The sequence below is a fragment of the Melozone crissalis genome, unplaced genomic scaffold (genome assembly GCF_028551555.1).
Source record: "Melozone crissalis strain CALT ecotype California unplaced genomic scaffold, PUWL_Pcris_2 ptg000005l_1, whole genome shotgun sequence".
NCBI classification, from domain to species: domain Eukaryota; kingdom Metazoa; phylum Chordata; class Aves; order Passeriformes; family Passerellidae; genus Melozone; species Melozone crissalis.
The window spans coordinates 4,262,204-4,406,382 of record NW_026535783.1 but is presented as its reverse complement, the minus strand read 5'-3'; the positions used below and the strand labels follow the sequence as shown (position 1 = coordinate 4,406,382).

Below are 144,179 nucleotides of genomic sequence, written 5' to 3'. Positions count from 1 at the left end.
GGGTTTGCACCGTTTGGCCTGCAGCAGCTGCCCCAGCACTGGAGGGACTGAGAACAGAGCAACCACCCCCAAAAGAGACTTTCTGATTTTGTCATCTTTTTCAGAGTGGTGTCATCTGGTATTGTTCATTTTCTGTGCTGGGGGGGGTGCTGTGCCTGTTAAATAAACAGGTTCTTCCCACTTCTCCCTGAGGAATTCTTCCCGAACCGAATGGGGGAAGGGGCTGCGTGGGTTTGCATTCTGGAGGGGCCCTCCTTTGGCGATTCTCTACCAAATTTGCCCGAAACCAGGACACGCTGCATGCAGGAAACTCCTAGCTCCTTGCAGGACTCCAGCACTCAGCATCCTCAGCCAGCAACAGGAAGCGCTGGCTGCTCCAAAACTTGCACCTCTGCCTTGCTCTAAAGACAGCAGCACACAAAACTGGCACTTACAGGCTCACAATATCCAGGCTCTGGTGTGACCACTGATGGAGCCTGGTGCTCATACACCTCAATTTGTTCCTCTTGGGCTTCTTCTCCAGGAGCAGCGGGAGCTAGGGGAGAGATGGCTGTTGGTTCTGTCAGCTGTGGCAGGAGAGAAGCATGAGGGACAGGCTGTCATCTATCATTTAGAACCTCATTTCTTTTCAAATCTACCACCACATCTTCTTAGGAGAAATCAGACCATTTTGTAGCCACACAGGGATTCTAAGTTCCTCCGACCAAATTCATATGGGTCAACTCAACAGAATTCTAGATGGATATGAAGTTGATATTTCTCCCTAGCTGCTATCAGCAAGCAATGTTGTCTCTGTAAAATGCAGCTTTTAGTTCTTGAAAGCTCAGAATTGGAAGAGGAGGAAAGAGACAACAATCCATTGCCGTTGCTGCTGCAGACGTGGAAAACTCAAACTGGATCACAATCTCATTCAAGGCGTCAAAAGGGCAGGAAATGTTGTGCAGAAGCATCTTTGCTTGCTGCAAAAGGAGAAAACAAACAGGGCTTCCTCTTCTAGCAAACCAGCTGTTGCAGATTGAGCCATCTATCAGGGATGAGTCATTTGTTGGTTGCAGGGAAAACTTGGGACGCTCAATATGAGAATCAGCAAGCTTCCTTTATTGAAGACAGCATCAGACATTTATACAGCAACTAGTAAGCTCTTGAATATTCTGTAATTTACTCTGACCATTGGCCACACCACTACATCAGTTCTTCTCCATTCTTTAGATGTTACATCTCTCTTTTCTCATGTCTCTTCAACTCTTTGTTATCATACTACAGCTAGGCCCAAGGACACGCTATCTTGCAGGTGCAGGACTTGGAATTGGCCACGGCCTTGTACTTTTCCAATTCTTAGCTACTCTCCCAACAACCAACTAGCCCGAAAACACAACATGGAAGTATCACCCATTCCGGTGTCTAAAGCACTTGGATTTAGTGAGGGCATGTTTGGTAGGGAAACAGTGACTGTGCTGAGCACTGTCATATAGGGATTGATGGAAGTCTGCCTGAAGGTCCCTCATGAGCCTCCCATTTTCCAGGCTACAGCTCCCTTTAGCACCTCCTCACTGGCCTTGTGCTGCACTCCCTTGCCCAGCTCCCCTGTCCTTCTCTGCTCACACTGCAGCCCCTCCATGACTTTCTGCTTCCCAGGGACCCACAAGTGCACACAGCACTCCAGCTGTGGCCGCAGCGCTGCCCAGCACAGGGCCATGCTCACTGCCCTGCTCTGGCTGCCCCACTGCTGCTGGCACAGCCACCATGCCCTTGGCCTTCTTGGACACCTGGTCCCAGGCTCGCTCTTCTTCAGCTGATCTTCTATGGCACCCCTGGGCTCTTTTAACCCATGCAGTTCCCCAGCCACAGCATGGCCTGCTTGAGTTCAAGTACAGCATCCACCATTTCTACATGTTCCTCTTCTGAGCAAAACAAGACAGCAGTCAAAGACTCCCAGCTTCACCCCCACTCCAGGCTCCAAGGCTCTTGCCAAAGCAGCAGACTTTATCACTAAGTGCATTAACAGAAACATGCCCCTTCTGCTTTTTGCCTCACAAGAAGGCTTCCCAACTGCGTGCATTTCCTTTCTTTGGCCACACAGAACAAGAATGGCTCCCCACAGCTTCATGGACAACGTAATGTGAGTCTGTCCAAATTTTCCCTCATCTGCTTCATGATTTTCATTGAGAGACCACTGAAGAGAAGACCCTTCCCCCCCCTGCCCCGTCAATAATCTCTGGTTCTGAAGAAGAAAGTCACACGCCAAAGGCTTGGAGACCTGAAAGCTCAGTGTTAAGCTATTTGTTTTCACAGGTGTAGTTTGCTCTCTGCCAAGAAGGGGGCACTGTGCCCCGTTTGCAACAATGGCTTTGGAAGCTGTCCCATCTCTTGGCCTGGTTGGACTTCTCCTGAGTTTCAGGTGGTCTCCCACAGAAGACCCTCACCTGCTTTAAAACCACCGTGACAGACAGACTGAGATGTAAGGACCCTCTCCATCAAGGACTGGGACTGAAACCCCCGGCCTGAGGGAAGTGTGTGGGGGGAGTCAAGCTGATCAAAGTGAGATGTTTGCCTGCAGGTGTGACCACTGGACCAGGAAAACAATGGCTCTCATTTACTGCTGAGAATATAGAGTACCTGTTACATCTATTCCCTATTGTATCTCTTTCCCACCCCCACCCCCCCCCCCCCCCCCAACTTTCAAAATTAAATACCTCTGAGCTAGCTACAGATTTTGAGATCTCCCGAGCATATCAGGCAGATCCTCGACTGGACTGGACCAAAAGACTTTGTCTCTATGTCGGTAGCTATATCTCCCCCTCTCTCTTCTCTCTCTTTATCTTTTTCTCTCCCTTAATCCCTCAATCGCATTTTGCAGTGGTCATTCAATAAAGGTGCATTTGTTTTGATAATTACTGCAAACCCCCTTGTACTGTGTTAGTTCTTTTGCACCCTGAGATCACCTCCTACGAATCATCACAACATCCATTCACTTGGATGGATTGTGACACATAACCATCTTCTGTAGCTTATCAAAAGACTAAAGACGACTGGTCCAAAAGAATTTGTAGAAACAAAGAATTCCTCAAGAAAACTGTAGACCAATTTCACAAGCAAAACACACCTTTCCAACAAGGGAAAACAAAGAAACAAAGGCCTGTGACATCCAGCACTACCACGTGTGCCCTCGGCCACAGCGCTGCAGAAGCCCAGAGACAGAGCTTCCCTGTGCCAAGGAGCCAGATGCTCTCCCACAGGCACCAGCCCTTTGGGGCCTCAACATCACAGGTCAAAGGCCAAGTTCTGCTGTCGCTGCCTGCAGGAAATCCCTAGCTCCTGGCAGCACTCCAGCACTCAGCATCCTCAGCCAGCAACAGGAAGCGCTGGCTGCTCCAAAACTTGCACCTCTGCCTTGCTCTCAAGACAGCACCACACAAAACTGGCACTTACGGGCTCACGATATCCAGGCTCTGGTGTGAGCACTGATGGAGCCTGGCACTCATACACCTCAATTTGCTCCTCTTGGGCTTCTTCTCCAGGAGCAGCAGGAGCCGGGGGAGAGACGGCTATTGGTTCTGTCAGCTTTGGCAAGAGATTAGCATGAGGGACAGGCCTTCATCTATCATTTAGGACCTCATTTCTTTTCACATTTACCACCACATCTTCTAAGGAGGAATGAGAAACTTTGATTGCAATGGGATTCTAAATCTATAGGAATAGAATTCTCAGTCAGTCTGACTAAATTGAAATGGGCTAATTCTACTCTTTAAGGAATTGCTCTTAGTTCAGTATTCCCCTCTAGCTGCTTGCAGGATGCGACATTCTCTCTGCCAAACTGAGTTTATAGTTCTTCAGGGCTCTGAGATGAAAATTTAAAAATATCCACTTATGCTTTTTTTGTTTTTGTCGAAGGCATGAAAATTGATTTCCTTTCGGCCTCCCTAGCTGGCCCTCTACACTCTACTGTACTGGCCAAGCTGACAGCTGGCTCTACAATTCCTTAACATAAGAAATGAACATGAAATCTCCCTTTCTCACTCACCTCATAATCCCCACCTCTGAATATATGCCTGAGGTGACCTGTAGTGGGCAAGGGAAAATGAACAAATGCTGTGAGAAAACTGCCTGGGCTGCTGAATCCCACAGAACAAGTCAACCCAAACAGATGATTTTCCATTTCACAAAATCCCTCCAGGAGACACATTTCATTCACACGGCCAGCAAGAGATCAGGACAATTTTCTTGCTTGTGCCTACACTTTGGCTGTTTTGCCAGTAAATGAATACAAACATGACCAAGAAAATGCAAATTCATCTGTAACACTCAATGCTCCTGTTTTACCAAACACATCAAGCAGCTTTTTTTATCCTCTCCCTCAGGTACTTTTTTTTAAAAAATCATTTGCATACCCTAATTCTCATTAACTTGCTGGAAACACGTTGCCCAGAAAAGCTTCCCCAAAATCCTCCTGAGCTGTGGCAGTTCTATTGAGAAACAGCACAGCAGCAGCTTCAGGGTTCTGGAGCAGACATTTACTGTTTTGGAGTTTGCACTTCCTTGCAAAGGGAATCAATATTTTAGCACTCAGTAAAAGATCAAGTTAGACAGTAAAATCCCTTCATGACAAAATTTAGAAAGAAAGAAGCTTTCCCTGAATTCTGGGAACAACTGCAGAGTTTTTAGAAGGCCCTCCAAGAAAGTCTGCCAGTCTACATTTCCAAAGCTGTCTTGCTTGTCCTTCCAAGTTCCCTTGCAAATGCTGCCCCTGTGGAAACAGACACCCCCTTTTTAGCTGAATGACTTGACAGGAGCCTTACCCAACCAATGGCCTCCTAATGTTCCTTTCTTTCTAATTCAATGGAGTCACTAAGAAAGAGCAGGAAGGCATACAAAAGTTATCGGTTAGGTTACATCCAGGGAAAACCTCTACTTACGTGCCAGCTGAGTCAGGTAGTAAGCAGAATAAAAAATGGCAAAAGCAGCAAAAACTGCAGCAGTGAGTTCCTCCCTCATTGTGGCACTGCTCTACAAGTGTGCAGGCTGTGCTTACACAGTTGGTAAAACAAGGCTCTTGTCAGTGCACAGCTGTCCAATGACAAATGTCTTAACCAGGAGGATGCTCCTGCTCTCAGCAAGACCTACAGCTGCTCTGACACTCAGGCCTTCTGTGCACCAAGGCAACCTTCTGATGTCACTATCACGACGTGGAAACCATGCCCTGACATCGCAAAGTAAACCTTCTATGTTGGTCTGTGAATTTATGCCAAGCAATAACCAACCTTCCCTACAGCAAACACAAAATAGCCTGCAAAGTTCTCCTCTGTCAAAAAGCAGCATAAATTCCCCTCATGAGCCAAACCCTGTTGTTCAAGAGATCCAAGAGGAACTCCAAGAGTGCACAAAGCACCTACAGCCTGGACCCCAACTGAGCACTCAGATGGGACCCAAGCAAAGGAAACCAGGCCAAGAAAATGGCCCACAGCATTGCACAGAACCAGGAGAGAAGCCACTGCTGGCATAACAGCTGAAATCATTCCTAAAAAATCTCCCCACATATTTGAACATTTATTGGACATGCCCAGGGCTCTGGTGCATGTACATCTCTGCCTTTATTCCCCTTTGGAAGCAGTCAAACTGGCAGCATCTGCCTGTATGCAGGAGCTGCTCCAGGCTGGGAATGTCACTGGCGGTGCTGATTTCCAGAGGCTTCTGTGTGCCAGGGGAAGCCAAGGCAGGAGCGGGTTGAACGGCGCTGCTGCTGCTGCTGCTGCTCTGTGCCAGAGAGCCCTGGCTGGGCAGGGCACAGTGCCCACTGCGCTGCGGGCTCTTTCTTCTGCCTGAGCTGGGCACACCTGCAACAAGGCATGACAACTGGTGGGCAAACCAAGGGGTTTCTGGGGCTGCTCTGCTCTGCACACACCCAGGACACCTTGGCTCCCAAAAAGGTCCACCAGAGGAAAACATAAGGTGAAAATGTTTCATTTTGACCTTTCTTTCCTGCTTACAGAAGTTGCCAAAATGAAAGTTTCTAAGCAGGGTCTGATCCCTGCTGCCAGCTCAGGGTTGGAAAGGAGGCATTACTGTATTTTAGTACTTGGTGCATAGGGAATCACTTCTCTTACATATGTACACCCAGCAATCTCACTTACTACTTTGTATCCATGGAATTAAGAAATATTCAATACTTTGCGGAAACTCACAGGCTAAACATTACTCCAATTTTATCCGACATATTTCAATCACTCTCAGAATTTATTGACATCAGAGTAGGAGTGGGTCCCTGGTGGTCACTGTCACAGGCTCAGGAGGAGACCCATGCACAAAAGAACCTAAGCCCCAACCGGGCCTGCAAAGCAAATAATACACAGAATCACTGAATTTCTAGGTTGGAAGAGACCTTTAAGATCATCGAGTCCCACCCATGTTCTAACACCTCAACTAGATCATGGCACCAAGTGCCACATCCAGTCTTTTTTTAAACACATCGAGGGATGGTGACTGCATGCACCACCTCCCTGGGTAGATGACTCCAGTGTTTGACCACTCTTTCTGTGAAAAACTTCCTCCTTAATTCTAGCCTGTATCTCCCTTGAGACAGCTTGAGACTGTGTCCTCTTGTTCTGTCTGTTGTTGCCCGGAGAAAGAGACCGACCCCCAGCTCACTACAGCCACCCTTCAGGAAGTTGAAGAGAGTGATAAGGTCACCTCTGAGTCTCCTTTTCTCCAGGCTGAACAACCCCAGCTCCCTCAGTCATTCTTCATATGGCTTGTGCTCCAAGCCCCTCACCAGTCTCGTTGCTCTCATTTGGACATGCTCAAGCATCTCAACGTCCCTCATAAACTGAGGGGCCCACAACTGGACGCAATACTCAAGGTGTGGCCTCACCAGTGCTGGGTACAGGGGAAGAATGACCTCCCTGCTCCTGCTGGCCACACCATTCCTGATACTAGCCAGGATGCCATTGGCCTTCTTGGCCACCTGGGCACATTGCTGGCTCATGTTCAGCTGACTGTCAACCAACACCCCCAGGTCCCTTTCCACCTGAGCACTGTCCAGCCACACTGTCTCCAGCCTATAACGTTGCAGGGGGTTATTGTGGCCAAAGTGCAGGACTCAGCACTTGGACTTATTGAACTTCATCCCATTAGATTCAGCCCATAAATCCAACCATTCCAAGTCCCTCTGCAAAGCCCTCCGTCCCTCTAACAGATCAACACATGCTCCCACCTTAGTGTCATCTGCAAATTTGCTAATGAAAGATTCTAAACTCTCATCCATGTCATCAATAAAAATATTAAACAGAACTGGCACTGACCCCTGAGGGACACCACTGGTGACTGGCCACCAGCTGGATGCAGCACCATTCACCACCACTCTCTGGGCCCGGCCATGCAGCCAGTTCTGAACCCAGAAAAGAGTGCTCCTGTCCAAGCCACAGCCTGCCAGTTTGTCTAGGAGAATGCTGTGGGAGACAGTGTCAAAGGCCTTGCTGAAATCCAAATAAACAACATCTGCAGCCTTCCCTGCATCCACTAGGTGGGTTACCTGGTCATAAAAGGTGACCAGGTTGGTCAAACATGACCGACCCCTCCTAAACCCATGCTGGCTGGGTCTGATACCCTGGCCATCCTGTACATACTGTGTGATGGCACTTAATATAAACTCTTCCATTATTTTGCCAGGTACTGAGGTCAGGCTGACTGGTCTATAATTACCAGGATCCTCCTTTGCACCTTTTTTGTGAATGGGTACCACATTGGCCAGCTTCCAGTCATCCGGAACCTCACCAGTGAGCCGGGACTGTTGGTAAATGATGGAGAGTGGCTTTGCAAGCTCGTTTGCCAGCTCTCTCATTACCCTGGGGTGGATCTCGTCTGGTCCCATAGGTTTATGAACATCCAAGCATTTCAGTAGTTCTATGACTGCCTTCTCTTGGATAATGGGGGGAACCATTCTGCTCCCTGTCACCATCAACCAGCCCAGGCGGGCAGGTGTCTTGAGGGCAAGTCATCTTCCCACTCAAAACTGAGGCAAGGTAGGCATTAAGCGCTTCTGCCTTCTCCTCATCTACAGATATTAAGTTCCCTCCCTTGCCCAATAGAGAACAAAGGCTGGTCCCACCCTTCCTTCTAGCATTAATGTATTTGTAAAAACATTTTTTATTATCCTTTACAGAAGTTGCCATTCAGTGTTCAAAATGAGCTTTGGCCTCCCATATTTTTTTCTGCATGCTCCAGCAGCCTTCTTGAATACTTCCTCAGAGACCTCCTTCCAATGCTGATACATCCTCTGTTTATTCCGAAGTTCCTCCAAACCATCCTTGCCCAGCCAGCCTGGACATTTACCCTGCTGACTGATCTTTCAGCACACAGGGACAGTCTGTTCCTGTGTCCTCAAGATCTCTATTTTGAGGTATGCCCACCCTTCCTGAACTCCTTTGTTTTTAAGGGCTGTTTCCCAAGGGATGCTCTGAATAAGTCTCCTAAACAGGCCAAAGTCTGCCTTCCGGAAGTCCAATGCAAGAGTCTTACTGGTGCTCCTCCTGACTTCACCAAATATTGAGAAATCTATTAGTTTGTGATCATTCTGCCCCAAGCGACCTCCAACCACTGCATCTCCCACCAGCCCATCTCTATTTGCAAACAGCAGATCTAACACAGTGCCTCCCCTGGTGGGTTCCCCCAGCAGCTGCAACAAAAAGTTGTCCTCCATGCATTCTAAGAATTTCCTGGACTGCCTCTTTACTGCTGTATTAAGTTCCCAGCAGATTTCTGGTAGGTTGAAGTCACCCACAAGAACAAGGGCTGATGATCTTGAAACATTACCTAGCTGCTTATAAAATAAGTCATCTACCTCTTCTTCCTGGTTGAGTGGATGATAGCAGACTCCCAGTAGGGTGTCAGCCTTGTTGGCCTTCCCCTTAATTCTTACCCATAGACATTCAACTCCATCTGCCTTAGTTTCAATTTCTATGGCATCGAAAGTCTGCTTAATATAAAGGGCCACCCCTCCTCCTCTTCTTCCTTTCCTGTCTCTTCTGAGGTGCTTGTATCCATCCAGTGCAGTACTCCAGTTATGTGAGTCATCCCACCACGTTTCCGTGATGGCAACTACATCATAGCTCTGCAGCTGCACCATGGCCTCCAGCTTTTCTTGTTTGTTGCCCAAGCTGCGTGCATTGGTATACATGCACCTCAGCTGGGCTACTGACTTCACCCTTAACTTAGCCTTGCAACCCTTGGGCCTGTTTCCAGATAGCTCAGCTGGTTCCCCTTCCCCCTTCAAACATAGTTTAAAGCCCTCTCAATGAGGTCTGCCAGTTCATGAGCTAAAAACCTTTTGTCCTTAACAGAGACATGTACCACATCTGGCTCTAGCAGAGCAGATGCTGTAAAAGTTTCCCCATGATCAAAGAATCCAAAATTTTGCCGACGACACCAACACTTAAGCCACTTGTTGATGATGTGGATTCTCCTGTTTCTTTCATCATTTTCCTCCGCCACCTGAGGGACTGAGCAGAAAACTACCTGTGCTCCTGCCCTATCAACTACCTGACCCAGTCCCCTGAAGTCCTTTCTAATTGCCTTGACACTCCTCTTTTCAATCTCATCACTACCAGCCTGGAGTATCAGCAGTGGGTAATAATCAGAGGGCTGAATCAGCCCAGGAAGTCTCTCAGAGATATTTTGTACCTGGGCTCCAGGGAGGCAACAGATTTCCCTGTGGGATGGATCTGGCCAACATATGGGGCCCTCAGTTCCCTTCAGAAGGGAATCACCTACTATGGTTACCCTTTCTTCTTGATCTTAAAGGTAGTGATCCATCTTACAGATGAATCATAATTGGGGGGTTGACTGGGCAGACAATTTTCTCCTAAATCATCTAGTTGCGTCTCCAGATCCAGGACGACCTCATACCTATTCTGAAGTGGGACATACCAACCCCTGGATTCCCAAAATCTGCTGAGCAGGAAGAGATGGATTGTGGTGATCGGCACCAGGGGCAGGTAGAGAGTGCACTTCCAGGACATCCCCTGGATCAGAACGCTGTGCATGTCTTGTCCTTCTCACCCCTCCACCCCAGAACCAAGGAGCATCCCCAAGGAGCCAGTACACCTCGTGCTCCTATTCCTGCTGTTGATTATAAGTCTGCTTCTGAAAATATTAGAGCCATCTGGATGTGGGTTGAGAGACCACATCCATGGGGAGTGGTTGAGGTGGGTGGGTGTTTGCATTTTGAATTTTTTTCCTTTTATTACGTCTTTTATTTGCATGCTTGCTTGATTTCTCTTTTTATTTCATAGCAAAATTGTTTTTCCTCTATTTCTATTACAAACCATTCATATTCTGTAATAGCCTTTCCTTTCAAACATAACCATTTCCAATCACTGCATTTCTGTGGTTTGTAAATCCTATTTTTCCTCAAGGGATAATACTCAGCCTCATGTTTCACCCCAAGCAGCTCGTACACCTCCTGGTCCTCCTGGTCCTGATCCTGGTCCTGGTCCTGGCCCTGGGCCTGCTCCTGCTCCTGGTCCTGCTCCTGCTCCAGCTCCTGCTGGTAAGTTTTCTTTTCAGGCAGTTGTAGTGACTGGGATGTCACTACAACTGCCTGCATCTCCCTTCACGCTGTGCAGCTTCTGTAGGCAAATACAGCAACACTTCATTGTAAACATAATGGAGCATTACAACTAGTGCAAACAGAAAGGTCATGATACTTTATAGAGAAGGGAAAGCTGTAGGTGGAAGCAAACATAGGGTTTAAAATTATTACTGGAAATATTTTCCATTCGTCTCTATGTCCTTGTGGGTTTGCTTTGGTTTTTCTTTGGGTTTGGATGCTTGGTTGCTTGGATTCTTTTGGTTTTGGGGAGTGGTTGAGGTGGGTGTGTGGGTGTTTGATTTTTTATTTTCTTATTTAAATGCTTATTTTAATACTCTTTCTTTTAATAATAGATTTGTTTTTCTATTTTTCTGTTACAAACCATTCATATATTTAATCATTGTTCATTTCAATCATAACCATTTCCAATATGTTCATTGCCTTGGTCCTTAAATCTTTTCTAGAAGAGATAATATTAAGCCTTGTGTTTCACCCTAACAGCTCATAGACCTCCAGCTGCTCCTGGTCCTGCTCCAGTTCCTGCTCTCGTTGCTGCTCCTGCTCCTGGTCCTGGTCCGGGTCCTGCTGGTAAGTCTCTTCTTCAAGAGAGCAGCCACTGTAGTCACTGGGATGTGGTTTCCTAGCCAGCATCTCCCTGCACGCTGCACAGCTTCTGTAGGCAAATACAACAACACTTTAGTATAACAATAATGGAGCAATTCACCTAGTGCAAAGAGAAATGTTCTGAGACATTCTTCACACAAGAAAGAAGTGGTGTAACTAACACAGGGATTAAAGTTTTTGCCAGACTGTAGGAGAAGTTGCTTTCCTTGATTAAAAAAAACACTTTAGAATTTATAAGGACCAGGGGAAAAATATGTGTGTGAAAATATGTAAAACTTCAAACAATGTCTAATTACAATACTTTGTAGGGCAAGATACTTGTGCTAATGTCGTTTGCCTATTAAGGATAATAAAGAATATTTATATGCCATGTCTTTCAAATAAGCAATTAAGAGGCAGACAGTTGTAAATACTTCAAATACATAGTCTTGTCAAAGCTATTTTACAACAAATGTAGATTCTCTCCTGATATGTTTATGTTCATTTTTTTTTATTCTAGCATTCTGGGGACGTCAAAGATTCAGAACCTACAGTCTGTCTGAAATCGACTCAGGTTACAGTAGTATGACACCCGACAGAACCTACACTCTGTCTGGAAGCGACTCAGTCTTCACTTCATCACCCAGCAGATCCTATAGTCTATCTGGAACCGACTCAGGCCTCCATAGTCTGACACTCGGCAGAACCTATACTGTGTCTGGAAGCTGCTCAGCCTTCAGTACGTCACCCAGCAGATACTATGCTGCGTCTGAAGGTGAATCACCCAGCAGATACTATACTGCATCTGAAGGCGAATCACCCAGCAGATACTATACTGCGTCTGAAGGCAACTCATTCTTCAGTACGTCACCCAGCAGATACTATACTGCATCTGGAAGCAACATGTCTGGAGGTGTGTCATCCTACAGAATCTGTACTGTCTCTGGAACCAACACTGCCTTTCCTTCCAACTACAAGCATTTCCATTCCATACATCTCCTTTCTTTTTAAAATTTACCATCACTGAAGCAAATTCACTTTCTCTGAACAGACTCCATCGGGCCTCCCCAAGGAGCCAGTACACCTCGTGCTCCTATTCCTGCTTTTGGTGGTAAGTGTGCTTGTGAAAATGTTATAGTGATTTGGATGTGGGTTGAGATCCCACATCCAAGCGGACTGTTTGCGGTGGGTGGGTGGGTGTATGCATTTTGATTTTTTTCCTTTTACTACTTCTTTTAATTGCATGCTTGCTTGCTTTCTTTTTTTTTTTCCTTTTTAAATTGCAAAGTTGTTTTTCCTATATTTCTATTACATACCATTCATATTCTGTAACAGCCGTTCTTTTTAAACTTAACCATTTCCAATGGGTACCTTTCCATGGTTTATAAATCCTATTTTTCCTCAAGAGATAATATTCAGCCTCATGTTTTCCCCTCAAGCAGCTCGTACACCTCCTGGTCATCCTGGTGCTGCTCCTGCTCCTGCTCCTGCTCCTGCTCCTGCTCCTGCTCCTGCTGGTAAGTCTCTTTTTCCAGCAATTGTACTCACTGGGATGTGGGTTCCTAGCCAACATCTCTCTTCATGCTGCACAGCTTCTGTATACCAATACAGAAATGCTTCACTGGAAACGTAATGAAGCATTACAAATATGGCAAACAGAAATGTTTTTATACTTTTTAGAGAAGTGTAAGGGGATGGCAATGTCTAATAGACAGTTTAAAATTATTATTGGAAAGTTTTATTTTTCTAATTGTTTCAATTTTTTTTTTCCAAATTGTTTCAAATTGTATTTCATTTTCAAATTTCATTTCAAATTGTTTTTTCTTTATTTCTCTTACAAATCATTCTTATTTATTAATAGCCTTTCCTTTAAACCATAACCATTTCCAATCTGTGCATTGCCTTAGTTTTTAAATATTACTTTTAATCAAGAGATAGTATACAGCTTCGCGCTTCACCCCTAGCACCTCATAGACCTCCTGCTCCTCCTGCTCCTGCTCCTGCTCCTGCTCCACTTCCTGCTCCCGTTCCTGCCCCTGGTCCTGGGCCTGGTCCTCGTCCTGCTGGTAAGTCTCTCCTTCAAGCAATTGTAGTCATTGGGATGGGGGTTCCAAGCCAGCATCTCCCTTCATGCTGCGCAGCTTCTGTAGGCAAATACAGCAACAGTTTAGTATAACGACAATGGAGCAATTCACCTAGTGCAAAGAGAAATGTTCTGAGACATTCTTCACACAAGAAAGAAGTGGTGTAAATAACACAGGGATAAAAATTTTTGTCACGACTGTAGAAGCTTCTGGTTTCCTTGATTAAAAAACACACTTTAGAATTTATAAGGACCAGGGGAAAAATATGTCTGTGAGAATATCTAAAACTTCAAACAACATGTGATTACAATAATTCCTAGGGCACGACAGTTGTGACAATGTCCTTTGTCTATTAAGGACTAATATAGAATATTTATATGAAATGTCTTTCAAATAACCAATTAAGACACGGAGCAAACAGTTGTAAGTACTTCAAATACGTACAGAGACCTATTTAAGAGAAAATGTAGATTCTCTCGTGATTTGTTTCTATTTTTTTATTCCAGCATTCTGGGGACGTCCAAGATTCAATACCTACAGTCTGTCTGAAACCGATTCAAACTACAGTAGTATGACCCCCGACGGAACCTATACTGTGTCTGGAAGCGACTCTGTCTTCACTTCGTCACCCAGCAGATCCTATAGTCTATCTGGAACCGACTCAGGCCTCCATAGTCTGACACTCGGCAGAACCTATACTGTGTCTGGAAGCGGCTCAGCCTTCAGTACGTCACCCAGCAGATACTATACTGCATCTGAAGGCGAATCACCCAGCAGATACTATACTGCGTCTGGAAGCGACATATTTGGAGGTGTGTCATCCTACAGAAACTGTACTGTCTCTGGAACCAACATTGCCTTTCCTTCCAACTACAAGCATTTCCATTCCATACATCTCCTTTCTTTTTAAAATTTACCATCTCTGAAGCAAATTCACTTTCTCTGAACAGACTCCATAGGGCCTCCCCAAGGAGCCAGTACACCTCGTGTTCCTACTCCTGCTATTGATTATAAGTCTGCTTGTGAAAACGTTATAGTGATTTGGATATGGGTTGAGAGCCCACATCCATGGGGAGAGATTGGGGTGATTGGGTGGGTGTGTGCATTTTGATTTTTTTCCTTTTATTACTTCTTTTAATTGCATGCTTGCTTGCTTTTTCCTTTTTTTAATAGCAAAATTGGTTTTCATTTATTTCTATTACAAACCATTCATATCCTGTAATAGGCTTTTTTTTTCAATCATAACCATTTGCAATCAGTGCATTTCCTTGGTTTGTAAATCCCATTTTTCCTCAAGAGATAATATTCAGCCTCGTGTTTCAGCCCTAGCAGCTTGTACACCTCCTGGTCATCCTGCTCCTTCTTTTAAGTCACTTTTTCAAGCAATTGTAGTCACTGGGATGTGGGTTCCTAGCTGCCATCTCCCTTCCTGCTGCACAGCTTCTGTAGGCCTATCCCGTAACACTTAATTATAAACACAATGGAGCTTTAAACCTCGTGCAAACCGAAATGTTATAATACTTTTTAAGATGTAGGCTAACACAGGGATTAAAATTAATACTGGAGGATTTTTTTTCCCTATGTGTCCTGCATTTGCTTAGATATTTTTTTTTTTAGTCTGGGTTTAGCTGCTTGGTTGGTTGGATTCTTTTTGGGTTTTCAAAGTGGTCCTTGTGGTTGGGTGGTGTTTTAGTTTTGATTTATTTTTTTAGTATTTCTTTTAATTACATTTCTTAAACTAAGTCCCTTCTCCTTTCTTTCTGTTTTAAACCATTAACATTTTTATAATAACTTTTCCTTTCAACCACAAGCATTTCAGGTCTTAGTGTTTACTTGTTTGTTAAAACTTACTTTTTTTCAACAGGTAATTTTCAGCCTTCAATTTCATCCCACGCAGCCAGTACACCTGCTACTCCTACTTCTCCTGATGGTAAGTCTGCTTTTCAAGAAATTATAGTCTCTTGGATGCGGGTTTCTAGGCAGCATCTCCCTTCATGCTGAACAGATCTTGTACGTAAATACAACAATACTTTATTTTAAACATAAGGAGCAATAAAACGAGTGCTAACAGAAATGTGAGATTTTTTAAAGAGAGAATGAGGATGGTGAAACCTAACACAGGGATTAAAATTACTTGTGTAATTTTTCTTTTGGTTCTTGACTGCATGAAAAATTTTTGTTTTCAGTTTGGATTTGGTTGGTTGGGTTCTTTGGTTTTGGGGAGTGGTTCCGCTGGGTGGTTTGGTGTTGGGGCTCTAATTTTTTTGTTTTAAAATTATCTCCGCCTTCAACTTTTTTTTTTTACTGAAGGCATTTCTTTTCTTTATGTGATAAATCATTGTAATAGCCTTCCCTTGCAAACATAACCATTTCAGTTTCATATATTTCCATATTTTTAAAATTCACCTTCTCTGAAGTACATTTACTTTCTCTACACAGAATCATTTCAGCTTGTCTTCGTACCCCAAGGAACCATTTCACCTCGTACTCCTGATCCTAATGGTAAGTCTGCTTGTCAAGAAATTATAGTCATTTGGATGTAGGTTCCTTGCCAGCATCTTCCTTCATGCTGCACAACTTCTGAAGACAAATACAACAATACTTGATTGTAAACATAATGGAGCAATAACACTATCGCAGATATTTTGAAATAGTAATTTATTGCAACTATAGCCATTTCAAATCTGTGCATTTCTTTGCGTTTAAAAATGTACCTCCTCTGAAGTCATTTTATTTTCTCTGAACAGCCTCTTTTCAGTTTCCGGTTTCAGCCCAAGCTGCTCGTACACCTCCTGCACTAGCACAAGCTCATGATGGTAAGTCTGCTTGTCAAATAATTGTAGTCACTGGGATGTGAGTTCCTAGCCAGCATCTGCCTTTATGCTGCACAGCTTCTGCAGTCAAATACAACAATCCTTAATTGTAAACATAATGGAGCATTAAAACTATTGCTAACAGAAATATTCTGAGACATTTATCAGAAGAGAAAGGGGTGGTGAAAGCTAACACAGGCATTAAAATTACTGCTGTGATTCTCTCCATTGGTGCCCAATAGCTTGGCTATTTTTGGTTTGGGGTTCTGTTTTGGTTGGTTGCTTTTTATGATTTTTTTGGTTTTCCAGAGTAGCAGTAGTGTGTGGGTGGCTTTTTGACGTTTTGAATTTTTTTCTTACTTTTTTTTTTTTTTTTGCCATATGCTTCTTCCTTTCATTATGTTACATACCATTAGCGTTTTTTAATCATATTCTCTTGCAAACACAACCATTTCAGTTCTGTGCTTTTCATTGCTTTTAAAAATTTACCTTCTCTGAAGTAAATGTATTATCTCTGAACAGATATATTTCAGGTGAGCTTTGGACCCAGAGCACCCCGTACACCTGCTACTTCTACTCCTGCTGGTAAGTCTTCTTTTTGAATGTTTTCTTTTCTAACTTAGTTTAATTACATTCTTTCTTTCATTCTTTCTTTTGTTCTTTCTTTCTTTTTAAGAGCCAAAGGCTTTTTCCTTTCTTTCTGTTATAAAACATTAACATTCAGAATAAGTTTGTTTCCTTGAATAAAAAACACAGCTTTGGAGTTAATATGATGAGAAATAAAAGATGTCTTTATGTGAATACTTGTAGCACTTCATTTAAAGTGCTATAGCAACTATTTACGGGCTAGGATACTTGTGCTAATGTCCTTTGTCTATTAAATATTTATATATAATAATCAGGTGCCATGTGTTTCAAAGAAGCATTTAAGGAGCAAACATCTAGAAGTACTTCACATACATGCCCTTGTAAGGAGCATTTAAGAGCAAACGTTAATTCTCTCTCGATTTGTTTTTTATCCTTTTGTTTACTCTAGCACAGCGGAGAGTGCCTAGACATAGAGTCCACACTGTGTCTGGAACCAACGTACCCCCCTTTGTGCTACCAGCCAGACCCTACAGTGCATCTGACACCAACATATCCTCCAGTGTGACCACGGGCAGATTGTACAGTGCGTCTGACACCAACATCCCCTCCAGTGCGATGCCACGTCGAACAGGTTTTGGGTCATCAATGGAACCAGCCATCAACCTGATTCCAACCAGATCCAATATTGGGCCATCCATGGATGCATCCTCCCACACGAGACAAAACAGAGCTTTTACCATGCCCTCAAGCAACACGCCCTCCCACCTGACAGGAAACAGAGCTGGTATTGGGTCTTCATCCTTCAGTTTCAGACCACGCAGAACCAGTTCTTTGCCTTCAGTAGCTCCTTTCAGGCGGGATGTGATACCCAGCACTAGAAGAAATAAGGAAATTTAATTATCAGATGTGAGAGAGTTCTTCATAGAAATACTAGCTTCTCTCCCGAAGAAAAACACTCCAGCAACACAAGATCTAAATAAAGTACAGTCTTACCTACTTTTGTGTTGTGGTTCACTGTAGATATTTTTTGTAATTTCATATTGTTATGAAAATGTCATCCATATATATCTTCACATTTCTGTGTTTCTAATTAAAAAGCACTTATTTATATAACTCTTTTTATTGCAGTTTTTAATTTTTATGTAGTATATTTTAAAATGTTATAAAACAACACCTTTTGGGTAATTTTCCCCATTACTAAAAAATAATAAATCCACAAGCCATTTTAGTCTCTGTCTCTCAAAGTTGTTTCATATCCGTGTATTCTAAACCAGGATTTCCATACTTTAATAGGATTGAGAGAGGTCCATGATATGTACACCAGTGACTCCTCTTGTGGAAAGTCATGGCCCTGTGTTTGGTTTGAAAAGGCAGGTGTCTGCTAAGAGAGGAAGGAGCCTCCCTTGAAATCAAAAATGCAAACTCCCTCTCTCTGAATTATCATTTTGAAATTAAGGGGCTCTCAGGCAAAGACATGGGAGTAGGAATAGTAGTTGTTTCTTAGGAAAATTAAAACACAAATGCACTAGTACAAAAACAAACTACTGACAGTCAGAATATGCCCTGACACTCTGTTGGTCAGGGTGTTGGTAGCAGTCCAAAAATGGACAGCATGGTGGCTGTAGCTTTCTTGGAATGGTGGATGTGGTTCTTTTGAAGCAGTGATCCTGTAGAAGGGTGTAGTCTTCCTCTGAAGGTTCAGCGGTCGTGTAGATGCGCTTGGTCTTCTTCTGGAAATCTAGTGAAAAAAAAGCTGCTCTTCTGGGAATCTAGTGGGAAAAGTGCCTCTTTCCTGTGAGTCAGCTCCCCCCACCCTTCTTGCTGCTTCTCCTACCCCGACCACGGCTTCCCCTGCCCCCACTGCGCCCGCCCCCACTGCAGCCACCTCTGCTGCGGCTCCCCCTACCCCTCCTCCCGTTCTCCCCCCGCTCCCGCCGCAGTCCTTCCCATCCCCGCCACCAGTCCCTCAATCCCAGCCCCCACCCCTGCTGCTGCCACCTGCACCCGGGCGTGTATCCCCATCCCATCCCTGCCTGCTGCACTGGCAGGTCTCCCTGCATGCCGGCACACCCCAGCCGCAGCACACCACGCTGTACCCGCGGCAGCCCAGACCAATCCCACCGGCCCCTCTCCCCCGCTTCTCCTTTACCCCCACCCCAGGCTTTCCAGCCGCCCACCCACCCTCAATGTCACCCGAACGGAACCTCAGAGACCCCCCACGGTACCACCCCACTTCCTCAAGCCTGCGCATGTCATTCTGCTGCCGTTCCAGCTCCACTGCTGGCTCCCTCTGGCCAAGCTCTTTTGTGCCTTCTCTCAGCCATAAAAACCCCTGCAAAATCTCACTCCAACGCGCCGTAAAAAGCATAGGCCACGGCCTGCTCGCTCTCATTCCTCCTCTAAGGACAGCAGTGGCAGTGACTCTGATTCTCATACAGAGGACATTGACCCATGGGCTCTCATTAAGATAGAAGCGACCAAGGCAGGAGACTGGCAGATGGCACAAAAAATTAACACCTTCTCCGTAGATTATAAAAAGGGAAAAAGAGAAGGAGCCACTAAGAGAAAAACATGGGAACCTAACTCAAAGAAGGAACTCACACAATTAAGAAATATAGCCAAAGTACATGGCAGAAGTTCACATATTTTTAGACATTTCCTAGAAGCTATGTTCTCAACACATATTTTAGTACCCCATGACATTAAAAATATTGCCCACTGACTCCTTGCCCCAGCAGAATATATGTTTTGGAAAAGGCATTGGAAAAGACAATTAAAAACATTATTAGATTCATATTCTACAAATGCTGGTAAGTCTGATTTCACCGTTGAACAGCTGGCTGAGGAAGGGGATTTACAGAAACCCTCTGACCAAGCTGACCCCTTACCTAAGGAAGCATTACACGATGTGGCACTTGCAGCAAAAACTTCCTTGCTTCTTACCCCAGATAACTCTATCCCTACCCAACACTTTTCTAATGTTAAACAAGGAGTAGATGAAAGCTTTATCAAATTTCTGGACAGAATTAAAGATGCTCTGAAAAAACAGCACAGAGGCAAGAAAGGGGCTGTTATGCAAGCTTGCCATGAGTAACCCAAATGAACAATGCAAAACAATTCTGAGGTCTCTACCCTTGGATACAGAACCTACCTATTACATGCCCTCTTCTAAAAGACTTATACACTGTTTTCCCTCTCTCTGTGTTTTCACACTTGTTCAACAAGGTTTTCTTTCTAAGAATATTAATCACAATATCCCAAAAAATGGTTGTGTATTTGCTCCCTAAGTATTTACAAAGGAACAATTAAAAACCAAAAAATCTGTATACATGCTGGATGTAAAATGCAAATAAAAATAAACTTGAGAATTCTCCCAAAAAACCTTAAGAAAAAAACCCCATGTATCCTGTAAAACCCAGAGTATCCATCTACAGAATACAAAAATGGGCACGTTGTAGAAGACAAAATTTGTAAAATGATTCTGCACAGAATTCTATGCTTTCAAGCTTTTTGCCCTTCAGGGGCAGTGCCATTCTCTGAACTGGAATGCTCTGAGCATGTTCTGCTCACCACGGCAACTTTCTGCTCTCCCCTGGTACAGACCATCCTCCCAGCAAAGGGGGAGTGCAGCCACCACAACTCGCAGCACTTTCCCACACAGCAAGAACCTGAAGTACAGAGATGGCTTTCACCAGCTGCTGCGGGTTCTAATAGTGCCACCTCTCGGCTGCTGAAACCCTGAATTTCTGTGTCGCGATGTCTTAGTTTATTGACTTAAATCTTCTGTTATCTTTTGGTGTGTTCAAGTGTTCCCTGAGTAATTACACTTCGGTCTCCCCTGTGTTATGATCTCCTACCCAAATGGCCGTCAAGGAATCTCCTCCCTCCTCACCAGATTTTTCCCTGTCTGTCAAGACAATCCGGCCCCTTGGGCCCATCCATCAGCCCAAACCCTACCCTTTGTTCCAGAAAGTTCCCTGTCCCTCACCCCAAGATCCAATCCCCACCCCAACCCTGTCTCCTCCCCTTGTTCTGATTTGTTGTAGCCTTCGAAACCACACCATGAGAGTCGCTTATTGGTTACTATATGGTGTCCACCCCCTGTTTTGAAAGATTTTAAAAACCCGTGCACAGCAGGGATGGGAGTTGGGAGTTGTTTTAAGTTTTGCTTGTTGTTTGCAATTCATTTCTATGTGCTTTTCTCCCGCCTTTTCTGATAAATCTGCTGTAGTTTACACTGCAGAAGAGCTTCCTCTGTTTCCTTCACTTGGTCCTTGTTGGTGCTCTACAGGTCTCTACTGGTAGGCAATTAGCTTAGAGGTTCTGGCTCAGGCAAAACCCTAAGCTAGCCATTTCCCCATTCTTGCCACTGTCCTTGGAACATCACAGAGCTAGCCAGGGCTCTGGAGGGACAGTGACCCATGCCCTGGCATGTCACAGCCCCCAGAGCCACACCTGCCAGGCCACAAGCCCCAGCCCTGGTCCCCACTGCCAACCGCAGCAGCTCCTGGGCATCTTCACCCTGAGTGCAAAGTGCAAAGGCAGCCACAGGTGCCCCCCAGAGCGCTCTGGATCCAGGCTGCAGACACCCTAAAGCCAGCACTGAGAGGGACATGGATGGGGACTGCAGCTGCATCTCCCAGTGCTCACCAGCTCTGACTGCTTGCTCAGTGCACCCAAACCTCACCTGCAGCACCTTGAGCACATTTACTCTTCTCGTCTATTCTGGAACGTGATGTTCCCCCATCCTCTACCAGCGCTTTGCAGGGAGTGATCAGGTCCCAGCTGCTCTGCTACCCTGGCCTTACTTTCTGTTTCCTAGCAATGAATTATTGGATACACTCATAAGTGTCCCCACACAGCATTTGTTTCTCAGGACCTCTTAGGCAAAAAAATTCCACTGATGACTAGTTTTTGCACAGAGGAGGAGGTGCTGACAAACATAAGGCACAAGCAGGGCTCGGGCATGAGAATTCCTGATCCACAGGATTCCACCCATTGGTGTTGCCAACTGCTTTGCTCGTATGTTCCACCCAGTTTGGGACAGAAGTTGCTGTTGCCAGGGTAGGAAAATTTGGAGAAATAAAGACGCAGAAGACAACCAAGAAATCCCAAGAGGAAAAATATTTAGAAACACAGAGCACAAAAGTTCTCGGAGATAGTTCAATAGAAAAATGCCACCAGCAGTGAGCAGAGCCCAAGGCTGGTCACTGCCACCAGAGGGGCTCCTCAGTCCCTTGCTGGTTTATGTCTCATCCCTACTTGGCTCTCTCTGCCCCTTCAGCAGACACAGCCCTGCCTGGATGTCCTGGTTTAGGGCAAATTTGTTAGAGAATCTGCAAAGGAGGGCCCCTCCAGAAAGCAAAACCCACACGGCCCCTCCCCCCAACCGGTTCGGGAAAAAATTCCTCGGAGAGAGGTGGAAAGAACCTGTTTATTTGACTGGCACAGCACCCCCCCCGCACACAAAATCAACAATACCAGCTGACACCGCTCTGAGAAAGATGACAAAATCAGAAAGTCTCTTTCGGGGGTGGTTGCTCTGTTCTCAGTCCCTCCGGCGCTGGGCCAGCTGCTGCAGCCAAACCTTCGGTGTTCCCGGGTCCCAGTCCGGAGCAGGTTCGAGATGGTCACAGGAACAGGAGAGGAGAAACAGTCCGGGAAGGAATTTGGACTGTTTAGCTAAACTAGCTAATAAGCAGAAGCAAAAGCGAGAGCAGAAGCAAGAGCAGAAAAGCAAGCAAGCAAAAGCAGTGAGCTGTGAGCTAGAAGTGAAAACAGCCCTAAGTACTGCCTTGTCTCTGTGTCCTGATAAGGGAAACCCAAACAAAACTTCCACTTTTCAGAGCCAGTCTTAAAGGCACAGAACAGATGAATGGGGATACAAGCATCATAACGTCACCCCAGGACATTCCACCCCTTATCCCCATATCATCAACATATTACAACACACCATGCATTATTCACACAAAGTTTCGATCTGTTTCCCCAAAATTACAAGCAATACCCATCATGCCTTCATCACATCCCCACACTGGACCACTGAATCCAGGCCCTATATTACAGAGCTGCAGGATCCCCCCTTTTCACTTTAGTAACTTAAAGCTCCATCTATCACTTGCTCAGACCTTCGACACTTTCACATTTCCTTCTCCATCTTCCACTTGCCCAGACCTTCAACTCTTACACATTTCCTTCTATCTCATGTCTGTATGGTTTAATGTACAGACAATGGCAGTAACATCCAATGAACAGTGATATTGCATATCATTCTATCCCACAATCAGATCTCCCTGAGGTACACATCGTGTTGTTCCATCTCTTTGCATTATCCACCAAGTGCAACCTGGTCCCTGAGCAAAGACAACCCCACGAATGGGTTTGTCTCTACTCGAGGCAGAGTTGATCCATACAGTCTTCCCTAACAAACCTCTGATATGTACCACTGGGACTTTGTCTCCTTCTATTACATTCAGGGACTCAGACTGGGCAGGACCTGCTCGGTTGGTGGAACCTCGGGTGTTGACTAACCAGGTGGCCTTTGCTAAATGCTGCTCCCAATTCTTGAAAGATCCCCCACCCAAAGCTTTCAACTGGGTTTTTAGTAGTCCATTGTACCTCTCCACTTTCCCTGCAGCTGGTGCATGGTAGGGGATATGATACACCCACTCAATGCCATGTTCCCTAGCCCAGGTGTTGATAAGGCTGTTCTTGAAATGAGTCCCGTTGTCTGACTCGATCCTCTCAGGGGTGCCATGTCTCCACAGGACTTGCTTTTCAAGGCCCAGGATGGTGTTCCGGGCTGTGGCATGAGACACAGGGTAGGTTTCCAACCATCCAGTGGTGGCTTCCACCATGGTCAGCACGTAGCGCTTGCCCTGGCGTGTCTGGGGCAGTGTGATGGAGTCAATCTGCCAGGCCTCCCCATACTTGTACTTGGACCACCGCCCACCGTACCAGAGGGGCTTCACTCGCTTGGCCTGCTTGATGGCAGCACACGTCTCACAGTCATGGATAACCTGAGAAATACTGTCCATGGTTAGATCCACCCCTCGGTCTCGTGCCCATTTATAGGTGGCATCTCTGCCCTGGTGGCCTGAGGCATCATGGGCCCATCTAGCTAGGAATAACTCTCCCTTATGTTCCCAATCTAGGTCTATTTTGGACACCCCTATCTTTGCAGCTTGGTCTACCTGCTCATTGTTCTGGTGCTCCTCATTGGGCCTACTCTTGGGTACATGGGCATCTACATGGCGGACTTTCACAGGTAGCCTCCCTACCCTGGTAGCAATGTCTTTCCACTCATCAGCAGCCCAAATTGGTTTCCCTCTACGTTGCCAGTTAGCCTTTTTCCACCTCTCCAGCCATCCCCACAGAGCATTGGCTACCATCCATGAATCAGTGTAGAGGTAGAGCTTTGGCCACTTCTCTCTCTCAGCAATGTCCAGGGCCAGTTGAACAGCTTTGAGTTCTGCAAGTTGGCTTGATCCACCTTCTCCTTCGGTAGCTTGTGCAACCTGTCGTGTGGGGCTCCATACGGCTGCTTTCCACTTCCGGTTCATCCCTACGATGCGACAGGAACCGTCAGTGAAAAGAGCGTACCGTGTTTCCTCTGGGGGCAGTTGGTTATAGGGAGGGGCCTCTTCAGCACGTGTCACTGGTTCTTGTTTCTCTTCATCTGTGACAGCAAAATTCTCACCTTCGGGCCAATTTGTAATGACCTCCAAAATCACAGGGCGATTCAGTTTACCTATACGGGCGCGCTGAGTGATGAGAGCAATCCACTTGCTCCATGTAGCACTGGTGGCATGGTGAGTGGAAGGAACCTTGCCTTTGAACATCCACCCCAGCACCGGTAGTCGGGGTGCCAAGAGGAGTTGTGCTTCACTCCCTATTACCTCCGAGGCAGCCTGGACTCCTTCATAGGCAGCCAGGATTTCTTTCTCTGTTGGAGTGTAGTTGGCTTCAGACCCTCTGTAGCTTCGACTCCAAAATCCCAGTGGTCGACCCCGAGTCTCCTCAGGCACCTTCTGCCAAAGGCTCCAGGACAAGCCATGGTTCCCGGCTGCAGAGTAGAGCATGTTCTTTACCTCTGGTCCTGTCCTGACCGGGCCAAGGGCTACTGCATGGGCAATCTCCTGCTTGATCTGGACAAAGGCTTGTTGCTGCTCAGGGCCCCACTGGAACTTGTTCTTCTTGCGGGTGACCAGGTAAAGAGGGCTCACGATCTGACTGTACTCAGGAATATGCATCCTCCAAAAACCTATTGCACCCAAGAAAGCTTGTGTCTCTTTCTTATTGGTGGGTGGAGACATTGCTGTGATCTTGTTGATGACATCTGTAGGAATCTGACGCCGTCCATCTTGCCACTTCACTCCCAGGAATTGAATCTCACGAGCTGGTCCCTTTAGTTTACTCTTTTTAATGGCGAAACCAGCTCCCAGGAGGATCTGGATGATTTCTTTTCCTTTCTCGAACACTTCCGCAGCTGTGTTCCCCCACACAATGATGTCATCAATATACTGCAGATGTTCCGGAGCCTCTCCCCTTTCTAGTGCAGTCTGGATCAGTCCATGGCAGATGGTGGGGCTGTGCTTCCACCCCTGGGGCAGTCGGTTCCAGGTGTACTGCACTCCCCTCCATGTGAAGGCAAACTGAGGCCTGCATTCTGCTGCCAGAGGAATGGAGAAAAATGCATTGGCAATGTCTATAGTGGCATACCACTTTGCTGCCTTGGACTCTAGCTCATACTGGAGCTCTAATATGTCTGGCACGGCAGCACTCAGTGGTGGAGTCACTTCATTCAATGCACGGTAATCCACAGTCAATCTCCATTCTCCTTCAGATTTTCGCACAGGCCAAATGGGGCTGTTGAAGGGTGAGTGGGTCTTGCTGACCACCCCTTGGCTCTCCAGCTCTCGGATCATCTTATGGATGGGGATCACGGCATCTCGAGTGGTCCTATACTGCCGTCGATGCACTATGGAAGTAGCAATTGGCACTTGTTGCTCTTCTCCCGTCAGGCATCCTACTGCAGATGGATTCTCAGACAACCCAGGCAAGGTGTTCAATTGCTGGATGCCCTCTGTCTCTACAGCAGCTATTCCAAATGCCCATCTGAGTCCTTTTGGGTCTTTGAAGTACCCACTCCGAAGGTAGTCTATGCCCAAAATACATGGGGCCTCTGGGCCAGTCACAATAGGATGCTTCTTCCACTCATTTCCCGTTAGGCTCATATCAGCTTCCACCAAAGTGAAATCCTGGGATCCTCCTGTCACACCAGCAATAGAAACAGACTCTGTCCCCACATGTCTTGATGGGATTAATGTGCACTGCGCACCAGTATCGACCAAAGCTTTGTACTCTTGTGGCTCCGAAGTGCCAGGCCAACGAATCCACACAGACCAGAAAACACGATTTTCCCTGGCCTCTACCTGGCTAGAGGCAGGGCCCCTCTAAGCCTGGTTATCCTTCTTTCCCTGGGCGTATGTTTTGGATGTTCCTTCGAGAGGATCAGACATGTCATCATCATCATACCTGGTCGGTCGGCTACGGGCAACTGGAGCTGCTTTCCTCCTGGTGGCTTCCTTCAGTTCACGCACCCGTCGTGCCAGAACAGCAGTAGGTTTCCTATCCCACCTTCTCATGTCCTCCCCACAATCACGCAGGTAGAACCACAGCTCGGCTCGTGGGGTGTACCTTCTCTCGCCATCTGGGAAACGTCTGCCTTGGAGACCAGAACCTCGGATCTGTACTGCTGAAATTTGGAGGTCTTCTTTAATCTCCTCTCTAAGCTTCTTATGGTTCTCCTCTATCTTATCCTCTAAGTTCTGCAGACGTGTTTCTACCGCTGCGATTCTGGCATGTGTCGGGCCATGTACAGCATCTGCATATGCTCGGAGCTTCCTTGCCATGTCAAGCACCGTCTCATCCCTCTCATCCCTCTTCATGATGGCTAAGGCAGAAGCATATTCGTGTGGCCCAAGTCGTACGAGTTTTCGCCACATCACAGACGTGCATGGTACTAAGTCTGGGTTCCTAGTTGTTACATCATCTGAGAAGATAATTTCTGCCACAGCCATTTCTCTCAAGCGTTGGATCCCTTGCTCTATTGTCTTCCACTGAGTTTGCTGCATATAGAGATCTTCTGCACACAGGTATCTTTCTGCTACGCTTCTTAGGACCCGTTCCCAGAGGCTGTGAGGGTTAGCCCCCCTCATCATTCCTTGGTCTATGACAGTATCCTGTGACAGGGATCCCAAATGCCTGGCTTCAGTGCCATCCAGAATTGTAGCCTCGCCTGCAGCATCCCAGAGACGGACAAGCCAACTAATTATGGATTCATCAGACCTTCGAGTGTAATCCTTCCGTAGGCCACGAAGGTCCTTCAGGGAAAAGGACTCATCTGATCTTGCACCTGCTGCTTTGACTCCTGATTTTATGTCAGGAGGCATTGAGGTTCCTTCTCCTTCATCATCATCATCATCATCATCCCCTGGTCGATTGGTCTTGTCCGTGCATTTCCCACTTCTAGTGCTGGTAGCAACAGCCATGGGTTTAGCTGCTGGTTTCGAGCCTGGAGTGTTAGCTGCAGCCTGAGTCACCGGGATAGTTGCTGATTTATCTCCCTGCCCCCCTGCCTCTCTCTGCTGTCCGACAGTATCTAGCAGCGTGCGATAAGCATATGCCAGGGCCCAGCTCACTGCAATGACCTTCCTCTCCTCAGGCTCATCCTGGTACTTCTCTTTCAGATATTTCCCCACCTCAGCTGGATTCTGAATTTGTTCATGGGGAAAATCCCAGACTATAGGGTCAGAGAATTCCTTCAGGATTTGGCCCATATCCTCCCATTTCCCACACCACTTAGGATTTTCCACACCGGGGTCTACTCCTGAGTCAGGGGTCTCATCAGTCCGTCTAGAAATCTGAGCCCTCATTCTAGAGAAGCAGCAGGCTGTATAGAGGAAGGTTACCAGATTGAATACCAGGAAGATGGTCTCTTTAACGTTGAGGGGAAACTGAACATCCTTCACTAGTGATGCAACTGATTCATAGGAGAAGGAGGAAAGCAGAGACTGAAAAACCTCATTCCCTCCTGCTCCTCCTGCAACAAACTGGATGCATAACCATAGCCATGAACCATTCATACCTGGAGCAGACACTAGCATGTTTATAAACTTCTTGCACATTATTGCCACCAAGCCCAGCAGGATAGCTACTCTGGTCACTGCCCCTCTGATGTAAAAACTACGTATTAGGGGCAATACTAAAGCTATTTCTGGATAAGAAAATAAACCTAGGGACCAGAGAGATATTAAAATCTCAAAAAACCCTAGGGACCAGAAATGCATGCAAAACTTCACCCCAATAGACATTATCAATTCAAAAACCATGGCTATTAGCTGATTTAAATGAACACAGAGTAATAGCAACCAAAATGCAGTCAAAACAGGGTTTTTCTACTCTCTCTCGAGCCCCACGTTTGGGCACCAATATTTTGTCCTGGTTTAGGGCAAATTTGTTAGAGAATCTGCAAAGGAGGGCCCCTCCAGAAAGCAAAACCCACACAGCCCCTCCCCCCAACCGGTTCGGGAAAAAATTCCTCGGAGAGAGGTGGAAAGAACCTGTTTATTTGACTGGCACAGCACCCACCCCGCACACAAAATGAACAATACCAGCTGACACCGCTCTGAGAAAGATGACAAAATCAGAAAGTCTCTTTCGGGGGTGGTTGCTCTGTTCTCAGTCCCTCCGGCGCTGAGCCAGCTGCTGCAGCCAAACCTTCGGTGTTCCCGGGTCCCAGTCCGGAGCAGGTTCGAGATGGTCACAGGAACAGGAGAGGAGAAACAGTCCGGGAAGGAATTTGGACTGTTTAGCTAAACTAGCTAATAAGCAGAAGCAAAAGCGAGAGCAGAAGCAAGAGCAGAAAAGCAAGCAAGCAAAAGCAGCGAGCTGCGAGCTAGAAGTGAAAACAGCCCTAAGTACTGCCTTGTCTCTGTGTCCTGATAAGGGAAACCCAAACAAAACTTCCACTTTTCAGAGCCAGTCTTAAAGGCACAGAACAGATGAATGGGGATACAAGCATCATAACGTCACCCCAGGACACTGGAAAGGGCTCCATGCTCTGGTGTTCCCAGCTTGCTCCAGGCTACATTTTTAGCAGCACTGAAAGAAGAGGTGAAACAATGCCGTTTTTTGTCCTGCTTGCAAACTCTTCTCCTTCAGTGCTATTGCCAGAGATCATCCTTCTGTCAGCTTGGCGCTGTGTCTGCTGCTGCAACCTTGTCCATGTCCCTTCCATCAGCTCCTGCATATCGGCGCTTGTTGTCCCACATGAACTGAGAAGAGCAAAGATTGAATTTTCTTGGTTTTTCCAATAGACACAACAAATCTAAGTCCAATAACTTGGTTGTTTGTTTCAGCCCTCCTCGTAGATAACTCTTTCCTGCTTTAATGCCAAAGGTTCTTTTCCTACATGGATGGAATGTTCTGTAATTGGCAGTTGTTTCAGGCTGTTAGGCACTATGGGAGTTTTCTGTTGTCTCTGATGGGGATTTGGTGAATTTTCCATTGGTCACTTGGTGGAGGCCCCATGGGCTGAACTCAGCGGCCGACTCTGCTGTCCCCAGGGGATGCATTGGGACGCCAAGCCTCTCAGGGCTGGAATTCGGGGTTGGGCGGGCTCGGAGCGCGCGGGGCCTGGGCCCGTGAGGAGCTGCTGCTGGCGGTGGCTGTGCTCAGCCCGCTGTGCCGAGCAGCCGCGGCCATGGAGACACGGGCGGGAGCTGTGGCCGAGGCCGGCAGGCGGCCCGGGCCGGCTCGCAGCTGCGAGGACGCCGGCAGCCTGTGCCCTGAGGCCGAGGCTGTGGCGGGCGCTTTGCGGGCAGGGCTTTTCCGAGCCGGCCGCAATGTGCTGCCTCTGGTGTGGGCCCGGCCGCGGCAGAGGCAGGCGGCGGCGCGGCGGGGCCGGCAGCGGCGGGCAGAGGCCGCAGAGAGCAGCAGCCCGGCCGGGCCCGCTGCGGAGCGGCACGGAGCTGCCGGACAGCCCTCGGCCGTGGCTGTGGGCACAGGGCAGGAGCAGAGGCCGGAGCAGAGGCAGGAGCCGCGGCAAGAGCCGGCCATAGCGGCAGCTCGCCGTGCCCGGGGCCGCAGCCGCAGCTCTCCCCTGCCGGCCACAGCAGCAGCCGGTCGCCTCCGAGGCTCCGGCGCTTCCTGAAGACGAGGGGCCCGGCCCCCAGCACGCCCTGGAGCCCCGCAGCTAGAGGAGCAGCCGGCGCCGCAAAGGGCAGCGCCGAGGGCGCAGGTTGAGGAGGAGGACATGAGGCTCGCTGTGGGCCGCGCTGGGGCAGCTCTGCCCTCTCGGCCTTCGCCTTGAGCCTTTTGCTTCTTTTCCAGGAGCCCTGATGCCCGTCCTTGGCAAAGGGCCCCCGCAGCCCTTTCCAGGCGTGCAAGAAAAGCTCTCTCAGTGACAGAATCACAGAGTCAGTGGCTTGGAAGACAGACACCTTCAAGATGATCGACTCCAACCCATGTCCTAACAGCTCAACTAAAGCACGGCACTGAGTGACACATCCAGTCTTCTTTTAAAGGCTTGCAGGGATGGTGAGTCCACCAGCTCCCTGGAAAGGTCTGTCCCAGGAAGAACCAAGATAACACTGGGGCATTGGAGCACTGGAGCATTGGCACTGGAGCATTTGGAGCTCTGGAAGTTTGTCTTTCTGCTTAGGCAGAGGCCATAGAGAAGGGCTGGGAAAAGTAGTCACAAATAGAGTGCCCTATAGAGCTCTAAATAGATATGCAAAGAATACAGAAAACAGAAAAGAAAAAGGCATCACCCAAATGGCATCAGCAAAGTCTTGGGCATAAACACATAGATGCAGATGGTCTTCTCAGCCCTGTTTGTATTTCTGGGAACCAGAGGAATCCTGCTTTGAGCCTCTGGGGAGATGGGTTTGGGAGGTAAAAGTTCATTGCTTTTTTTTTCCTTGGGGCAGCTCCTGTTCCTAGCATCAGCTGAGCCTCTCTCCAGCCTGATGCCTGTTCTGATTGTTGCAGCAAAACAATTGATGGCAGACAGAAGACACTGACACTTGCAGAGATGTGACTTTTTCCAATGCCAGCTGTGAGTGGGAGTCAGAAGAAAGACTCCAGAAAGCACAACTCCATTGGAAGATTGCCTTCCTTTTCATTCTGTAAAGAAGCTCTAGATCCACTTGCCAATTGTCAGTTATTTGTTAAGGATGGGAAGTTGTCTTTCATGATTTTTTTCCATGTGGTTTGGAAGTGGATAAGGCTCTCCTTCATTCACAAACTCCAGACCCAAGTGCCTTTGGAATATGGCCCACTGGGGAGTTTTTGCCCAGCCATGGTACTTGTGGATAGAAGAAAGCAAGGGCAATGGTATTTGCAGCCAAAACCCAGCAAAGCTTGGCTCAGCCAAAACATCCTGGGGAGAGAGAGGCCTCCAGCTTTTCCTAGAAATCAGCAGAGTTCCAGCCAAATGGTTCTAAGTGCACTCTCTTTGCCTGGATCAGAGCCTTGCTCAGCTGAAAAAGCAGAAAGATCAGCAAGGAGTTCCCAAAGGCCCATCACATTGTTTTGATTTTGCTCATCTTGTGTAAGTTTGGAACTAAACATGTGTTTGCCGTTGAGCTGATGAGAGGAAAAAAAACCCAAAAACCAAAAAACCAACCAAAAAAGCGCCAAACCCAAGAGGCTTATGACAGGGCCATGACATTCCACAAGAGGAATCACTGGTGTGCATTTCATGGACCTCTCTCAATCCTAAAAAAGTATTGTAGCCCTGATTTAAAATAGACCAGTATGAACCAACTTGGAGAGACAGAGACTGAAATGGCTTATAGGGTTTGTTTTAAAAGTGAGGAAAACTACCCAAAGAGTGTTGTTTTGGGACATTTTAAAATAATACTACTTCAGAATTACCAACTGAAATAAATCAAGAGGTAAAAAAGAAATGATTTGGTATAGGAATAATTAGAAACACAAAAAATGTGAAGATATGAATGCATGTTTTCATAAAAATCATGAAATTAAAGACAAATAGATGCCCTGAATTACAATAGAAAGGCAGGTAGAACTGTACTTGAATTAGCTCTTTTTACATTGCTGGAATTTTTTTCCTTCTGAAGAGGAGCTAGTAGGGTATTGCTGAAGAAAAGTGACCCAGGCAGGATGGGGCAGCGTGCTATGCTCCCTGCAGAGGCTGCCAGGGGCTGCCCGAAGAGCGCCCTGCTGCAGCCAGAGCCCTCCTGGCCTGCGGCCTGGGAGCAAAGGGCCAGGGCAGCCACCTCCTCCTCGTCCTGACCCTGCCACTGCTCCTTGCTGCTGCTGCTGCTGCTGCTGCTGCTGCTGCTGCTGAGGGAAGGAGAACCAAAGGCTGTCGGTGGAGAACACCAGGCCATTGCTGCTGCAGTCTGTCCTGCCCTAACGCTGCCTTCAGCGCTGTGCAGAACCTGGACATCCTGGACAAGGAACAACAGCTGGCGTGTGCTTGTGGCTCCGAGGCTCCTGAGAGCTGATGTGTAACTGGGAAAAGCTGCCCCAGCCCTGACTCTGCCCTCTGCAAGTTGTGGCAGCAGTGCAGACTGTCTCTGCACAACCATCTGCCGTGTCCTCGGTCCACTTGGTTTCCTTGCCTGCCCGGGGATGCCCACCCTCAGGGTGCCACATCTGCATGGCTACACTTCTGGGAACAAGTGAGCACAGCTTGGCCAGAAGAAGAGGTCAACTTCCCACAGTCACGTGGTGAGAGGTCAAGTACTTGTCTGTCACTGGACAGGACCAGGGCAGGCTCTTGCTTGGTATCAACGGCTCTCTTGACTGTTTGTTCCTTGTCATACCTCTGTACACGTTGCAACCATGTCACCAGCTCACAGCGGGTGTCCCTGCACTGCCACCAGCATGATTTTTGGCGACCTGGCTACGACTCAAAGCAGCCCTACACCGCAAATCCCTGGAATGCTGCACCTGACCAAGAATATACTGACCCAGCTTGACAGAGCCATCAGTTCTGAGAAGGATGTTGCCGCTCTTCACATCTTGGTGGCTCACGTAGTTTGAGGGCAGAAAATGCAGTCCTTGCAGGCACAAGAAGAGAAAACAGGAAGAGGAGGGCAAAAAAATGTGAGTTCATCACAACAGAAAGAAAACAAACTCTCTCAAAGATTCCCTCTCCAGGGGAATGGGGAGTATTGGCAGAACACAGTGCCATTGAGAGGAAGAGCTGGCTCGCCCACTGCCAGTATCTTCCAGTTCAGTGAATTTCATGATGGGATTTTCCTTCTCTACTATTTTCTCAGAGGGAAACAAAATGCAAGATGCTGACTTTAAAGAAGAGATCCCAGCTTCCAGGACATATAAAAGGCAGCCCCACTATCTGGGGCTCTCTGCCGTTTGTGCTCAGCTGGGTAACAACCACCACAATAGCAACAGGACAGGCAGCCCTGCAGTGTAGATGGCTGGCACAGAGGCTAACAACTGATTTTATACAGTTGTTTGAAGAGTTCTCTTGACAGGAAACAAAGCACAGGTAGAAGCATCCCACGCTTCAGAGACAAGGAGATCTTCCTGGTCCTGTTCTTGATGCAGGCAAGACGTCGGCAGCATGGACATGTCTCTTGACAGTGCCTTCTGAGCATATTCACAAATTCTGAGCAGCACTGAGAGATGGGACCATCTATCCCCAGTGTGGGAACATGTTTGCAGCTGGCCTAACTTCACACTGGATAGACATTCCACCAGAAAAACACCTGGCCCATGACTGTGCAGGGGTATCTGCGGTTGGACTCCTTTGCTGCCAGTATGTTCTAGTTCGGTGTATATCGTCATGGGATTTTCCTGGTTCACCATTCTCCCTGAGGGAAACAAAATGCAAGATGCTGACTTTAAAGCAGAGATGCCAGCTTCCAGGAGATACAAAACGCAGCCCCACTCTTGGGGGCTCTCAGCCCTTTGTGCTCAGCTGGGTAACAGCCACCACAACAGCAACAGGACGGGCAGCCCTGCAGTGCAGATGGCTGGCACAGAGACTGATTTTGTACAGTCCTTTGAAGAGTTCTCTTAACAGGAGACAAAGCACAGGTATGCTGTGAGAGTCTGTCCAAAATATCTTTCATTTTTGCCTCACAATTGTCATGAAGAAAAAGAGCACCGAAAAGTTAAAAACTGCTGAGCCAGTGGGGAGGGAAAGTCATATGCTATGGGGTTAAAGGGTAGATAGAGGTCTAATTGTGTTAGGAACTCACATTTTAAAAAAGGAATTTACTTGCTGCAGCAAAACATCTAGATATGGACAACATTGGAAGTAGATTAGTGAAGAGCTTTTTTTTATTGTTGGTACATCAGTCTCAGAACATTGTTACAATGGAGACAGGATGTTAACAGCTCGCCGATCTACTGAAAATGTCTGGAGAGGGTGGGGTGATAGAGAAAGACATAAAATCATCTCAGTCTAGATTTCAGCTAATCATACGCAGAACAACACATATTGACAAGCATTCTATCCAATCTTATAAAACACACGTAATGGTAGTTAAAACAAAGACTGGTTCATAAGAGACAAAGAACAGAGCTCTATTCATGCTAACCTTCTAAAGATATACATTAAATAACCTTGTTGCCATCCTAAAGCCAGTTCTACAGAGGCCTATTGTTATTTGTCACGTGTGCTGTACTGCTTGGGAAACTTTTCTGCTTGCTTGGGAAACTTTTCTGCTGTATCTGCAGTGCTAACAGAACTTCAGTCTGAGGCCTATATACTTTTTTAACCATTTTAACCATTTCCCAAAACCCCTCTAATTTTATGGATTCCAACAATATGCCTATTAGCTTAGTGTGTTCAGAGGTGTTGTTTGCAGAACATGCCATGCTGAACTTGAAGGGGGCATGCTGCCCTTCCTGAGCAATGGATCTGGACTTTCTCCCTACCTCCCGGCCTGGCTGGTCTGAGCTCTGGGGTGGTTCCCCCCTCCACGAGAAGACCCCTCTCGCCTGCCTTCAACCACCGTGACAGACAAACAGAGATGTGAGCCTCCTCATCAGAGAACCAAGACAAGAAATCGCCATGCAAGAAAACCCCCCTCGCACCTTCTTCCAGGGACTGGGACTGAACACCCCCCGAGCTCGGGGGAAGTGTGCACAAAGGGGGGAAAGTCTGCCCAGAATAAGCGCACCTGCGAGCATTGGGCCATGAAAACAATGACTCTGTGTACTCTCCCCCTTTTTCTGTTCTTTCCCCTCCTTGGAGACCTTTGTTTCGGCTCCCCTTCCCCCCAACGAAAAAGAGTATAATTTGGGGTGCAATTCAGCCGTGCTTTGAGATCTCCCCTCACGTGCCCCAGTGAGCTTCGACGGCTGGAGCCCGAAGGACGAAAGCGGCACCATGTCTCGGTAGCTATAGCCCCGCAGTCCTGCTTTCCTCCCTCTTCCCTAATCTTCTCCTTTTCTTCCCCAGATCCCCTCACCAACACATATCAGTTGTGGTTATTTCACTAAAACTGCAGTTTGTTGATTTGTTACTGCAAATCCCCAGTGCCTTGCTGGTTATTTTTGCACCAAAAAATTATCACGTCACCGGCCCACCGGAACGGACTGCGATACATGCATCTCACGCTTGAGACGCAAGTAAATCTTCCAGGTCCTGTTCTTGATGCAGGCAAGACCTCAGCAGCATGGAGATGTCTCTGACAGTGCCTTCTGAGCATCTTCACAAATTCTGAGAAGCACTGAGAGATGGGACCATCTATCTCCAGTGTGGGAACATGTTTGTAGCTGGCCTAACTTCACATTGAATAGACATTCCACCAGAAAAACATCTTACCCATGACTGTGCAGGGGTATCTGTGGTTGGACTCCTCTGCTGCTAGTATGGTCCAGTTCAGTGTGTATCCTCACGGGATTTTCCTGATTTCTATTGTCCCTGAGGGAAACAAAATGGAAGATTGGATTTAAAGCAGAGATGCCAGCTTCCAGGAGATACAAAACGCAGCCCCACTCTCTGGGGCTCTCCGCAGTTTGTGCTCAGCTGGGTAACAACCACCACAACAGCAACAGGATGGCAGCCCTGCAGTGCAGATGACTTGCACAGAGATTGATTTTGTACTGTCCTTTGAAGAGTTCTCTTGACAGGAAACAAAGCACAGGTGTCCTGTCTTGGCTGTTGAAATTGCCTGGTAAGGCTCTGGATGGCCTTGAGGCAGCCCGCGTGCGAAAGGACAAAAGGAGTCTTCCAGTTTTTCAGTTCTTCACTGTTGTTTATTAATTCTTATCTACAATGTTGTCTCCCAGCCCGACAGAGGTCTGCACAGCAAGTCAGTCATAGGCACACTGACCTCCCTCGTGGTGGCCGCTTATTTTTATACCAAAAACTACGTGTAGGATATTTACCTTTTCCTCCCAATACCTTTCACTCTTATTGACAAGTGCAAATTCAGTAAGAACCAATCTCAAAGTGCCACCATCACCATCAAAGATGGATGACAAGAAGAAGAAGGACAGGACACGCCCTAATTCTTCCATCTTGTCCCCTAGAACCCCCCTGTACCGAAATTCTAAAACCTGTGTTTTCACCCTATAATTAATCTATCCCTTCACCACTTATCCCCATGTGATCCTCTCATCCTCATACAGGTGCTGCATCCTGTGCAGGATCAAAGTCTAGCCACCAAACACTTCTGGCAACGTTCCAGGGCTTCTGAGCCCCCCAAGGGTTGTCTCGGCAACTCTGGATATCAGGAACTATGTGCGGAGTTCCCACATCTCCCCTTTCTGTTTGCACTAAAAGCACTTCTTTTGCTACCTGACTCATGACATGCTTTATACATAAAAAGATGCACGGGATAACAAGCATGAGGATCAAGAGAATTATTAAGACATATAATGCTATCTTTAAAATTCCTCTCCATACGAGAGAGAGATCAAAAAATGCTGCCAGATCATCGATCCAATATCCTGTGATCTCGCCAATTTTATTTATGCTGTCTTTTATTTTCTGAATACTTTCATGAATTGATTTTGAATGGTCTGAGAGATTCATGCAGCACATCCCCTCAAATTCTTCACACCCATGTCCATGAGCGAGCAATAGATAATCGATCACCGCTCTGTTTTGAAGAGTTGCTGTCTTACACTACTGATGTCTTTTAACATGTCACTCAATGCGACAGACACAGATTGAGCATGTTTGCTCAACCAACAACCCATGCGGTCAAGTTGAGTCAAGGCCAACCCCGATGCTGTTTGAGGTGAGAAGATTGCTGTAGCAATTCTCCTTGCCTCGTCCCAAGTATGTATTTCGTCGTTGCAATCTGCCGCATAATGTTGTAATGATCTTTTTTCATTGTGTTTTTTCTCTCTTAGCAATTTCAAATCTGGCGATAACATTGAAATTTTCCCAATGCTGCATGGACCTCCCCTGGCATTATCAGGAATGCCGTGCCAAATTCTGTCCCCGCAAATTAAAAACAAACCCCGTGGCAAGTGCACTGGGACTTGGATTGATCCTTTGGCAGTTTTCTCTGTGTATTTACACCAAGCTGATGCATTTTTATAGAATTCATGATTGGGAGTTACATCAATAGTTTTGTTTGTCTTTGTGACATTTGGAGTTTCAAACTGCATACAGAGTTCCATTGTCATGGACCCAAAAATCTCCAATTCCTGAGGTTCTGTAGAAGCCACAGGAAGAAGATGTGTTCAAGCACACCACTCCTTCACAGGATCTTTAATGACCTGCGAGATGTTAACTGCGCAGTGCCCTGGAATTGGCCATTCATCCACTGGCAATCCAACCATGCTGAAAATGGTCTCCCTGGCCTCCAATGTGTCAGACAAATACTATCCAAATTCGCTGCTTTAGCTAAAGCCTCCCACACATTTTGTTTTGGTTGATCAATGGGTAAACTTGCCCCATTACTTATTGCAATGAATGAAAGAGTGATGCACATGAGCATTGTGAAGCTCATGGCTTCACTCTCGTGCAAAATCATTGTCATGTTTTCACTCAAGACCCCAAAGGAAAAATCCCCAAAGTCTTTAGTTCTTTGTATTTCTCTTCTGAGACGTCTTCTGCAGTCTGAGTCTCGACTTCTGTCTGAGTACTCGTCTCTTTGTTTCTCGGATCAGCATTCTCTTGCTCTTGTGTTTGAAATGGCTTCATGTGTCGCGCTGAAACCCACTTCAGACCTCGATCTGTGGAAACACAAGCAAAACCCTTGGCCCAAGTGATTAGTTTGAAAGGGCCCTCTGTTTGTCCTGTCTCTGGGTTTCTGATCAAAACGAAAGGATTTTCTCTTAGCTTTGCCTGTGTGCTGTTTAAAAAATGCCTCATGATTGGTGGATTGGGTTCTGAGAATGAACTATTTAGGAAATTCAACACATACAACGCCTTATTTAATTTCATGTGAGGTGTTGCCTCTGGCTCCCCCCTTCTTTGTCTGTCCAGAAGGGATTTCAGGGTGTGATGTGTTCTTTCAATGATTGCCTGACCTGTGGGTGAATGTGGAATACCAAATGTATGTTTGACACCCCATCTTTTCAGGAATTTGTCAAACACCCTGCCTGTATACGTTGGACCATTGTCTGTTTTTATGTCCTGAGGCACACCTAATGATGCGAATGCTTGCAGAAAATGTCGACAAGCATGGTCTGCTGGTTCCCCTGCATGTGCTGAGGCAAAGACTGCACCTGAGAATGTATCTACTGAAACATGAATATTTTTGAGCCGCCCAAAGGATGGATACTTGGTGACATCAGCTTGCCACAATTGAAGGCTTTGCAGTCCCCGCGGATTGACTGCCCCGGTAGAAGAAGGTGGCTGCACAAGCTGACAGTCTGGACAAGCACTAGTGATCTCCCTCCCCTGACTCTTTGTGAGATGAAAGGACTCCATCAGCGCCTGTGCATTCTGATGAAAGAACGCGTGACTCAATCTTGCCTGCTCAAAAATGTCCGGCAGTGTTTGCGAAATGGGCATTGTCAACCTGTCTGCCCGAGCATTCCTTTCTGCTAAAAACCCCAGAAGTGTTGTGTGCACTCTGATGTGCATGATAAAATATTCTCTTTCCCTGCTCTCTAGCAATGTTTTCAAGCTTGCCAAATATGAGTATAAAACCTCATTACTGACTTCTTTCAAGAGCAAACCCTCCAATTGTTTGACCACACCCGCAACATATGCGGAATCTGTGACCAGATTGAGAGGTTCTTCAAACAACTGAAACACTTGGACAATGGCTGCCAACTCCACGATTTGTGGAGAGCCCTGGACCGTCTTTACATCTGATTCCCAATCCCCTGTCGTTGAGTTTCTCCACGTGATCATCGACTTGTGTGTCTTCCCTGAGCCATCAGTGAACACTATGATCCCGTCCAAAGGTTCTTCACTTATTCTTGGTTTCGCTCTGTAACATATGTGATTATAGAATACTGCAATCCACATGTGATTGCAGTATTCTATGCTGTGGAAAATGGATTGTGCAAATTTCCGGAAAAGCTAACAACGCAATTAATAAGTCTTTCGATTGTTGCATTGCCCAATCGAAATAGTCTTGCTTGAGAGGTAATCTAATGACTGAGAATTCCCATCCTGCCATTGTCAGCAACCTCGTTCTCGCCTTTATGATGATTTGTGCTGCCATCTCTAAATCCGTGAGAATTGTCTTTGAAGGCCTGTATGGTAGAAAAATCCACTCTATGATTATCAAAGAGTCTTTTTGTGATTCATCCCATTGGAAGATCAAACCATGGAACTGTGTGTTCTTCCCCAGCACTGTCAACTGAAAAGGCAACATTGGAACAAATCGATGTGCCTGCCTTTTCTGTATTGCGTCTGTGACTTTCTCCAACTCTTTCTTCGCTTCTTGCGTGAGAGTGCTGGGAGATCGAATGTCTGTGTCTCCTCTCAAAAGATCGAGCAACGCTGGAATGTCGCTATTTGTGATTCCCAAAACTGGCCTCATCCAGTTGATCTCTCCCAAAAGCTGTTGTAAATCATGCAAATTGCTGATCTTTGTGCTGACCTCCATTTTCTGAGGTTTTATTGTTTTCTCTGAAATCTTCCACCCTAGATATTTCCAAGGTGCAACCTCTTGAATCTTTGAAATGCTGATTTCCAGACCTGCCTTTTGCACCTCTGCAATCACACAGTCACGAGCTTCTTGCAGCTCCTGTTGTGTTGATGCTGCAATGAGCAAATCATCCATGTAATGAATGATCTTCACCTTCGGAAATTTCTTCCACGCTGGTGCCAAAGCTCGTGCCACGTACCATTGACAGATCGTCGGAGAAGTTTTGAGTCCTTGTTGAAGGACCACCCAATGGTACCGCTGCAGAGGCGTTTCCTTGTTGATACTCGGAACTGAAAAGGCAAATCTCGGAGCATCATCTGGATGGAGCGGAATACTGAAGAAACAATCCTTGAGGTCAGTGACCACAAGCGGCCAATCTCTGGGAATCATTGAGACAGATAGAAGTCCCAGCTGAAGTGGTCCTACGTCTTCTGTGACTTCGTTGATCTTCCTGAGATCATGTAACAACCTCCATTTGCCTGATGGCTTTTCCTTGATGACAAACACTGGAGAGTTCCAAGGGCTATCTGTTGGCTTGATGTGTCGCTTCTGCAATTGTTCTTGGACCAGGTTTTTCAAAGCACTCAACTTTTTCTGCTCAAGGGGCCACTGATCCACCCAAACTGGATCATCTGTTTTCCATGTCAACTTCAATGTGGCAAGTGCCGCAGTGACCCCTATTAAAAATCCACTTCGATCTTCGCGCCCCATTGTGCCAAAAAGTCTCAACCCCAGACTGTGATCGGCTTTTGGACGACAAAAAGACGAATGATCGCCGTCTTGTCTCCTGGTCCCGTGACAATGATGGAATTCTCACTTTGCAGACACAGAGAAGCTCCCCCTATGCCTGAGAGAGAACCCAAGGGCGCGACCAAGCTCCAACTGCGTGGCCAAAAGATGTACGATATTACTGTGACATCTGCCCCTGTGTTGAGCATATCTCTGATTGCTATTGTCCTGTCTCCACATGTCAATTGGCACGTGAGTGTGGGTAGATCTTGGCCTATGTGCTTCACCCATGCAGTATGTATCTCAACATGCTCGTTCATAGGAAACCCTTCTTCATCAAAGATTGACATGACTTCTCCAATGGCGTGTGGCGGCAAGGCGAAAGCTCTCGCAACCACAGTATTTTCCGGCACAGTCAATGGTGGACGAAGCGCTCTTGCCAGAACTGTCAATTCTGTGTTCTTGTCTGCAGAAACAACTGTAGGATAAACAATGAGTCCAAGAATGCTGCATTTGTCTTGTCCAACTATCAAGAAATCTTGTTTTTTGTATGAATCTCCGCGGATACTTGTTGGTATCTCTGCTTGATTTTTGTCTAGAAAGCATACTAGTTTAGAAGCTGCAAATGCACACTGTGCCCCTGGTGGGAGGAGGTCTGGGTCGCTATGGAATCGACTGAGGGTTTTGCTGAGGGCGTCTGCTTGTCGCCCACTGATGGTTGCCCTGTTTCTTGTGTCACCACCAGCACTTGTGTCTGAGCGCGCTGGCGATTTCCCGCGCTCCTTCTCCCATTTCCCGGACACGGTAAAGGATTTCCTTCCACGTCTGTCTGAGAATAGCATTCTTTCACAGAGTGTCTTCCTCTTCCGCACCGCGCACAATTGGCCTTTCCGCTTTTTGTGCTGGTGCTGGTGTATGTGTCTGTGGACAATTCTTTCTCATGTGTCCAAACGCCCTACATTTGTAACACTGTCCTCCTGGGGGATTGCTCTTCTTCTGCATTGTTGCAAGAACTTTGTTTGTGTTCTTGTTCTGTTGATGAAGTATTTTTTCCAGCATCTTTTCCAATGCCTTGTCTTCTCATTGTGTCTCTGAGTGTCCCTTTATCTGTTCTTCCCATTCCTCTCTTAATTCGTTCTTCACAATCGATGCGACATGCTGAGGTGTCCCCACCTTGCTGCATGCCTCCGCCATCTCTGCCAAGGATGGCCGTCCTGGCATGGCACTAATGACCTGTTGACAATCTGGGTTGGCATTGCCAAAAGCTAAGCTCTCCAAGAGAGGCCTCTTCACTTCCTCAATCGTCACCTGTCGATCCACGGCTTGCGTGAGTCGATCGATGAACGACATGAATGGTTCTGCGGGACCTTGCCTGATGCAAGAGAACGGAACATCCGGAGCCCCTGTTAGCGTAATCTGCATGATTGCCATTCGCCCTGCCTCTTTGATGTCATTTAACACTCTTCGTGGAAGCCGCACTGCTTGTTCCCCTGGGTTGTCATCTGGAGGATCTCCTGCTAACTGCGCTTCTGTGAGATTCGCGTTTGGCCCACCTTGGTATCTATTTCGCAAGTCTGGAAGATACTTTCTCCATCTTTTTTCCCAGACGAGACTCTGTGTGTCAGTGAGAATCATTGCCACAATGCTTCAAATATCATATGGCATAAGGTCATACGTGGTGAATGTCCCTCTTAATAGTTGTTTGAAATATTGTGAATCCAGCCCAAAAGTTTGAGCCACCTTCCCTAAGTCTTTGAATGTTTCGTGACCCATCCTTTCCCATCTCGGGTTCTGTCCCTGGGCATCATACGTCACCGGCATTGTCAAATCTCCTGAACCCGGAAATAAATGCATGTCTTTTGCCAATGCTTTTCTGATGCACTTCCAATCCATCGTCTTCACCGGCTGTTGAAATTCCTCCTCTGGAGACTCCATCGGTATTTGCATGAACAATGGAGTTGTGGAGGTCATCAGTGATTCGTTGTACCTCATTCTTTACTTTGATATTTTCAGTCTGGCTTCTGAATCCGAAAAGGAAACTTGAGGATCCTGTTGATATCTCTTTTTGGCTGTATCAAAAGAATGCAAGAAGCTTTTTGCCGCTTCCGCTGCTGACAGCATCCATGCGGGAACACCTTCCGATGCTGTAATCCATATGATGTCAAGCATAGAGATGATAGACTGCTGCAAGCGTTGGTTGATATCATAAATGAGGGAAATTAACTGTAGGGCATGGCACTGAGTTGGAAATATTCGTAGTTTTTTTTTCCAAAGTCTGTGTACGCTCTAGTTGTGTGATTGCTGCTTTGATTGCTTCATATTTAATACAAATATCAAGGAAGGGAAAAAACAGGTGTGAGGGGATAAGACAGGAAAATGACACTTTTTAGTATTATCTTTTTTCAAAACCTTTCTTCAGAGTAGATTTGCCCCCTCAGGCATGAAATGCAATAGTACTCCCCTGAAAACCCTAATACTCTATTTTAAACAATTTTCACATTGCTTATTCTTCCACCCTCTTCACTGAAGCATGCAGTAGGATTCAAAACCTGAATTACCAAGCAGTTTTGAACCAAACTGCCAAAGCTATGGGGATATATTCTCATCCATGGATTTGTCATGAATATTGCAGTCTTTGTTATATTTGTCATTTATTCCGATTTAATACTTGCAGCCAGTACTGCTTCCGTCATAGGTGTTTTGTTCCTCCTCCAAACAAACGCTCCCTTGCCCTTCTGTTCTCCTGTAGAGGAACATCTGGGAGGCTGGGGTTGGACTGGGGCATCAGTGAACACTGATGAAGTTATTCACAACTTAGATACAGACAGAAACACCCAAATTAAAAAAGAGCCCCTGAGGAGGCATCCCAGACCATGGGATGGCATTCTCTCCAGCAGGCTTGGAACTTACCCAAGTGAAGTGCCTGAATGATGAGCCTGGTCTTTCTAGGCCCCATGTGTTCAATGAGGGCAGAGTCTCACTTCAGAGCACTTGGCTTTCTTTTCACGAGTTATGCATCCCCTGATGGAGTACTGACCTGTTTGTGCCAATTATTTGAGCTTTGGGCTCCAACCTCCGACCCGTGGAGCCTCAGTCAGGTCTCCAAAGCAGTACAAAGCTGCCTTCTGAGATGCCTACATCTGCAAGCAGCCAGAGACTGTTGCAGAAAAGTCCACCCAAAGACTCTAAAATTCCCAAAATATCTAGGAAGGCGAGGCAAAATTGTCTGAGATTTAAAAAAAAATTAAAACAGTACCCTGAGAAGGGTGAGCATGAAATGTGGAGTGGTAAGAAGAGTTTGTGAGGCAGAGGTGGCTGTCAGAAAGCAACTAGGGTAAGCAACCCCCTAACATTAGCAGTTTTCCATACATACCTCTTTAATGAGAGTCAAAGTTATATATGATTTTGCTTTTAATAATTGAAAAAAAAATAAAAAGCCATGTTGGAGGCTCAGAAAAGCTAGGGGATCTAGAACAAGGAAATGAAGATTCCTAGGGGATAGTTATCTCATTGAAGTACTAAAGAATACCCAAAAAAGTGCTGACTGCTCTTTACTTTTCTTCCTCTTGCCTACTATTGAAATGTGTTTTGCAGACTCTCTAGAAATATTTGATTGGATTCTTTCTCACTGTCTATTCCTTAAAATTATGCAAGTGTCTCTAACACAGGAATTTTACATTTTGCTCATAATCCATCAGTTCAACTAAAAGTTTTTCAAACTTCACACTAAATTCTGTAATTTAAAGGTAAACCTATCTACTGTAACTAATGAAGAATTCTGTGGAAAAAAGGACTTCTCTAAGACAACCTTGAAAATTTTCTTACCAAATATAAGATATAAAAAACATTCTTTGTGGTGGCTTCATGCCTGTCTTGGGCTTAGCCTGCCTTTTTGCCAGTTTTCAGGATTCTTTGATATTCTTCTAGTCAGCAGTTGAAGGATAATATCTCTGCTACTGAATACTGCTTGTACTGAATCACTCCCTCTCTACTAAGAAATTTGCTTAGGAAGAGAAGTCATTAAAAAAAAAAAATATATTCCTGCAAGTGGTCCAGATCAGAAAGCTTTTCCTTTTGCTGTCCTTTCCATGCAAAAGCTTTCTGGCAGTGCATAACTAATGAACAAGCAAACCATGAAAACTTCTAATTGCTGCTATTACAGAATGAGAGCACTTCTTTTCACTAATGTTTAATTTTCAGAATAGGCTCATATGGCAAGGTAAGGGCCACCTTTAGTCCTGTGCAATGAAGCTTAGAGGCTGGTTCCCTCAGATAACAACAAATTTAGCCAGTCGTCATTCAGGTATATTACAGGGAGGAAAGTACTAACAACAAAAGCTCCATCAGGCCTTGAAAGAAATGTTCAGATTAAAAGGGTGGGAAACTAAAGACCCTCCTTTGTTTTAAGATCAGTTCCTATGCTGTAGCCAAAGTTTCAATAGATGACAAGTTTAAAATCTCTCTTTTGAATGTTTCCAACCCAGATCAGCTTGTACAGGAGTAAATTATTTTTATTGTTAGTCTTTCCTTGGTGCCTGTGTGGGTTTTGTGAAAAATGTAAAAGTAAAAAAAAAGTTTTCTCTCAGAATTTTAAATTATATTTTCGTTACAGGTATTTATAATATAGCAAAGATTTTATTGAACAGACAGAATTTTAAAAGGCATAATAAATTATATTGAAGAACCAGATTTTTTCTTGAGAAAGAGACAATTTCATCCAATAAACATATTTTTTAAAAGGCATGTTACAACAGCAACTGCAACATGTATGTGATGTGATGTTAAAATTTGTCTACTAGTAGCATAATACAATGTGTTAGCAGAGCTCAGTGTGTGGTCTTAACATTTGTAAAGAAAACAGCAAGATAAAGTCAAGCTATTGACTTAAAAGGAATGGGAAATTGAGTTTAGAATGAAAAATAATGGTTTGGGGAAATAATCAGGATTGGGTGGAAAGAAATGTGGAATGTCCTGAGAATGAGGGCTTCCAAGGGACCTCTTCAGCAGGAACACTCACTTGTTTCCTTCTCACAACAGCAACCAAGTAAGGTTTGCTGTGGACATCACTGGCAGCAGCACTGTCTCTAATTCCCACAATTAAACTAATTCTGCCTATTTAATACACAGATGTGTGTGTCAGAAGCACTAAAATGAAATAATGCAGCAAAAAGAGTCAGGGGGTCAGGTTAAACACATGGGTCTTCTCTTCCTTGCATGAAAACTGTTAAAATAATTGTTGTTCCCTCCACTCACATTTCAGCTTGGCAGAGAAAAGAGCCCTTAAACCCTTGTACACTGAACAGTGTAACCAACTACCTCTCATTTACAAAATCTTCTTTGTCAAACACCCTAAGGATAATTAAAACACTCTTAATGTGATTTCAACAGACACATTCCCTGGTGAGAAATACTTACACTAAATGTACACAGAAAATTGATTTCTGAAGTAGTTTTAAGAAAAGAGAGAAATCTAAGCCTAAATTAGAGCAAACTACCTAGCTTCCACACTAAACAGTATTTTTTCCTTCAAGATGACTGACTTTTGAAATGCTGCACTTGAACTTTCTACCTTCCCCAGCTTTGAGTTTTCCAAGCAGAGTTTCTGTTAAGTCACATCTTGTAACCCCAAACTTGTTAATTTAGATTTCTAATGAAGTGTCCTCTTTCTTACTTCTCCCTTTCCTCTCCACTCTGAAAACAAGCATAAACATTTTCAGTAAATAGAAGGCTAATTTAGGAAAGAGAATGGGGAGCCTTACAAATAAAATGCTAGCTCTAGTTTTTCTTATTGAATTACCTTAGTGTCATAGATTAAATGAGGATGTGGTCTGTTTTTTAAAAGAGCACATGCACAGGTGAGGCGAACAACTAAATGTTGATTTTTTTTGTTTTTGTGCATAGATCACACTATGGAGGTGACAGTCACAATTAACTCCTTGTGCATCAGAGCCTCAGGAGGGACTGCACTGTCCCTGAGAGTCTCCTTCTGCAACATTAAGCCAGCCTCTGCCACTGCAGTTTTCCAAACACTACAAATCTGGAGGATTTGTAATTCTCCAAAAGAAAAGTTGGCATCTGAGTTAGTAGCGTTTTAGAAAAGGAAAATTTCTAGAAATGTGTATTTTGCTCGGAATCAATTGGATATCTAATATTTCTAACTGCAGACTGAAAAGGTTCAACCTCCAACCACTCTAGGCACTAATAAAGCTAATTTCTGTGAACATTCTTCTATTTAATTACACAAGTACCCATTAAAAATATCACTTCTCCTATTGCATTTGCGAGAATAGTGTAACCAGAAAGAATGAGAAATTTTGTTTCCAGAAATGCACTAAATGCCTACTGGAAAAAAAAATCTAATATGTTCCAAGTCCCATTAAGATACCAGAGAAAAATAAATAGATAATATATGAAAGTGAGTGTTTATCAGGAAAATATATCTTAATGTATATGCCATTTCAGCTATTTGACTGCCTCCAATTAAATGTAGCTAAGCAGGTATCTCTTTCTTTCTGATGTCATATTCTTTCCCTAAAACAAATTAATTGGTTGCTGTTGCATGCAGCATTTTGTTTGACTATGGCCACATTATCAGGCAGTGTTTCAAACCATAAACATGCAGCATAATGCAGTGCCATATATTCTGATAAGGAAGTGCACTTAGGACCAGGGGCGTGCAGCCCTGCCTGTGCTGCTGCACAAAGGGCTCATGTGAAACAGATCCATAAAGGCTGGAAAAAGAGGAGAGCCAAAGGCCAGCCCCATTAGATCCACTGAATTAATTCCTCTCTTCAGAATAACGTTGGTGGGGTGCAGAGCACCACAAACATACAGGATGTCAGGACTAAGTTTGGCCCCACAGTTCAACAGCGAGCTCAGCTACTTCCGCCCTCATTCACTGCTCATGAGAGACATATTAAAAACTGAGGATTTAGTATGAACTCTCAGCTATGAGCTTCTCCTCTTTTACACTGTATTTTTCTTACCTCACTTCAGAGAGGTGCACTGCCCTTCAATGAAACCTTTTGAAAAATACCAGTAGTTATTAAAAACACCACTTCACCCAAGAGTTTCAGGCGCCAAGCTATCTGAATGCAGTTCATTGCTTACATTTTTTTACAAAGAAAAATACACACATGTGCATATGTAGCAACCCCATCCATGTACAACTCCATGTAAAGTCTCCTTGATACTAGAATGTAGCAGCTCTTAGCAGGAAGGAAGAAGCTGCAGCACTAATTTGGTAAAACAGAGTTGAAAGCTAAATTTCAGCTTGGATTTTCTGTCATAGTGGTATTAATAGTGAAGGTTGTTTTGGAGTGGGACAGAAGGGAGATTTGCTTGTTTGGTTGTCCCTTTAGCAATTGGGGATGAAGAATTTCCCAAAGAATTCTGTATTTTTGCAATTGATCTAACAGAAAAATAACTGTACTCTTATAATGCAAAAGATAGGCACAACTCTGCAGGGGGCTTTGAACTGTTTGAACAGCTAAACTTTGCTGGCTTTGTAAGACAGCCAACAAGTGTGTATTGGGCACTGCAAACACAGGATCTTGAGTCTCTAGCAAAAACATCTAGTCAAAATTCTTTCAAGACTTTGAGCATCGAATTTGAAGATTTTCAGGAAGAAGTATTCATAATACCTTGAGTATTTATTTGTATTTACTTTAAAATTAATAGACATAGCCTCCTCTAGAGCATCTATAGGTTCAACAGGTCATTCTGAGTCACTCTGTGGAGGAGACTGTCTCCAGATCTATACAGCAATTGTGAATCACACTCTTCATTCAGGCACTGAATTTATGTGTCTACGGTTAGGCTGTGTTAACATTGCCATCATCTCTTCCCCCTTCTGGCTCCCATGATGGTGCTGAGCCATGCTGAGTCCACCTTTTGTAAAGCTGGGCTGAAGCTCTTGCCCTGAGTGTTCAGACAATGGAGCACTCCAGTCCACTGATGGTTATAGAAAATTTGCAGGGATCTCCCACTGCTGTTCAATATTGTCTCTGCAATTGGATTGTTCTCCTTCCTCAACCCCCCAGGCTTGAGGAAAATCAATTCAGAAAACAAAAGGCATCCCTGGCTTTGGAAAGTCGTTAAAGCACAGGCTGCGTGTGATGCAAAACCATTAAGCCTGCACTTAATCCTATTTTCTTGCTTAAATCAGTCTCCTGTCCTGTTTAAGTGCGTGTATGGGATCAAGTACCTCCCTGAACACTTGGCTGAATCAGAAAGGATTACTCTTGCATGGTACTTCTGCAAGGAACAGGGGGGATATGATGCTAAAGTTCTGCTCAATTATTGCAAATACCTCCTTGCAATTCCATATTGAGTGAGTGAGTCATGCCTGGATTTCCATACACTATGCCACCAAGTCCCATGAGCTGCTTACATTGCAAAGTGCAGGGTTTTAACCTGGCATGGTGAATCACCTTCCCTCTGGGAAATGCATGTACAACCCTCTTTATTAGGGAAACAACACTTGCAGAGCCCCTGACAAGCATCATGCATTTGGAGACCTTACTTCCACACAGTCCTTAATAAACACGTCAGATAATAACTTCATATCCTTAGCAAACATGTCAGATGTTCAAGCATTTCACACCTGTGTGACCTTACCCTTTGGAAGCTCAGGGGATGCTCTCCATTTATAAGAAGGTAGACCATGTGCAGCGTATTATAAAATTAATTTATTTTCATGTTATGGGGCTGTACAGATGTCTCCAGAACAGTCAGAAGACACATGCTTTGTTATTAATTTTGAGCAAATCTGCAAGGCTTACTCTGAAGGCACTCATATACCCAAGAAATGAAAACAGATGAAAATTATTTGACTTGAGTGTTATTCCACAGCAGCTGAAAAGAAAGAGAAGGCAGTTTGGACACAAAGCCAGGCAAGAAGGAGTACATTTTGTGCATTTTGTGCTTTTCCATCGTCTTTATTCAAACAGCTCTGTTACAGTACCCTGGCTTCAAAGGACAAATTTTAGAGGTCTTCCTGCTGCTCATGCTGATGAGTCAGATATTGTTTGTTTTTTTGACAGAATTAATTGCTTTCTTGATCTCTCATGTCTCTCTTTCCTATCAGAAGCCTAATCATAAAATCCAGAGCCCAGCATTTCCAGCTATTCAAGGTTCATCAGCTCTGCAATTTGTGTTAATGAGCTTGCTTCTTTGAATTCACCCCTGTAATTTTATACTAGCTGAGAGCCTAAGCTCTTATCCATTTTTGGGAGCAGTCATCAACACGTACTTACCTTTAGAGATGATGAGAGTTTACCTTTCTCAGAAAAGCTAATGGCAATTTCCTCAGCTGAGCCTGTTGCACTGCTCAAAAACCCTACAGACACCTTTCAGAATCATGGCCACCACACACCATGCTTGCTGATGGAAGGGTCTGTCCTTACAGAAACTTTTAAAAGAAGCAGAGGGAAGGAAGGAGGGCCAACTTTCCTCACCTTTCAGTGGAAGCTGAGGAGCTAAACCCCTTTGGGTATATTTTAAAACCCAGCCTATATTGTACCTCCCTGGAACAAAATATCCATGCATGGATTTCCAACTGTGATTATGCACTGAACTAGTTGAATGTTCTGTTAGCTCGAAGTCAAGGCTCAGCTTCCAAATGTCTTGTGTTTGCATCTGCACTGTGTGGAATCATACAATTAGTTTCCCTGTGTGTGGGAGTAAGAGTGGAAGAGGAAGAGATTTGATTTACTGCATTGCACATAGCATTGCACCTGATGTCTAGATCACCCTGCCCCATCATCTCCTCTTTTCCTGAGTCACAAGTGGAGCTCATCAGCTCAGGCACTTTGTTTTCATCAGTAGTACTCCTGTCCCTCGGTAATAACCAAATTATGAAAAAGATTAACAGCCTCCTGGGATTTAGACGTTGAAAAACAGCAAGGATTTTGCTTCATGGAGGCTGCCCTCAACCGTCTTAGCCTTCACCCTCAGTGAAAGGTGGAGTGAAATTAACAACAAATTTGATAGAGTGGAATTAATAACAATTCAGTATCTCATGCATTTAATTCTTATCTCTATCACTTGAATCTACACATTGTTTGCAAGATTTGCAGATCCTATAATGTGTGGGCATATGATGGTTCTCTTGTTGGTTCCAAAGCAGATTTCAGACAGTAACTAACCTGAAAAAAAAAAAATAAAAATCCTCAGGACCCGAAAGCTGTAAAACAGCCAAAGCTGTTGGATTTGAAACAGGACTACCCAGCTTAAAGGTAGTGGCCATTGTCCTTAGAATTGCCAATAATATACACTAACAAGCATGGATATATCTCTTCATAAATCAGGGGAAAACGTCTAAAGGTAAGCATCACTAACTGCTCTCTTGAGTAGCATTAATTTTCCTTTGGTGACAATGCTTCACACTTTTTTGTAGACAGCAAATGGAGACCAGAGTGGCAGAGCCCTCCTGTTCCAGCAGCTGCCATGGTTTTTAACTTTTCCCAGCCCACAGGTGGCCAGGAGAAAGACCACAGAATCATAGAATCATGCTGAGTTGGAAGGGGCCCATCAAGATCATTGATTTCAAGCTCTGGTCCCATGCAGGACATCCCAAGAGTCACATCATGTTCCGGAGAGCATTGTCCAAATGCTTCCTGAATTCTGTCAGTCTTGGTGCCATGACCACTGCCCTGGGCACCTGTTCCAGGGCCCAGCCACAAAGTCTCAGAGATAAATATGTTTAGCAGAAAGATTTTTGAATGTAGAATCTGAAGGAGGAATAGAGATGGAAGCAAGTTTTGATACAGAACAAAAGAATTGCTGAGCCAGTCTTACTGGATAACCAAGAAGGCAAAGGATATGTTATGTTAGTTAGAAGGGGTTTTTATGACTTAGAGCAAAGGATAAACCCACCTCAAACAAGAAGATGTTTTTACCAAGCAGAAAGAAAGCACAGGCAAACAAGTCAACAAATGTTACAAGTAGAAAAAAGGTTTCAGAATTTTCCACTGCAAGAAAAGTGAAAAACAACTTCTAGCTTAAAATGTAATGTACTAACTTTTAGTGACTGGAGAACAGTAACATGAATATGGTAATTATAGTAGTTATGATAGGCTATAGATAATAGTTAAGGTATAGATTGGTTCTACTGTATTAAGATGCTCAGCAAAGACAAGCATATAATTTATTGTAACCAAAAGAAAAGTCTATAATGCATTGTAACCAAAAGAAAAGTATAGAATGCCATGTAACCAAAAGAAAAGTATAGAATGCATTGTGACCAAAACCAACGGGTCTCCAGGCCTGCCTCCAGCTGGAGCTGACAGCTATAGGCACATCCTCTGTCACCCACGACCCTGCACTGCTGTAACCTCTTGCATGGAATAAACTGCATTTTGAAGAGTCTCACATCCCCCATTTTGGTTCTTACACAACCTAAACCTCCCCCAGCTCAATTTCAGGCCATTTTTTGGCATACTGTCACTGGTGTCAGAGAGTGAGCAGATTGGAACCTGCCCCTTGCAAGGATGTTGGAGCCCTAGTGAGGTCTCCTCTCAGTCTCCTCCAGCTGAACACACCAAGGTCCTCAAAAACTCCTCATCTTCAGGCCCTCCAACATCCTCATGGCATCCTTTGGTCTCTGACAGTTTAATGCCTTTTTTATGTTCTGATGCCAGAACTGCAGCCAATATTCCAGGTGAGGCCGGCCCGGCCCAGCGCAGAGCAGGACAATCCCTGCCTGGCCCGGCTGGCCATGCTGGGCCTGGTGTCCCCAGGACAGGGATGTCCCTGCTGGCTCCAGGGCATTGCTGGCTCGTGTCCTGCTGGCCATCAAACAGGATTTCCAGGACCATCTCAGGTGCAGAATCCAGCACTTTCCCTCATGGAATTTCACACAGGTGGAGATTGTCCAGCCCTTTAATTTGTCAAGGTGGCCTCTGAAGGGCCTCTCTTCTTTTGAGGCAGACAACAGCTCCTCTCAGCTTAATGCTGTTGTCAGACTTCGTGTTCCTTCCAGGTCTGCATTCAGGCCATTTGTGAAGATGCTGAAGAGAACCTGCCCTAAGACGGAGCCCTGAAAAACCCCACTAATGACAGGTGACCACTCTGATGTCACCTGATTCTCTAGAACTCTTTCCTCCCAACTCATGAGCCAGCTGCTCACTCATCACATGATGTGTTTATCCAGCTGTGGGATGGACATTTTGTCCAGAAGGATCCTGGGAAAGACAGTATGGAAAGTTCTGCTGAAATCCAAAAATATTACATTAGATGGTTTCCCTTGATCCACAAGGGGAGGTATTTTATTGTAAAAGGAAATCAGGTTTGGCAAGCAGGACTTTCCCCTCATAAAGCTATGCTGGAATTGTTCTTCAGGTGTTTTTCAATACCTCCCAGATAATCTTCTCCATGATCTTACCAGTCAGTGAAATGAGACCGACAGACCTGTTGTTTCTGGGGTTTTCCTTCTTGCCCTTCTTGAAAATCACCACAATGTTCACCCACTTCCAGGCAGCTGGGATCTCTCCAGCTCCTGACTGCTCAAAAATCCTTGAGGCAGGCTTTGGGATGACATTGGCAACTGAAGATTCTCACACAAATCCCATCAGGCCCCACAGACCTGTAGGGATCCTGTTGGAGCAGCAGATCCCACATAAGGGTGAGATGGGAGTGAATTGTTTTTGCAAATGTGGTCTTCCAGCTCAGGGCACTGAAACTCCTGTGTTCCATCATCCATGCTGAAGACAGAGGTAAAGAATGTGTTAAAAACCTCTGCCTTGTCTGTGTCTCTGTTTGTGAGGTGACATTCCTCATTGTGGAATGGGGTAACATTATTTTCTACATTGGCTTTTGTCATGAATATATTGGAAAAAACTCTTGTTAGATGAGCAGTAGCACTTCAGCTAACCAGAAAAATAACACAGGTGGGGGCAGGATCACCTATTGTTTACCCTGAAGAGGGGAAGGCTGAGTCATCTTCCTATACATATCATGTTTAATAGCTCATTGTGACATCTGTGTGACTGCTGTTCAAAAACCTTCTGATCTGGGGTAATGCTTGGCATATCCTCAGTAGTGCTGCTGACAAATAGGGTTGCCCAGAAGTGCCTCAGCCAGACTGAAATGTTATTTATGATTTTTTTTGGCTTTGGGTAATACATGAATTCCCAGCACTGCTTTCCTCTGCTAGAAAAAACTTTGGCTTTATCCTGATAAACACTCCTGGAACAAGATGAAGCTGGCTGCAGGAAACAGCTGGCAGACAGGATTTGTATGACAGTGCCAGCACTGAGCAGACCAGAGCTGGATGAAGCAAGAAGAAGAGTGAAAAGGGTGCAAGAGACCTGCATGGATGAACAAGGAACTCCTGCCATTATGCAACAGTAAGCAGGAAATACACAGGAGATGGAAGCAGGGTCAGGCCACTTGGAATGAACACAAAGAGGTTGTCAGAGTAAGTGGAAATGAGACAAGGAAAGCCAAGGCCCATCTGGAATTAAATCTAGCCAAGGATGTCGGAAACATGCCAAAATTCAAAAAAGGAAATGCAGGGTCCTGCAGCTGGGCAGGAATAACCCCAAGCACCAGCACAAACAGCTCTGCAGAGAAGGACCTGCAGCTCCTGGGGGACAAAGAGCTGTCCCTGAGCCAGCAGAGTGCCCTGGGGACAAGGAGGCCAAGGGGATCCTGGAGTGCCCTTGGGAGGGCATTGCCAGCAGGTCAGGGAGGGATCCTGCCCCTCTGCCCAGCCCTGGAGGCACCTCTGGAGGGCCGTGTCCAGCTCTGGATCCTCAGAGCAGGAGGGACACAGAGCTCCTGGAGAGGGCCAGCCCAAGCTGTGGGGGTGAGGAAGGGCCTGGGGCATCTCCCTCACCAGGAAAGGCTGGGGGAGCTGGGGCTGCTCAGCCTGGAGAGGAGCCCCAGCTGAGAGGGGCCTCAACCCTGGGTGTCCCTGTCTGCAGGGAGGGGCAGAGCAGGGTCCAGGCTCTGCTCTGTAGGGACAATGGGACACGAGGAATGGGCAGGGACTGATCCCAGGAACTTTCAGCTGGACATGAGGCAGAACTCCTTCCCGTTCAGTGACCGAGCCCTGAACAGACTGCAAGAGAGGCTGTGGAGTTTCTCTTCACTGGAAATATTCCAGGACCTGGACACAATCCTGTGCCACATCCTCTGGGGTCACCCTGCTGGGGCAGGGACTTGGATAAGATCACCCACTGTGGTCCCTTCCAACCTGACCCATCCCGGGATTCTGGGATTCTGTGAATGACTTGCTTTCTTCCGCTCTTAACAGAAAGGCTCCAAGCTGGGAGCTGCCAGCTTCCAGAGCTCTTTCTCTCTGGATGTTGCTCAGCAGCTTCCTTGACATGTCTGCTTTCTGCTCAGGACAGGCAGAGAAACCTACATCCCACTGCTGCCCAGACACAGAATAATCCTCACTGCCTTTGCTGCTCCTCTGCAACAGCAATCTGCAGTTTTGAACAGAGAGGTCCCTCCACTAAGGGGATTTCATAGATTTTCTCTGTCATTGCAATTTACTCAGACTGCCCTTATGTTCTGAAATGTTGGAATTTCCATGTACACCATGGCCCAAATACTTTGGAAAGGTCCCATCTTCCCTGCTCAGCAGACAAAGCTGTGGTTTTTATGTTCTCAGCTGCCTTTTGCTTTCCTTTGCCTCCTTCCTATGCTTCCCCACCGTCTTTTCAAAGCTGTGCCTTTCCCAATCTGTTCCACTGCAGTGAGGCTGCAGCACTTCCAGGCTTCTCCTGGAGATTGAGTTACCCAGCTCCTTTCCCACTACTCTCATCTGAATTCCAGCTGCAGCAGGGATGTGCAGGTTGAGCACGATGGTGGGAATTAATTGCCAGTATGGTGCCAGGAGCCAGAGGTGTTGGAGCTCCTCGCTGGGCACTGCAGATGTCCCTGAAGCATCTTTACAGCAAAGCTTGGTCTGTGATAACTTGTCAGCTCTCCTGCTGACATAACTTCCCATGTTACCCTTTCCTAAGTTTCCTCTTGCTGGATTGATATTTACTTTGCCTGCAATTCCCCCAGGTTTCTCTTTATTAAATTTTGCTTTCCACCCATGTGCTTTGTGCCTTTTGCTTTTCTGTGCTTGTGATTCTGCTGTCTGTTGCTTTGCAATAATTTGCAGCTCTCACCAATTCTAACTAATCCTCCCAAGTATCAAATCTCATTACTCTCTGCTTGTTTCTTCTTCTGAATCATTGATGAGGGTGTTAAAATACAGCAACTCCAGACACCTATCCCTGTGCCATTGTATTATACCATCACTCTCTAGTTTGCTGTATTGTCAGCTATCATTTTGTTCTGGTCGTCCAGCCAACTTTGAAATGAGAATGTTCCTTCCAAGCCTGATTTACATTAATTTATCACAGAGGAATTTCATCAGTGTGTCAAGTGTTTCATTGCAATCCAAATCTGGTTGGTTTTGCTCTCCTGCAACTGTGCCCTCTAGTGCTTTCTTTGGCTTGGATCCTTTCAGAATAAAAACATTCAGAATAAAAACATATCTGTGATACTGCCAGGCAACACTTGTTGCTCACTGCTCAGGGGGTTTTGGCCTTCTGAATTCCTGGTGGTACAAAACACTGTGTGTAATCAGTGTTTCGTTTCTCTGCTAAAACCCAGAGAGTCTTTTCATAGTGACAAAGTTCATCTACTACAATTATCAGGTACAGGGTATTATTTCTTGAGCACAACCTACCACAGGAGTAATATTTTCAAGGAAGCATGGGAGCAGAGGAAAACATGGATTTCAGATGGCTGTTTGGTTTTCATCTTGTTCAGCTGCAAACCCTTAGGTGCATTCCTTGCTGTTTCAGGTAGCAATGTAGGAAAAGCTGGGGTGGAAATGGAGAAAGGCAGGCTGGAAAGCAGCTTCTAAGTATACAAAGCTGGTAAATAGATGTAAATTAAGAAAAGTTTCCCCTTTGCAGCTCACAGCTCAGTTTTGGTTGAAGGGTTTCCTGGTGCTGCTGGTGTCACTTTGTGCATTGCAGCTGGCTGTAGCAAGCCAGTCCCTTCTCATTCTGCTGCTGCTGAACTTGACAGCAGCTGATCTGATGGGAGTGCCCATGCTGTCAGCAAATTCTTCCTGCTGCCCTGGGGAAGCGCCAGCCTCCCCCGGGGCTGCAATCTTTATCAGAAGAGTCTTTATTTCTGGATAGACACGCAGTGCATCAGTGGTATCAGAGTTAACACTGCACCCAGAATCATCACATTTTTGGTGGCAGCTGTCCCCGCTGAGTGACACAGAACTCTTTTAACTGGGCATCACTTTGTCCCCTGGTAGGGACTAATAAATGACATCGTTTTTGAAGTGGAAGGGGAATTGGGTAATGTTTGTTTTTTGTTCTGGTGTGAGAAAATGTGATGTGTTTTTCACAGCCAGCAATAAAAAACACCCTCAGGCCTTATTTTCCTAGTTAGCAAGAAGACTGTGTATAATAAAAACACTGATAGGTGCCTTCGTATTCAGCATGCTGACACACCATGCAGAGCACTCAAGCTGCCTTGAAACTCATGGAACATGTTAAAACATTAAAAAAAATTATACCAAATAATTGGACAATTACAAATTCCTGAGAACATCCTTCATTTTACCAGCAGAAAATTACACCCTTAACTGCGAAGGTGATTTTGATAAAATCAACACTCTGGGCTATGAATTTATCAAGCAAGCAAAGGTTGATTACCATTACTTGATAAAAGCATCAAATTGTCAATAATAATGTATTATCAGCATGAAAACCTCTTGCTCTCTCTACTTAACAAATCATCTTATCTATTTGTGCAACAATTGCAGCATACAAGTTAAAATAGTAGTCTTGATTTCACCATCAGTTAAATGGAGGGAAAAAAACAATATTACTGTGAAGAGTTGAAAAGCTGTTTTGTAATTTTCATATTGCCTTGGGACCTATGGAAGGAACTGCTCTCTTGCAGGAAAAGCACAGCACCTTTTTCTTCAGCTGGTCTAGGCCATATGTTTAATTTCTAATTAAAGCATGACCTTGAAATGAGGATGGCTGCCACCTCATCATTAGCTGCATGAAGTGTTCCCCCTGACTTCCCTAGGTTCATCAATGCCATGATTTATTCCATCCTTTCATATTTCTCGATGGCAAACAAGTTTCCCTCCAGCTGAAAACATTTTTTTCTTGTCCTCTACTTCCCCATTCCTAAATGTAACTCCCTCCACAGTAAAATGGATATAATCCATGGTGTTTTACTGGGCAATGTATAACCACAGACTCATGGGATCACTGAGGTTCTAAGATCCTCAAGGATCATTGAGGCCCCCTAAGATCCTCAATTCAAGCTGTTAAACCAGCATAGCCAAGCCCACTACTAAACCATGTCCTGGATCACCATGTTTATACAGTTTTTAAATCCCTGCAGGAAAGGTAACCCTGCCACTTGGCAGCCTGTCACAAGGTGAAAGGCAGGTAGTGAATGAAAAAAACCCACTTGTAGTAGAGCAGAGGCCTTGTGATCAGAGACAATGTACCATTTTTATTTATGGCATATTTTATGTGTTTTACTTCCCCAAATTTTAGATTTGCTTGAGGTCGAGTACTCGCTCTGCATCACTCAAACATGAACAAAACAGATAAGAATCTTCCTCATCATTAAGGAATATGAAATCAGTGACAGTGGGCAGATGCTACTGAAATGCTGGCATTTAGAGTAGAGACTGCTGGAGCTGGGGCCTTCTGATCCCAAACCCAGCAGGGCCCAGATTCACGGTGCCAGCCAGAGGCACATCACCTCTCCAAACTGATTCCAAAGGGCTGGAATGAGGGGCTCAAAACCCACCCACAGAGCCTGGGGACACCACAGAATCCCTCACAGCAAATCTGCTTGGAGCTGCCAGGACTGAGCCTTGCAGCTGACACAGGGCCCCAGAGCACCTGGAGCACAGCCCAGGGAAATGCTGCAGCTGCAATCTCCCTCTGCAGGAAGAAGGACAACCTCTGCCTCTCCTCAGCTGCCATCCCTCTGACATCAGCTCTGCCGCCCTCTACCTGAGCAGAAACACAATGAAAAAATTTCCTCAACAAACCATCCCTTGTAAAAGTGGGCAAGATCATTCTCATAACTCATTTGGTCTCCAGGCCTCAAAATGTACTGGGAGCTGTGACAGGACTGCAGGAGGGACATTGACCTCCTGCCATGTCGGGTGCAGGGAAAACTTGGGGCTCAATATGAGTCATCAGCAAGTTCTGTTTATTGAAGAGAGCATCAGACACTTATACAGCAAGTAATAACCTTATGAATATTTTGTAAGCCAAGCGATCTATTGGTTAAACTATACCATCAACTCTTCCTCATTCTTTTGGGCCTACATTCTCTATTTCCCACGTCTCTCTGTCCACTTGTTATCATACCCAGCTAGGCCCAAGGACACACCATCTTGCAGGTGCAGGACTTGGCATTAGCCACGGCCTTGTACTTTTCCAGTCTCTAGTCAGCGAAATTCCTAACACTGCCACAATTACAGAAACTGCTGAATGGTTACAGAATTGCCCCAACATCTTCTGCAAACTCCTGGAAATTCTTGACCATGGCTCTGCCTGGGTCAATCCCCATTCAATGTCACTACCAACCATCTGAGTCCACCAATATTCCCTGCCTCCCACTGCTTTCAGCAGGAAAATTGAGTGAAGCTGGCCTGATCTTCTGTGTTCACAACTGGGCCCCACTCTCTGGTCACACTCCTGGCTCGAGTCCATACCCAGCAGAGCCTGTGCTGGACAAGAGAGCAAACCAGAAAAGTCAGAGATGCAGATGGGGAAGAAAAACCTCAAACTGACATTTGAAATAAGCACTCACTCAATAAGAAAATGGATTACACGCCCACAGCTCCACATTTCTGCAGGAGAGAAGAAGGGAAAAAGGAGTGCAAAGAGCAGGAGGGATTGTGCTCACTCAGCTCATTATCATGCTTGGAGCTCCATCTCATGGGTGCTGGCCACCAGCAGCACTGGCCACTGGCCAGGGGGCCTGGAGGCCACCAAATCTCTTGGGCATCTGGGCTCTCAGAGCCATGGACACGCTTTCTGGTGGCCTTTGAGTTAGTACTTTTTAGTGGCATCCACTTTGCATTTCTCAGCATTAATCTCTCTTATGTCCCTGTTGGAGTCACTAATGGGCAAAGCTGCTGCTCGTCTGGCAGCGCTGTCTGTGAGCTCCTCCTGTTTTGCCATGGCTCAGGGCTGCTTTGTCTCAGCACAGCAGTGAATGGGAAAACATTTGTCATCTTTGAGCTGAGATGTTGCTCTGATCCTTCCGGATGCACCGGGTCAGACTCAGACCTTCCCAAGATTTCCATTCTTCGTATGTCAGCTCTGAAATAGTCCACCCTAAATGTCATGGTGCTGTAGCACATCACCTACAGCCTTTTCTTCAGAGAGAACCAGGACAAAGCCATGAGAGACTTGGATGGAGCCTCTGTCAGGTGTGTGCATCAAGAATAACGATGGGGCAGAGGTCAGTGGAAAGCTGCTGGAGAAACACAGTGTGTCATGGACTGCCCAATGCACATTTCCTGCAAAGGAAATCTCTCAATAAAAGGTGTTGTAAAAATGTGAGTTGATGTTCAAGGCAGTAACATAACAGTAGTGGTGAGCATTATGGATAAAGTGAAGAAACCCTACCCTGGGAAACAAAAGGTGTAATTTAATCCTCTGGACGGTGAATATTCTTGAAGTACAGCCAAGCTAAAATGGCTTAGTTCTTTAAGGATCATTTCAACACATCCATGCTAAGCTATTTACAGAAGAAAAAAGAATCTAAAAAAAAAATAAAAGCCATCCCTTTACAGCGCCAATAAATGTGCAGAAGCTAAAGTTTTCTAATTAAAACTGAAGTTAATGGCAAACACCTAGGAAAGATTCAGCTGGCAGCATCTGGCAACACTTCCCTGGGTGAAATAGTCTTTGGAGAAGATGCTGGAGCAAAGCTCACACATTAAAGCTCACATACTCCCCAAAAGCAGAGCTCTCATTTTACCACATCACAGAGATGTGTCTGGCTGACAACCAAGCCCTAAAGAAAGTAGCCACCTAGACCCTTTCCAAAATATTCTTCATTATCAGCTGTGCATGCAGTCAGCTTCATTTCTCATTGTCCATTGCCCTTGAAGCCCTGGCCTGGCTCCCTGCACTCACCTGTGCCTTGACCAGCACTGTGCCAGGCCCACATCTTGAGGAGCTGGAAGGATCAGAGCAACATCTCAGCTCAAAGATGACAAATGTTTTCCCATTCACTGCTGTGCTGAGACAAAGCAGCCCTGAGCCATGGCAAAACAGGAGGAGCTCACAGACAGCGCTGCCAGACGAGCAGCAGCTTTGCCCATCAGTGACTCCAACAGGGACATAAGAGAGATTAATGCTGAGAAATGCAAAGTGGATGCCACTAAAAAGTACTAACTCAAAGGCCACCAGAAAGCGTGTCCATGGCTCTGAGAGCCCAGATGCCCAAGAGATTTGGTGGCCTCCAGGCCCCCTGGCCAGTGGCCAGTGCTGCTGGTGGCCAGCACCCATGAGATGGAGCTCCAAGCATGATAATGAGCTGAGTGAGCACAATCCCTCCTGCTCTTTGCACTCCTTTTTCCCTTCTTCTCTCCTGCAGAAATGTGGAGCTGTGGGCGTGTAATCCATTTTCTTATTGAGTGAGTGCTTATTTCAAATGTCAGTTTGAGGTTTTTCTTCCCCATCTGCATCTCTGACTTTTCTGGTTTGCTCTCTTGTCCAGCACAGGCTCTGCTGGGTATGGACTCAAGCCAGGAGTGTGACCAGAGAGTGGGGCCCAGTTGTGAACACAGAAGATCAGGCCAGCTTCACTCAATTTTCCTGCTGAAAGCAGTGGGAGGCAGGGAATATTGGTGGACTCAGATGGTTGGTAGTGACATTGAATGGGGATTGACCCAGGCAGAGCCATGGTCAAGAATTTCCAGGAGTTTGCAGAAGATGTTGGGGCAATTCTGTAACCATTCAGCAGTTTCTGTAATTGTGGCAGGAGGTCAATGTCCCTCCTGCAGTCCTGTCACAGCTCCCAGTACATTTCGAGGCCTGGAGACCAAATGAGTTATGAGAATGATCTTGCCCACTTTTACAAGGGATGGTTTGTTGAGGAAATTTTTTCATTGTGTTTCTGCTCAGGTAGAGGGCGGCAGAGCTGATGTCAGAGGGATGGCAGCTGAGGAGAGGCAGAGGTTGTCCTTCTTCCTGCAGAGGGAGATTGCAGCTGCAGCATTTCCCTGGGCTGTGCTCCAGGTGCTCTGGGGCCCTGTGTCAGCTGCAAGGCTCAGTCCTGGCAGCTCCAAGCAGATTTGCTGTGAGGGATTCTATGGTGTCCCCAGGCTCTGTGGGTGGGTTTTGAGCCCCTCATCCCAGCCCTTTGGAATCTCTGTAGCTGATTCTCAGGGACCTCATTCAGGCTCTGCTGAAGAATGGCTTTTGATGCACCAAGCATGAACCTGGATAGTTTTGGAGGAGTTCAGGCATCACCCCAAAGCAAGCTCACTGTAGATGTGCAGCACCATGTGGAACATTTTGGGGAGCAAAATGTAGCCTCTTATTCCCCAGAGATGCTCAAACCAAATTACAAGACTAAGGAGAGGGATGAGCATCTGGTTACACCCAAAAAAAAATCAGCTGTGAGACTCTGGAGAAGGAAGGCAAGAAAGCAGAAGATGATGTATTAGAAACACTCATGTTTTCTAAAGCTATGCTTTTATCCTACAGGAGATAGATATCTCGAGTCAGAGAGACATTAATTATTTTCTGACAAAAACTTCTACCATTTTATTACAACTTAAAAAACTGCATCCCGAATTTCAGCAGTGTGCAGTGATGTTTAAGTTGCTTTTTTGCAGCTGAAAATCTGGCTGATGAGATCAAACCCAAAGACATCTTCTCCCATACCAGCACCTGTGACAGTGATGACAGCACGCAGGGCATGATTTATAGCAAGGAGAACAGCTCCTTTCCCAGGGAAATTCAAGTCAGGGTTAAATGTCTCTAAAATCCTTGGCTGCAACAGAAGTTTAATTCCCAAAAGCAAAGGAGAATAACAGGTTTATTAAGTAAGAGGTTTTGCTCTCAGCCGCGGGATTTAAGGCTAAAAACCCTCCAGCGTTTTTTGCTTGGTGTAACAACCCTGAAATCTCCAAACTCTCTGTTCCAATTCTCCCCCTGTGGTTCATTGTGCAATGTCCATGCCTCAGGAGCTGATGGATGGAGAGTAAACTGCTGAATGCTTCAAAACTCAGCTTCCTAGAATCAGTCCCAATTTGTCCAATTTATAACTACCATGCTTTCATGAGGATTTCTCTTCCCACTGGCTAACTGGCTCGGAACAAAACAAACCATCATCATTCCTGCAGAATTCAGAGTGGCCTCTGGAAGAAAATTATTTTCTCTGGCATGTTTTCTTTCTACAGGATGTCCATGATAGTCAAGGCATGTGATTGCTGGGCTCCAGAGTAATGGTGAGCTGCCACAAACAGATCTGCTGCCTTCCACATCCTCAGTAGCTGGGTCTTGCTGTGGAAACAAAATCTCATCTATTTTGTATGCAAGAGTGGCTGGGAAGTTGCTCTTTATTTTATTCTTCCTTATTTGCACCTTTGCTTAATGGTGGCATTTTTTATTTCTCTCCATGCATAGAAAACTTCGATAAGCTTCTAATTCTTCTTACTTATGAACTTCAGGCAATCTCCAGGACGTTAGCAGGCAATTAAAAAAGGGATTTAGAGACTGCAGCAAGTAGGAGTGGGCAAAAAGGAGCACGGTATGGCTGTGTCCTCTCTACTCTGTGCTTATGTCTTCCCAAGGAGACTCTCTCCAGGACCAGGTCAACATCCACCAATCAGTGGAACAGAAAATCAGGAGCCTAATTAATGCTCTCCCTATTAATGCTGATGAGGAAAACAAACAAGATGAAACAAGGCTGAGGAAAAGAAGAACCAAAGGCCTGGTTGATGTGTTCCTAGGAGCTGTGATTGCAGTTTTGGCAGCTAAAAGAGTTAAAGTTTTAGCCCAGTTTTCTTGCTCCCTTTTCACCTGGACAAAAGGGCTTAAGAGGAGGCACTGGACTTCAAGTGTGTGTAGGAGAATCCAAACACAGGCATAATCTGCCGGTTTGTGAAAATGAAGAAATTGACAGCTTTGAAGCACTCAGTTAATTAAATTAACTTCAGTTAATTTCCCTGCTGCAATAATCAGTTCCATGACTGAACAGCAGAATGCTGTTAACAAACCAAAGTCCTGGCTTTGTGGATATTTAAAAATAGGTGCAGCCAGAAACTCCTTTTCAGAAATTATGGACAAGCTGAATGTAAAAATGTTCCATTAGTCAGTTCCACAAGCCCACAACAAGTGCACCACTGATCTGGAGAAAAAGTCCTTGTCTGGAGTGTGGATTGTGTGATAGACTGTCCAGTATGAAAATCATACTTGCAGAAGGCAATATTTGAATTTGCAAGAAGGCTTCATGCTGCACAGATAGAACACCACTCCCTACACCTACAACTTGCAGAATTCAAATGGAATTTCAGTAAGATGAAAAAAAGAAGTTGACAAAGCCCAGAGCCTGTGAGAGCAATTAAATATTCTTCAGCAAAGATTCATCACACATGAGAGGTTTGACAGTGTAGGAGAATTAAATAATGCATTACACTGGAAGCATCAGGTACAATCACTTTTGAATGAACAGGAGTAACAGCCACAGGAGTCAAACAAAAAACTAGAATTGCACTCCAGTGAAGAAGCAGATAAAAGCCAAGCCTTGTATGAAACTTTAAATGATGACACAGAGAGCATGGCCATGGACTGGACCTGACGACTTCTCTTCACCAAAGGAAATAGAAGACAACTGTGAGAAAGTCTGCATTTTATAACTCAATCTTTATTTCACATATCCAAGCTTAAATCTTACTTGTGTGTGATTTGTCCATGGAGTTAGTTTGTTGTCTTACTCTCTACTTTTATTATTAGTTTGAAATCACAAATTAGTTTTGTGATTTCAAACTAATTAAACTAGTTTTGAAATCACAACCTTGTGCACTAAAATCTCTTGGAAATAACTATGAAAAAATGAAACAACACACAAGACACCCTCCATCCCCCCCTTACTTCATTTGGCACGGTATCTTTAAAACTACATGACATAGAATTAACAAAATTATGGCTGAAAGCCATTTGCAGAGATCAGGTCACAAGCAAGAAATGAAGTTTTGAGAGTTATCCCAGAGAGTGTGGAATGTTGTGGAGTTTTTATCTCTTGCAATTAAAACCTTCAGTCTTGAAGCATATATCCTGGGTCTCCTGATGGATGTGTGCCGTAAGACAAAACCTAAAAAAAGCTCAGGATACCATAGCTGGTGCCAGCAAATAGTTAAATCATCTGCACTCTGAGTGTGCAGACAGAGACAATTTAACAGCAACTTCAAAACCGGAGCTGCAGAAAACACATCAGTGCTCAGAGAAGGAGGAAGCGCTTTCCCAGGATACTGTAGAGTGGGTTTTATTCAGTTGGTTTTTGACACACCTGGGGCTTGAAATCTCTCAGCTTGAGAGGTTTCACAAGAGCCTTTGCCTAACCCTAAGTCCCTCCTCATGGAGGGAGATGTGCTTCCGTGATCCAGAGAGCCCCTGCTCTGAATTCTGTCCACAGACATTCAGAACTTTCTGCCTGTTTGTTCCTCCCCATAACCTGGCCGCTGCCCCGGGGACACGCACATCAGCCCGGCTGTGGTGTCAGTCGGTCCTTTTGGCTCTCCGCAGTTACGTTTTACCGTCGGGAGCCCTTTTGAAGCCTTTAGACATTTCTGGAGGCGGCAGAGAGCGGCGGGAGCCCCGCGCTGGGTTCGGGGCGCTGTGACATCACCCCGCGTATCCAGGCTGCCGCGGAATTCCCGTCCGGGGCTCCGCCTGGCCCCTGGACTTCCTGCGGCAGTCCCAGCTTGGCACGCTGGAGGGCGAGCACCATCGGGACAGCTGCAGAACTCCGGTGAGTTTCTGTGGGCTCACTGCGGGTTTGTTATAGGTCGGGGCTTTTGCCTGGTTTAAGTTGGCGCCCCTTAAGATCACGGTTGGGTTTATCCTCGAGTGTTCTTCATCACCTTCAAACGTCGCGGGACCTTCCAATGCCGTCCTGTTCCACCCTCTGCCATGGGCAGGGATCCATTCCGCTGTCCCAGGCTGCTGCTCCAAGCCCTGTCCAGCCTGACCTGGGACACCCCCAGGGACGGGGCAGCCACGGCTGCTCTGGGCACGCCGTGCCAGGGTCTCAGCACCCTCACTGAGGAGAATTTATTCCTCACATCTAAATCAGGGGCCTATTGGGAAGTATTCAGCATCTCTTCGGAAGTTTGCAAGAATAAACTGACACAAGTTTTTAGTGACACATCAAACGTAATTCCCCAAGCAAAAACTTCCTCTGCTGTTTTGGTTAATTTTGGAGCTCCCACAAGCTGCTCCATGGCACTGGAATTTTTTTTTTCCTAAGTGAAATTTTTTCATTTATCATTTGTATGCTAGTGAGCTATCGATACATATTTTAACAGAGGAATGTTGCATATTCAAAATCATTAGCATTCTCAGGTGACACTCTGCAGATTTGGTTTTTTCTTTTCCACTATGTGACTTCCGAGTAATTTAAAGAAGTTTTAAAACTTCAGAATGACGTGGATGTGACAGAAAACATTTTGATTCTGTTATGAGACTACAAATTTTTTTCCCATTCATTATGAGATTTTGGTGTAAGTTGCAATAATAAAAAGAACAATGTTATGAAAAACTAATTTGTTCGTTTTCAGGGCTACATCTTAAAGCAAAAATTCTGCATAAATTGTGAAAGACTTAGCAGCCTTTAACATAGCAAGTGTTCTATTAGGCAGGCAACCTTGGATATCTGATCTACTTGAAAAATCACAGTACCTTCATTTATCTCCCTTAGAATTGTATAGAATTGTTTTGAAGAGAAGCAGAGAGTTTGTAATCTGCTTAGGAGGAATGTAGCTCAATCTATGCAAAGATAATATTTTTGTATTGGTGTTCTGAAAACTCTGACAGTGGATATAGTGCTATATATACATATTTATTTCTCTACAATAGTCAGGCTTAGAAGAATAGCAGTACAATTCTATTTCCTAAAGCTGATGTCAAATTGCAGTTGTGGTAATTGTTCATGTGACATGGTAGTATGAGTGGTTTAAAAAATCAATATTTTAGTAGGCTGACAAATAAAGCAAAGCATGTCTCTGCTAGATGCCTTGATAGTTTAATGAGATAGAAGAAGCTAATCTTTGAAGCTCATTGAGTAAAAGTCTATATGGTTAACTGTGTTCTTAATCCTCCACAGTTTATAGACTTTAAAAAACCACAGTTTGGAAACCATGAGTTCAGCTCCTTCAGACAATGTCGCTTCCAGTCAACCTATTAGGTAAGGTCCAGTTCTGGATGTTTTAAGCCTAGCAGTTTAATTCCTGCTTTTTTGGCTTATTTATTTTCTGAATGCCTGAAATGATACAATTCAGGTTGAGTAAGAACCAGATATGGTGTGATAGATGCAAACTGTCATAGAGTCATCAGGAGGTAGAGACAGTTTCTGCCAGCAAGCAGGAACACTGCCCAGGAGGCACAGGAGGATTTTCCAAATTAATTGGGGTGGTAGAGGTTGGCTTTAAATCTTATCATGACCCCTGTGTTTTATAACCTGATAAGAGTTTGATCTTTGGCACAAGCAATTTGTCTCTCTTTAGTCTGTACAAAACTGCCAGTTCTATGGGAACTGCAAAATTTCACAAATACAGAGTTGGTTAGAAAATCAGACTGCAGTCTGCTCCCTTAGCTGCAGAAGTTTAGCAAAATTACACTCCTAGGTAGTAAATGAAAGAACATTCCTCTCAATTGCAAAACTACTCTGCATTTTCTGCCAGCTGTGGAATTGAACCTATTGAAAAGTTGCTTTTCTGCAATGGTCAATGCTGACTGTAAGCAGTGGGCTTGTGAAGTGAAAACTGAGAATTTAGGTTTTGAGCTACAAAATACCTTCTGCGATGTAGAACTCAGGAGCTATTTCACCTGCTCATATGCTTTATTGAAAGCTCTTAAATTCCTGTCAAAAATGATGTCTTAATAAAAATGGTATCTTATTAAAAGCTGTAGTTGGTAAAAAATGTATTTCAGCTCAAAATCAAGAGTTGATGAACTACTAATATATGAAAATGGAAGTAGAAAATATTCTCTGAATTTTGTTAGGCTGCAAATTGTGCATATTTTGAAACCTTCTAGGGACTTTGTGTGGTTTTGCCTTTGGCTGAATCTTCTGACAGCTTTGTGGTTGTAACACTTGTAGCTGTTAAATGAAGATGGGAGGAAAAATCTCCTAGAAGTGGTAGTAGAAAGTTTTCATAAAGTACTGCACTTGCTGGTCATGCTGTGACAATTAAAGAAAGTATCACAGAAACAAAAATCCTTAAGGCTAGTTTCCATTTTATTTGAAAATGTATAAGCAGACAACCAAAATGAAGGGGGCAACATAAGCAATAGTTCAACAGTTCTGACACTGGTTGGCTGGGGGATTTTTTGTTCATTTGTTTGTTTTCATTGGTTTGGGGGTTTTTTTTGGTTGCTGGTTTTGGTTTCTTGGGAGTGTTTTTTGGTTTTTTGTTGTTGTTGCTGTTCTATACTAAGAAAAAAAATGAGGGTTTTCTGATATATATATCTTTAAGTTTCCACCAAGTGCATTGCGATTTTTATGCACAGAAGCTGTGCATAAAATGCTATTTCAAAAAGAGTCTAATGCTTTTTTTGCCAGTACCTAATATTATGTTCTCTGTTTTAATGCTCCAATACATATTTTTGATTTCCATGGCATCCTTAATTTGTTAATCCTTGTGGTATCACAAAATTTGTGCATGGCATGGTTTTGGGTTTTTTTTAATTCTCCCCTACAGCCCCCCCACAGATTCAGTTAAGCAGAATAGTTTATTGGATAGTTAGTTTCTCCTCTAAGTTTTAATTTGCCTATCCATTATGATTTTTTTCTTGGTGGATATTTCATAGGAGAGCTGAAAGAAACAGATTTCTTTAGCTCTGACTGCCACACAAACCAATGTAATTTAATGAAAGCGTTAAAGGTTTTTACAAAAAGTCATTTTTCTCTTGCTTCCATTCTGTGTGGTCTCCATGAAAATAATATTACATCTCACCAGGTTTAAATAAGGTAAATTACTCCCCTGCTGCCTACACACCAAATAAATGGTTACCCTTTCCATAACCCTTTTTCTTGGACCAAGTCTTGCCCAGTTTTCAGTTTGGGTTTCATTTTTCCCCCTTGGTGCTGTCTGGCTTTTAGTTATTTTCAGCTGAGACTGGTACTTTATTCATCATCTCTGAATGATATTACTTGCCTTTATTTCTTCTGTGTTTTCCCCAGAAAGAGAGAAAAAAGGGCCACTCAAACCTATTACATGATGTCCACAAACAAGATTTTATTCAGCTTACAGATGCTCTAGCTGCTTGGGTTCTACTTATTTCCAAATCTTCTTACTACAGGAGCTGAGTTGCACTAAAAATAGTGATTTTAATTGTTGTTGATCTCTTGCTCTTTGATTCATGTTGCTTGCTTTGGGTATGGCTTTGGTAGTAAGTACTGAGCACTAATAATGCAGTGCATGCAGGTTTTGATGATTATTGTCTCTACATTTATTAAATATATAAAATGTGTTAAGAAGACGGCACCTTATGGAACAATTTCCTGATGACATCTAGCTGTTCTGATCTGACAGATAATGTCTGTCTTGTTTTTAAATGGGAAAATAGTTACTATTTTTTCAATTATAAAATATTTATGGTCTGCAGTTAAAATTGAAATTTCCTTCTTTAAGAATAGTAATGTCTTTAAAGGCAAGATTTAATCTAAGTTACAGATCCCCTTATTGATAGTATTTGTGTCTCTTTGGCCAGACAAAAAAAAAATACAGAAAAATATGTCATTAGGTAAATTTTTGGTCATGAAAAATGTTAACTGTACACAAATCTAGGGGTAAAGTGGTGACTTTTTATTTAGAAAGATCTAATATTTAAATGGCAGTACAGTATTACTTCTGTAAAAAATACTTCATGCAGACAAAGGTATTTTAGTATTTACATTTCTGCATTATATGATACTAGTTTAGTGCTTAATTTAATCATGTTTCTTTTATCAGTGTATTTCACATTTACTGCCCATAAACTCTTGCACTTTTGTCTGGATAAAATAATTGTTGCGGTCTTATGTATTTAAAAGAATGTGAACACTGATATTCAAGAACTGAAAGAACTGAAAAGTTTTCCAGTTTGAAGTTATAATAATTTCACTTTAAATTATTTAACTGGTTAATAAATAGGTTTTTTATGTAACTATTTATATGTATATGCATACATATACATATGTATCTATATATATTTATGTGTGTATGTATATGTATAAATTTATATATCATATGTATAAATTTTTCACTTTCTATATAGAAACTTGGTGTTGACTCTTTTGTTATTGCTTGTGGTGCTTGAGGGCTGATTCTGCTAATTGCCAAGTAGATTTTGTTTTAAGTAAAATAGTAGTGGAAATTATGATGAAACAGGGTAGTTTGGAGGACTAAGCCTTCAATTTGTGTCGTGTCTGTGATCAGGTGCATGTCTGTGGTTTGAATGTATGTATCTCAGAAGACAAAGTTTAAAAAGAAAGGGTTTTCCCACATCTGTGCATTTGTTTTGTGACAGAGATGGTTTTGAGATGGTAACTAATGTTAAAAAATGAGACTTTTTGTGGAGACAAAAAGCTTGCAGTTGTTTTAACTCACATAATTGGAATTACATTTCTAAGCCTCCTGGAAGTTAATTATCAAAAATTATGGAAGTTCATTATTGGAAACAAAGATACTGAAAAATAATAATGAATATGTTATGCTTAAATCAACTTTATTAATCCAAAGTGAATCTCTCTTTTAAGTTCCTGCTGCCACATCTCTCATATCTTGCACAATAAGCAATTCTATATAATCCTTTCTTCAAAGAGCAATAGCAAGATGAAAACTGCACAAAATAATTTTACTTACGTGAAGGTTTAAAACTCTGGACCCATGATTGTGGAATGGAAATAAAGAAGCATTAAAACTTCAAAGGAATGCTCATGTTTTTTCAAAACACATTTTTCAGCTCAGATAATCAGTTACAAGAGGTATCCTTGCATCAGGATTTAAATAAAATGGAAATGGACACTGTTGAAGATCTGAGAAGAAAACTCGAAAGTCTAGAGAAAACAAATTTGGAATTAAACAATCAACGCTTTAAAGAGGTAAGGAGATTTTTTGTTTGTTTGCTTTATTTTACCCTTAGAATAAATGTAATTTATTCTACGGGTAAAAATAAAATTAATTTCCTTAAATGCAATTTGCTTCCTTGAAATAATCCTCTCATCAGGTGAGTAAAAATCACATTCAGAAGTTGGAAAATAACAAAGTAGCACTGTACAGATATCTCATGCCTGTCCCTAGGAACTGATATCACTTTTAGTGTCATTGCTAAGAGCTGAAGGTGTGTGTAAGAAACCTGAGCAGTACACAACAGTACAACCATGCAGGAGAATATTTTGCACCCCCAGCTTTGGAATTCTCAGCATAAGATGTGGTTTGTTTGTCTGTTTGTCTGAGTATTTTAATCCCAGTAATTCCAGGGGTCCATTTTACAGAATCACCCCACCATTGATGGAGCAACGGGGTCAGGACAAGGGCAAAGCCCTGTGTAAGAAGCAGCAATCCTTAAACAAATGGATAGGGAGCAACAAACTTGGTTTATTGGCTGTATTTAATAGGAAAGAGATGAATGAGCATCCACACCAGATGCCCCTAAAAAACTGATAAGAGCAGAATTGTTACTTATATCAGTAATAAAATTCAAACGAAAGAAAATTTTAATGAAGCATTTTCTCACTGCTACTTCATTTAGGTACCAGTTTGCCACAAGAGCATCAGGGAAAACCTTTGTAAGGGGGCTAAATTATTTCCTGTGAATGGGGCATGCATGAAGGATGCTGCTGCTTTGTAGATGTTCTGAAGAAATTCATGTTTTACTTTCCACCTTCTTGAGTTCTAATGGCTTGAATGTGGTTTCCTGGGTCTAGTTTTGGCAGCACTGACTAGACTATCTTTCTTACACCAGATAAGAGTCCTTTTTGAAGCCTTTTCTTTGTTTTGTTTGTTGTGTTTAATAGCATTCTGCTTGACTGCCGAACATCATTGGACTGAAGTTTGTGTTTACATAGTGAGTTCCTAGGTGTCTGATAATCTAATATCCCAATACAACTGCTTTTCTAGTTGCTAAATACAGTTACCATAAAACTGCCTGTGGAATATAATTGTAGCTTTTATTTTCTTAAGGCAGAGCATGTTTGGAAAAACAGAGAGGTACATTTAAGGTACATGAAAATGATCTAGGAACAGGATCAGTTTGCATAAAAAAAATAAAAGTATCTAAAATGTGTGGTTTCAAGACTGTATTTAAAAATCAGATGGGATAAGATGGCAGCTGTGAATGCAATCTCTGAAATATTTATTTTCTAGATGTCTCGCTATGAAAAAGAAATACTGCAATTAAGGTTGGAACTTGAGAAAAGAGAACTTCTTCATCAAAATCTGGAGAGTGAAATGAAATTTGCTAGAAAAGAAGCTAATTTACAGCTGTATTCTGCAGAGGATGAACTGTGTGATGCAAAAACCAAAGTTATGGAACTTCAAGGTAATTTTCAAAAAAAAAAAAAAAATCATGGCCAGAGGATACACCAGTCCCAAGTCATTAAAAAAGCAGAGATTGCACAAGGTTTTACAGTTACAGCATTCTTTGAAAGTCTCTTATTTTCTTATTTTCCCATGTCTTACTCATCTGCTTCTATAGGCTCATAAGAGTTTGCAAAACCCTTGCTGTCTCGTATGAATTAAATATAACCTGCTATGCCTATCAATACCTTTGTTTTCTCTTGCTCCTTACCTTCTGCTATTCCTTCCTTCAGTGTGTACAGAATTGTAATTAAGGAATCCCTCTCCCCATCCTGCTTATCACTATGTCCAGCAGTTCTTCCTTTTTATTTTCAGGGGGAAAATATAATAAAATCAAACCCTGTTTATTTGTTTACACTCTTTCCAAAAAGCTTTGTCTTTCTCCCCAGGAGTTCTCATCGTGCTGCTTTTTTCTTTCACCTTTTCAGATATTTCTAGCTTTTTGTTGCTCATATCTGGCCTCTTCATCTCATCTTTGGTTTTGTTTAGTTTGTGGAAAAGAATGGTTTTACCTGCACATTTTTCCCCTACTAGTTTTGCATTCAGAAACTTAAGTTATTAATTATTCTCAAGCAGAAAGAGATTTCTCACTCTTAAAAGCTGGGGAGATTTTTTTTTGTTTGTTTGCTTGGTTTTTTTTTTGTTACCTAAGTAAATAAAATGCTGTTTAAATTCAGTACAGGAGATGTATTTGGGAATCTTTGGTGTTCACTGAAAAGACTGGAGCACTCCTGAACTTTGTAACCTTACAAGGATGGAAGGAGACTCTGAAACTTGAAAGTGCATTTACACTGCCATATTTTTTAAAAGATAATAAGAATTCTGCACTTTCATTCATTTGGAGAACACACAAATTACAAAAATCTTGGTTGGTTTAAATTTCTCAAGCTGTTTTTTGTTTGGTTGGGGTTTTTTTTGTTAGTTTAGTTTTGTTTTGTTCTGTTCTTTGTTGGTTTTTTTCCCCCGGTTTTGTTTTCATTGTGATAAATGTCAAAGCCAAATAGTTGCAGTGTTGCTTCTCATTTCTTTTTCAGTTTTTAACTTACTGCTTCTTCTTCCTTGTCTCTTGGAGCCTTGCTCACCTCGTGTGGTGTTTTTGACACCATCTCAGCTTAACTTCTTGGACAGAGCACCTCACTTGTGCCCTTTCTTTAGTATCCTCTCCAAAGTGTTTTTCTGCTGTTCTTCTTGAGGTTCGATTCCTGACATCTGACAGGTCTTTTCCATCATTGTGTCCACAAATTCTCTGTGTTTTCCCAACATGTCTCTTCTGGTTTTCTCAGCCTTCTCCATCTAGGAAGAAATTTCAGAAGAATGGGATGAATTTGAAGTAAAAATCTATTAGAAAGTGGTGATCACATAAATGCCAACATAGCTAGTTGTACTCAGCAACATAAAAAAAATCAACATATTTTGACGGAGTTTGTGAAATGAAGCAAAGTTCCTAGTAAAACTGCTTTTAGGAAAAGAGCTCTTCCTTGGGATTTACGCTTTAACAGAGAAGTAGATCCAGTATTTCCCTATCTTGGGGCAACCATTGGGCTGAAGATTTAACTCTCTTGAGCAGCAGTAAATTTCCCCAGAAAAGCTAAGCCTTTGCTCATTAGCCCAACCTGCCTAAGGTTTTCCTAGAATCATTTTCATGTGGCTGGTGTTTGTCTTTATTGATACTTAAAATGAGCTTGAAATTAATTGCTACAGACTGAAGTATCTCATAAATATTTGGAAATAAGCTAGCCAAGTGTTGCAGAAAAATGTAATTAAGTTATTAAGTTCCCTATGCTATAGAGGCCTCACTTGAAAGAGTTGAATTTTTATTCCTTTCCAAAGGGAGAAGAGCTGAAACTTGTAGAAATCTCCAAAGCATTTCTATGTCCTTGTGTGAAAGTTGCTGCAGGAACACAAAATGTGATTGTTTCTCTGTAGTGAAACTGGAAGTGTTACTGTTCCAGTGTTTCACAGGATATCACAATATACAGAGGAACTTATGTTCATTATACTTTTTTTCTGAACATGCTAATTTTCAGTGCTATTTTTCTTTTTCTCTTTCTCTTTTTTTTTTTTTGTAAACAACAGTAATCAATGACAAACATCAGCAAAAAGCATCAGAGATTGAGAAATTAGTTCAAAGTGATCAGTGGCAGCTTCAAGCAGAGCAACAAAGATGTGCAGTGGAGAAGGATAACATCCACAGAGTACACCTTGCTGAGCTAGAATTCCTCATTAGAGAAAAAGCTGAAGCAGAAATGGCTTTTCAGGTATGATGTATTAATAGATGGAAAGTTCCATGAGATGCTGGCTGAAAATTTTTTGGTACAAAGTGTGGGGTGGGTTGGAGGTTTTCTGGTTTAAGGGGGAAAAAAATCCCCCAAATAGCTAAATACTGCAGAATGATACTGAAGATTACAGAAGTAATGAAGTTACAGAATTATGAAGTTATTACACTTAGTGTGTAATGCTGGTTTGGGGCTTTGATGGAAGGTGTTGTGCCTGTTTGTCATGGTAAACACCTAACCCAAATTATCAGTACACAGGGGTAGTGAAAAACAGAGGAGCTTGTGGACAGGACCTGATGTCCTTCTCAAAACAAGCAGAAACATGAAGCCTCACTTTGGGCGCCAAAATATTTGAATATGAATCCCAATATCACCAGGTAGATTGTGCCTGGGCCAGTCTGACCCTTGCTGCTGGGCCAAAGGCGGCTACTGTGGTGTGTCACCCCAGAGACACCTTTAGCTTGCTGGTGGTTGCAGCTGGGCAGCTGAACAAGTCCAGGCTTGTTAGGAACTCCGTTTACCTCAGGAGAGAAGGCTTCAGGCTATGGTGAAGAGAAAGGAGACGGATTCTGGTGGAGGGTTGATATCCAGAGCTTTATTCCATGGTCACAGAGGTCTGAATCTTGGCAACAGCTCCAACAGAATCCTGAGCACATGGTCCGATTGCCCTTTTAAGCTCCGGGGGAGGGGAAGGGAAAGGACAGGTGTGCCACCAACCAGGTGGGAGGGGGAGGATCTCAAGGGACGAGGGACACCTAGACAGGCCAATGATCCCCAGGCTTGAAGGGCATCCTTTGAAAGTGACCAACCATAGGAGGCCATGCTGGAATGTTAAGCCTGATTGACAGAACTCACTCAGCAAGGGGGCGAGGGGGAAGGGAGAGAGGTATTGGCACACCTGGGGAAGGGACCCGGAAGTTTAAAACAGGATATTATAACACACTGCAACAGAAACACAAACCAGTTTTTATTCAATGCTGATCCTTGTAAAGCTGGGCAGGATATCGGAGGTGAAGAAGCCCACTTTTATGTAGAGTTTTCCTTTTTAAGTTGCCAGGGGCAGCAGGGTAAGCTCTGAGTTCTGGCCAACAGAAGTGGCTGAGTTAATTTGAGGAGGCTCTGGAAGGGTATTGCCTTCTGTTGTGTACAGTGTTTTATAGGAGCTACCTTCAGAGAGTTTAATGCTGCATCAAAAATCAGCATTGAAAAAGTATGCCATGCTCTGTCGAGTGATGTTTGTCCTTGAAACAGGACAAAAGGAGCAGTGTATGGCTCAGGACATTGTGTTGTCTGTCAGTCCCCTGGCAGTGTTCTCTGACAGTGGTTGTAGAGGAAGGGGTTTTGTTGGTAAATGCATTAAAGATACAAAATTGTAGGAAATGTAATTAGCATGAGTAGACTAAGATTGCCATGAATACATCTAGTTAAACAGGCCAGAGTGAGCTGTAGGGTTTCAGTCTTGATGTCACTGAACTCAAAAGTCTTTCAGGACTTTCAAAACTAACTGAAATGAAAATCTGATTCACTGGTAGGTGCCAAACCCTAACCTGCCTCAGTAATAAAAATGTTAAATTTTTCCACTTTGCTTTTGTAGCTGTTCGCCTGCCCATCACCCTAGAGTTATGTTATGGATAGTTATAAAATTACAGGAAATAAAAATTCTTACATCTGGGCTTGACTGCATTGAAAGCTGAATTCATTTAAACTTGTCAGATGAACATCAGAAATGTTTGGGTTTATAAATTATGACTTTGCATACACTGCAGTCTTTTGTGTTGTGTATTTACAGGCCTGGTTTAAATCTCCTTTAGTTATTCTGAGTTACAAAATGAAAGCTAAGGAGATTTAATTGTGGTCTTAATAAGTGCAGAGAAGTGGGATTCTGAGCATGTAGGCAAATCCTTCCCGGAAAAACTGCAGGTCACAAGCCATAATTCTGAACTTATAAATGGCTGTGAAAATGCTGAGGTAGGCATGGGAGTGGAGTCATGGAGTATTGAAATGCGCCTCTGGAAGGAGCACGCAGGAAAAATCACCTTCTCTGCTTTGTGACAGGATCTGTTGGGCGGATCCTGGCCCGGGACAGGAGGGCTCGGATGCGATAGGAAGGGCAATAGCATCGTCTCGTGGTTAGGCAGGAGTCCATAGCCCTTCATGGTCTTTTCCTTCAAAAACCTTGGAGATTGTGTCGTTTAAAAAAAAACAAAAAAAAAACAAAAAAACCCCCCAAAAATCAAAAAAAGAAAAAAGAAAAAAAACCCAAAGCAAACAAACAAACAAACAAACAAAAAAAAAACAAAACAAAAAACAAAAAACAAAACCAAAAAAACCCAAACAGCTGTGTTTTTCATGAGCAAATATTATGGGGATAGTATTCAACAGTCATATTGCCGCCGAAAAGTTCAGAAATTCTTCAGAACTCTGAAATCCTGCAGCTCATTCTGACTTGTTTAATGAGCTTGATATACTCACGACAATTTTAGTTTGCTAATGCGAATTATATCTCCAGTAGAAAATGTTTTTAAATTTTTTGTAGTATTTCACAGCAAACTACTTGCTACTTATTTCACATTCCCCAGTTCAAATTTGTTAATATTAGGAAGATAAACCTGATATTTCTCTATCTTTCTAGGTATAGAGTAGAAATGTTAGGAAATGTAGAAAACAGTTAATTTTTGTTTATTTATTTATTTATTTATCTTGCATTCTAAAGGGAAGAAAACTGTCTTGCTGGACATTCAAACCTAGAGGATTACCTTAAATTTAAATGAAATTCATATGGACAATGGGGATTCTGTAGCAGTGATTTCGTGGAGCTGCAGTGTCCAGTAATTGAAGTAATGCTTCCAGCCTGCAGCTTAGTTCAATTTCTGTATGCAGAAATTGAGTGGGGACCAGATTATTTTATTCTACTGAGGACTTCATATTTCACAAGTTTTTAAAGTAATTCAGTTTCTAGATAGTAGCAAATCCTTTTCAGAATACCAGAAATCAAAATTATTTAGTCTGTGGGACTAGCTGTTTCTAAAAAACATCTGATTTGAAGTTTGAGCAATCAAAATCATAACAAAAATGTCCCCTGTTGGGGGACAAAAGTTCACCCAATGCACTCCATTTCATTGCCACGGAGCTGGGAGACAGAAGAGATTGGAAGGGCTGTAGTCTTTTAGGGAAAGATGTCCTGTGGAGATCTGGTATTGATTTTAGTGTTACCACAGAAGATCATGTTCACAGTGATTTTTTAGCCCAACATAGATTTCTTGATGGTGAATCAAAAGCATCTCTGCTGTTGGGTAAGCACTTCTGTTGACATGTGCTGGCGTCGTAGATTTTAAAATTCTAACATCATCTTCTGATGCAGTCTCCATTTCTCTGTTGAACTCTCAACTGCAATACTTTATCATAGAAAAAGTGCCTCTTGGCATATTTATTTATTTATTCCTTTACCTGCTTACCTTTAGGAAACTAATGCTGCTCTGCAAAGCATTGCCAAGAATCTGAAGGACATGGAGGCAGAGCACAATGGCTGCGCCAAGGTGCTGAGGCTCCAGGCCAGCTCTCTGGAAATCAAGAACAAACGGCAGGAGAGGCTCCTCAAAGAACTGGAGGTAAAGCTTTCTGCCTGCTGCTGGGAGCCTCAGCAAGCACTGGCACAGCTGAGCAGTGTCATTTCTGAGGGGTGAAACCTCTGAGTCAGGTTATGAGTGCCCTGTGTTTGGTTAACAAAATGTGGAGTGTCACTTCGCAGGAAATGTGGATTCACAGGTGAATGCTGTGAGCCCGACCTGAGAGTGGTGTTTGAACTGCAGATGGAAAGGGGTTTATGTCACTGGGAAAGCAATCTTAGCAATACAGATGTATAGAAGAAGAATTAGTGCAGGATTTGTGAGTTTTTTAAAATTTTTTATTTAAGCATGTTAAGCAGATAGGTCTTGTGGGAGGAGGCAAAGCTTAAGCCTTTTGGCTGATGCTTTTGTGGAGGGGGTTTGGTGATCTCTGTGCTGTGGCTTTTTCTTTAATAGGCCTTCCACAGATCTCTGTTTCTCAATTATTTCCTTTTGTGAATGTGCGGGCTTATACAGAGTTTAAATTTATTGCCAACAGCTAGTATGTAAATTTTATTTATTTATTTATTTTTAAGTTCACATTTCCCTAACTGAAGTTCTTAGAGTTAGGATTCAGTCTCACATACTTGCTACTTTGCTTTACCTGTCCAAAATCAATGACTTTACTTGTATCTGTGTAACCTTGAGTGTCTTCAATTACTTTTAATATTAATGTCCTTTTCTTCATCTTTGTGGCATCACTTGAAGGCAGGAGTCATTTTGGGGTGTGATGTTCTTTTCAAATCAATCATCAGTCAAAGTGAGAGGATGTTTTTGATAGGAAAGAATGTAATTAAAATTTCATGTGAATTTCTATTACAGCAGCTCTGTAGTTACTGCTTTTGCTAAAAACATTTTTTCAATTGAAATATCATGTCCAGGCCTTTATGTAGAGACACGTATCTGTGACTATAAAAACTGTAGCAAGAGCATAATCCTACATCAATTTCTTTAACTAAATAGAAAGTATTACTTTGATATTCTGGATATGTAATGATTTCGTTTCATTTGTTTATTGGCATGAGTTTTCACAGTTCCAAAGTGCAAGTAGTTCAGATACCACAGGTTGGTTTATGGAGACCTAATAAACTGAACAAATAAAGTTGTCTTTGCATGATGTTATCATCTTTCTGGACTTAAATATTTTTAAAATGTACTTTTAGGCAGCTGCAGTGAAAATAAAGGAACTGGAGGATGATGCTGCAGCAGCAAGACTAGCACATGTAGAATGTAAATACACAACAGATGTCATGCAGGTAAACTTTTGATTAAATATTTGGTGGAAGTTTGCAGTAAAATAGAAGATGGACTTGTAAAGGTGCAATCTTCCAAAAATGTTAAGATTTCCTTGCTCCAGTGAAAACACTGAGTAGATATTTTTGCAATGATTGTCAAGACTGTAAAAGGTAATAGAAAAACATCTCCTTTATTTCCAGGGAACTGTCAAGTTAATAGAATCAATATTAAAATAAAATGTCACATTCTTATGTTTTAGAATTCAAAGTAGCATTGAAACAGTGAGGGGAAAGGAAATGTTTCACAATAGTTAAACTGCTAAAATATTCTGTCCTATATCTCTGGAATGGGCACTTATATAATTTCAGAGATAGAGTGTACTCACCCAACTTCTCTAGGTGTGAGATATTAATGCATCCTGAGGCTGCAGTTCCAAATGTAAATATTCAGAGTTCATTTCTGCTATTACATCTGCTGTTACCAGAAAAGTTTGAATATATGAAAAAATGCTATATGTATACTTGAATATTAAATTTTTGTATCATTAAACTGTGTCACATAGGGTTTGATCCATTAAAGCAATTAGGATTTATTAAAAAAAAAAAGTGAAAAACCTGAAAGATGATTGCTGAGTGATCTTTTGATCTGCTGAGTGATCTGACTAGCAGTGGAATTTAGAAACACTAAATGAGAAAACAAAAGTGAATTTCATTAATTTTTTCTTATTTTCTGAGGAACTCAAAAAAGCATTTCCACTTCTTCAGTCAGTTATTTTTTTATTACTTTTTCTAAGTACAGGCACTTGGATTTCTGAAGTGATGATTAAATAAGTAATGATGATGCAGGTTTTTTTATTCCTTCTCTACTTTTACAACATACAAAGGGAAAGGTAACATTCCTGGAAGTTAGAGATTTCTCTTCTTTGGGTGAAGAACACAGCAGGTTTTCTTTCTTGTTTATGTACATGAACAAGCTCCACATGAGCTTTGCTCTGAGTGCAAGTGTAACTTTTACTGTTTATCCTACACTTTTATGAGCCTACTTAATGAATAGAATTTCCCTGGAAAACTTCAGTAATATAAATAATTGAAATCAGGAAAATCCAAACACCACGCAAGGACAACAAAATATGCTTTTGGTTGGCATATCTATTTCTCTCTGTTTTGAACTCTATGTATTAATACATTTCTATGTGTGTTCAATGCTTTCTGATTCCATACAGAATTAATAGAATATATTCACCTGTAAAAAGCAGAACAGAGCAGTGAACAGCATGAAAGACCGTGGTAATCTTTCCTAACTTCCCTTAACTGCTTTCTTAACATTTGCTAGTTGAGAATTCAAGAACTCGAAGACGTTTTGAATGAAGATCAGCTCGGCAGAAGACAAGCTTTGCCAGAAGGGGTAGCAAGGGAAGATTTCAGAGAGCCAGTAAATGCTCTTGAGACAGGAAAAAAAGCGTAAGTTTCCTTTTAAAGCCATTCCAAAATGGCAGTAGACAGCTTGAGTACAAAATAGAAAATTCCCTGCAATTTTCAGTCAGCAGAAAATTCTAGGGCAATGGGACAAACCAAGCTAAAGGTTCAGAATCTGGCAGTCCATTAATAACAGGCCCATATCAGTAACCAAAGCTATTGTGAATGGTACAGATAATAACTGGCCTGCTACAGATTATTTGCCAAACCAAAAATTTTGAAACTCATATTTATGGTAGGGTCCAGCCTCCAGTAGTGTTTGGGGTGAGTGTAGGAAAAGATATCCAGCAGATATCCAAAAGATGTCCAATTCTTATATTATTATGAAAACATTGTTTTCCACTTCAGTGAGTCAGTTGGATCTCTAAGACTCCTGTCAAGAAGTTGGGTATCATTTATAGTGGGTAATCTTTGTTTTCAACTTTTGAATGACTGTAGAAAGCTTGACATGGTTAAAAAACATTGAAAAGTGTGAGAGCACAGGAAATCTCTTGGGATGTTTCCACAGCACAGTCTGCTGTGCCTGTGGTAGCAGAACTTGGGTAACCTCTCTTTCAGCCTAGAACTATTTGGGTCCGTATACACAGGTGTTTCTTTTGACTTACTCACACAAGGAGTAGTGGAGAAGGAAAAAAATCAGTTTTCCCACAAGAGAGGAAGTTTGTAGCCCGAGCAACTCGTTCAAGATTCATGATTATGGACATGTTTTTAGTAAGATACTTCAAACTTGAGCTGGAAAAACCTTTGTCATCCTTTGCAAACATCATTTTTAAGCAAGCTTTTGGCTTTCCTGATACCATGCCTAAATACTTAGGCAATCTTTTAAAATTCTTCCTTGCATTCCCTCTCTGTGCTTCTGTGTCGTTTATGCTGTTGTTTTGCCTTGTAGTTTCCTCATCAGCTGCCTGTTTAGTCATGCCAGGCTCTTGGTATATCTGTTTTCCTGACTGACACAGTACAAGAACAGATTAAAATTCTGGGTAGCTTGCTTTCAAAGTCAGACCAGAGTAGGGTCAGGCATGTGGAAATCTTAAGAGCAAGAACTGTACTTGAAATCAGGACTGATGATGCAACATGTGACATGGTCTCTCTGAAGACAGCTGTTGTGCTAATTAAAATATGAAGAATTCTGTTTGTTATATGTAACTTTGAGGCCACATCCAAAAAATCTTATGAATTGCATGACAGCAGGCTTGGTAACTGAAAATATAACCTCTTGAAAAATCTTTCTTAGAAGGAATATCAATTTCTTCATTCAATTAAGAAAGGCAAGCAGCTTCAGGATCCATGTGATGTGCTAAAGTGGTATCTGCCATATCCATTGATTATCATTTAAAAGAACATAGAGCATCCGACAAAAGTAATTTTGGTTAAAGTATCTTTTTTGTGGAAACTTTCCAGTTCACCAAGACAGCATATAACCTACGGTATGGAATGGAAAGACAAGGTTGAGGCCATGAGGAGAGCTCAAGATCCCAATGCCACAATAGCGGTTCCTCCAGACAGCTTCAGCCTGCATGAAGGCTCAATAGTAAGGAAAAAAATCCTCAATAGTAAATTGCAAATACAAATAAAAAGTGCTCAATAGTAAGGAAAAATATGTGACACACATTGTTTAGGTGTTTTAAAACATACTGTCAAAATATTTACTGTGGTGAGGATTTGCTGCATTTGCTGTGCTGAGCTGCGGAAGAACTCTGCCATTCTCTCACCCTTTTTGTTATTATGTTACCTTTAAAAAAATTTACTACATGAATAAATGTAACCAATGACTTGGAGAAGCTCATTTGAAAATATTTTTAAAGTATGGGTAGGATGTACTGGCATTCCTAATTAAGGCATTTTGTAGATATTGATTATCATATCATGTGAAGAATGTTCTTTCTACCTAACTTTTTTGTCAAGTTTCATTAGCTACCATTGTAGAAATGCTTCTTTCTATTTCATACACCTTTTTAGTTTTAGTGCAAGTATTTAACTGTAAAAATTGCTTGAAAATTGTTTCAAGCTTTCAGGTGGAAAAGCAGAGGGGATTTTTTTCTTGTTGTTTTGTTTTTTACTTGTTTTGCTGTGGCTTTGGCACATTGGATGTATTTCGCTGGATTATTTTCTGAAAACTTTCTCCTCTTATGTGACCACTTTGGGCTTTTCTACTGTCTTTACCCAGCTACACCTTGAATAACAATTTTGTCATCGTTTTGCATAGCAGCAGGGACAAAGGAAAGTTGTCAGCATGTTTAGAAAATCTCTCCTTTGATAGTGTGGTAACATCTGCTCTCTTTCTACTCTTAGCAATATAAATATTTTTTTGCTGGTGGCTTGGAAACTTCTCTTTCTCTCTCAGAGCTCTGAGCATGGAAGGTACATGAGGTCTGTTCCCTGTGGACAGGAGCAGAGACCTGCATCAGAGAGTCTTCAGATTTGTGGGTGTCTTTTGTTCAGTTGATGGAGTGATTCCACATTTTGTCTCAGTGCTGTCCACTGCCCAGGCAGATCTGTGATTCATAAGCTGGAGACAAATAAAATCAGGATCTTCTTTTTTCTTTCTGGGAGAATAACAGCTTCTTCCCTGCAAGCATTCATGTATTAAAAGACATTTGCTGGCCTAGTTAGGCTGAGAAAGTAATTTCATCAGGCACAAAAGGAATACATGCAGAGAAAAGCAACTGTCTGTCCTAACTACAGGCATTAATGATTGCTATTTATAACTACAAAAGACAATTGCAAGCTGAAAATATTCTACTAAAATTCTTGCTTAACCTAAAGTGCTTGCTAGCTGTTGCTGTGGCAGAAGTTTTCCTTTTTATTTGTATTCCCTAGTAAAATATATGACATGGCAATAATTATGGACAAGATTCCATTCATGATCAAGATTTCTTTTAATGGAAACAGTATTTAATGGTAGACTCAAAATTAATGTTATATTATCGCAAGGTTAAAAAATAAAGGGTTGTCTCACTGTCATATTCATAGAACTGGTTGTTTTAATTGTTTTACTCAAAGGATTTCAAACCACAAGACTGTCCTGAGCAGGTGATAAAAATGTTCATTTTTGGAAGAGTTGTATTAGTAGTTGTCTTATGAGATCAGGTATTTATTGCCTTGGATGGCTTTGCATTTTCCCAAAGCTGTTTGTATTTGTTTGGGAAGCAGAAGTGCCTGTAGGTGGTCCTGTTTACTCCATTGAGACAGCTCTGATTTTGCTTCCCAAAGTTAAAAACTAAGTATAGATAACATTTAATATATTGCTGTTAGTCTCTGCTATACCTATGCTTCAATTGTGTGAAAATGCCAGTGTGGTCTCTTCCATTCAGTTTCCCCTCCTGCTTTCTTGATCTGTACAGTATTTTTCCATGTTTTATACCATTTTTATGCTTCCTGAATATGTTCTTTCCACTCTAGTCTGATAATCTTATAGTGATCTCTGACTGTACTGATACAGCATTTGAGAAACAGCTTTCTATTATCTTAAGGCACTTGTATGAACTGCAAGTATGAACAATTGAATTTCTACTGCATGCTGTTGTTGCTAAAATTTATTTTTAATCAATTTAATATACTACTGATTAAAATCACTGTAAAGAAATGAGGCATGGCTTGTGGAGTTTGACTGATGGAGCTGTAGGCCCATTTTGGCCAGCTGATTAATCATATATAATCCACACAAAGCAAATTTTTAAAGGAATTTAGAGTGTATTGTGCTGCCAAGCCAAATGGACAGTTTTCTGTGTGCTGTGCAAGTGTTGGGGGACAATTTGGAGGCACCTCAAGGTATTAACATGGGTGAATGAATTGCATCCACTAAGAGCATGGAAATTTTTAGCTGCCAGGTCATGGTTGTGGCTCCCACAGGACTGGGATTTACTCACACACTTTATTTACATACTGTGTCTAACTAGATAAATTTTGTGAAATCTGTTTTCTTACTCTGCTGTAATATTATGGCTGCAATTATTAGAAATGAACTGAGGAATTTTGTAAAGCTGTGAGAATGAACCTTAAGGGCTCGTTTTCAGCTGTGATCAGCGCTGCTACTGCACATATGATGCATCTCTTTTGATTTTAACATTGCCCAGCTACAGCAATTAATTTTTTTCTTTGTGTTCCAGAGGGAGATGTCCATCCTCCTGAACTTATACCAGACCCTGGCAAACGCCCAGGTGCTTTCCAGACAGACAAACGTCCCCCTGGAAGAATTACCTTGGACAGAGCTTTGTGCGCTCTTGCGTGAGAATGTTGAAGCCCTGGTCTCGAACTTCAACAAGGCTAAGCAGAGGGTGAGCGTGCCCAGGCATCAGCTGCCTCTGCTGAGCTCAGTGACTTTTATTCACACTGCAGTCTCGTTAAAAAGGACTGATATTCATGCCCCCAAAAAAGGATTTGGACACTAACAAATGAGCACCATTAATGATGGCTTGTCCACTGCTCAGTTTGTTGCCAGGGGCATTTAGATGTGAGTGGAGTGTGCATCAAGTCTCCCAGCTCCACCTTCTGTGCAGGATATTGTGAAAGGACAATCTGATAGTAGCCACAGGGACCTAATTAAAAGACAATAAATTCATCTTACTGAGGAAGAAATTCACTGAACATAGTCATTTACAGTCATAAATCAAATCTTTATTTTACTGTAATCCAGAGGCAAAATACACTTTCTCAAGGAATATCACCTTGTAATTATGTGTTTATGATTCAGATGTACTATTTGAAAGAATGCCAGTGTGGGGTTTTTTTGTTTAATTGTAACTTTGGACTATGACATTTTTATTCAGAAACAAACAGAAATACCTATTCTAAAACATGTCAGGATCTGTATGAAGGAGGAGCTGTACTTTTCTGAAAGGTTTTGAAGCAAATGAGCTTACATGGCTTTTCTCTCCAGAAAACCTTGTGGTTTTAGGAAGGAAAAAGCCCCTTCTAAAATAACTCAGCTGGCTCCAGAGGCTAAGCTATGCCTAAAGAGCTCTTCAGGGTATCACTTTGTGTTCTGGTTTATTTCTCTTTTGAAGTAGATGAGGAAAGGGAAGGGAAGGTGAACACTGTTGGCAGTGTTTGTAGGGCTTGTGTCTTATTGTTGCTTGCTATTTAATTAAGGATTGTTATTAAGACTGATTGTGAGGTCTCTAGGGCTCTTCTCATGTACTTAGCAGCTTTTCTGGGATTTTAGACTGTGCTGAAAAAACTTTATTTCCACACAATTCAGTGTGATCTATCTGGAAGTATCTTGATATTTTCTAGGAACAGAAAGTTGAGGTGTGTGCATTTGGGGATCATTGTTGGCTTGGTTCATTCCTCCATTTAGCTTGCATGAGAAGTGCAGTGTTAAAGCACAAGAGTGAATCCCTTCATGTTTGTTGAAAATACATCATAAACTTATGAGCTATTTGTAAGGAAAAAATTCTCTGTGCTAGAATTCCCTGAAATTGTTTTAAAACTTAATCATAACCTGGAATGTCTTGACTTTTCAACAAAAGAAAAAAATCAAAAACCACAACCAAACAAACAAAAAATTAAAGGCTGTGTTTTAATTATTGTTTGCAGTCATCACAAACTTCTAAAGGATATACTTGGATTACTAATTTAGTAAAATTGAATACAATCATTTAAAAAAAAAAGTTATGAAGTGTCTGGCTCAGGTTTCCTGCAAAGAGGGTGACAAGGTGGTAGAAGGCAAAACCGAAACCAAAAAATATATTTCAGTTTTGTTTTGAGAACCAAGTAATTTATCTGCCATGAAAGGGTTTTACTTAGTTTTAATAAAATATTGAAAAAACTGCAGTTTAGATTTTATGCTGGAATAGTCTGTGCTTAACTTAAAGTGAAAAGGTAAATAATAATTTCTTCTTAAATGCTTATCACACAGATATCTCACCTAGAATATATGTGCAAGCACAAGACTGAAACTATGAACAACCTTCAGCAGAACCAGGAGGATGCTTTGGAGAAAATGTCTGAACAGTTAAAAGCACAGGAACACTGGTCGCAGAAAGAAAAGCAATATCTTGAACAGCAGTACTCAAACGCCCTTGCAGAAATTCATGCAAGATCACAGGTATGGTGCTGTGAACTTCTAATTTTTTTTTCTTTAAAAATTGAATTGATTATTTCAATAGTTTAAGCCTCTTAGCAGTTAAAGGTCATTTGGGAATTTTAGTATACGTTTAAAGTTTAAAAAAATCCAAAACCAAACAACAAACCAACCCATCCCTGTGCTAATATTAACATCACTTAAAAAAAGAAATAAATTACTTTGATGAAGCATTTGTTGAAGAGAATTTAGTCTTCAGGCCCAGCTGAGAAGCCTGATTTCATCTGCAGATAGCAGTATTCTTTTTCTGAGAATGTTAAAGCTGTAAGATCAACTTTGCTTGTTTTAAGAATTACTGATGGCAGCAGCTACTTTTTCAGCATCATCATTTGCAGAGATTGTATAGAATAACAATAATGTGGTATCACCTGGGGATAAATTTAGTTACGTATGTACTGATCCTAAGAGCAGTGGTAGATTTCAATGGTGTTAAGCAATTCTGTTTTTCTGATACTACAGTGAGGAGTGGCCTAAAAGTGTGAAACTGTCACTCCTTGTTAGATGAGTTATTTGCGATCCAAAATGTTCCCTGTTATTCCACAACCACCATTTACTGTCTTTATCATCACACTCCTTCATGCCTGTTTCAATTAAAAGCATAGTGAATAAAGGAAATAGATGTCCCTTGTTATTTGTGAGTTACTGCAACTAACTTTACAGAATAATGCTGTATTTGATGCAGATTTCAGGACTGGAAGTCTCTGCATGCTGAAAAATTCAATCTGTCAACTTTCATGTTCCAGACTTCCTGATGTTTTTCCTCTCACTTACACTGGCTTTCTGCTCGGTACAGCAGTGTTTTCTCTGAAATTGGAGGATGTTATTAGTATTGTTAAGTCAATTAATAAAACTGAATTGTGGGCAGACAGGTGGTGTTGGACCTTCTGTGAGCTGTCACGGTGTTGGTGGATTGTTTTCAGAAATCAAGAGTCCATTTGCAATTGATTATCATGTAAATTTCCCTCCTACCACTGTTTTTGTTTCATTCATCTTATTCTGTAATTGCTTACTAGAAGAGACACTTTCATCACAATTATTACTAACGACTTTTGCTCCTTTAATGCATCATTTGAATGGCAAAGCTAAATTTTCTTTTCATTCTTGTCTAGGTAAAAACCATGTAGTTAATGTTTCGTCCATTATAGTTTGGTTTGTTTCTGTCACAGGAATGTGAAGAAACGGTGCAGAAAAACAGGCAAAAACTCTATGGCCTTGAACAACTCTCTGACAAACTGGCCCAAGAAAACAATACCTTGAAAAATTCATTATTAGATGCTTTCAAGGCACGCTCATTCCTGCTGGCAGCCTCTGCACTGCTATCAGGGGCCCTGTGCTCTCTCTACGGCCGACTGTGCGCCATGTCTTGCCAAAGAGACATTCTCCAGGAACAGGTGAACCAGCAACAACTATTGAACCACAAGATCGTCAGCCTCCTTTATGCTCTCCCTGCTGTCATGGAAAGAAACCAGGACGAAGTCAGGACAAGGCAAAGAAGAGCCAAGAAGCTGGCTTATGTTTTCCGAAGAGCTGTGATTGTAGCTCTGGCTGCCAACAGGCTGAGGGGTCTGGCCCGATATTCTTGTACCTTTTTTGTCTGGTCAGACGGATGCAGAGGAAGCCCTGGAATTCAAGTTTGTCTGGGAGAATCCAGAGGCAGGCATCCTGTGACACGTAAGTGAAATGTTTTTAAAGAGTTACATCAAATTGCACGTTTAGGGAATAACAAAGAGGAATATTATTTTTATTGCTGGGGCATAAAAACATATTTAATGACATTTTGACAAATGCTATTTATGGATTTATGTTTTTTATATTGCTTGACAAATGCATTTCACTCTAAGAGGAAATGCCTAGTCTTAGGTTAAGAATTGCAGGTAAAATTTCAGTTATGCACATGAACTAAACGCTATCTGATATTTTTGATATTTGTGTTATGGATTTTGGAACTAGGTGCTACAGCATCTTCCCTGTGGTAAATATCTTGCAATGTTCCTAAATGATTTTTCTTTTTTTTTGGAAAAGGTATTTCCTCTTTTTTTAAAAATAATTTTTAATATTAATTTCCTAAAAACCCACAAAAATTGCTTTCTGATACAGGTAAAATATTAGCATAGGATTTCAAAATTTTCTTTAGAGGTATGTCTATTTGCCCCTTTCTGTTGCCAGACCAGTTTATATTTCTCTCTACAAGGATAAAGGGTATTAAAAATGTTTTCCAAATTAGAAGATTCATCTACTTTTTTTTTAATGTCATTCGGGAAGCATGCTTCAAACAGTCTAAATTGTCCTGACTAATTTCTTGTTTATATGCTTATTTTTGGTCAATTTCTTAAAGAGGGGGAGGCAACAGTGTGCCATATTTTTGTGATTTATTTATCCTGCTAGCTGCACTTCTGTTTTACAGGTTTTGGAGAGGAAGGAGTTGACTGTATTGAAGCAATTAACTGGTTGTGTAGCTCTAACCTCTATACTGCAATGATCAATTCTATCTCAGATCTGGAGGTTGTTCTCAACAACCAAGGTAATTTTAACTGCATATTGTTGTAGCAGAAATATATTTAAAAAATAAATAAGTCAGGGTGGTCATATAATTTCCATTTTTATGATTTTATCTAAAGTATTCTGTTTAGATAGCTCTGAAGAGATATTTCTGAATATTTATGATAGACACCTTTGACTAGAGGTTATGTCCTGAGCTAGTCAATACAAATTTTAGTGGGGCTGTTTCCCTGAAAGAGTAATTTTACTGCAGGCTAAAATAATAACCCTTTTCTACATTCTCTGAATGATCACATTTCTGTACTGTTGGAACAGATTAATTTTCTTAAACAGCTGATAGGATATTTTATCCTTTCGGTATATAGAGGCCATGGAAGCAGAGGGCTGTTTCTGGAGTTTATTTACACTGAGAACTGATACAGGTTCCCTTGATTCATCTGCATTTCCGCCATCCCTCGTTCTTAGTTAACCTGTAGTTTTAGAGTCCCCACATTTTTGTCACAGAAAAAAGGATAGTAGAAGAGGGATAATTTATGTGAATAAAGGGAAATAGCAGGAGAAAGATAAGGTGATGCATTTTCCAGGAGCCTAAACACTACATCGGTATAAAAGTTGACATTGAATCAAGTGTGTTTAGATTCAGTTTCAGGCACTTTCTTCTTTCATCATGCTCTTTTCAATAAATTGAATTCATATCCTTTAAAAGCAAAGTTTGAACAGTGTTTCAGATTCAGCATTCTATGTTTCAGAATATTTACAGGTTCCATCCTGTATAAGTGAAAACGAACATGATATTATAAGAAATGGGAACTAATAACCTGCTTGATGTTTCCTTTTTGTTGTTTTTTTCTTAAAGATTCAGAGCTGTGGCTTTCTAGTAACTCGCTGATCGGCACAGCCAGGAACTGCTTTGCAAAACTGATGGACAACCTGAGCGTTCTGATGGAGACAGTTCAAGGGAAGACTCGTGGGTGCAGAGCCTTCCTGGAGAGGGACTCCCTGATAGACAGGCTGGCTCGTGGGCTCCGCAGACTAAATGCCCAGGCCCTGGAAGCTGGATTGCATGACAGACTGCCCAGCACAGTAAGCAGACTTGCAGTCCTCCTTCATGGAAACAGAAGGTTTACAGCAACATTGAAGCTCCCTTGATAGCAGCATTTCTTTTGTTTCAGACTGGTGATGAGTCCATGACAGTGAAGTGCTACTATATGGACACTCAGAAGTTGATTTGTCACACATTAGGGTGTGAATAGGTCTTTTCTTTTATTGAGAAAGAATTTTTGGAGGAGGTTTAGTGTATCCAAGTAAAAGATTTTTTTTAAGTTCTATCAGATCTGCATTAGCTTGTAAGCACAAATTTGCTTTTGGCTTGATGTAAATGTTAAGGTTGCTTTTTATTCTTGTTTTCTACTTTCTCATGTTTACCATCCTTTCTTTCAGTAAAGATAACCTTCTTCCCTTTAACCAAAATAAAAGGATAAACTCTTTCCCTACTAATCTTTTCTAGTAAACCTTAGGTGAAAATAGTACTTCCTTGTAAACAGAATTTGCAGTTACCCTTGGTAGGTGACAGGTTCAAACTTTTGTCCTTGTGTATGTCTTTTAGAGATGGAGGAAAAAATTATGTTTTGTCTTCTTTTTCTTGAGTCTTAAATATTATTTATTTTATTGCTAAAACAGCAGATTTTATAGCCCATCAACTTGTTTTTGTTTGCTGACAGAGAAACATAGCAACTTTGCAGCAAGAAATATTTGCATTTTCACGAAGGCTTCATGCAGCAGAAGTAGAGTCCCGCTCACTGTACCTGCAGCTTCAAGAATGCAGATGGGCTTTCAACAAGATGCAAAAGGATGCTGAAAAAACCCACAGACTGCAGACCCAATTAAGTGAAGTTCAGCAAGTAAGTGCATTTGACTTGGAGGCTCTCTTGCTTAAAAGAGACTCTCCTTTCTACACATGTTTTGATTTGTGTTCTTTTGGAAAACAAGCATCAAATTGATTTACTTTCAACAGAATTTTCCAGAAACCTTGCCTTGTAAATGTCACTAAACCAGAAGACAGATTTATTTAGAAATATCTCTTTTCCACTGCAGTTACCTTTTGATTTGTAGAAGGAGGTATCCTGTATAAATTAGAGTTTGGTCTTCAGCAATCCAGGTTCTCCCATTTGCTGGAAATGTTGATCTGATTTATATATCCTCAAAGAAGATTTCACTTAATAGAATAAAGTCAGTGGGAATGAGGGTATTCAATAAAAATTTTAATGAAATATAAACATAGCAGTTTAAACTCTGTAGGGATGTTGATGAATGTTATAATAAACACAATGCAAAGTTTAACAGGTCTGTTTCCCTGAAGAAGTAACTTTATGGCAGGGGGAAAAAAGCTTTTGTCTATATTCTCAGTAGCACAAAATTCCCCTGAGCCTTTTGCTGTTGGTGATTGACTTACTGAGACACTGTGGGTTCCCCAACCTGAAGCCTAGTTGGTAGAACCTGTCAGGGGGTTCTACCAAGCAAAGAATATCTGCTAGATGATGTCTCGCCCATTGTCCTTCCTGTTCTTAGCTAGTAAAATGGAATTTTTTTTAAGCTCAAAAATATCTAATCATCTTCAGTTTTGCTCTTAACAGGTTTTATGCCCTTAGTGGTTTTGGACTGTTAGATGAAAATTATCACATATTAGATAGTAGTTGAAATGCAGATGACAGCTTTCTTTGAAGAATTACTTCTTTCTGGAACAGTTTTTGGACAAGAAGAACAGCCCACAAAGGTGTTTACAAGGGTTAATAAGCTCTCCACTAAAATTCTGAACATTGATCTGCATATTTTTCCTTCTAAATCCTGAAGTTTTGCATCCCATGGTGTTAATTAGAATAGAGTAATGAAATCCAAGACTTTACATGAATGTTCTTTATAAAAAACACAGCAATTAACTGGTCTGCCATCTTATTGTTCAGCGATGTCTTCATGTTAAAAAAACCTCAATACTACTCATAAGCATGCATTTATTTTAGAATTTGATATGTTTGCAAGTGGAACTCACTCAATGGTAGGGAAGCCATTGGGTATAGTTACAGAATCAGGCACAACTTGTTTCTCTTTGCAGCACATCAACAAAGACAATATACAGGAGGAGTTACAAAACGCTTTACAGCGTGAGCATGAGGCACAATTGCTTTTACAAGAGCACCACCAACGGATTCAGGAGCTGAGTAATAGACTGGAATCACAAGCATTTTCTGAGCTAAGTAAAAGCCAAGTATCTCCGACGGTAAGATTATTCTTCTTATAATATATATATATAAAATAAATTCTTCTTATACCAGAGTATTACTTTTGATTAAATAAGCCAAATAGTGCAGTCCTTGTGTAAATAAAATTACCGGAGTAAATACACCCGCACTACTCAGTCTGCTGGAACTTTAGGCTACTGAGAAAACACTTCAAAGACTCCTTTTAAATTTTTTTTTAGCTAATGGGGTTTTTTAACAGTTTAAGAAAAAGTCTTCAATGGGGGGTTTTTTTCGGGTTTTTTTTTTTTTTGCCTACAATCATTTTGTTTTCTAAAGAACATTTATATGTAGCAAACACTAAGGGGGTTCTGGGTCAGTAATGCTTTTGCTAGGAAATTCATAAAACCTTCGGAGGCAGTGGTCCAAATCTTCTTTACAATCAATTTATCCTTCACATTGGTCAGTAGTCAGTGGCGTAAAGTGAAGTTTATTTGGGCTACAGAGTAACTCTGCTCTCTGTCTGCTGGCAGGGCCTCCCTGATGCAGCAGAGGAGCTGAGGAAAAGAGACCAAGCTCTAGATCAACAGGAGAAACTCCTGAAAGAAATGGAGCAGGACCAGAAGCGGCTGTGGGATACTCTCGAGGAGGCCGAACGTGCCCTTGATCAGGGAATAAAGTGAGCCCTGGGGCCTGGGGGATGTCACCTGAAAATGAACAGAGATTTAAATTTCTACTTCCAAGGGCGGGGCTTTAGCCCTGGACAATGTAAGATTAGAAGAGAAAAGTACATCTGTCTCTTTTATTTTTAAATTCAGGGATAGTATTCTAAAAACAAAAGTGTTAGTTCAAAATACTAGGGCATCCATTTGATGCAGTTATCCCATAATAGTTCTTCAAATTCTGGGTGCTGAAATAACTGGCAAAAAAAAAAACCTGTGCTATCTTACTGATCTGACATATCTTTGGCAGATCCTTAACATTCTGTTTATTTAAGAAATTGTTGTTTGTTCTCTGAGTTTCCATGCCAACTTTTTCTAGACAGATACAATTTATTTATAGTAAATATAGAAGCATCAGCTAGGGGACGGGTCTTCACTGTCAGAGAGACTGAAACCCATTTTGGATCTATGGCTTTCCTGTGGTACAAGATAGATCCTCCTGCTGATTTCAGGGAGTTTTGGATTTAGACCTAATCCCCACACCACTTACACCATAACCTGGAGAGGAAGGAAAGGCTCAGGCAGTGGTCTTGAAAAGATTGGTAGTCAAAAGGAGCCCCCTTGACTTAAAGCTTATTACTAACTTATTCTTATGCCATTTGAAAAAAATAAGTCTTTGCAGACTTTGTTGTCTAATACTTTTCATAGTATGAAGTATGTGTTACGAATATTGTTGTTCCATGGCTAGGATCTAAAAAAATTTTAGTTCATTAAAATTTCTCATCATACCTGGGATCATTTGACCTCTGAAGAACAATATCTGAGAAGATTTAAGGGTTTTATTCACCAGGGAAATAATGTAATTTGTATGGTCATCAGTTAAATGTTTAACAAGCTAAGTAAAATGACAAATGTTATTTGGTATGATTTGATCAAAGCAGGTGTCACCTGCAGAAAGATTTGTTCCAGAAAGCTTGCCCTTTTCATCCTTCCCCAATCTATTTTGGGCATTTCAGTAAAGATCATTCCTTGTGGCCATATATATATATATATCCAGAAAAGGTTATTCTAATCTGAAGTAACTTTAAAACTGGCTTTTTTTTTTTTTTTCCTTGTATATAGCAGCTGAATATCAACAAAGAAAGCTACTCTTCCCTCCATTATTACAGCAACTCTTCACAACTAATAGGTTTTATTTCTCCCTTCGGAATATAAGCAAAAAGATGAAATAAACAGAATCTGTCTGTGGTTTCCAATACAAGAATATAATTCCATCCTGCTAGAGACTTTTTATGACCTCTATATCCAAGCCATGATGGTTGTTCATTGATAGGCCTATGATTATCTAAATTTTAATTGCTTGTCCTCAACAGAAGCATCTTTCATATGGAAATGCACCAAATAGTGGTACATGAACTATTTTTAGGGTTTGCATTGGAAATATGAAAAAGAGAGAAAATCCTAATACTTTGGGTTATCAACAATTATTTTACAAGACATGACAGCCATAAAGTAGCAGAAGATTAATTTCTACATTGGCAGAGCTTCAGTTCCATAAAGTTACTCCGTTGTTCTTGTTTTGTTTTGTTTTATTTTCTTTTATAATAGAGACAAAGAGTTAATCATTGGTCAAATGAAAGCTGTGGAAGCTGCCCTGAATAAGGTAAGAATTTGAACTGTTCCCTCTGATTTGTGTTTTTAAACATGGCTAAAGCCTTAGAACTGCTAATTCTCAGGGGAGGAGAGAAGCTGTTGCAAAACAACTTCCTTTTCCTTAGTGTTGAAGTTTCCCCTCTCAACTTGTTCCATCTTAAAAAACCACAGTGAAATCAAATGCAAGTTTGTAGTACATACACAACTTTTTCTGAATGTAGAAGTTATGACAAAATTCACTTGCCTTCCCTCACTGAACACTTTTTCTGGTTGACAAGTGAAAACTAATGAACACACAAAAAATTGGCAACTGAAGTTACCCCTCTACTGAATAATAAAAAGTCACATGCTTGGTGGCCATATAACATTTGGCTTTGTGTCTGCTACTTTAACCTATGAAACATGATAAATAGGAAAAGGCAGGAAGTAGCAATCTGTGGTCAGAAACTTCCACAGTATTTTTTAAATCATATTTTAAACTTAATAGTAATCTCAAGTTTTTCCTCTGACTTGTACAATTGTGCCCTGATATAGGACTATTTGATGGTCCAACAAAGCTGTATGTATTAATTATTTAGGAGAAAGGACTATTTTCAACTATAGCTCTCATGGTAGATGGTTTCACAACTGTTTTTAATCTAGAGCAGCACAGAGCAGCAGTGATTTCATTACCTGGGAGTGTCAATTTCCCTTAGTATATCTTTAATTCCCAGCAATGTGGGAATCTCTATTTTAGTTTTGGAGATCACAAAAAACTGTTGCTATTTATTTAATTTATTTCTTTTCAGATCTCTTTTTCTAGTCTATTTCCTTTAATGTTCATGGAAAGTGACAGAATCTGAACTGCATGTTTCTCCTACAGCAAACTCTGCTGATAGAAAATTTCCGTTGTGCCACCACCATCTCCATACCGGCTTCTTTCAAACTTTGGAAGCGAATGTCATGCAGCAAGTGCTGTGTTTTTACAGTAATACATATTTGCCATATCCTTGGCCTTTCTCTTCTCAGACCAGGGCAAGGTGCTTTTTTTTTGGTAGCATTCTCTCCCAGCACTTTGAATTAGAGATTTATTTGCAACAAAAATTCAATCAGTCATACTTTATTCATGGATTTTAGGTCCAGTGATCAAAGCAAGTCCGCTCAATGGGCTCAAGGAGACACCATTCATCCCAGGTGGTGTGTCTGAAGGAGAATTACCACTGATGCTGGGGTTTTTTCCCTTTAGGCCAAAGAGCAGGCTGCGGCATCAAGTGCTGAAGCAGCCGCACCACTCCCCAGCCTGCAGCTGCAGACCCTTCCAGAGGAAGCAACGGCGGGCAGGCCAGAGGCTGCCTCATTACAGGTTAGAGTCTAAAACCAATCCCATTTAATATTTTTTTTAAATTTCCTTTCATTTTTTGCATCTGACATACAACTGCTCTGAGCATGTGGAGAGCAAAAAGCTTCAAAACTCTTGCAGTCAACAGTTGAAAGACTATTTCCATGTATACTCTTGCACGTGGTATTTCAGAGATGATGGTAACTTCTAATTTTGCAGTTACAGCGTTAAATAACTGACAGCAATACAAACATGGACAGAAGCATACATACCTGAAAATTAATATCCCTCTATCCCTCTCCCTTTTCTCCCATTAATATACAAAAGACTAATTAAAAAAAAATAACCAAAAAAACCCAAACAAAACCAAAGCCAAGATCCCCAGAAACAAGCAAAACCAACCAAACAAAAAAGACAAAATTTTCATATTCCTTCTTGGTCAGTATCAGATTTGTTTTCAACCCACAGTTTTAGAATCAATTGTGGGGTTTTGAGTATTCCTTATTTAAAAGAAACTGCTCTTTAGAATGTTTAAATATAGAAGCTATGTTGCTCATGTAGGTTTAAAAACTTGCACATTTCAAAATACTAATTTTGTTAGGATAAAACAATGAGTGGGAAAAAGGAGAAGTTAACAGAAGATGTGCCATATTTTCAGCTCTGAACATAGATTCAGTGCAATGCCTCCTCATTGTTTTTAAGTTTGATGTCTTCTACAGAAACTATATTAGTCTTTCTAGCTGTGCAGAATGCATTAGTGCCAAGACAGATTTTTTTTTTCCCAATGAGAGAACAAAAGGCAAAGTGAGTACATATTTCTTTCATTGTGCTGCTCTGTCTGAATTAGAGAGAGGGCAGGTAATCAAGTAAAGTGCAAGGAACTTAGGCAGAGTAAATATTGCATACAGTGTGTAAGCTTCTGCAGTAATTCCTTCAAATTTATTGTAGATTTTCAGTTCTGGTGCAGTATATAATTGCAAGATCAGGGTCACAAAATCAAACATTCAAGAAAGGCAGATTCTAAGCTGGAAATTTTTCACTGTTGCCCTCTTGCATGCATACATACACTTCAATATGATAAAGATATAAATTATGTGTGCATTATCGTGTTTCCACACTAAAATATGGAAATACGGAATATGTAAAGCCTTGAGATTCCCATGAAGCTTAATTAGCACAGATGAACTTTTCTGTCAAAAGGTAGAATTACAAATTTTTCCCCAGTACAGTGATGATCCATTTTAGAGCTTCACAAAAGTTCCCATGGGTGGCATCTTTCCACAGGAGGCATTGTGGCAATCGCCAGCTTTTCAATCCTGCTTTTCTAATTTGGTAGTCAATGCTGCTTTTTTTTTTTTTTTTTTTTTAAGTCCCATCTCAACTCCCATTCTTTTTAGACCTTACAATGATTGCAGAAGCATCTGCAACCTGTTCCCTCTTTCTCTCCAGAAGAGAATAAAATCACAAACAGTTGCATTTCGTATTTGCACAAGGTGCTTGTGGTACAAATAATATAGTACGGTGTGTGCTGGGGAGCTCGCTGGTGGGGCAGAACTGTAAAGTTCTTGTTCACCTGGCAGCCTCAGGTGCACTTGGTAACTCTGGCCATATACAAACAGCACCAATGGCTCACAGTGTGTGTCACTGTGACCTTCCTTTTCTTCATCCCTTTTCCTTTTTGTCCTTTCATCATCTCTCTTTCCCCCTTTTCCCCCTCTCTCTCCTCAGCCCTCATCTCTAGTTCCTGTTTGATTTCTTTCCAATCTCATTATTGAGGTTTCATTACAAAATTTGCCTTTTATGGACAGAGGTCACCTAATGGATTTTAGTTTTACTCTATGCCAAATTATTAAGGGCAGTCCTGCAATCTTGAGTGAGGTAAGCAGCTAGGAATGACTTTAGGGACTATTGTCATTAAAAGCACTGGAGTTTGTTTGCAGGCACATCCTCTAGAACTGCCTTAGTTAGTCTGTGATGAGAACATTTCCATTAAATGCCTTATAATCTGCAATAATCCTCTTTTGGGACTAGGACCACAGCACCAAGACAATTTGGAGATTCTTTCTGATGAAAAGAGATGTGATATGGGTTAATTTGCCACTGCTGTTTCCTAGACACCATGATGAAATAACATGATTGATTTTAGCTGCGTTAATATCTATTCTGAAAATCGTCAAAGTGATGAAAGGAAAGGAAAACTGCAAAAATCTTTTCAAATCCCTGTTTGTGATACTAAGCTGATTTTTGTCTGTATCACAGGTCTACATTCAAAAGACTAATGTAATACTGTCAAAAGGGGAAAATCATAGCAAATAAAATGTGATTAACCATTGTAAAGAAGACCAATAATTTCAACAGTTAGTTGAGACTACCCCAGGGGTAGATATAAAGTTACCAGTACTGCCAAATCGTCTGTGCTCTCTTGTCCTGCTAACTTTATGATCAATCCAATCAATGTAACAAAATTGGGACATTCTTCCACTGCATACATGGAAACAGCTATATTTTTCCAGTTATAGTGCAATCATATCATTTGTTTTCAGAAGTCTGTAGGTTTGTGATGTTTCTTTTGTTACTGCCAAGTTTATTCTTTTGCTGTGGAGTGGAAGGATTAGTAAATTGATTCATCTTGGAAGTGTGAACATTAGCCTTCAACTGTGTGGTAATTGTGAACAGAAATTGAACCTGCACTATGTGTTGTATTGAAATAAAATGAAAAAGTTGTTGCAAGAGCTCAATGCTGTATTGTATGCTTGAAAACATCTCATCAAAGCATCTCCTAACTAGGGTGTAGAGCAATTCCCTTTTCCTCAATGATATTAATATTCAACATTTTAGAAAAAAATAGAAAATCCACTGTTAGGTGTTTTTGATGTTTAAGTCCTGGGACTGACATTCTCCCTGGCTTACAAACTCTATTTTATTTCTCTGCTAGAAAAAAACCCATCTTTTGTAAAAAAATTGGATATGTGCTATTTGCCATTTAAGTGTCATTTGCCTGGCACTAATGATTCCTTCTACTTTTATTTAAGAATGTGGTTAGAAGTTTTGAGGATCTCTACTCACTGGCAGCTTCCAAAATTGATGTATTAAGAGCAGGAAGAGACTCTTCAGGCTCTACCTATGGATCCTTAACAGCTGTTGGGAGTCGTTCTGCTGAGGGTAAGTCTGCTCTTCAAGCAATTGTAGTCACTGGGATGAGGGTTCCTAGGCAGCATCTCTCTTCATGCTGCACAGCTTCTGTAGGCCAATACAGCAAAACTTAATTGTAAACATAATGGAGAGCAATAAAATTACTGCAAAGAGAAACATCCTGAGATATTTTCCAGAAGAGAAAGGGGATGGTGAAAGCTAGCACAGTCATTGAAATTACTACTGTATGTTTTTTTTCTGCTGGTCACTATTTGATAGTGGGTTTTTTGGTTTTAGTTCAAATTCCTTGGTTGATTAGTTGGATTGTTTTTTTGGGTTTGGGGAGTGGTGGTGGCAGGTGGGTGGGTATTAATTGTTTTATTTTTATACATTACCTTTATTTCTGTTCTTTTTTCTCTCTTTCTCTCTTTCCTTCTCTGTCTTTCTTTCTCTTTCTCTTTCTCTTTCTCTTTCTCTTTCTCTTTCTCTTTCTCTTCTCTTTCTCCTTCTCTTTCTCTTTCTCTTCCTCTTCTCTTCCTCTTTCCCTTTCCCTTCCTCTTCCTCTTCCTCTTCCTCTTCCTCTGCCTCTTTCTTTCCTTTTTTTTTTACCAAAGGACTTTCCTTTCTTTCTGTTATAAACAATAACATTTCTGTAATAGTCTTTTTTGCAACCATAACCCCTTCAGTTCTGTCTATGTCCTTGGTTTTTAACATTTACTTTCTCTGAACAGAATCCTCGCAAATTGACTTTGCACCTGGACCAGCTACTTCATCTCCTATTCCTATTACTCCTCCTGCTCCTGCAGGTAAGTCTGCTTTTCAAGAAATTATAGTTTCTTAGAAGTGAGTTTCCATGCTGCTCAGCTTCAGTAGGTAAATACAACAATACTTGATTTTAAACATAGTGGTGCAATAAAACTAATGATAAGAGAAATGATCTGTGACTTTACAGAATAGAAAGGGGATGGTGAAAGATAAAACAGGCATTAAAATTACTACTGTTTTTTTTTTTTTCTATTGTCCTGATTAGCTTAGATATTTTTGGTTTTAGTTTGGGTTTGGTTGGTTGAATCTATTGTTATTGGGTAGTAGTGGTGGTTGTTGGGTGGATGTTTTCTTTTTGTTTTTGATGGGTTTTGATTTTTGGTGGGTTTTTGATTTCTGTTATTTTTGTCTTTCATTTCTTTCCTGTCACTTTCTTTTTTTTTTTTTTTTTTTAATGAAGTCTTTTCTCCTTTCTTTCTGTTAGCAACCATTAACATTTCTGTATTGGCCCTTCTTTGCAACCATAACCCCTTCAGTTCAGTCATTTCCTTGCTTATTAAAATTTCTTCCTCCGAGTAAAATTTTTACAAGTTCACTTTGAATCCAAAGCAGCCGGATTTTCTCCTCTTTCTCCTGGTGGTGCTATTCCTCTTCCTTCTCCTATTAGTGTTGGTAAGTCTGCTTGTTAAGCAATTGCACTCATTAGAATTTGGGTTCCTAGCCAGCATCTCCCTTCATGCTGCACAGCTTCTGTAGGAAAATAGAACATCAATTTTTAATGTAAACATAATGGAGCAATAAAAGTAGTGCTAATGGAAACAATCTATGAATTTTCAGAAGAAAAAGGGAATGGTGGAAGATAGCAGAACAATTAAAATTACTACAGTAATTTATTTTTTATATTGGACCCCCTTTGCTTGGGTTTTTTTATTTTCCTTTGGTTTTGGTTCCTTGGGGAGTTGGATTTTTTTGGTTTTGGGAAGTGTTGGCTGTGGGGTGGGTTTATTTGGTTTTTTTGGTATTACTATTTTTTGTCTTCCCTCCCTCCCTCCCTCCCTCCCTTCCTCCCTTCCTCCCTCCCTTCCTTCCTTCCTTCCTTCCTTCCTTCCTTCCTTCCTTCCTTCCTTCCTTCCTTCCTTCCTTCCTTCCTTCCCTCCTTCCTTCCTTCCGCCACTTCCTTCCTTCCGCCACTTCCTTCCTTCCTTCCTTCCTTCCTTCCTTCCTTCCTTCCTTCCTTCCGCCACTTCCTTCCTTCCGCCACTTCCTTCCTTCCTTCCTTCCTTCCTTCCTTCCTTCCTTCCTTCCGCCACTTCCTTCCTTCCGCCACTTCCTTCCTTCCGCCACTTCCTTCCTTCCGCCACTTCCTTCCGCCACTTCCTTCCGCCACTTCCTTCCTTCCTTCCTTCCTTCCTTCCTTCCTTCCTTCCTTCCTTCCTTCCTTCCTTCCTTCTGCCACTTCCTTCCTTCCTTCCTTCCTTCCTTCCTTCCTTCCTTCCTTCCTTCCTTCCTTCCTTCCTTCCGCCACTTCCTTCCTTCCTTCCTTCCGCCACTTCCTTCCGCCACTTCCTTCCGCCACTTCCTTCCTTCCTTCCTTCCTTCCTTCCTTCCTTCCTTCCTTCCGCCACTTCCTTCCGCCACTTCCTTCCTTCCTTCCTTCCGCCACTTCCTTCCTTCCTTCCTTCCTTCCTTCCTTCCTTCCTTCCTTCCTTCCTTCCTTCCGCCACTTCCTTCCTTCCTTCCTTCCTTCCTTCCTTCCTTCCTTCCTTCCTTCCTTCCTTCCTTCCTTCCTTCCTTCCGCCACTTCCTTCCGCCACTTCCTTCCGCCACTTCCTTCCTTCCGCCACTTCCTTCCTTCCTTCCTTCCTTCCTTCCTTCCTTCCTTCCTTCCGCCACTTCCGCCACTTCCGCCACTTCCGCCACTTCCTTCCTTCCTTCTGCCACTTCCTTCCGCCACTTCCGCCACTTCCGCCACTTCCGCCACTTACACCACTTCCGCCACTTCCTTCTGCCACTTCCTTCCTCCACTTCCTTCCGTCACTTCCTTCCTTTTTTTTTTAACAAAGGCTTTTTCCATTCTTTGTATTAGAAACCATTGACATTTTGTAATAACCTTTCCTTGCAGTCACAAACATTCCAGTATTGTGCATTTCCTTGCTTATTAAAATTTACTGTCTCCAAACAGGATCTCTGCAAGTTCACTTTGAACCTAGTGTTACACCTCCTGCTCCTATTCCTCTTCCTCCTCCTATTCCTGCTTCTGTTCCTGCTGCTTTTCCTGTTTCTGCTCCTGCTCCTGTTCCTTCTGCTGCTGCTGTTCCTGCTCTCGCTGGTAAGTCTGTTTTCCAAGCAATTGTAGTCACAGGGATGTGGGTTCCTAGCCAGCACCTCCCTTCAGGCTGCACAGCTTCTGTAGGCAAACAATACTTAAATAGAAACATAAGGGAACATTAAATCTCCTGCTAAGAGAAACATTTTCTGAGACTTTTTTCAAAATAGAAAGGGGATGGTGAAAGCTAACAAAGGGATTGAAATTACTCCTGTCATGTTTGTTTTCTCTTGGTCCCTATTTTTGATTTTAGTTTGGGTTTGGATGCTTAGCTGCTTGGATTTTTTAGTTTTGGAGAGTTGTTGTGGTGGGTGGGTGGGTGTTTGATTTTTTTTTTTTTTTTTTTATTTCTTCTTTCTATTTCTTTATGTTTATTTTAACTGAAGACTTCTTCCTTTCATTATGTTAAAAACCAGTAACCTTTTTTTAATCGTCTTTCCTTTCAACCATAACCAATTCAGCATTTCCTTGCCTTTTAAAATTTCTTCTCTGAAGTCAATTTACTTTCTCTGAACAGACGCCTTTCAGCATCGCATTTCACCCCAAGCAGCTGGAAGACCTCGTACTCCTGTTTCTGCTCCTGCTGGTAAGTCTACCTGTCAAGCAATTGTGGTCCCTTGGATGTGGGTTCCTAGCCAGCATCTCCTTCCATGCTGCACAGCTTCTGCAGGCAAATACAACAATATTTGATTGCAAACATCATGAAGTAGTAAAACTGGAGCTAACAGCAAAGCTGTAAGACTTTTCTCAGAAGAGAAAGAGGATGGTGAAACCTAACACAGGGATTGAAATTACTACTATAATTTTTTATTCTCTGAGGGTGTGGCACAGCAGTTTGCATAGCACTTTGTGCAGGCAGAGTTGCAACTTTTCTTGCCAGTAAGGTTTGCTGTGTGTTGTTTGCAGTGTTTCTGTTGGTTGGTGGGTTTTGGGGTTTGTATTAGTAATGATTTCTATGCAATTGAAAACTGTAGTTAGTACAAGTGTACATAGTCAAATGGAACCCTCCAAAAAGGTTACATCTGTCCAGACCCATTCTTGTGCAGAGTGTTTGAGCTTAGCAGCAGTTTCAGGGGCAGTTGTGGAGGAAACCTGCCTGCAGTGTGAACAGGTGAACAATCTCCTTTCACTGGTGGCTGAGCTTAGAGAGGAAGTTTAAAGACTAAGGAGTATCAGGGATAGTGAAAGGGGAATAGACTGGTGGATTTGCCCTTCCATCCTTGAGGGAAGCCCACCAAGAGTCAGAGGACTCCCATGCCTCTCACTGTCGGACAATAGAAGGACACCTGGTAAGTGGAGTGGAAATGGGTACCTACTTGAGGAGGTAATAATAAAAATTCCTCCCGACCCTCATCCCCAAGCCAGATGCCACTTCAGAATAGGTATGAACCCCTGGATCTAGAGAGTCAGCCAGATGATTTAGAAGAAAATTATCTGCCCAGTGAGCCTCCCACTCATCTGTGAGAAGGATTACCACCTCTGGCATCAGGAAGAAAAAAAGGGTCATTGTAGTGGGTGGCTCCCTTCTAAGGGGAACAGAGGGCCCCAAATGACAACAGGACCCACCCCACAGAGAGGTCTGCTGCCTCCCTGGGGCCTGGGATATCACTGAGAGACTTCCTGGGCTGAGTCAGCCCTTTGATTATTATCCACTGCAGATATTCCAGGCTGCCAGTGATGAGATTGAAAAGAGGAGTGTCAGGACAATTAAAAGGGACTTTAGGGCACTGGGACAAGTGGTTGATAGGACAGGGGTACAGTGAAAGGAATAGGAGAGCTCGCATTATCAACAAGTGTCTCAAAGATTGGTGTCATCAGCAGAATTTGGGTTCTTTGATCATGGGGCAACTTTTACAGCACCTGCTCTACTGGAACCAGATGGGCTCCATCTTTCTGTTAAGGACGGAAGGTTTTTAGCTCATGAACTGGCAGAACTTGTTGAAAGGACATCGAACTAGGTCTGAAGGGGAAAGGGGATGCATCTGGGCTGTCTGGAAGCAGGCCCAAGGGTGGTAAGCCTGAGACAGGAGTGAAATCAGCAGCCCAGCTGAGTTGCAGGTATACCAATACACGCAGCACAGGTTACAAACAAGAGCTCGAGGCCATGGTAAAGCAGCAAAGCTATGATGTAATTGCCACCACAGAAATGTGGTAGCATGACTCACATGGCCGGAGTGCTGCACTGGATGGCTACAAGTTCTTCAGGAGAGACAGGAAAGGGAGAAGAGGTGGAGGGGTGGCCCTTTATATTAGGGAGGCTTTTGATACCATGGGTATTGAAAGTTATGAAGATGAATGGCTACGGGTAAGAATTAAGGGGAAGGCCAACAAGGCTGACATCCTACTGGGAGTCTGTTATTGTCCACCCAACCAGGAAGAAGTGGTGGGCAATTCATTCTATAATCAGCTAGAGAATGTTTCTGGATCATCAGACATTTTTCTTGCTGGCGATTTCAACCTGCCGGACATTTTTTGGGAACTCAATACAGCTGTAAAAAGGCAGTCCAGGAAATTTTTTAGAGTTTGCAGAGGACAATTTTTTGTCACAGCTGGTAGGTGAACCCACCAGGGGAGTGATAATGTTAAATCTGTTATTTGCAAATAGAGATGGACTGGTGGGAGATGTGGTAGTTGGAAGTCACTCAGGGCACAGTGATAATAAAATTCTAAAATTCTCTATATTTGGTTAAATCAAGAGGAACATTAATAAGACTTTCACAGGTGACTTCTGGAGGGCAGACTTTGGCCTGCTCAGGACACTTATTCAGAGAATTCCTTGGGAAGCAGCCCTTAAAAACAAAGGAGTTCAGGAAGTGTAGGTGAGCTTCAAAACAGAGATCTTGAGGGCACAGGAACAGACTGTCCCTGGGTGCCAAAAGATCAGTCAGCGGGGTAAATGTCCAGCCTGGATGGGCAAGAAGATTTTGGAGGAAGTTAGGAATAAAAAAAAGGATGTATTATCTTTGGAAGGAGAGTCAGATCTCTCAGGAAGTATTTAAGGGGGCTGCTAGAGCATGTAGGAAAAAATTAGAGAGGCCAAAGCTCAGTTTGAACTTAAAATGGCGACTTTTGTAAAGATTAATAAAAAATACTTTTGTAAATATATTAATGGTAAAAGGAAGAGTAAGATCAACCTTTGTTGTTTATTAAATGCAGAAAGGAACTTAGTAACTGCAGATGAGGAGAAGGCAGAGGTGCTTAACACCTTCTTTGCCTCAGTTTTTAGTGGGAAGGCTTGCCTTCAGGACAACCGTCCTCTTGGGTTGCTCGATGATACTAGGGAGCAGAATGGTCCCCCCATTTTCCAAGGAGGCAGTCAGAGAACTGAGCTGCTTGGATGTTCATAAATCCATGGGTCCAGGTGGGATCCATCCCAGGGTGATGAGAGAGCAGGCAGATGAGCTTGCGAAGCTGCTCTCTATCATTTACCAACAGTCCCGGCTCACTGGTGAGGTTCCAGATGACTGGAAGCTGGCCAATGTGTCAATCATTCATAAAAAATGGGTGGAAAGGAGGATCCTGTTAATTATAGGCCAGTCAGCCTGAGCTCAGTCCCCCAGTAAGTTTATATGGAGTGTCATCACACAGCGCTTACAGGATGGCCAGAGTATCAGACCCAGTCAGACCCAGCAAGGGTTTAGGAGGAGTTGGTCATGTTTGACCAACGTGGTCTCCTTTTATGACCAAGTGACCCACCTGGTCAAAGTAGAAAAGGCTGTTGATGTTGTGTGCCTGGACTCCAGCAAGGCCTTTGGCACTGTCTCCAACAGCATACTCCTAGACAAGCTGGCAGCCCACGGCTTGGGCAGGAGCACTCTGTGCTGGGTTCCGAACTGGCTGCAGGGCCAGGCCCAGAGAGTGGTGGTGAGCAGTGCTGCATCCAGCTGGCAGCCAGGCACCAGGGGTGTCCCTCAGGGCTCTGTGCTGGGGCCAGTTCTGTTCAATATCTTCACTGATGCCATGGATGAGGGAATTGAGTCTTTCATTAGTAAGTTTGCAGACAACACTAAGCTGGGAGCGTGTGTTGATCTGTTGGAGGGTACGAGGGCTCTGCAGAGAGATCTGGAATGGTTGGATGGATGGGCAGAGCCTAACAAGGTGAAGTTTAATAAATCCAAGTGCTGAGTCCTGCATTTTGGCCACAATAGCCACCTGCAATGTTATGGGCTGGGGATGGTGGGGCTGGACAGTGCCCAGGCAGAAAAGGACTTGGGGTTACTGTTTGACACTGGCTGAACATGAGCCAGCAGTGTGCCCTGGTGGCCAAGAAAGCCAATGGCATCCTGGCCTGTGTCAGGGATTGTGTGGCCAACAGGAGCAGGGAGGTCATCCTTCCCCTATACTTGGCACTGGTGAGGCCACACTTTGAGTGTTGTGTCCAGTTCTGGGTCCCTCAGTTTAAGAAGGATGTTGAGATACTTAAGGGCATCCAAAGGAGGCAACAAGGCTGGTGAGGGGCTGGGAACACAAATCCTGTGAGGAATGACTGAGGGAGCTGGGGCTGTTCAGCCTGGAGAAAAGGAGACTCAGAGGCGACTTTAGCACTCTCTGCAACTTCCTGAAAGGCGGCTGTGCTCAGGTGGGGGTTGGTCTCTTTCTCCAGGCAGCAACTGACAGAACCCAAGGACACAGTCTCAAGCTGCATCAGGGGAAATATAGGTTTGATAATAGGAAAAAGTTTTTTATAGAAAGGGTGATAAAGTAGCAGAATGGTCTACTCAAGGAGGCGGTGGAGTCACCATCCCTGCATGTGCTTAAAAAAAGACTGGATGTGGCACTCGATGCCATGGTTTAGTGCTTTAGTGGAGATGTTAAGGCATGGGTTGGACTCAATGATGTTTCAGGTCTTTTCCAACCTAGTCATTCTGTGAATTCTGTGAATACTGTGGGTTTTTTCTATTGGTCCCCATTTGCTTGGATATTTTAGGGTTGGGTTTGTTTTTTTTTTTTTTTTTGGTTGGTTGCTTGGATTTTTTTTTGTTTTGCAAAGTAGCAGTAGTGAGTGGGTGGGTGTTTGTTTTTTGACTTTTTTTTCATATTTTCTCCCTTTTTTTGCCCCCCAAAGGCTTCTTCCTTTCATTTTATTGTAAAGCAATAATAGTTTTTGATCATCTTCTGCAAAAATAACCATTTCAGTTCTATGCATTTCCTTGCTTTTAAAAACTTACCTTCTCTGAACAGATCTATTTCGGATTAGACCACCCCGTACACCTACTATTCCTGTTCCAGCTCCCGCAGGTAAGTCTGCTTGTCAAACAATTCTAGTCCCCTGGATGTGGGTTCCTAGCCAGCATCACCCTTCATGCTGCACATCTTCTGTAGGCAAATACAGCAACACTTAAGGGAAAACATAATGGAGCATTAAAACTAGTGCTAACAGAAATGTTGTCATACTTTCTAAAGAAGAGAAAGGGGATGGTAGAAGCTAAAATAGGGATTAAAATTATTACTGGAAAGTTTTTTGGTTGGTCTCTATTTCCTTCTAGCTTTTTTTTGTTTTAGTTTGAGTTTGAAGGCTTGGTTGTATGGACTTTTTTGGTTTTGGGGAGTGGTAGAAGTGGGTGGATGGGTGTTTGCATTTTGGTTTTTTCCTTTTATTACTTCTTTTAAATACTTTCTTTTATTTTAATAACAAAAGGGGTTTTCATTTCTGTTCCAAACCATTCAAATTCTGTAATAGCCTTTCCTTTCAAACATAGCCACTTGCAATCTGTGCAATTCCTTGGTTTATAAATCCTATTTTTACTCAAGAGATAATATTTTGCCTTGTGTTTCACCCCAAGCACCTCGTACACCTCCTGCACCTCCTCCGCCTCCTGTTCCTGCTCCGGTTTCAGCTGGTGAGTCTCTTTTTCAAGCAATTGTAGTCACTGGGATGTGGGTTCCTAGCCAGCATCTCCCTTCATGCTGCACAGCTTCTGTAGGAAAATGTGACAACACTTAATTGTAAACATAATGGAGCAATAAAGTTAACGCAAAGAGAAACATTCAAAGACACTCTTCAGAAGAGAAAGGGGATGGTGAAAGCTGACATAGGGATTAAAATTAATGCTGGAGGAATTTTTGTTAATAATGGGTCTTTAATATGCTTTGATACTTTTGATATTACACTAGGTTTAGCTGCTTGGTTGGTCGGATTATTTTTGATTTTGGGAAGCGGTCGTGGTGAGCGGGTGGCTGTTTGATTTTTGGTTTTTTTTCTTTTATTTCTTCTTTTTATTTCTTTATTTTTTTTAACTGAAGACTTTTTCCTTTCATTATGTTGTAAACGATTAACATTTTTTAAATCATCTTTCCATTCAACCATAACCATTTCCATTCTGTGCATTTCCTTGGTTTTCAAAATTTATCTTCTCTGAAGTAAAATTACTTTCTCTGACCAGAATCTTTCTGGCATCACTTCAAACCCCAACCAGCTGGTATCTTGTACTGTGATCTAGCTTGAAAACAAACTAGTGTCAGATTCCAAGCCAGAACTACAGTTTAATAGGACAATTAAAATACAGGCAGAAAACACTGGCAGGAAACCTAGAGAGTCAGGATACAACCTGACACCCAGTTGGACGAGGTGGTGGTAGCAGTCTGATCAAATGGTGGCTGCAGTCCTGCCGGAGTGATAGATGTGGTTCTGTTGATGCGCTGATCCTGTAGAAGGTTCTGGTCTTCCTCTGAAGATCCAGTGGTGGTTATGTACTTCTTGTCCTCTGGGAATCCAGTCAGTAAGGTCATTCTGGTGTTCCAAACCTCAGATTGTATCCAGGAAGGAATGCTTGGTTCTCCCCGTTGGGCAGAGCATCTCAAATGGGATGATGTAATTTTATGGGTGATGCAGTGAGACCTTGATGGTCCACGAGCAGACATAGGCCCCTGGAGGGAGTTGTCAGTGATGAGTCATGGAGACAATAAAGAATACTGCCCCATTTCTCTAAACAGCTGACATAGATGGTAATAGACTACACACCTCGGGGTTACATTTTCCATGACAGCCTAAGACACTGAAGTAAATTTACTTTCTCTGAGCAGACTCCTTTCACAGTCGCATTCAACCCCAAGGACCCGCTACACCTTGTACTCCTGCTCCTGATGATAAGTTGGCTTGTCAAGAAATTATAGGCATTTGGATGTGTGTTCCTAGCCAGCATCTGCCTTCATGCTGCACAGTTTCTGCAGACAAATACATCATTTTAAACATAATGGACACTACTAAACATAATGGACACTACATTTTAAACATAATAACACTACTGCAAACATTTGGAAATGGCCATTTCTTGCATCCATAACTATTTCAGTTCCTTGCATTTCCTTGCTTTTTAAAATGTACCTCCTCTGAAGTAATTTTACTGTTTTTGAAAAGATTTTTTCTGGATTCCTGTTTCAGCCCAAGCTGCTCGTACACCTCCTGCACTAGCACAAGCTCATGATGGTAAGTCTGCTTGTCAAGCAATTGTACTCACTGGGATGTGGATTCCTAGCCAGCATCTGCCTTCATGCTGCACAGCTTCTGCAGACAAATGCAAAAATATTTAAATGTTAACATAATGGAGCAACACAACTAGTGCAAACAGAAACATTCTGAGACATTTATCAGAAGAGAAAGGGAATGGTGAAAGCTAACACAGGGATTAAAATCATTACTGGAATGTATTTACTCTTAGTTCCTATGCCTTTTGTGGGTTTGTTTTGGTTTTATTTGGGGTTTCGATGTTTGGTTGCTTGGACTATTTTGGTTTTGGGGAGTGATTGACGTGGGTAGGTGGATGGGTGTTTGATTTTAGAAATTTTTCTTTTCTAATTTTCTTTCTATCCTATTTTCTTTTGTTCTTTCTTTCATTCTTTCTTTCCTTTTTTTTTAATACCCAAAGGGTTTTTCATTTCTATCTGATATAAAATACTCCCATTTTGAATTAGGATTTCCTTTCAAACACAACCATTTCCAAACAGTTCATTTCCTTAGTTTTTAAATCCTACTTTTACTCAACAGATATTCTCCAGCCTCGTGTTTCACCCCAAGCAGCTCGTGCAATTCCGGCTCCTGTTCCTGCTCCTGTTCTTGCTCCTATTCCTGCTCTGGCTCCTGCTCCTGCTCCTGCTCCTGCTCCAGTTCCAGCTCTTGTTCTTCCTCCTGCTCCTGGTCCTGCCCCTGCTCCTGCTCCAGTTCCTGCTCTCGTTCCTGCTCCGGCTCATGGTCCTCGTCCTGCTGGTGAGTCTCTTCTTCAAGACAACAGTCACTGTAGTCACTGGGTTATGCCTTCCTAGCCAGCATCTCCCTTCATGCTGCAAAGCTTCTGTAGGCAAATACAGCAACACTTTAGTATAACGATAATGGTCCAATTCAGCTCATGCAAAGAGAAATGCTCTGAGACATTCTTCACACAAGAAGGGGAGGAGTAAATAATACAGGGATTAAAATTTTTATCAGATTGTAGAAAAACTTGCTTTCCTTGATTAAAAAACACACTTTAGGATTTATGAGCAGGAGGGGTATAATATGTCTGTGAGAATATGTAAAACTTCAAACAACGTCTTACAATACTTCCTAGGGCAAGATATTTTGCTAATGTCCTTTGTCTATTAAGGATGAATATAGAATATTTATATGAAATGTCTTTCAAATAAGCAATTAAGACATGGAGCAAACAGTTGTAAGTACTTCAAATACGTAGTCTTGTCAGAACTATTTAACAGCAAATGTAGATTCTCTCGTGATTTGCTTCTATTCATTTTTTTTTTATTCCAGCATTCTGGGGACGTCCAAGATTCAGAACCTATACTGTGTCTGAAACCGACTCAGACTACAGTAGTATGACCCCCGATGGAACCTATACTCTGTCTGGAAGCGACTCTGTCTTCACTTCGTCACCCAGCAGATCCTATAGTCTATCTGGAACCGACTCAGGCCTCCATAGTCTGACACTCGGCAGAACCTATACTGTGTCTGGAAGCGGCTCAGCCTTCAGTACATCACCCAGCAGATACTATACTGCGTCTGAAGGCGACTCACCCAGCAGATACTATACTGCGTCTGAAGGTGAATCACACAGCAGATACTATACTGCGTCTGGAAGCAACTTATTTGCAGGTGTGTCATCCTACAGAACCTGTACTGTCTCTGGAACCAACACTTCCATTCTATGCATCTCCTTTCTTTTTAAAATGTACCATCTCAGAAGTAAATTTACTATCTCTGACTCAACTCCTTAGGGCATCCCCAAGGAGCCAGTACACCTCGTGCTCCTATTCCTGCTATTGATTATAAGTCTGCTTCTGAAAATATTAGAGCCATCTGGATGTGGGTTGAGAGACCACATCCATGGGGAGTGGTTGAGGTGGGTGGGTGTTTGCATTTTGAATTTTTTTCCTTTTATTACATCTTTTATTTGCATGCTTGCTTGATTTCTCTTTTTATTTCATAGCAAAATTGTTTTTCCTCTATTTCTATTACAAACCATTCATATTCTGTAATAGCCTTTCCTTTCAAACATAGCCATTTCCAATCACTGCATTTCTGTGGTTTGTAAATCCTATTTTTCCTCAAGGGATAATACTCAGCCTCATGTTTCACCCCAAGCAGCTCGTACACCTCCTGGTCCTCCTGGTCCTGGTCCTGGTCCTGCTCCTGGCCCTGGGCCTGCTCCTGCTCCTGCTCCTGCTCCTGCTCCAGCTCCTGCTGGTAAGTTTTCTTTTCAGGCAGTTGTAGTGACTGGGATGTCACTACAACTGCCTGCATCTCCCTTCACGCTGTGCAGCTTCTGTAGGCAAATACAGCAACACTTCATTGTAAACATAATGGAGCATTACAACTAGTGCAAACAGAAAGGTCATGATACTTTATAGAGAAGGGAAAGCTGTAGGTGGATGCAAACATAGGGTTTAAAATTATTATTGGAAATATTTTCCATTCGTCTCTATGTCCTTGTGGGTTTGCTTTGGTTTTTCTTTGGGTTTGGATGCTTGGTTGCTTGGATTCTTTTGGTTTTGGGGAGTGGTTGAGGTGGGTGTGTGGGTGTTTGATTTTTATTTTCTTATTTAAATGCTTATTTTAATACTCTTTTTTTAATAATAGATTTGTTTTTCTATTTTTCTGTTACAAACCATTCATATATTTAATCATTGTTCATTTCAATCATAACCATTTCCAATATGTTCATTGCCTTGGTCCTTAAATCTTTTCTAGAAGAGATAATATTAAGCCTTGTGTTTCACCCTAACAGCTCATAGACCTCCAGCTGCTCCTGGTCCTGCTCTAGTTCCTGCTCTCGTTGCTGCTCCTGCTCCTGGTCCTGCTCCTGGTCCTGGTCCGGGTCCTGCTGGTAAGTCTCTTCTTCAAGAGAGCAGTCACTGTAGTCACTGGGATGTGGTTTCCTAGCCAGCATCTCCCTGCACGCTGCACAGCTTCTGTAGGCAAATACAGCAACACTTTAGTATAACAATAATGCAGCAATTCACCTAGTGCAAAGAGAAATGTTCTGAGACATTCTTCACACAAGAAAGAAGTGGTGTAACTAACACAGGGATTGAAATTTTTGTCAGACTGTTGAAGAAGTTGCTTTCCTTGATTAAAAAACACACTTTAGGATTTATAAGGACCAGGGGAAAAATATGTGTGTGAAAATATGTAAAACTTCAAACAATGTCTAATTACAATACTTTGTAGGGCAAGATACTTGTGCTAATGTCGTTTGCCTATTAAGGATAATAAAGAATATTTATATGCCATGTCTTTCAAATAAGCAATTAAGAGGCAGACAGTTGTAAATACTTCAAATACATAGTCGTGTCAAAGCTATTTTACAACAAATGTAGATTCTCTCCTGATATGTTTATGTTCATTTTTTTTTATTCCAGCATTCTGGGGACGTCCAAGATTCAGAACCTACAGTCTGTCTGAAACCGACTCAGGTTACAGTAGTATGACACCCGACAGAACCTACACTCTGTCTGGAAGCGACTCAGTCTTCACTTCATCACCCAGCAGATCCTATAGTCTATCTGGAACCGACTCAGGCCTCCGTAGTCTGACACTCGGCAGAACCTATACTGTGTCTGGAAGCGGCTCAGCCTTCAGTACATCACCCAGCAGATACTATACTGCGTCTGAAGGCGAATCACCCAGCAGATACTATACTGCATCTGAAGGCGAATCACCCAGCAGATACTATACTGCGTCTGAAGGCAACTCATTCTTCAGTACGTCACCCAGCAGATACTATACTGCATCTGGAAGCAACATGTCTGGAGGTGTGTCATCCTACAGAACCTGTACTGTCTCTGGAACCAACATTGCCTTTCCTTCCAACTACAAGCATTTCCGTTCCACACATCTCCTTTCTTTTTAAAATTTACCATCACTGAAGCAAATTCACTTTCTCTGAACAGACTCCATAGGGTCTCCCCAAGGAGCCAGTACACCTCATGCTCCTATTCCTGCTTTTGGTGGTAAGTGTGCTTGTGAAAATGTTATAGTGATTTGGATGTGGGTTGAGATCCCACATCCAAGTGGACTGTTTGCGGTGGGTGGGTGGGTGTATGCATTTTGATTTTTTTCCTTTTACTACCTCTTTTAATTGCATGCTTGCTTGCTTTCTTTTTTTTTTTCCTTTTTAAATTGCAAAGTTGTTTTTCCTATATTTCTATGACATACCATTCATATTCTGTAATAGCCCTTCTTTTTAAACTTAACCATTTCCAATGGGTGCCTTTCCATGGTTTATAAATCCTATTTTTCCTCAAGAGATAATATTCAGCCTCATGTTTTCCCCTCAAGCAGCTCGTACACCTCCTGATCATCCTGGTGCTGCTCCTGCTCCTGCTCCTGCTCCTGCTCCTGCTGGTAAGTCTCTTTTTCCAGCAATTGTACTCACTGGGATGTGGGTTCCTAGCCAACATCTCTCTTCATGCTGCACAGCTTCTGTATACCAATACAGAAACGCTTCACTGGAAACGTAATGAAGCATTACAAATATGGCAAACAGAAATGTTTTTATACTTTTTAGAGAAGTGTAAGGGGATGGCAATGTCTAACAGACAGTTTAAAATTATTATTGGAAAGTTTTATTTTTCTAATTGTTTCAATTTTTTTTTCCAAATTGTTTCAAATTGTATGTCATTTTCAAATTTCATTTCAAATTGTTTTTTCTTTATTTCTCTTACAAATCATTCTTATTTATTAATAGCCTTTCCTTTAAACCATAACCATTTCCAATCTGTGCATTGCCTTAGTTTTTAAATATTACTTTTAATCAAGAGATAGTATACAGCCTCGCGCTTCACCCCTAGCACCTCATAGACCTCCTGCTCCTCCTGCTCCTGCTCCTGCTCCTGCTCCTGCTCCACTTCCTGCTCGCGTTCCTGCCCCTGGTCCTGGTCCTGGGCCTGGTCCTCGTCCTGCTGGTAAGTCTCTTCTTCAAGCAATTGTAGTCATTGGGATGGGGGTTCCAAGCCAGCATCTCCCTTCATGCTGCGCAGCTTCTGTAGGCAAATACAGCAACAGTTTAGTGTAACGACAATGGAGCAATTCACCTAGTGCAAAGAGAAATGTTCTGAGACATTCTTCACACAAGAAAGAAGTGGTGTAAATAACACAGGGATAAAAATTTTTGTCAAGACTGTAGAAGTTTCTGGTTTCCTTGATTAAAAAACACACTTTAGAATTTATAAGGACCAGGGGAAAAATATGTCTGTGAGAATATCTAAAACTTCAAACAACGTCTGATTACAATAATTCCTAGGGCACGACAGTTGTGACAATGTCCTTTGTCTATTAAGGACTAATATAGAATATTTATATGAAATGTCTTTCAAATAAGCAATTAAGACATGGAGCAAACAGTTGTAAGTACTTCAAATACGTACAGAGACCTATTTAACAGCAAATGTAGATTCTCTCGTGATTTGTTTCTATTTTTTTATTCCAGCATTCTGGGGACGTCCAAGATTCAATACCTACAGTCTGTCTGAAACCGATTCAAACTACAGTAGTATGACCCCCGACGGAACCTACACTCTGTCTGGAAGCGACTCTGTCTTCACTTCGTCACCCAGCAGATCCTATAGTCTATCTGGAACCGACTCAGGCCTCCATAGTCTGACACTCGGCAGAACCTATACTGTGTCTGGAAGCGGCTCAGCCTTCAGTACATCACCCAGCAGATACTATACTGCATCTGAAGGCGACTCACCCAGCAGATACTATACTGCATCTGAAGGCGACTCACCCAGCAGATACTATACTGCGTCTGGAAGCAACTTATTTGCAGGTGTGTCATCCTACAGAACCTGTACTGTCTCTGGAACCAACACTTCCATTCTATGCATCTCCTTTCTTTTTAAAATGTACCATCTCAGAAGTAAATTTACTATCTCTGACTCAACTCCTTAGGGCATCCCCAAGGAGCCAGTACACCTCGTGCTCCTATTCCTGCTATTGACTATAAGTCTGCTTCTGAAAATATTAGAGCCATCTGGATGTGGGTTGAGAGACCACATCCATGGGGAGTGGTTGAGGTGGGTGGGTGTTTGCATTTTGAATTTTTTTCCTTTTATTACATCTTTTATTTGCATGCTTGCTTGATTTCTCTTTTTATTTCATAGCAAAATTGTTTTTCCTCTATTTCTATTACAAACCATTCATATTCTGTAATAGCCTTTCCTTTCAAACATAACCATTTCCAATCACTGCATTTCTGTGGTTTGTAAATCCTATTTTTCCTCAAGGGATAATACTCAGCCTCATGTTTCACCCCAAGCAGCTCGTACACCTCCTGGTCCTCCTGGTCCTGGTCCTGGTCCTGCTCCTGGCCCTGGGCCTGCTCCTGCTCCTGCTCCTGCTCCTGCTCCAGCTCCTGCTGGTAAGTTTTCTTTTCAGGCAGTTGTAGTGACTGGGATGTCACTACAACTGCCTGCATCTCCCTTCACGCTGTGCAGCTTCTGTAGGCAAATACAGCAACACTTCATTGTAAACATAATGGAGCATTACAACTAGTGCAAACAGAAAGGTCATGATACTTTATAGAGAAGGGAAAGCTGTAGGTGGATGCAAACATAGGGTTTAAAATTATTATTGGAAATATTTTCCATTCGTCTCTATGTCCTTGTGGGTTTGCTTTGGTTTTTCTTTGGGTTTGGATGCTTGGTTGCTTGGATTCTTTTGGTTTTGGGGAGTGGTTGAGGTGGGTGTGTGGGTGTTTGATTTTTATTTTCTTATTTAAATGCTTATTTTAATACTCTTTTTTTTAATAATAGATTTGTTTTTCTATTTTTCTGTTACAAACCATTCATATATTTAATCATTGTTCATTTCAATCATAACCATTTCCAATATATTCATTGCCTTGGTCCTTAAATCTTTTATAGAAGAGATAATATTAAGCCTTGTGTTTCACCCTAACAGCTCATAGACCTGCAGCTGCTCCTGGTCCTGCTCCAGTTCCTGCTCTCGTTGCTGCTCCTGCTCCTGGTCCTGGTCCGGGTCCTGCTGGTAAGTCTCTTCTTCAAGAGTGCAGTCACTGTAGTCACTGGGATGTGGTTTCCTAGCCAGCATCTCCCTGCACGCTGCACAGCTTCTGTAGGCAAATACAGCAACACTTTAGTATAACAATAATGCAGCAATTCACCTAGTGCAAAGAGAAATGTTCTGAGACATTCTTCACACAAGAAAGAAGTGGTGTAACTAACACAGGGATTGAAGTTTTTGTCAGACTGTTGGAGAAGTTGCTTTCCTTGATTAAAAAACACACTTTAGGATTTATAAGGACCAGGGGAAAAATATGTGTGTGAAAATATGTAAAACTTCAAACAATGTCTAATTACAATACTTTGTAGGGCAAGATACTTGTGCTAATGTCGTTTGCCTATTAAGGATAATAAAGAATATTTATATGCCATGTCTTTCAAATAAGCAATTAAGAGGCAGGCAGTTGTAAATACTTCAAATACATAGTCATGTCAAAGCTATTTTACAACAAATGTAGATTCTCTCCTGATATGTTTATGTTCATTTTTTTTTATTCTAGCATTCTGGGGACGTCCAAGATTCAGAACCTACAGTCTGTCTGAAACCGACTCAGGTTACAGTAGTATGACACCCGACAGAACCTACACTCTGTCTGGAAGCGACTCAGTCTTCACTTCATCACCCAGCAGATCCTATAGTCTATCTGGAACCGACTCAGGCCTCCATAGTCTGACACTCGGCAGAACCTATACTGTGTCTGGAAGCGGCTCAGCCTTCAGTACGTCACCCAGCAGATACTATACTGCATCTGAAGGCGAATCACCCAGCAGATACTATACTGCGTCTGAAGGCAACTCATTCTTCAGTACGTCACCCAGCAGATACTATACTGCATCTGGAAGCAACATGTCTGGAGGTGTGTCATCCTACAGAACCTGTACTGTCTCTGGAACCAACATTGTCTTTCCTTCCAACTACAAGCATTTCCGTTCCACACATCTCCTTTCTTTTTAAAATTTACCATCTCTGAAGCAAATTCACTTTCTCTGAACAGACTCCATCGGGCCTCCCCAAGGAGCCAGTACACCTCATGCTCCTATTCCTGCTTTTGGTGGTAAGTGTGCTTGTAAAAATGTTATAGTGATTTGGATGTGGGTTGACATCCCACATCCAAGTGGACTGTTTGCGGTGGGTGGGTGGGTGTATGCATTTTGATTTTTTTCCTTTTACTACCTCTTTTAATTGCATGCTTGCTTGCTTTCTTTTTTTTTTTCCTTTTTAAATTGCAAAGTTGTTTTTCCTATATTTCTATGACATACCATTCATATTCTGTAATAGCCCTTCTTTTTAAACTTAACCATTTCCAATGGGTGCCTTTCCATGGTTTATAAATCCTATTTTTCCTCAAGAGATAATATTCAGCCTCATGTTTTCCCCTCAAGCAGCTCGTACACCTCCTGGTCATCCTGGTGCTGCTCCTGCTCCTGCTCCTGCTCCTGCTCCTGCTGGTAAGTCTCTTTTTCCAGCAATTGTACTCACTGGGATGTGGGTTCCTAGCCAACATCTCTCTTCATGCTGCACAGCTTCTGTATACCAATACAGAAACGCTTCACTGGAAACGTAATGAATTTGCCATTACAAATATGGCAAACAGAAATGTTTTTATACTTTTTAGAGAAGTGTAAGGGGATGGCAATGTCTAACAGACAGTTTAAAATTATTATTGGAAAGTTTTATTTTTCTAATTGTTTCAATTTTTTTTTCCAAATTGTTTCAAATTGTATGTCATTTTCAAATTTCATTTCAAATTGTTTTTTCTTTATTTCTCTTACAAATCATTCTTATTTATTAATAGCCTTTCCTTTAAACCATAACCATTTCCAATCTGTGCATTGCCTTAGTTTTTAAATATTACTTTTAATCAAGAGATAGTATACAGCCTCGCGCTTCACCCCTAGCAGCTCATAGACCTCCTGCTCCTCCTGCTCCTGCTCCACTTCCTGCTCGCGTTCCTGCCCCTGGTCCTGGTCCTGGGCCTGGTCCTCGTCCTGCTGGTAAGTCTCTCCTTCAAGCAATTGTAGTCATTGGGATGTGGGATCCAAGCCAGCATCTCCCTTCATGCTGCGCAGCTTCTGTAGGCAAATACAGCAACACTTTAGTATAACGACAATGGAGCAATTCACCTAGTGCAAAGAGAAATGTTCTGAGACATTCTTCACACAAGAAAGAAGTGGTGTAAATAACACAGGGATAAAAATTTTTGTCAAGACTGTAGAAGTTTCTGGTTTCCTTGATTAAAAAACACACTTTAGAATTTATAAGGACCAGGGGAAAAATATGTCTGTGAGAATATCTAAAACTTCAAACAACGTCTGATTACAATAATTCCTAGGGCACGACAGTTGTGACAATGTCCTTTGTCTATTAGGGACTAATATAGAATATTTATATGAAATGTCTTTCAAATAAGCAATTAAGACATGGAGCAAACAGTTGTAAGTACTTCAAATACGTACAGAGACCTATTTAACAGCAAATGTAGATTCTCTCGTGATTTGTTTCTATTTTTTTATTCCAGCATTCTGGGGACGTCCAAGATTCAATACCTACAGTCTGTCTGAAACCGATTCAAACTACAGTAGTATGACCCCCGACGGAACCTACACTCTGTCTGGAAGCGACTCTGTCTTCACTTCGTCACCCAGCAGATCCTATAGTCTATCTGGAACCGACTCAGGCCTCCATAGTCTGACACTCGGCAGAACCTATACTGTGTCTGGAAGCGGCTCAGCCTTCAGTACATCACCCAGCAGATACTATACTGCATCTGAAGGCGACTCGCCCAGCAGATACTATACTGCATCTGAAGGCGATTCACCCAGCAGATACTATACTGCGTCTGGAAGCAACATATTTGCAGGTGTGTCATCCTACAGAACCTGTACTATCTCTGGAACCAACAATGCCTTTCCTTCCAACTATAACCATTTCAATTCTATGCATCTCCTTTCTTTTTAAAATGTACCATCTCAGAAGTAAATTTACTATCTCTGACTCAACTCCTTAGGGCATCCCCAAGGAGCCAGTACACCTTGTGCTCCTCTTCCTGCTGTTGATTATAAGTCTGCTTCTGAAAATATTAGAGCCATTTGGATATGGGTTGAGAGATCACATCCATGGGGAGGGATTGAGGAGGGTGTGTGGGTGTTTGCATTTCGATCTTTTTCCTTTTATTACGTCTTTTGATTGCATGCTTTTTTGCTTTCTCCTTTTTTTTAATTGCAAAATTGGTTTTCATTTATTTCTATTACAAACCATTCATATTCTCTAATACGCTTTTTATTTCAACCATAACCATTTCCAATTGGTGCATTTCCTTGGTTTCTAAATCCCATTTTTCCTCAAGAGATAATATTCAGCCTCCTGTTTCACCCCAAGCAGCTCGTACACCTCCTGGTCCTCCTGGTCCTGGTCCTAGTCCTGGTCCTGGTCCTGGTCCTGGTCCTGGTCCTGGGCCTGGTCCGGCTCCTGCTCCTGCTGGTAAGTCTCTTTTTCAAGCAATTGTAGTCATTGGCATGTGGATTCCTTGCCAGGATCTCTCTTCATGCTGTACGGCTTCTGTAGGCAAATACAGCAACACTTCATTGTAAACGTAATGGAGCATTACACCTAGTGCAAACAGAAATGTTATGATACTTTCTAGAGAAGGGAAAGGCAATGGTGGAAGCTAACACAGGGTTTAAAATTATTAATGGAAACTTTTTCCATTGGTGTCTTTGTCCTTGTGTGTTTCTTTTGGTTTTATAAGGGTTTGGATGTTTGGTTGCTTGGAGTTTTTTTGGTTTTGGGGAGTGGCTGAGGTGGGTGTGTGGGTGTTTGATATTTTATTTTCTTATTTAATTGCTTCTTTTAAAAACTTTTTTTTTTTACAGAATTGTTTTTTCCTATTTTTCTTTTATAAACGATTCTTATTTTATAATAGCCTTTCCTTTCAATCATAACCATTTCCAATCTGTTAATTGCCTTGGTTTTAAAAGTTACTTTTACTCAAGAAATAAATTTCACCTCATGTTTCACACCTAGCAATGCCTAGACCTCAAGCTCCTGCTCCTGCTCCTGCTCTTGCTCCTGCTCCTGCTCTGGCTCTCGTTGCTGCTCCTGGTCCTGGTCCTGGTCCTGGTCCGGGTCCGGGTCCTGGTCCTGCTGGTAAGTCTCTTCTTCAAGAGAGCAGTCACTGTAGTCACTGGGATGTTGCTTCCTAGCCAGCATCTCCCTTCACGCTACACAGCTTCTGTAGGCAAGTACAGCAACACTTTAGTATAACGATAATGGAGCAATTCACCTAGTGCAAAGAGAAATGTTCTGAGACATTCTTCACACAAGAAAGAAGTGGTGTAACTAACACAGGGATTAAAGTTTTTGTCAGGCTGTAGAAGAAGTTGCTTTCCTTGATTAAAAAACACACCCTAGAATTTATAAGGATGAGGGGAAAAATATGTCTGTGAGAATATGTAAAACTTCAAAACAACGTCTGATTACAATACTTCCTAGGGCAAGATACTTGTCGTTTGACAATTAAGGATTAATATAGAATATTTATATGCCATGCATTTTATATAAGCAATTAAGACAAGCAGCAAACAATAGTAAGAACTTACAATACGCACTCTTGTCAGGCCTATTTTACAGCAAATGTAGATTCTCTCCTGATATGTTTATGTTCATTTTTTTTATTCCAGCATTCTGGGGACGTCCAAGATTCAGAACCTACAGTCTGTCTGAAACCGACTCAGGTTACAGTAGTATGACACCCGACAGAACCTACACTCTGTCTGGAAGCGACTCAGTCTTCACTTCATCACCCAGCAGATCCTATAGTCTATCTGGAACCGACTCAGGCCTCCATAGTCTGACACTCGGCAGAACCTATACTGTGTCTGGAAGCGGCTCAGCCTTCAGTACGTCACCCAGCAGATACTATACTGCATCTGAAGGCGAATCACCCAGCAGATACTATACTGCATCTGAAGGCAACTCATTCTTCAGTACGTCACCCAGCAGATACTTTACTGCATCTGGAAGCAACATGTCTGGAGGTGTGTCATCCTACAGAACCTGTACTGTCTCTGGAACCAACATTGCCTTTCCTTCCAACTACAAGCATTTCCGTTCCACACATCTCCTTTCTTTTTAAAATTTACCATCTCTGAAGCAAATTCACTTTCTCTGAACAGACTCCATCGGGCCTCCCCAAGGAGCCAGTACACCTTGTGCTCCTATTCCTGCTGTTGGTGGTAAGTGTGCTTGTGAAAATGTTATAGTGATTTGGATGTGGGTTGACATCCCACATCCTAGGGGACTGTTTGCGGTGGGTGTTTGCATTTTGATTTTTTTCCTTTTATTACTTCTTTTAATTGCATGCTTGCATGATTTTTCCTTTTTTTTTTAATTGCAAATGTAGTTTTCCTTTATTTCTATTACAAACCATTCATATTGTGTAACAGCCTTTCTTTTCAACCATAACCATTTCCAATGGGTGTATTTCCTTGGCTTGGAGATCCTATTTTTCCTCAAGAGATAATATTCAGTCTCATGTTTCACCCCAAGCGGCTCGTACACCTCCTGGTCCTCCTGGCCCTGGTCCTGGTCCTGGTCCGGCTCCTGCTCCTGCTGGTAAGTCTCTTTTTCAAGCAATTTGCAGTCACTAGGATGTGGGTTCCTAGCCAACATCTCTCTTCATGTTGCACAGCTCCTGTATGCAAATACAGCAACACTTCATTGTAAACAAAATGGACCATTACACCTAGTGCACAGAAATCTTATGATCTCTTTAGAGAAGTTAAATAGGATGGTGGAAGCTAACACAGGGTTTAAAATAATTATTGGAAAGTTTTTTCCGTTGGTCTCTTTATACTTATGGGTTTGTTTTGGTTTTACATTGGGTTTGGGTGCTTGGTTGGTTGGACCCTTTAGTTTTCGGGACCTGTTGAAGTGGGTGGGTGGGTGGGTGTTTGATTTTTAATTTTTTTCTTTCATTGCTTCTTTTAAAGATTTTTTTTTTAAATAACAGGATTGTTTTTCCTATTTTTCTATTGTAAAATATTTATATTTTTTAATAGCCTTTCTTTTCAACCATAACCATTTCCAATGTGCATCGATGTGATTTTTAAATCTTACTTTTACTCAAGAAATAATATTTAGCTTCGCTTTTCATGTCTAGCAGCTCCTGTTCCTGCTCCTGCTCCAGCTCCTGCTCCTGCTCCTGCTCCAGCTCCTGGTTCTGCTCCGGCTCCTGGTCCTGGTCCTGCTGGTAAGTCTCTTCTTCAAGAGAGCAGTCACTGTAGTCACTGGGATGTGGCTTCCTAGCCAGCATCTCCCTTCACGCTACACAGCTTCTGTAGGCAAATACAGCAACACTTTAGTATAACGATAATGGAGCAATTCACCTAGTGCAAAGAGAAATGTTCTGAGACATTCTTCACACAAGAAAGAAGTGGTGTAAGTAACACAGGGATTTAAATTTTTATCCAACTATAGAAGAAGTTTGTTTCCTTGATTAAAAACCACACCCTAGAATTTATAAGGACGTGGGGAAAAATATGTCTGTGAGAATATGTAGAACTTCAAACAACATGTGATTACAATAATTCCTAGGGCAAGATACTTGTGCTAATGTCCTTTGTCTATTAAGGATTAATATAGAATATTTATATGCCATGTCTTTCAAATAAGCAATTAAGATAAGGAGCAAGCAGTTGTAAGTACTTCAAACACTTACTCTTGTCAGAGCTATTTAACAGCAAATGTAGATTCTCTCCTGATTTGCTTCTATTCATTTTTTTTTATTCCAGCATTCTGGGGACGTCCAAGATTCAATACCTACAGTCTGTCTGAAACCGATTCAAACTACAGTAGTATGACCCCCGACGGAACCTATACTGTGTCTGGAAGCGACTCTGTCTTCACTTCGTCACCCAGCAGATCCTATAGTCTATCTGGAACCGACTCAGGCCTCCGTAGTCTGACACTCGGCAGAACCTATACTGTGTCTGGAAGCGGCTCAGCCTTCAGTACGTCACCCAGCCGATACTATGCTGCGTCTGAAGGCGAATCACCCAGCAGATACTATACTGCGTCTGGAAGCAACATATTTGGAGGTGTGTCATCCTACAGAAACTGTACTGTCTCTGGAACCAACATTGCCTTTCCTTCCAACTATAAGCATTTCCATTCCATACATCTCCTTTCTTTTTAAAATTTACCATCTCTGAAGCAAATTCACTTTCTCTGAACAGACTCCATAGGGCCTCCCCAAGGAGCCAGTACACCTCGTGTTCCTACTCCTGCTATTGATTATAAGTCTGCTTGTGAAAACGTTATAGTGATTTGGATATGGGTTGAGAGCCCACATCCATGGGGAGAGATTGAGGTGATTGGGTGGGTGTGTGCATTTTGATTTTTTTCCTTTTATTACTTCTTTTAATTGCATGCTTGCTTGCTTTTTCCTTTTTTTAATAGCAAAATTGGTTTTCATTTATTTCTATTACAAACCATTCATATCCTGTAATAGGCTTTTTTTTTCAATCATAACCATTTGCAATCAGTGCATTTCCTTGGTTTGTAAATCCCATTTTTCCTCAAGAGATAATATTCAGCCTCGTGTTTCAGCCCTAGCAGCTTGTACACCTCCTGGTCATCCTGCTCCTTCTTTTAAGTCACTTTTTCAAGCAATTGTAGTCACTGGGATGTGGGTTCCTAGCTGCCATCTCCCTTCCTGCTGCACAGCTTCTGTAGGCCTATCCCGCAACACTTAATTATAAACACAATGGAGCTTTAAACCTCGTGCAAACAGAAATGTTATAATACTTTTTAAGATGTAGGCTAACACAGGGATTAAAATTAATACTGGAGGATTTTTTTTCCCTATGTGTCCTGTATTTGCTTAGATTTTTTTTTTTTTTAGTCTGGGTTTAGCTGCTTGGTTGGTTGGATTCTTTTTGGTTTTTCAAAGTGGTCCTTGTGGTTGGGTGGTGTTTTAGTTTTGATTTATTTTTCTAGTATTTCTTTTAATTACATTTCTTAAACTAAGTCCCTTCTCCTTTCTTTCTGTTTTAAACCATTAACATTTTTATGATAACTTTTCCTTTCAACCATAAGCATTTCAGGTCTTAGTGTTTCCTTGTTTGTTAAAACTTACTTTTTTTCAACAGGTAATTTTCAGCCTTCAATTTCATCCCACGCAGCCAGTACACCTGCTACTCCTACTTCTCCTGATGGTAAGTCTGCTTTTCAAGAAATTATAGTCTCTTGGATGCGGGTTTCTAGGCAGCATCTCCCTTCATGCTGAACAGATCTTGTACGTAAATACAACAATACTTTATTTTAAACATAAGGAGCAATAAAACGAGTGCTAACAGAAATGTGAGATTTTTTAAAGAGAGAATGAGGATGGTGAAACCTAACACAGGGATTAAAATTACTTGTGTAATTTTTCTTTTGGTTCTTGACTGCATGAAAAATTTTTGTTTTCAGTTTGGATTTGGTTGGTTGGGTTCTTTGGTTTTGGGGAGTGGTTCCGCTGGGTGGTTTGGTGTTGGGGCTCTAATTTTTTTGTTTTAAAATTATCTCCGCCTTCAACTTTTTTTTTTACTGAAGGCATTTCTTTTCTTTATGTGATAAATCATTGTAATAGCCTTCCCTTGCAAACATAACCATTTCAGTTTCATATATTTCCATATTTTTAAAATTCACCTTCTCTGAAGTACATTTACTTTCTCTACACAGAATCATTTCAGCTTGTCTTCGTACCCCAAGGAACCATTTCACCTCGTACTCCTGATCCTAATGGTAAGTCTGCTTGTCAAGAAATTATAGTCATTTGGATGTAGGTTCCTTGCCAGCATCTTGCTTCATGCTGCACAACTTCTGAAGACAAATACAACAATACTTGATTGTAAACATAATGGAGCAATAACACTATCGCAGATATTTTGAAATAGTAATTTATTGCAACTATAGCCATTTCAAATCTGTGCATTTCTTTGCGTTTAAAAATGTACCTCCTCTGAAGTCATTTTATTTTCTCTGAACAGCCTCTTTTCAGTTTCCGGTTTCAGCCCAAGCTGCTCGTACACCTCCTGCACTAGCACAAGCTCATGATGGTAAGTCTGCTTGTCAAATAATTGTAGTCACTGGGATGTGAGTTCCTAGCCAGCATCTGCCTTTATGCTGCACAGCTTCTGCAGTCAAATACAACAATCCTTAATTGTAAACATAATGGAGCATTAAAACTATTGCTAACAGAAATATTCTGAGACATTTATCAGAAGAGAAAGGGGTGGTGAAAGCTAACACAGGCATTAAAATTACTGCCGTGATTCTCTCCATTGGTGCCCAATAGCTTGGCTATTTTTGGTTTGGGGTTCTTTTTTGGTTGGTTGCTTTTTATGATTTTTTTGGTTTTCCAGAGTAGCAGTAGTGTGTGGGTGGCTTTTTGATGTTTTGAATTTTTTTCTTACTTTTTTTTTTTTTTTGCCATATGCTTCTTCCTTTCATTATGTTACATACCATTAGCGTTTTTTAATCATATTCTCTTGCAAACACAACCATTTCAGTTCTGTGCTTTTCATTGCTTTTAAAAATTTACCTTCTCTGAAGTAAATGTATTATCTCTGAACAGATATATTTCAGGTGAGCTTTGGACCCAGAGCACCCCGTACACCTGCTACTTCTACTCCTGCTGGTAAGTCTTCTTTTTGAATGTTTTCTTTTCTAACTTAGTTTAATTACATTCTTTCTTTCATTCTTTCTTTTGTTCTTTCTTTCTTTTTAAGAGCCAAAGGCTTTTTCCTTTCTTTCTGTTATAAAACATTAACATTCAGAATAAGTTTGTTTCCTTGAATAAAAAACACAGCTTTGGAGTTAATATGATGAGAAATAAAAGATGTCTTTATGTGAATACTTGTAGCACTTCATTTAAAGTGCTATAGCAACTATTTACAGGCTAGGATACTTGTGCTAATGTCCTTTGTCTATTAAATATTTATATATAATAATCAGGTGCCATGTGTTTCAAAGAAGCATTTAAGGAGCAAACATCTAGAAGTACTTCACATACATGCCCTTGTAAGGAGCATTTAAGAGCAAACGTTAATTCTCTCTCGATTTGTTTTTTATCCTTTTGTTTACTCTAGCACAGCGGAGAGTGCCTAGACACAGAGTCCACACTGTGTCTGGAACCAACGTACCCCCCTTTGTGCTACCAGCCAGACCTTACAGTGCATCTGACACCAACATCCCCTCCAGTGCGATGCCACGTCGAACAGGTTTTGGGTCATCAATGGAACCAGCCATCAACCTGATTCCAACCAGATCCAATATTGGGCCATCCATGGATGCATCCTCCCACACGAGACAAAACAGAGCTTTTACCATGCCCTCAAGCAACACGCCCTCCCACCTGACAGGAAACACAGCTGGTATTGGGTCTTCATCCTTCAGTTTCAGACCACGCAGAACCAGTTCTTTGCCTTCAGTAGCTCCTTTCAGGCGGGATGTGATACCCAGCACTAGAAGAAATAAGGAAATTTAATTATCAGATGTGAGAGAGTTCTTCATAGAAATACTAGCTTCTCTCCCGAAGAAAAACTCTCCAGCAACACAAGATCTAAATAAAGTACAGTCTTACCTACTTTTGTATTGTGGTTCACTGTAGATATTTTTTGTAATTTCATATTGTTATGAAAATGTCATCCATATCTTCACATTTCTGTGTTTCTAATTAAAAAGCACTTCTTTATATAACTCTTTTTATTGCAGTTTTTAATTTTTATGTAGTATATTTTAAAATGTTATAAAACAACGCCTTTTGGGTAATTTTCCCCATTACTAAAAAATAATAAATCCACAAGCCATTTTAGTCTCTGTCTCTCAAAGTTGTTTCATATCCGTGTATTCTAAACCAGGATTTCCATACTTTAATAGGATTGAGAGAGGTCCATGATATGTACACCAGTGACTCCTCTTGTGGAAAGTCATGGCCCTGTGTTTTGGTTTGAAAAGGCAGGTGTCTGCTAAGAAAGGAAGGAGCCTCCCTTGAAATCAAAAATGCAAACTCCCTCTCTCTGAATTATCATTTTGAAATTAAGGGGCTCTCAGGCAAAGACATGGGAGTAGGAATAGTAGTTGTTTATTAGGAAAATTAAAACACAAATGCACTAGTACAAAAACAAACTACTGACAGAGTCAGAATATGCCCTGACACTCTGTTGGTCAGGGTGTTGGTAGCAGTCCAAAAATGGACAGCATGGTGGCTGTAGCTTTCTTGGAGTGGTGGATGTGGTTCTTTTGAAGCAGTGATCCTGTAGAAGGGTATAGTCTTCCTCTGAAGGTTCAGCGGTCGTGTAGATGCGCTTGGTCTTCTTCTGGAAATCTAGTGAAAAAAAAGCTGCTCTTCTGGGAATCTAGTGGGAAAAGGCTGCCATGGTGTTCCAAATCTCAGATTATATCCAGGTAGGAATGCTTGAGTCCTTCCCCTGGGTAGACCATCTCCCAGTGGGATGATGTAATTTTTTCATCATGCAGTGAGATTCAGTGGCCCACTAACAGAAGATATTTTCTGGAGGGAGGATTGGTTGTGGAAGAGATGAAGAAATCTGCCCCACCTGGTTTTAACAGGTGGCCCAATTAGCAGAAGATAACTGCCCTATCTCTAACAGACAGCAATAGAACACATACTCCCAGACACATTTTCCAACCTAAGACATTATCCACCCCTTCTTCCATTAGTACTTACATTATACTCAAATCAATAAACTTGACACCATGAAACCTTACACACAGTTCTTACTTAAGACTAGGTTTCCCTGTGATACACTGTTGTTGTTGAGTTAGGAACGAATGAAGAAAGGTGACATTGATTCCTTTGATCAGAGGGCATAAAGCGAGATTTATTAGGAACTTCACATATTTATAGACAAGATTGTTCACCCAGAACCTGAATGCCCCTCACACCACTGGTTAATGACGAACAACATCTTCTGGTAAAATATCTTTCCATAAACATGTACAAACATTCCACATGTTCACAAATACCAGGTGCAGAGATTAAGATAATTGTTTTAATTCTTTCTCTGAGCATTCTCACAACTTCCCTAGGACAATGCCTGGGAAAGTTGTCTGTTTTTCTCTCTGTCAGCATCCAGAGATGACAAGAGGCCAATCCTGTGCAATCATCAAAAGAGAGGGAAGTCCAGGTTGCAGAGGCCCCATGTCCTCTATGATATCGTTGATCTTCCTCAGGTCATGGAGCAATCTTCAGGAATCAAAAGTTGCCTTATGAATTACAAAAACTGGGGAATTCCAGGGACTGTTTGTAGGTCTGATGTGGCCCTTTTGCAGTTGTTCACTTACTAATTTTTGGAGAATATTCAATTTTTTCTGCTCAAGAAACCATTGATCAAATTGGCTGATTGGTTTTCCATGATAATTTCAGAGCGGCAGGCATTGCTGTGGTTTTTGTCAAACACCCACTTCTATCTTTGCTCCCCACTGGGACACACATCTCTTCCCTGTACTGTGATGGGCTTCTGCACCATGAAGGGACTGATGGCTGCTGTCCTTGCCTTGGGACCTTGGGCCTTGGGTAACAGTAACCATGAATTCACTTTGCAGACACAAGATAGCTCCTCCAATTCCTGTGAGAGCACCCATGGGTGTCACCAAATTCCAATTGCACAGCCAGGATGCACGAGAAATCACAGTGATGTCAGCCCCTGTGTCCAGCATACCTGCAATATGAACAGTTTGACCAAAGTGCATTAGACTGCACGTCAGCTCTGGCCATTCATTGCTGACATGTTTTAGCCAAAGGACATTAGGCACCGGGCCAGAACTCTCAAAAGGCATTTCTCAGCATACAACTTGCTTATTTCTACTCATTGGTAATGCAATAGTGATAGCTATTTCTGGTTTTGTTTCAATTACCATTGGAGCATTGTAAGTAAGAGCTGAAATGATCACCTCTTCATTATAATTTGCTGAGACCACAGTCGGAAAAATTGAAAGTTGAAGAATTTTATTACTGTCCTTGCCTATAATTAAAAAGTCTTGCTTTTGTTGTGAATACATTTCCTATGTGAATGTATTCATGGTAAAAGTTTTTTTAAAAATAAATTAATTTGGAATTTGTTAGTTTGCATGGTGCCCCTGGGGGTAATAAGTTGGGATCACTTGGGAGATGGTTTTATCTTGTATGACTTTACATCTCATCTTACCCTAATCGGACAGTCTTTTTGAATTATTTCTTGAATCAACAGAAGGTAAAGTAGGTTTTCTTTCTGTTTTTGCGGGACTAGTATGTAATAGGTTAACTTATTGTTCAGAATCACTAGAATTATCACTGTTATTTTCCTCCCTCACAACCTTGTACATTACAGACTGTCTCGGAGGAATTTCACGGTGACTAGAGACTGTTTGTTTTGTAATACTAACAGAGAAATCCTGCCTTTTGCTAACAGAGATACTGGTGTCGAGAATTTTTTCCCTCTTTCTCTCCCTGCACTTTTTCTCACAAGTAGCAAGGAGCTCTCATGTTCTGGGGGGGCAGAGTGGGGACCCAGACATGGCTTGGAAAATGGTGAAAGTTGGGGGGCACACTGCCATGCTAGGGGTGGAGGTGTCACAGCCCCAGTCTGAATGTCAGGGTCTTGAGTTACAGCTGAAGCAGAGGTGGGAGGTCTGGGGACTCAGTGTTGGGGGAAGGCGCAGATGCAGCTGAGGAAGTGGAGGGTTTAGTAGAATGTTTAAACATATCAATCATGGTAGGACAACACATCAGAAGCAACTTAGCAGCTGTTTGATCTCTGTTTGTGGTAAAAGCACTGTATAGTTTCAGTCCTAATAGTTTCCAAAGAGGGAGTGAAAACATGGAAGTTTTATCTGTAGCTGGAAACTACTTCTGAATATATAATAATAAGTCTTTTAACTCGGTTTTTGAAACATTACAGGAATTAGATTTGACCAGATCTTTGAGGTTTTTATAAACATCTCTAGGTAAATTGGCCATGTTGTGTCCTAATATGTTCCCTGAGGCTCACCTGATGTTGAACAACATGCAAGTCCTTGTCGCATCTCCATCCTGATCGAGCCAGCAACAAGGGGAGAAATCCAACTTCTCTCTTTTTGTAAGAGTTACGATCCTGGGATTTGTGCTTCTCTCAGCAGAACTTTACAGAAATTACCTCAGGGCTTTTAGGTCAGTCAGTTTAGTCAAGTTATTTGCTCCTGACACGGGAACACCAATGTGTTGGACAACACCCTTTTCTGACCCAGAGATGGGGCAACTGAGAGGCATTTTAAAAACTTTTATTCCATTTTCAATCTCATAAGAAGGGTGAGACAATACAGATGTTCACAATCATTCACGCTACCATAATCAGAAGCTGACTATTTCCTATCAGCGTTTCTTGGCCTATCAGCTTTTTTTGCCACACCATGCTGTAGATGCCTTCAAGCCAATAATCTAAAATTACCCCTCATTGTCCTACTACAATGCATCTTTTATAGTTCTTTCTCTCCAAAGTATCCAGTCTTATTTACAAGACCATCCTTTGAAATTTTTTTCTAGCTCCAATTCTTTCTCAACAATATCTGTTCTATTCCGTAGCATTTCTAAGTCAGCATTTCTTATCTCAAAGCTTGCATATGGATGCATACTGTGTGAGCCTCCTGTCAGGCCCTGAGAACTCTCTACAAATCCATTTCCCACATTGGTCAATATCAGTGTAGCGGCTTCTGGCAATACAAAAAGCTCTTTCAAGACTCTTCTGAAGAGAAATGTCTTTTTCCTTTTCATCCTAAACTGCAAAGCTCCCTCTAGGATGTACAGCAAACAGTTATCTAGATTATCTTTCCACAAAAGCAGAACACTTGCCCTTTAATAAAGCCTGAATTGGCAAATTCTCATCTGTATTAAGGAATTTAATTTAGTCTATAGTAGCAGTGTGACCCCCGAGCAGGGAATAGTGAGCTTTGACTCCATGATTTCAGAAGGCTGAATAAATGCTTTATTAAGCTATACTATATTGTACTGTACTACTATACTATACTAATACTAAAATATACTAAAGAAAAACCCGTGACCCATTACAGTCAGTCACAACACAACTTTGACCTAATTGGTCAATCAATCCAAACACCATGTCTAGTCTCCAATTAACAAATCCCTTTTGGGTAAACAATCTCCATTACACATTCCACATAACACATGTGCCAAACAATAGACGCAGCAAGCAGAAAAAAGAATTGTTTTTCTTCTTCTCTGAGCTTTCTCACTGCCTTCCCCAAGTAAAATCCTGGGCAAGTCGTGCCTCTCTCTGCGCGGCCACAAGTCTCTACTGTAAAAAAGTGATTTCTATGCAACAGAGTTGATAAAGGACAAACCTGAATTAACAACAGCTGCCTTGCCCAAGGACAGCCCCTGTGCCAGCTGGGGCAGCTGCGCTGAGCAGCCCCAGCAGGGGCAGGGCCCGCTCCTGCCCCGCCGGGCAGTGCCCACGGCCACAGCCCACGGCAGCCTCAGCCCCAGCCTGCCTCCCGGGGCCTGTGGCCTCAGCTGGGCTCTCTGCAGGCTGGCAGCAGCAGGTCCCTGTTCACTGCTCTTGCTGCTGGCCTTCAGCTCCTCCCTACTGCCTCCCGTCAGTCTCCGGCTGTCCTCAAGGTTTTTCCTTGCAGCTGTGGCAAAAGTGGAGGTTTCTGGAATTGCTTCCAAGGCCTGGCAGAGCTGCAGTCCCTGCTGTGATCCCTGCTGGCCTGCTCCATCCCCTCAGCCCCGCCATGCTCTCGGTGAAGCCCCAGCCCCCTTCAGTTTCTTCAGCCCCTCACAGTCCTCTCACCCCCCTCAGTCCCTTCTGAGCCATCCCGTCCCCTTAGACCCACCAACCCTCAGCCTGTGCTACTTCCCTGTCACCTCAGGGCCACCATGGCCCTCGGCTGCCCAACTGCCCTCAGGCCCAGCAGCAGCCACTGCCCCCTCAGCCCCCTCTGTCTCACCGTCCTTCAGTAGCTCCTCAGGGGACAGTGCCTGGGGCAGCGGCAACTCCCACTGCTCCAGGGACAGCCAGGGCTGGAAGTGCTGCTCCGCCCGGCCTGGCCGCCAGCTCGGACCCAGCACAGGGACAGGGACACAGGGGACACCGGGGGAAAAGCAGGAAGTGAGTGTTATGAACAAAATTCGGGTAATATTTTTTTGTGAGAAAAAGTTACAAAAAAGCAGCCAGACCACGGGTAGCTGCTGAAGTTCTTCGTGTTTTGTTATTGTAATCACGAGTCCTTGTGGCTAATCGCTCCTTTTGTATCAGCAGAGCCTCGCCCGAGGCTAAATTGTACCTTTCCCAGAAGGGTGGGAACCTTCCCGAACAGTAGAAGAAACCTGAGAAGGTGAGGGGGGCTATGCAAAGTGACTCCAAGACCACAATGCAGCATGGGTCCCCCGGTGTACAGAGAAGACCCCAAAACGACGAGCCACCTAAGAGTTGAGAGACTGGAGTGATGTCTGGACATGAGGAGCCGAGTGCTGAGCCTGCAGAGATGCAGAACCCCTTCAGACCCTCTCGCCCTGACCAAGAGAGACGACCCCGGCGGTGAGACCAGGCCGACTGAGTGGGTGGGGCAACATCTGACTGGGAATCACGCCCTAAAGGCTCCCACGAGGACTGGATTCCCCCAGCTCTGCCCCTTGTGGACAGAGCTGCGCATATCCTCCTCCTCTGAGTCGCCCGGGAAGACGACGGAGACTGCAGACCCGTCGAGCCACCCAATCCTGAGCTGATCACTTTTAATAAAGGCATTAAAAAGGAGAAGAAGTCTCCTGGCCCTTGTTTATTTCAGTGAGGGAGGAAGCAGAGCAGTGAAACAGGCCTATAAAAAAGAGGCCTGTACCTATACAGATACCAGTCTATGTAACTAAACCCCATATACAAATATGTACATAAACACACTTGCTCTCTCATCTCACAACTCATTCTGCAAGTTGCAATAAACAGCTGAATGCTCTCAGTAGCTCCAAGTTGTTCCTCTTACCATCCTGAAGGGACAGGCAAAAGTAGGAATAGACAATATGAACAACTCTTCAATTCTATTCCAACTTAACTCTTCAAAGATCAGTTTTTATTTTGTGTCTTCCAGGCAAGCAGATGGCCCAAACACACAGGAGAACATGATTTTACTCGGTGCTGATTGGTCAGGCAGTTAGTATGGTCAAGAACTGCTTTTCTCAGGAACTTGTGGATAATCCCTCTCTATGCCTCAAGAACTGCATAATGAGTAAAGCCTGAACGGACCAACTTGCATTTCATGAGTTAGATGGTAATCCTTACATACTCTGAGCAGTGTTTAATAAAGAAGTTAAGGGATATTGGAAAAATATCCTCTCCTGGCTTGATCTGTGATTTATGGGTAAGAAAAAATGTTGGTTTTCCAAAGAAAAAAATAGTGTTTACAATAGGGAATTCCCTAGATTTGCCTGAGAAAGCTGCACTTCAGAAAAGGCAATGAACAATATAGGGAACAAAAAGAAACTTAGCTTAGAGCTGAGAATAAAAGCACAGAAACACATAATACAGATTTTAACCTATCTTATACACTGAATGGCTATGACTCCGAAACTTTTATTTCAAGTTGTATAAGTTTTTATGTATTTTCCATCATTTATTTTTAAGTAGGACTGTACTAATAAAGTAAGAAAAGCAGGAAGTACACCTAGTACCGTCTAAAGAGTGATGTTAAACACAGGCAGAATCAAATCATGTCAAGCAATTTCTGAAGCTATCTGAAGTCTGCTGGTCAGTCACTAACTGAAAGGAACGGTAGAAACACCAGGATAAATGTAAAAAAAAACAAGATTGGCTATGACATCTTTAATAAATATCCATGCATAAGTGTTAGGTCAGTTCAGATCAGTGAAAAGATTCTTGCTGACTGCAGTGGGTTGGAAAATGCAAATTGGAAATAATTAACTTTGTGAAAAGATCCCAGAGAAAGCATTAAACTGATCTTCATATCATTTGTAATCAGTCTGTTTCCTCCAATAAAAACAAGATACATGCTTATAAATCACAATCATTCCTCTGCTATTAGTCTTAGTTTGGTATTTCACACCACTCTTAAAATTGAATTTGCTGTTCTCCTTTCTATTCTTCTAGCAGTCACATGAGTAGCGACAGTGAAGAGTCAAAAAGTGCACCCCAATTGTGTGGTCTTTTTGGTTTTTGATTGCTACGTCACATACGTGTGTGACCCTCTCCTTAAGTGAGTTTCATCTTAACCATTAATACCTGCTAAATATCACAGCAATTCAGCAAAGGGAATAATTTGTTTCAAAAGTCAGACTCCTAAAGTCAGTGCCCTTCATGAAGCTGCTTTCCCACCGATGGAGACCTCCTCAACAAAGCCTCTTGGGTTTGTCTTGAGAATTAAGAGCAGAAGTGCCAGCTGAGCACATCTGCAGCTGCCAACATTTCCTGCAGACCGTCATGCCTCCGAGCTGAGCTAGATTTTCATGTATCTATATATCTATACATCTACATATCTATATAGATGGATATCTATGTATCTATATCTATAGCTGTATCTAATCTCTAGATGTATATATGTATAAATCTATATATCTATATCTATCTAAACAAGCTCCCATGGAGGCACAGGTACATGGAAAACTAAAGTACAGCCCCAAATTATTAAATCTCTAACTACAATACACCTGTGGAAATAAGGAATGGGGGGAAATAAGGAATGCAAAGAAGATGCAGTCCTACTATAGAGACTTTATGTAGCTGCCTAAGAGTGTTTGTTATCAATTTTAATGGTATATGAAATTTTTTCTTTGCCAAAGGGCATGTTCTGCAGGTCTTGGGTCATATTGTGGACATTTTGCATTTAAAACAATATTAGACAGCTGTGCTGAGACTACAGATAAATTCTAGATATCTGGCTCTAAAGTATAGATATTTAAATTCTAGATACCTTGTTCTCACAGACTTGATGAACCTTCATATACAATCTTGGAGCAGCCCAGAAGAGCAAAGACGAAAACTCAGGCAAAAGTGATTCTTGGCTTAGATGGCTTAAAATAATAAAATATTAAAGAAGAATATAAAGAAGAAGAATATTAAAGCATTTTTAGTATTACTTTTCCTAGATGGAAACCATAGAGTCTGTGATCTAAAATGTCTCCTACAAGCCATAGCTGCTTACCAAGAGCACAAATATTAGCCAAAGGAATAAATCATGCTGCACATGGATAATCAAGAGATTTCATAATGTGACCTAAACAATAACAAATCTTTGATATTGAACTGCATTGCTGCTGCCGCAGCAACCTCCAGATGAATGAATAGAATAATTAACTGATGCTGTTGAGTCAGGGATGGAATGAAAGACTCCAGTCTTCAGAAGCTGAATCAGAAGGCAAGTTAATGATGGTAATGTGTCTTTTACAGTATGACTCACTAAGGCAAGACTTGGTTGGTCTCAAAGTAAAAACCTCTCACACTATTGGTAAACTATGAATAGCACACTCTGGAGAACCCTATCTATAAACAACGGTTACAGAAAGAGAGATAATAATTGTTTTAATTCTTTTCCCAGGCTCGGCCTGGGAGAAATTTTCTCTGTTCTTTCTTCCACTGAACAAAGGATACCCACAATTCCCCCTTTTTGTTTAAAGGAGGAGGCAGTGTTTGTAATCTCCTGTGGGATCCCTTGCAGGAAAGAGAATAAACACAGCTCCAGAGGTTTATCAGTTATCAATCAAAACCGCAAACAGACATTGGCTCAGAATGGTCAAAGAGATCTCATACTTATACTATAAATTCTCTACCATTACATTCCATAAACTTTAACTATTAATTCTAAAAGTCAGTTACCAACTTTTAGTATAGTAACATTGTTAATCTGCTCATAACACTGGGAGTCGAACTCATCAACAATCTGTTTCCGGAAACAAGGAAAAGATAAAACGCTCATACCCCACTCGCAGAGGGGCCAGCTTGATGGTCAGTATCTTGATCATCATTCAAAGACTGTGACTGATGGTCAGCACTTTGGCCACTGCTTGAAGGTTGCCTGCTGGCCACATTCTGTTTCTGATGTCGCAAGTCAGGGCAAACACTCCTTGCAGGTATCCATCGTACCCTGGTACCTGTGGAGACGCATGCATATCCGAGGCCCCAGGTGATAAGGTCGCACGGGCCCTCACACTTATTGGTGGCAAGGTCCCATATCCAGACCTTCGCTCGACGCAGGTGTGTCTCACCTGCTGAATTCAACAAGAGAAAATGATTCAGAATTACAGGAATCTCTGAATTCTTTGGCACTGTAAGGTGATTATTTGCATAAAGCTTTTTCCAGTTGACTGTGGGCAGTCTCTCCCAGAATTCCCCTCTTTTGTTTTTCCAGAACATGCTTTCAAGTGCCATGAGCATGTTCAACAATAGCTTGACCCACTGGTGAATGCAGAATACCAAGTTTGTGTGAGACTCCCCATATGTGTAAAACCTGACGTGTCTTCTTGTGAGACAAGGCAGGGCCATTGTCAGTTTCCATAGAAGAAGGTATCCCCAAAACTGCAAAAGCCATCCTCCAACAAGCAAACACATCACAACCCCTTTGAGCAGATGCCCACATGGCAGAGGAGAAGGCGTCAATAGACACATGCACATACAAAACTCAGCAATGTAATATCTATTTGCCAGAGCTACAAGCCCCTTAAGCCTCCGAGGTTCACCCCTGCTGGTAAAGGTGCAGCAAGGCCATGGCACTCAGCACAGGAACTGACAATGCCATGAGCTTCAGTCAACATTAACTGAAATTTTGCAGAGTATGTGCACTTTGATGAAAAAAATCATGCGATGCTTTGGCTTGCGCAATCTTGTCAGGCTGAAGCGCTACCCATGCAGCATTAGCCAACCTGTCAGCCCTGGCATTACCTTCTGCTATGAAACCTGGTAAAGTGGTGAGACTCCGAATGTGCAGGATGTAACACAAATGAACCTGGGTTTGAATTGCACACCCCAAGGCTTCCAATAACAAACAAAGCTGCATTATTGACCTCTTTCAGAAGCGAGCAATCCAAACGCTTGGTTATGTCTGCGACATAGGCAGAGTCAGTGACCAAATTCAGAGGCAGAAAATTTCTGGAATGCCATGGCAACAGCTTTTAGTTCAACCAGTTGGGCCGAGCTGGACACATGGCCTTCCAGCACTTGCCATACAGACTCATCATCCTTCCAGGTAACAATGGCCTTCCCTGTTTTTCCTGAGCCGCCAGTGGAGACGGTGGGTCCCTGCACTGGCACTCAACTATTATTTGGCCATAAGGACAGACTGGTTGTTTTTGCCAGCTGCAGTAACTTGTGACTGGGCAGATGACAAGCAATGTAGCAGGCACAGGGCCTTGCAAGGGCTCCCTGGTGTGCAGAAGTCTAAGATAGGAAATGCCAAGTCATGGTGAATGGGCTAGAAGCCCCTCTCTTCTGCCTTTGGACCCCTGCTTACCTCTCTGTAAGACTGTAGGTCACTTTCCTTTAACCCTTGCTATTGGACAATTTCTGATACCCAGGTACCCTATGTAAAGAGCTGCTTTTGCCCAGCTTGGGCAGAAGAGCTGTCACTGGGAACCTTCTCCCAAGAATCAACAAAGACGCTCCTGTGGAACCCCACACAGACTTCTCCTCTCTCTCCCTGCATCTGCCTGCCTAGGCACCTAGAAAGCTGAAGGGCTGAAATCATAATGAGCTGATAATCACTAAAGAGCTGATATCACTTAAGCTTGCTAAATGGCCTGTGGCTAAGAATTGCTTGGGAGCTCCGACAGTCTGTCCTGAACCAGACTGCGCTATCTGGACCGCTGCAGCCTGCTGGAGACACCCCGAAACCCAGCAAAAGGTCACAATAAATGGTTTGTCTGCTGGTAGGGAACGGGAAAACATGGGATCAAAACTTAGTATATTGAAAGGATCCCACAATAAGAGAGATTTATACTTACTAATCCTAGAAATCCTATCTTCTAACAACTTCTCTTTCTCTAAAGGTAATCTTTCAAAAACTAACCTGAAAAAATTTATAAAATGGATTCTTTCTCAGCTTCCGCATACTAACACAGACATCATTACTAAAGACTTCTTTTAGGACAAAGTTGGGAACACAATACATACGCTCCAAACTAACCAAGATTTCTCTGTAACTCAGTTTATTCCTATGTTCCACATTATAACTAAAGCCATAGAGAAAGCCAACAGAAATACCTCACATTCCCTGCAACCTCCCACAGCAGGGACAGACTACCTCCCTTCAAATCCCAATCACACTGATAACAATCTTTCCCTGGAATTCTGCCCTCCGCCTCCGGGTCCCCAAGGTCCCAGTGCCACCTCTGCCGCTGTTCCATCCTCTGCCCTTTTCCCTGCAAACCTCTCGCCGCTTCCCCCCACCACCTCCGCGCCCGCGGGGTTTGCGTGGTCCCCCCTTCCCCTCCCGGACGTGGCAAACACGAATTCCGCGGCATCCTCTGTGTTATCTGCAAGTGCAAAGGTGCCTCTTTCCTCTGAGTCAGCTCCCCCCACCCTTCTTGCTGCTTCTCCTACCCCGACCACGGCTTCCCCTGCCCCCACTGCGCCCGCCCCCACTGCAGCCACCTCTGCTGCGGCTCCCCCTACCCCTCCTCCCGTTCTCCCCCCGCTCCCGCCGCAGTCCTTCCCATCCCCGCCACCAGTCCCTCAATCCCAGCCCCCACCCCTGCTGCTGCCACCTGCACCCGGGCGTGTATCCCCATCCCATCCCTGCCTGCTGCACTGGCAGGTCTCCCTGCATGCCGGCACACCCCAGCCGCAGCACACCACGCTGTACCCGCGGCAGCCCAGACCAATCCCACCGGCCCCTCTCCCCCGCTTCTCCTTTACCCCCACCCCAGGCTTTCCAGCCGCCCACCCACCCTCAATGTCACCCGAACGGAACCTCAGAGACCCCCCACGGTACCACCCCACTTCCTCAAGCCTGTGCATGTCATTCTGCTGCCCTTCCAGCTCCACTGCTGGCTCCCTCTGGCCAAGCTCTTTTGTGCCTTCTCTCAGCCATAAAAACCCCTGCAAAATCTCACTCCAACGCGCCGTAAAAAGCATAGGCCACGGCCTGCTCGCTCTCATTCCTCCTCTAAGGACAGCAGTGGCAGTGACTCTGATTCTCATACAGAGGACATTGACCCATGGGCTCTCATTAAGATAGAAGCGACCAAGGCAGGAGACTGGCAGATGGCACAAAAAATTAACACCTTCTCCGTAGATTATAAAAAGGGAAAAAGAGAAGGAGCCACTAAGAGAAAAACATGGGAACCTAACTCAAAGAAGGAACTCACACAATTAAGAAATATAGCCAAAGTACATGGCAGAAGTTCACATATTTTTAGACATTTCCTAGAAGCTATGTTCTCAACACATATTTTAGTACCCCATGACATTAAAAATATTGCCCACTGACTCCTTGCCCCAGCAGAATATATGTTTTGGAAAAGGCATTGGAAAAGACAATTAAAAACATTATTAGATTCATATTCTACAAATGCTGGTAAGTCTGATTTCACCGTTGAACAGCTGGCTGAGGAAGGGGATTTACAGAAACCCTCTGACCAAGCTGACCCCTTACCTAAGGAAGCATTACACGATGTGGCACTTGCAGCAAAAACTTCCTTGCTTCTTACCCCAGATAACTCTATCCCTACCCAACACTTTTCTAATGTTAAACAAGGAGTAGATGAAAGCTTTATCAAATTTCTGGACAGAATTAAAGATGCTCTGAAAAAACAGCACAGAGGCAAGAAAGGGGCTGTTATGCAAGCTTGCCATGAGTAACCCAAATGAACAATGCAAAACAATTCTGAGGTCTCTACCCTTGGATACAGAACCTACCTATTACATGCCCTGTTCTCAAAGACTTTTACACTGTTTTCCCTCTCTCTGTGTTTTCACACTTGTTCAACAAGGTTTTCTTTCTAAGAATATTAATCACAATATCCCAAAAAATGGTTGTGTATTTGCTCCCTAAGTATTTACAAAGGAACAATTAAAAAACAAAAAATCTGTATACATGCTGGATGTAAAATGCAAATAAAAATAAACTTGAGAATTCTGCCAAAAAACCTTAAGAAAAAAACCCCATGTATCCTGTAAAACCCAGAGTATCCATCTACAGAATACAAAAATGGGCACGTTCTAGAAGACAAAATTTGTAAAATGATTCTGCACAGAATTCTATGCTTTCAAGCTTTTTGCCCTTCAGGGGCAGTGCCATTCTCTGAACTGGAATGCTCTGAGCATGTTCTGCTCACCACGGCAACTTTCTGCTCTCCCCTGGTACAGATCATCCTCCCAGCAAAGGGGGAGTGCAGCCACCACAACTCGCAGCACTTTCCCACACAGCAAGAACCTGAAGTACAGAGATGGCTTTCACCAGCTCCTGTGGGTTCTAATAGTGCCACCTCTCGGCTGCTGAAACCCTGAATTTCTGTGTCACGATGTCTTAGTTTATTGACTTAAATCTTCTGTTATCTTGTGGTGTGTTCAAGTGTTCCCCAAGTAATTACACTTCGGTCTCCCCTGTGTTATGATCTCCTACCCAAATGGCCGTCAAGGAATCTCCTCCCTCCTCACCAGATTTTTCCCTGTCTGTCAAGACAACCCGGCCCCTTGGGCCCATCCATCAGCCCAAACCCTACCCTTTGTTCCAGAAAGTTCCCTGTCCCTCACCCCAAGATCCAATCCCCACCCCAACCCTGTCTCCTCCCCTTGTTCTGATTTGTTGTAGCCTTCGAAACCACACCATGAGAGTCGCTTATTGGTTACTATATGGTGTCCACCCCCTGTTTTGAAAGATTTTAAAAACCCGTGCACAGCAGGGATGGGAGTTGGGAGTTGTTTTTAGTTTTGCTTGTTGTTTGCAATTCATTTCTATGTGCTTTTCTCCCGCCTTTTCTGATAAATCTGCTGTATTTTACACTGCAGAAGAGCTTCCTCTGTCTCCTTCACTTGGTCCTTGTTGGTGCTCTACAGGTCTCTACTGGTAGGCAATTAGCTTAGAGGTTCTGGCTCAGGCAAAACCCTAAGCTAGCCAGTTCCCCATTCTTGCCACTGTCCTTGGAACATCACAGAGCTAGCCAGGGCTCTGGAGGGACAGTGACCCATGCCCTGGCATGTCACAGCCCCCAGAGCCACACCTGCCAGGCCACAAGCCCCAGCCCTGGTCCCCACTGCCAACTGCAGCAGCTCCTGGGCATCTTCACCCTGAGTGCAAAGTGCAAAGGCAGCCACAGGTGCCCCCCAGAGCACTCTGGATCCAGGCTGCAGACACCCTAAAGCCAGCACTGAGAGGGACATGGATGGGGACTGCAGCTGCATCTCCCAGTGCTCACCAGCTCTGACTGCTTGCTCAGTGCACCCAAACCTCACCTGCAGCACCTTGAGCACATTTACTCTTCTCGTCTATTCTGGAACGTGATGTTCCCCCATCCTCTACCAGCACTTTTCAGGGAGTGATCAGCTCCCAGCTGCTCTGCTACCCTGGCCTTACTTTCTGTTTCCTAGCAATGAATTTAATGGATACACTCATGAGTATCCCCACACAGCATTTGTTTCTCAGGACCTCTTAGGCAAAAAAATTCCACTGATGACTAGTTTTTGCACAGAGGAGGAGGTGCTGACAAACATAAGGCACAAGCAGGGCTCGGGCATGAGAATTCCTGATCCACAGGATTCCACCCATTGGTGTTGCCAACTGCTTTGCTCGTATGTTCCACCCAGTTTGGGACAGAAGTTGCTGTTGCCAGGGTAGGAAAATTTGGAGAAATAAAGACGCAGAAGACAACCAAGAAATCCCAAGAGGAAAAATATTTAGAAACACAGAGCGCAAAAGTTCTCGGAGATGGTTCAATAGAAAAATGCCACCAGCAGTGAGCAGAGCCCAAGGCTGGTCACTGCCACCAGAGGGGCTCCTCAGTGCCTTGCTGGTTTATGTCTCATCCCTACTTGGCTCTCTCTGCCCCTTCAGCAGACACAGCCCTGCCTGGAAAGGGCTCCATCCTCTGGTGTTCCCAGCTTGCTCCAGGCTACATTTTTAGCAGCACTGAAAGAAGAGGTGAAACAATGCCGTTTTTTGTCCTGCTTGCAAACTCTTCTCCTTCAGTGCTATTGCCAGAGATCATCCTTCTGTCAGCTTGGCGCTGTGTCTGCTGCTGCAACCTTGTCCATGTCCCTTCCATCAGCTCCTGCATATCGGCGCTTGTTGTCCCACATGAACTGAGAAGAGCAAAGATTGAATTTTCTTGGTTTTTCCAACAGACACAACAAATCTAAGTCCAATAACTTGGTTGTTTGTTTCAGCCCTCCTTGTAGATAACTCTTTCCTGCTTTAATGCAAGAGGTTCTTTTCCTACATGGATGGAATGTTCTGTAATTGGCAGTTGTTTCAGGCTGTTAGGCACTATGGGAGTTTTCTGTTGTCTCTGATGGGGATTTGGTGAATTTTCCATTGGTCACTTGGTGGAGGCCCCATGGGCTGAACTCAGCGGCCGACTCTGCTGTCCCCAGGGTATGCATTGGGACGCCAAGCCTCTCAGGGCTGGAATTCGGGGTTGGGCGGGCTCGGAGCGCGCGGGGCCTGGGCCCGTGAGGAGCTGCTGCTGGCGGTGGCTGTGCTCAGCCCGCTGTGCCGAGCAGCCGCGGCCATGGAGACACGGGCGGGAGCTGTGGCCGGAGCAGAGGCAGGAGCCGCGGCAGGAGCTGCGGCAGGAGCCGGCCATAGCGGCAGCTCGCCGTGCCCGGGGCCGCAGCCGCAGCTCTCCCCTGCCGGCCACAGCAGCAGCCGGTCGCCTCCGAGGCTCCGGCGCTTCCCGAAGACGAGGGGCCCGGCCCCCAGCACGGCCTGGAGCCCCGCAGCTAGAGGAGCAGCCGGCGCCGCAAAGGGCAGCGCCGAGGGCGCAGGTTGAGGAGGAGGACATGAGGCTCGCTGTGGGCCGCGCTGGGGCAGCTCTGCCCTCTCGGCCTTCGCCTTGAGCCTTTTGCTTCTTTTCCAGGAGCCCTGATGCCCGTCCTTGGCAAAGGGCCCCCGCAGCCCT

The 144,179-nt window shown here is 42.7% G+C and overlaps 1 protein-coding gene across 1 annotated transcript; it reads left to right on the top strand.

Moving 5' to 3' along the window:
- Positions 1-72,173: 72,173 nt before the first annotated feature.
- On the top strand, positions 72,174-127,234 carry LOC128942611 (coiled-coil domain-containing protein 171-like). Its single transcript, XM_054285179.1, has 23 exons — positions 72,174-72,264; positions 74,379-74,560; positions 78,040-78,186; positions 79,347-79,439; positions 80,752-80,879; positions 82,296-82,425; positions 84,297-84,386; positions 85,004-85,171; positions 86,755-86,943; positions 88,146-88,650; positions 89,384-89,500; positions 90,335-90,561; positions 91,200-91,385; positions 92,588-92,752; positions 93,245-93,390; positions 94,982-95,036; positions 96,252-96,368; positions 99,377-99,506; positions 100,208-100,282; positions 125,233-125,298; positions 125,807-125,869; positions 126,713-126,764; positions 127,216-127,234. The coding sequence occupies exons 1-23, from the start codon at positions 72,174-72,176 to the stop codon at positions 127,232-127,234; spliced, it is 3,141 nt and encodes a 1,046-aa protein (XP_054141154.1).
- Positions 127,235-144,179: the final 16,945 nt, after the last annotated feature.

Excerpts from the sequence above, each read along its gene's own strand:
- LOC128942611 (XM_054285179.1), top strand. The coding sequence starts at position 72,174 with ATGAAATTTGCTAGAAAAGAAGCTAATTTACAGCTGTATTCTGCAGAG. Across the intron at positions 93,391-94,981 it reads GCCCTTGATCAGGGAATAAA|AGACAAAGAGTTAATCATTG; the intron begins GTGAGCCCTGGG and ends CTTTTATAATAG. Across the intron at positions 125,870-126,712 it reads TCGTACTCCTGATCCTAATG|GTGAGCTTTGGACCCAGAGC; the intron begins GTAAGTCTGCTT and ends GATATATTTCAG.